The sequence below is a fragment of the Typha angustifolia genome, chromosome 3, assembly GCF_048772165.1.
Source record: "Typha angustifolia cultivar Huaian chromosome 3, ASM4877216v1, whole genome shotgun sequence".
Taxonomy (NCBI): domain Eukaryota; kingdom Viridiplantae; phylum Streptophyta; class Magnoliopsida; order Poales; family Typhaceae; genus Typha; species Typha angustifolia.
In genome coordinates, this window is record NC_133241.1 from 4,024,575 (window position 1) to 4,168,753 (window position 144,179).

The following is a 144,179-nucleotide window of genomic DNA, read 5'->3' on the forward strand; positions in this document are numbered from 1 at the left end:
TAAATATATTTCTTTTGTGAAATATCTCTCGCATCCAAACCCAATCTTGTCACTAACCTCTCATCTAGAAAGTTGTGTGTACTCCCCGAATCAATGAGGATGTACACACAATGCTTTCTAACAAGTCCGTCTACCCGTAACGTCCTCAACGCAAAAGTACCCAAATATGCATGCATCGATATTTCAGCTTGGATATCTTCTCTATGCCCTCCTCAATGGCCTCCTCATGGACCTCCTCTGAACACTCTCCATCACCAACAATCTCATCATCCTCTTCGAGATCGTCGATGAGCATCACACTCTCGATCGGTTTGGAACACCGATGACCAGGGATGAAACGTTCATCGCATCAAAAGTAAAGGCCCTTTGCTCTTCGCTCCTCCACCTGGGCAGGTGTGAGAGTTCGAACAGGGGGTTTGTGCCTCCTCTAACATCGGGAGAAAGTCTCAAAGGTGGTCGTGATCTAGTACTCGCAGCTGCTATCTTTGAACCCATAGAATTTTTCAGTTGGCGTTCTAAGTGCAAACTGCCCTCAGTTGCCCTAACTTGTTTTTACTGCCATCTTGAGAGTCTTATATTTTTGCTCCATCCTCACGGCCTTCTCAAAGGCCTCTTTAAGAGAGGTAGGACATAGAGCACGAACATCCGCCTATATCTCATCCTGCAGCCCTAAAATGAATGTGCTCATCAATGACAGTTTGGGCCAAGGTAGCTCACAACGATTACTAACTCTTTCAAATTTAGTTTGGTACTCCAATACGGTCATCCTCTGAACCATCTTGCTTAATGTGGCAACAAAATTTTTATATGCCGCTATCCTAAATCTATGTGTAATCCTCCTACAAAAGTCAGTCCAATCAGTAAATCCTCCACCATGAATAACCGATCTATACCGATGCAATGTCGTTCCTTGGAGGTGAAAGCTTGCCATCTGGACCTTTGCGTCCTCCGTTGTCCTTTGACAATCAAAGTATTGTTCAATTTGAAACACCCAATCTGTTGGATCACTGCCTTGAAATTTTAGAAAGTTCAAGCGTGCGATTCTCCCCCGAATAGCATTGTCGGGTTCGTAAAAGATCTTTAGTTTAGGTCTAAACCTTTATACATGTTGATCTCCTCTAAATCCTCGAGCACGTCCATCACCATCTCCGAAGAGATCAATCTCATCCTTAAAGTGCCAATCCTCCTCTACGACAAAGCGCACTGGTGCCACTTGCCTCTCGGGTTCCACCACTGTCGGTCTTGGGTTTGGTAACGGAGGTGGAGGATGATGTGTATGCATAGGTAAAAGAGGAAGGATCATTGACACTAACATGTTGCGCCTAGACCTATGGGGTATCGGTTCGGTGTGTTCCCATAATTGGTCCTTCTTGAGGCACCAATCGTCGTCAAGGAGATGACGAAGCCGATCGATTCATAACATATTCCTTTAAAGCATTATGATCGTTCTGCATTGCGTCAACTCTTTACAGCAATGTTTGGAACATGACCCTAAGTTCATCCGCCAAGCCCATATTCACACCCATGGATGTTGGTTGGCTCGGTCCTGCCGTGGTCGCTCCAAAGGAATCAGCCTCACGGTTAAGATTATCATGGGTTGAGTCTTCCCTTATCGGTGTGCTCTCGATTGGTCTCTTTGTTGATGTCATCTTCTTTTTTTCAACCATTAATGGAGGTCAGAGATTCGGTTGGCTCTAATACTAATGATAGGGCTACAGAACGATTCCTTCAAAATTTAAATTTATTGTAGGAAGTAGTCCGCGCAACTAAGGAAAAATATTTACCAAATATTCTCCCGTATTCATAAAATTATGAAACTAAGTGAAATTGATCTTAACTTCTTGATTTACGTTTTTTGTATTTACACTCTTTGCAGATTCGAACTGTAATTGGGATGAAATTACGATTTAGTGCGGATGATGATGGTGGTGATGAGTAGAGTGGACGTTAGGGTTATGGATGATAATGGAGATGAGGGTGGATGGTTGATGTTGTTTAAGGGATAAAGACGAAGGGAAAGAAGTGGTCGAGATCTTAAGGAAGAGGGAGGACTCGATAGACAAGGAGATTAGAAGTTAGGTGAGACCTTGCCAACGGTAGAGGTGGTAAGGTTGGTGAAGAGGAAGGAGAGAGATTAGGGTAAAGAGAATAGAGAGAAGATAGGAGGCAAAAAATCAATAATCCAATAATATAATGAATTTGGCCGTGTATGTACTTTAATTTGAATCATCTTCGGTGTGTATGCTTCAATACTCTTCAGCACCTGCTCACACACATCATCGTGTACGAATAAACTCATACATTGCTTATGATCCCTCTCAAATATGTCTTTGCAGCATGCGTGTTGTCCAATAAGATACTTTATCCTGAATGTATCAACACCTGCTATCTTTATAGCCTTTATCTTTCATAGACATTTTTTTAAACTACATCGGGCAATAATCTTCTGAGGGTTAGTTTTAATAGGCTTTAATTAAAATCTATGCTTGATAGCAAATAATTTCAGTGATTTTGCAAACACTAACGAGTTTCAAAACATCGTCTTGTAAATAGATCATCTGATGTGATATATTGTGCTGTCTTTAGGATATTGTACATAAGATTCTATATAATTAACTGAAAAAAACCCTTAGACACACGTATGTATCTAAACACTAGGCAATGATATCGCTCGTTCGCTTAAGTAAAAGTCCGAAGAAATATTAAGAACGAAAGTAGAGATGAATGCCAAGATTTTAACGTGGAAAAACCCAAAACGGGAAAAAAACCACGGATCCAAACTCAGATCAAAACCAATCACTATGATAGTAGCAGTTACAAGACTGACTCACAAAATAACCCGTCGATCCAAACGACTTTGTTCCTCTCAGTCTTGATCGCTAGAACCCACGATTCACTGCTTCTTGTGATTGAAGTCCAATCTCAGTAGCCCTCGAGATTGATCTTTCGTCTAGATAGCCCTTAAGACGAAAGATTAAATTCTTGTAGATGAGAAGAACCTTGTTCGTTGAAGAACCGATGTAGCCTCAAGAAGTCTCCTTCAATAATGCTTCTTCAACTACCCTAGAGATAGGGCATCACAATCCTTATATATGATCTTCAAGATAGAGCCAAATCCAAGTCTTATCCGTACTCATGAAAATCCAATAAATTGCAAACTTCATAGGTGTGTTCAAACGCGGCCCGGGTGCGTTCAAACGGTCTGACTTAATCTCAGGTGAGTTCGAACGGGCCTAAGTGCGTTCGAACGCGACAGCTTGAATTCTTCAGGTTGCGTTCGAATGCGTTTGTGAACGCTGCTCTCGGTTTGTGTGAACGCAGTACCCGCGTTCGAACGCTTTTGTGAACACTGCTCTCGGTCTGTGTGAACGTAGTACCCGCGTTCGAACGCGTTTGTGAACGCGGTGTGAACTCAACAGCTTTTCTCCACTAATCTTGTAATTCTTCAAACCAAAGATATTCTAGACTTGTGTAAAGCTCATATACATGAAAAAAATACACTTAGAATATTTTGTACACAATTGCCAACAAATAAAAACCTAACATTAACAATATTTAAAATATGTTGATTATCACCATAAGATTGGACGCACAAGTTTGTCGGCACATCATTTTTATCTGTTAGAGATGGATTAATAGAATCAAAGATAGAAAATTCTTCTTGAAGATTGCAATCTGTTTACTCATTTAAAGACCGAATCAATACAATCAATGATAGAAAATTTTTCATCAAGATTCTTATTATCGTCATGGGAATTAATAACATTTGCTATGACAATGTTACCAAGATCACGTACATGAGAATTAACCTCACTGTCGGGTACATACTATCCATTAAGTTGAAGGGCTGATTAGTAGGATGATTGAGAAGAGACGATCCTCTTGCCCATAAAGTATCCAAGTTAATATTGCTAGGATTTGGAACATTTGAAACATTTGAAACAATAGGTGGGTGCTCATTCATAGAATTTATCATCTAGATTGTCCTAAAATAACATTAATAACATGACGATATCAAATATTAAGAAAATTTGTAGCTAAATTACGATACTCGTAACTGAATTTGTAGTTCAATTATAAAATTCGTAACTAAATTCGTTGTACAATTATGACATTCATAGCTAAATTCGTAGTACTATATTCATAGTTCAATTATGAAATTCATAGATAATTGATAGTTTAATTACAAAATTTGTAGCTAAATTCGTTGTTTAATTGTAAAATTCATAGCTAAATTCATATTTTAATTACGAAATTTATAGCTAAATTACGAATGTTATCATTAAAGTAAGTAAAAAGTAATTTTCCTGTTCAATGTAATCATGAACATAAAATGTTAACTTACCCAAATAAATTATTCTCTTTCTTCGTTTCAAAAATTTATATAGCTCGACAGAATAACGGTGATAGATCATACATCCCTACAACATTAATATCTTCGAAGATATCGATAAATATATCGTGGTTATTCGAAGGAAGTAAGTTTTCGGTACAAATAACCCAAAAAATAAAGAAACCCTAATGATAAATTTGATTGGTGAACCAGAATGTAAATAATTTTGTAAGGAGGCCTATCTTGGTCAAAGACTATCAACTCCGTATAACGCTGTACCAAAGAGAGCCAAAGCATGGAAGCGAGCAGCAGCAGAGGCGGCGGCCAGCGGCTCGCCGGGGCCAGCGGCGCTCCGGTCCATTCGCTTGGCACCGATCTCCTCTGCGCCATTTTTGCCCTGCTTGACCATTTCGATCTCGTCCGCTGCTCCGCCGTCTGCAAATCATGGTACTTCACCCTCCATCCTTCTTCTTTTCCTTTCTCTTAGCTTTAAGATTCCTGATTGTTTGGAACATTTTTGATGAGAAATAGGAGCTCTTTTAAGTTAGGTAGTTCAGTTTGGACCGAATTTTGGAGGTGAATGCTTGAATTTCTTTTCCTTTTCTTTTTGATCTTTTAAGTTCGCAGAAAGCTTTGAAAACGGCAGCTTCTGTGAGTGAATTGTGCTTATAGGATCAATATTTCACTTTTCTCAAGTTGATCATAGGATTGTAACAGGAGGTGAAGACAATTGGAGAAGATGAGATGATTGACTACTTCTCTATTCATCTCCAAGGTGTAACGATGAAAAATCTTCGAAATACAAGGATGGTGGAAGAGAAATAAGCTAAACAAATAAATGAATTTCTCTAGAAATATCACCTTTATTGTTCGGGAAGTAGAATGATCCGCATAAACTTGGCTTTATCCTCTTCTTTGCTGAAGCACAACCCCGAATTCAACCTTTGGCTTCAAATATATAAGAATTTGTTGATATGGTTTAAACATGTTGTTCAAAATAAAAGTTGTATTTATCTGGTTTCATACAATTTGTCTTGGTCTTCACTGCATGCAATATCCGCATGGATAATCTTGCCATTCTTTAGGAATAAATATTAATGAAAGCTAATTGGCATGCTTAACACATTTGCTGAGTTGTAGGACCTGTTATTAGTGGAAGTCAATAGACATATTGAAGTTATGGTCTACACGTAGTTTTTGCAGCTAATTTATTCTCTTTTTGAGAAAGAAAATGGTCGATTAAATATTTATTCTGGGTTATCAAAAGTGAAAACAATTGTTACCATTTCCACATCCACTTAGCATGTATGATGGCCATGCATATCACGTACACAACCCTTAAATTCCATCAATAAACATAATTCTCTTATTCATTGATCAAACAATTTTTGTCTATATATGTGCGTCTTATACCACATTTAAGCAACTAAAGAAAACATACAAAAAGCTGCTGCATTTTATCGCACAAAATTAATTGTTGTCACAAGTCATTAATGTGAGTCATGAAGTTAGAAATCTACCACATGAATGACTTAAAGGCTTTTAAGCTTTCTCGCTATGCTGTTAGAGAGAGCTTTCTCACTCAATTCCCTTGTTTAATAAGTGAATGAAAACAAGACGAAGACTTAAGAAAGGTAAAGCTCTGTGAATGTCAAATTTCCTCTACTTCCCCTCGAAGCATGAAGGGAATCAATGAGAGTTGTCATTTCTTTTTACTTGGATGACGACACCTCTCTTAGCTAGTTGTTTCTTAAGACCTTGTCAAGGACAATTTAAATAGATCCAATGATCTATAAGCTTCGGAAATGCAATTTCCAATAGTTCTTTGGTGAACTTGAAGGAAGAAGTAACTTCTAAGAACTATTGAGAGAGTTTAACCAACGGCCATCAACACATTGAGAGAGTGTAAGAACATCTAAGACCAGTTTTACACAAACTGATGCTCTTTCCTATTAGAATAGTACTCTTGGTATTCCATGTTGGAAATTCTTTAAGGTAATTCCCTTCAACTTTTGATGAAAAGTTTGGCTTACCATGTCCAAGAGAATTTAAGGTTCTTAATTAAATATGTAGATGTTTGTGAACTTAATATTGATAATCAGAGGACTATCAATTACAGGTACAATGTTGCCTTTATATATAACATAGCAAGGTGGAGAAAATATGTCAAAGGACAAATAATAGTATAGAGAGTGTTGTATACGTGGTAGGAATGATAAAAATCAGCTAAGCTCTAGAAAACCTCAAATCTACAGGCATGATATGAAAATTCAGAATAGTTGCTATAATACATGACGAGGGCCCAGAGGCTATATGCATTAGCTTTAGCATCCTACAATTTCATCTGCAAAGATCAGATAAAACTTAGTCATCCAATTTCATTAAGAATCACATGCTAGTCATATGATCCTTTTATCTATTTTAAAAATATTGAAAAACTTAATAAAATAAGCATACATTAGATTTAGATTATTCTTTAGTATCAATTCCTCTTAGATAGAAAAGCCTGACTTTGATGAAGAAACCTTACTAGTCTCATTGCACATCTCAAGATCAATTTCTTCAACTCTTTTTCAACAATCTATATACTAGTAAGAGCAGGTTTACCCAATCATTTAACCATGTACCACCTACACTTGTTGCCTCTTCTCAACATGACCTTTGACATCAAGTACATCTTCAACAACGTCTTGCTGTACATTTGGTTGTTGTTCAATTGGTGTATCGTTCTTCAATAAGTCAAATTAACATGCATTAATGTATCGTTCTTCAAAGCGACATATCCTAATGACTGGTTGGCTTAAGGAATGGATAGCAAACCTTATCTCAGTTCTTCATGCAACAAAAAGAACTTATCGCTATGCCCTTGTCAATCTGTGAGATTTTAAAAAATGTCTAGTACATCAACATGTTGACACTGCTACTTGGTATTCCACTAATATTTCTGATCCTATATCGTTTTGCTTAAAAGGGTAATATGAGCCTTTGTATGTACAATTGTACATCTTATTAATCTGCATCATTTCACAGAGAAAGAAACCTCTTTAGATGCATTTGCAGATTTGTTAATAAATCAAATATATATAATTTCTTTTTAATTTTAATCATTAGGAACAGGATCATCTACACATCTTGTTTGATGAGGGATCTATATTACAAAAGGAATCCACATGTTAGTAGCTCTAATGTGTCGGTTCCATCAGAAACATTAATGAAGAAGTATCTAGAGGACCTAGCCATGGATGAACACAGATCAGCCTTTCTTAGTGGCTCCACTGAAGTTCATCAGTGGGATGGTCATCGTGTAAGGTATGCTCCTCTTTATTATCATCTCTCAAGTAAATGCAATTTTATATCCTCATTAGTAACTTTATAAGTAATTTAGGTCAGTCTGGAAGTTGCATAAAAGAATTTTGTATTTGTTTGTTTTATGTCTTGTTCCAACTTATTATGCTAGTCTTAATGTATGTATACACATTTCTATGAGCTTGTGCAAGTGCTGTCTGCTAGCACTTCCATAAAGTCTATAAGCTTCATAAATTTAGTAGCAATACAAAAGCAGATGTATAAGTTAGATGTAGGTATCAGATTTGACCCTTATCAGGGCAGAAGGGAAATTCTTCATGTCATCTGTTTTATATTGTTAGATGGATGTCCTATTATATGTCATAGTGGTTCTTCAAGAATTTTGTAGAATTGCTATTAAATTAGTATATTGTGCATGAGTGCAGGTGCGTTCTTGTATATCTAGAAATATGTGATTTGTTTCCAAGTACTATATTGTCATTTTTTCCTTGTAATGAAACTAAACTGAAGTTGAGGGTCTTAAATAACAAAATAACCTAATTTCTTATGTTTGATCCCCATACTCTTTTACAATCTCCACTGCGCCAGTTATTATAAATATTTTCATATTTTTCATTTTTGACTTTTGAGAATGAGTGAGGCTAGGCTAGTTACATCTCATTAAGACCATGAAATACAAAGAAACCACAAAGGGAAAAAAACCAAGGAGAGAAAACAAAATAAAAAGAAAACTATAGGTTTACAAAGGCAAAACTATTATCAAAAGCTAATGGCTAATGGGAGAGGAAGATGGGAAGAAACATCCCCTTTGTCTTGAAATATCCGTGAGATCGATCATAAACCAGTTGTGGCACACCCTGTTTTAAGGTTTCGAGATGTTTTTTGCAAAATGGACATAGTTGGCAATCCTTATCTAAGAGTGACAATCGGGTTATGTTGGATATGGAGTAGACAAACTTGAGCAAGTCCAATTGATAACTAGATTGAGATTTCCAAAATATTGACATGTTCCGTATAGCATTTGGGGTTCTTCATAGTAGTAGTGGGCAAATGCCAGTGAGGAGCTAGGATAAGAGCGAGCAGTTCTCGGTTTCAAGCACCATAGTATAATGGATAAACATTAATAAGTGTGAGTTTCTTGCTGATATTCCATCCATGCTGATTTTCTTGTTTGGGAGAATAGGTCTTCAATTAATAGAGACACGTAGATCTATCCTAATTCATGCTTGTTTTGTGTGTGTGCCATTAGTGCATTGGTGCCCGTGGTATGCGACCGTAAGGAAATCCGTGTCTTAATTTAATGTAGTAAGGAAATCCCTGCTGTAAGTTTCTTAATCTATGTAGTAATCTCTTCAAGGCAAAGATGTATAAGAACGAAAGTCTCATATCGAACACAATTTATTCCTTTTCAAAAGAATAATATAGACCATTTCTACTATGCTTTACTTGAACACAGAATCAGAGTGGCATAATATTGCCCATTTAATAATTTCATCCTCTTTTATAGGGCTAATATATGTCGCATGAAGAGAGGCTCAATTTTAACTGGAGTTGGAGACAAGGTATACATGACATTTTAACTACAATTATCTATTGTATTTTGTTGTTCTAGATGAAAGGGTTTGTTAAGCTGAATCTTATTATTCCATACTCACAAGACGTTGTCATCTCATCTATTTGATCATACAATTTTGTTATGTTAATATAGGTATACAATAGTTTGTACTTTTTTGAAATTCCCACTATAAACAACATTTATGTTATTCTTTGTCCTTTTTAATTGTTCCCCCTGCAATAAATGAGCTATAAAACATGTATTGTAGATTGATAAAGTAATAGTCTATGAAGCATGGACACTGACATGGGATACAACACTATTCAGACAAGGTGATACGTCAAATATTGAAAGAAATAGGATATAATACATTTAGGGTCTGACACTAAATAAATATATTTATTAATACATCTAAAATGTATATAGTTTACTATAACTTACAAGCAAGGTTTGAAAAATTGAGATCAGGATCGGGATTGGCCTTTTGAAAAATACGTATTGGCCGGATTGGCTGTATTGGTTGTCTGGATCGGATCGGACTTTTTAATTACGTAAAATTCTAAATATTATTTAAAAGTGCAGGAAAACTTCTAAAAATTTAGAAAAAGTTTACCAAAAATAAGAAAATAAAGAAAGAAAAATATGGTGCAATAAAAATTGAAAAGAAGAAATTAGAAAAAGAGTAGGTGGAAGAATATCAAACAAATGAAAGAAAAAACATGGTGCAATGAAGAAGAAGAAGAAGAAGAAGAAGAAGAAGAAGAAGAAGAAGAAGAAGAAGAAAAGAGAAGAGAAAGGGAGAGACTAGAAGAAATGAAAAAAATTGAGAGAGAAATAAAGAAAAAAATTAAAAAATGTTTGCCGGAGTTCGTCGGAGCTAGATCTCTCCGTAAGAGAAATAATAGTTTTATGGTAAGGAGAGAAAAAAAAGAAAAAGGGAAAGAAAGAAAAAGAGTAAGAGAGAGAGTGAGAAGAAAGAGTAAAAGAGAGAGTTTGGATCGGGCTTGGATTGGCTGATCTGGCAAACCATGCTTAAAAGAGGATAGATGATGTAGGACAAAGTAGGTTTCCTAGGAGCTAATGATGGACCTTCTGATAGGGATGAATAAAAAAAGTGAAAAAGGTAGAAGATTAATAGAGAGAAAACAAGGGATAGTAATATTTTAAAGCAAAAGAGAATAGATCATTGTTTTGAAAAATGGCCATATAAACTGCTTATGCAGCAGCATAGGTGGTGATAGTGTGTCAATTGCCCCGCAAATACATCATGCGATCCTCATATACGGTTTGACCGCATATGAGGCCGATTGCACCTATATATTGACTGCATATGCACATGCTCCCACATATTGATTATCAGTAGTTGCATATAGACTACCAATAACTGTATATTGATTGTTAATGGTTGCATATTGACCACACATTGATTCCTATGTTGCAATGGATATTTATAATGCTTTATAATAGTCTTTTATTGATTAATTTTGTTGCTGCAATTTATCATACTTGAAAATATTTACTAAGTAATTATATGATTAAAAAGTAGCATCCTTAGTTGATAGAATCAAGGTTCCCAGTATCGGGATCGGGATCGGTATCGGCCGTCCAGAAAAACGATACGTATCGGCCGTATCGGCCGTTCGTATCGGATCGGACTATTTTTTAATTATATAAAATTCTAAATATTATTTAAAAATGCAGAAAAATTTAGAAAAATGACAAAAAATAAGAAAACAAAAATTACTCACATATGAAGTCTAAAAACTTAAAAAAATGTATTAACTTACTCAAAATTTAAAACTTTGTTGAATACCGAGCTGGTTCTCGTAAATTTCTATAGTCTTCATCATCATAATCACCATAAGTTTGTAAATATTGATGTCTGGGACCTGATGCTCCAAAAAGTAATTCCATCATACTAGTCATATTGTATGGATCTTGTTGTGTGACTTGCGTTTGAGGAGGATAATAACCAGCATTTGGATCTTGTTGTGTGACTTGCGTTTGAGGAGGATAATAACCAGGATTTGAATCTTGTGTCTAAGAATACTGAGTATACTGAGGATAATAACTAGCATATGGATCTTGTGATGGCTCCAAATAATAAATACTCGATGTACCATAATCATAGGAACCAAAATGCATCTCATGACGACGTCGCTGATATGTATATATATCCTCAGTTTCTCTGTCTTCACTCCTTATGCCTCCTTGACTTTCCTCAACAAATTTAGATGGAACGATCTCACCACCATATGTATCATCAGGACTATGACTCGTACCAGCCTCTGCCCTCGTCGTGGTCTCTCCCAATATTTTATCTAACCATGGGTTATCTCTGTCATCTAATAACTTGTCCTCCATTTCTTTGATCCATAGAGTCAAGGGGTCTTCTTCATCAAAAACATGATTTAAATCAATCAGTTGTTCATTTTCTGTCTTTCTTCTTAAATTTCTCTCCCTCAATCTCATATTATAATGACAAAAAACTAACTTCTCCAATCTTTCCATTGTCAATCGGTTGCGTGTTTTTGTGTGGATTAAGGAAAAAGTAGTCCAATTTCTTTCACACTGTGATGAAGACACAGTTTGACTTAAAATCTTTTTTGCTATTGGCGTCAAATTTGGTGCCTCCTCCCATCCATAAATAGACCACCATTCAGCTGGAGTGTTATGAGATATAGCTGCAGCAACTTTAGCAGTATTGAATTGCCCAGCTCTCAATCTATATCTCTCCATCTGAAATCAGAAATATATTATTAGCTTATTGATTATATTGATTATTGAAAGTTAAAACTTGAAACAAATAATAATAAAATTATTTAATTGAATCATAACTTACTTCTTTATCGCACAGGATTTGTTTATGAATATCGGGCTCAAGCTTGCTGATTACCTTTCTAACCCCCAACAAGACTTCACTATCATTATTGACATTTTTAGAGAATTGAAATCTTGGATTAAGAAAATACCCTGTAAAAATTTAAAAATTGTAAGCATTCAAATTTTTAAATATTCATAAATAAAAGTAAATTAAAACTTAAAACTTAAAAGCATGCTTACCAGCAGCGTGTATATCTCTATGTAGTTGTTTATTCCATCTAGAATCAATCATCTTCCACCACTTCTTATAACTTTGGCCCACATTTTTTTTTATTGATTCTTTAGCTATGTCCATTGCCTCATATAAGAAACCCATCTCAGACTTGTCATCACTGTCTACAAGTCTTAATACTTTGACAAGAGGCTCAAATACTGCGGTGGTAATTGTAATATTATCCCAAAATGTATTTGCAAGAGCCATATTTTTCAAAGTTTCACCTAAAGATTTATCTTTAGGTTTCATATTCTTAATTTTCATAGACCACTCCTGTGATGTAAACATCCGTATAATATCATCCTTGTAGCGCATGATGCTCTCCAAGGCTAAAAAGTGAGTGGCAAATCTAGTGACGCCGGGTCTGATGATCTCCCTACCACCAGTCATCTGCCTGAGTAAATTAAGAACCCAACCATGATTATATATAAAATTTGTTAATCTCTGACCTTCACGTATGATCATATCAATTTCAGGTTCTTTTGCAATATCCTCTAACATCAGATCAATACAATGTGCAGCACATGGCGTCCAATATAAATGAGGTCTTTTAATCATTAGTAAATTTTCAGCAGCTTTATAATTTGCCCATTATCAGTAACCACTTGGACTACTCTTTTTACATCGATTTCTTATACCACCTCATCTATCAATTGACAAATATAATTTGCATTTTTGAAATGAGTAGTAGCATCCACAGACTTCAAAAATATTATCCCCATGCCAGAGTACACTAAGAAATTAATTATATTTCTTCTGTTTTGTGTACTCCACTCATCACACATCAGTGTACAACCAAATTCATCCCAATACCGTTTAAATGTCTCAATATAAGTATGAAGTTCATTTACCTCTGAGTCAAGATATTTAGTAGCAATATCATTTGAACCAGGAGGGGGAACACCAGGCCCTACTGATTGTATAGCATCCACCATAGTGTGATAGTAAGGGCTATCAGCTACATTGAAAGGAATATGATTGTAGAAGAAAAATTTAGAGATAGCTCTACCAATGTGTTTCTTTGTATTTTTAATTCCTTTGAAAGCTGTCTTGATTGAAGTCTGTGTACGACCCCTTTTTTTCTGAAGATATGTATCCATTGGTCCAATATTTTCAGACTCTGCTGTAACACCAGGAGTCCTATGGGTAGAACTGCTGCCCCCATATTCTCTCTCTCCTCGTATATTAACTGATCTAGATCTCTGAAAGTTACTACCAGTGCTTCTTCTCATCTCTTCCTCTTCTCTATGCATATTTCTGCTCTCTTTCATTGCCCTCCTCATTTGTCTCTCCTCCTCATCCTCCTCACTTTGCTCACTGCTATCATTATCAATCTGTACAGGATTATGCATCAATTCTTCACGAATCATTGACTCTCTTTGTTGTGCAGATTGTTTATCCTTCTTTTTGCCAATTAAATGAGCCAACATCTGTTTTCCAACTTCCAAAGACACTTGAGTGCAAGCTGCTATATTTCCTTGTCTTCCAGCTAAATGTTCTTTCAAACGACTGACACCACCACTCATTTCCTTTCCACACCAGTTGCATTTAACGCGCCTTTTATCTTGCCCAATAATGCTACAATGTTGCCACCCAATATCGGTATCATATAACTTCTCTTTTGAAGCCATTGATATTTTAGCTCTACAAGACTGCAACTAAAAAACATAAACAAAAATCAAAATAAAATATAAAATAATTTGAAAATAAGGCATAATTGCATAAAGCCATAAGCAGCACCTGCAGCTTGCTGCTGCTGCAAACTACAGCCGCAGAGAACCTACTGCTGCAGCAGAGCAGCTGCTGCAGCAGCAGGTGCAGCAGCAAGGTGCTGCTGCAGCAGTGAGCAGCAGCAGGGGAGAAAAAATTAAAAAACTGAAAAAAAAAACTTACCGAAGGTCGCCGGAGATCGAGGTCGTCGGAGAACGTCGCCGGAGGTCGAGGTCACCGGAGAGACGGAGATCTACTCAGTCGCCGGGAAGAAAGAGAGTAAGAAATCGGTGAGAAAGAGAGAAAGAAAGAAATAAAGAAAAGAGAGAAAGAGACTAAGAGAGGAAAAGAGAGAAAGAGAGAGAGAAAAAGGAGAGGCAGGTGGGGATGTTATTGATGTCCCCCGGGTCGGATCCAACCCGTTCCCACCCGTTTCGGCCGAAACGGCCGAAACCCCAACCAAAACCAATCAACCGATTGGTTTCGGTTGGGATCGGGATCGGCCGAAACTGAGAACTATGGATAGAATATTATGAAGATGATTTTTTGTCGTGATCGGGCTGGTGGTGGCGGCAATGGTAGCTCGATGAGGGTTGTGACTAGGTTAGTAGAGGCTTAGGAGCGTGGTTTAAGGTTCCCAGTTTTGGCTGATCCCGAGTGGGATCGGTTGAAACGGATCGGGATTGGCCTGGCTGGTTTCAGCTAGGGTTTTGGTCGATCCCGACCGAAACGGGTGGGAACGGGTCGAATCTGACCCGGGGGACATCAATAACCCACGCACCTGCCTCTCTCTCTCTCTTCTTTCTTTCTCTTTATCTTTTTTTTTCTGTCTCTCTTTCTCACCGGCGACTGAGTAAATCTTCGGTGACCTCGACCTCCGGCGATGTTCTTCGATGAAGATTCGACGACCTCGACCTTCGGATGAGTTTTTTGTTTCAGTTTCTAATTTCTTTCTTTCTCATTTTTTTAATTACGCACCTACTGCTATTGCTACTTCACCACACCTGCTGCTGCACATCTGCTGTTGCTGTACACCTGCTGCTGAGTAGTGTTATTGTTGCTCAGCAGCAACACCAGCACTACTGCTGCTTAGGTGCTGCTGTGAACTTGAGAGGCTGAGAGAGGCTGAAAGGGGTAGAAACTGAAAGGAAGTAAAGAAAAAAATAGGAAAAAATTGAGGGTTATATACTTTTATTTTCGTAAATTTTAAATTATTTTATATTTTATTTTTAATTTTTGTTTATGATTTTAGCTATAGAGAAAATATCAATGGCTTTAAAAGAGAAGTCATATAATACCGACATTAGATGGCAACATTGTAACACCATTGGGTAAGGTAAAAGACGTGTTAAATGCAACTGGTGTGGAAAAGAAATGAGTGGTGGTGTTAGCCGTTTGAAAGAACATTTAGCTAAAAGACAAGAAAATATAACAGTTTGCACTCAAGCGCCCTTAGAAGTTAGAAAGCAGATGTTGGCTTATCTGATTGGTAAAAAGAAGGATAAACAATCTACACAACAGAGAGAGTCAATAGTTCGTAAAGAATTGATGCATAATCCTGTACACATTGATGATGATAGCAGTGAGCAGAGTGGGGAGGATGAGGTGGAGAGACAGATGAGGAGGGCAATAAAAGAGAGCAGAAATATACATAGAAGAGAAGAAGAGATAATAAGAAGCACCGGTGGCAAGTTTCCCATTATCGGGATCGGAATCGGCCTTTCGGAAAAATGATACTTATCGACCGTTCGTATCGGATCGGATTATCTTTTAATTACATAAAATTCTAAATATTTTTTAAAAAATGTAGAAAAATGCGAAAAATGTAGAAAAAAAAGAAAACAAAAATTGCTCACATTTGAAGTCTAAAAACTTAAAAAATATATTAACTTACTCAAAATTTAAAACTTTGATGAATACCGAGCTGGTTCTTGTAAATTTTTATAGTCTTCATTCCTCATAATCACCATAAGTTTGTAAATAATGATGCCTGAGACCTGATGCTCTAAAAAGTGATTCCATCATACTAGTCATTGTATGGATCTTGTTATGTGACTTGCATCTGAGAAGGATAATAACCGGCATTTGGATCTTGTGCCTGAGAATACTAATGATACTGAGGATAATAACTAGCATATGGATCTTGTGATGGCTCCAAACAATAAATATTCGATATACCATAATCATAGGAAGCAACATTCTTATGACGACATTGCTGATATGTATATACATCCTCAGTTTCTCTGTCTTCAATCCTTATGCCTCTTTGACTTTTTTCAATAAATGTAGATGGGACGATCTCACCACCAGGTGTATCATCAGGATTGTGACTAGTACTGGTAGGTATACTATCTCTCACTACTGAACGACTCGCACCAGTCTCTGCCCTCGTCGTGGGTTCTCCCAATAAGAAACCCATCTCAAACTTGACATCACTGTTTACAAGTTATAATACTTTGACAAGAGGCTCAAATACTATGGTGGTAATTATAATATAATTTCAAAATATATTTCCAAGAGCTATAGTTTTTAAATTTCACCTAAAGATTTATTTTTAGGTTTCATATTCTTAATTTTTATAGACTACTCTTGTGATGTAAACATTCATATAATATTATCCTTATAGTGTATGATGCTCTCCAAGGCTAAAAAATGAGTGACAAATCTAGTGACGCCGGATCTAATGATCTCCCTATCATTAGTCATCTACCGAAGTAATTAAGAATTCAACTATGGTTATATATAAAATTTGTCAACCTCTGACTTTCATGTATGACTGTTAATTTCAGGCTCTTTTGTAATATCTTTTAATATTAGATCAATACAATGTGAAACATATGACATCCAATATAAATGAGGTCTTTTAATAATAAGAAAATTTCCAGCAGCTTTATAATTGGCCTAATTATCAATAACCATTTGGACTATTCTTTTTTCACTTTCTTATACCACCTTATCCATCAAATGACAAATATAATTTGCATTTTTGAAATGAGCACTAGCATCCACAAACTTCAGAAATATTGTCCCCATGCCCGAGTACTCTAAGAAATTAATTATATTTCTTCTGTTTTGTGTACTTCACCCATCATATATCAGTGTATAACTGAATTCATTCCAATACTGTTTAAATGTCTCAATTCAGTTGATTTCATTACACTATTCATCTAAATTTTTCTGCATTTTTAAATAATATTTAGAATTTATGTAATTAAAAAAAATAGTCCAATCCAATACGAATGGCCGATACGGCTGATACGCATCGTTTTTCATGACAGTCGATACCGATCTCCATCTCGATACTGGGACCTTGGCGTGGTTGCTGCTGTGAAGGTGGAGGCTTCGAGGGTGGGTTTGACTAACTGGTTTGTCACGATCCAAAATAGGAATCATGACCGGTCATGCATCTCAATATGCTTGAGATGCACGAAGCCTTATTAATACTCTCTTCAGTATCATGTTTGGAACACTGAACTTGATTCTTTAACTAGAATGTTCTACAAGATGTAAGAAATTGTTTTGCAGAAATGTTCTTATAGATCCTAGTCCTTGGTGCTATCTTCCAGAAGATCCATGAAGTATATTACAGTTTTTATAAATTTAAAAAGAAAGAGACATGCAAAGCACGGAATGAGGAACCTTACTGCTGCACAAGAAGTTCTCTCCTAATAATTCCTGCTTGACATTGAACTTGTTTAAGTTCCCTATATTCAATTAGAGGTGGCTGCCTTCCATCCGGTATCTTTATTTCTTTCTTGCATGCTGTGTGAGCTTTATCTACTGTGCTTATCTCACACGCATGCGTGCCCAAATAATGTATTTCATAAAATTGAGGTATACGTTGCTCAAATCATGTTGCATTATAATATGCGACACATATTGCACACTTGTGAATTTACTCTGTATTTACACAATGATCTTCTGATATACTTGTAGTTTGATTTCTAAACATCTATAGTATTTTTGAGTTCAATTCATTTTCATGGTTTTGGTTCATATTGTTTCATCATTTTGTTGGAATTATATGGACTCATATAATTTGGACATGGTAGTCATATGCTTTGGTTTAATATTGTCCGATCACTTTTTGTTGTTTAGTGAAGACATCTTCAAGTTGTTTTCTCCATGGCAGCTCATGTTTTCTCGTATTTTTCTGTTGGAATTGCGCTAGGTTCTCCGGCTGTGGTCTGCAGAAAGTTGCAAATATGTGGATGAGTATTGTGCTCCAGATATGAGCCCGTTAGTTGATTTTAATTTTGATGAGAATAAGGTAACTTTGTTATCTGATGCAAGATTTTGTCTATTATATTTTACTTATACCTGTTTCTTATGATTGTACATTCTTACATCATTACTTAGCATTTATTCTTGGTATGGCCTGTCAGAACCAAAAAAAAAAAAAATAGGGGTTGAGAGAGGAGGGTGCACGTGCTCTGCACGTGCAGCCCCTCCCTTCTCCCTCTCCAGCACGCGTCGAGGCGCTGATAAGGGGTAATTTCATCTAATCCGAATCGGATTAGATTTAATCCTCTTCTAATCTATAAATTAACCCTAATCCTCTCTCCTCAACCCCCCCAGCTCTTTCGGTGACGATGTGACTGTGACCCGAAGCCGCCAGCCGGCCTGATTTGCCGACGAGGTCGAATTCCACGAATTAGGTATTTCTAATCTGTCTTTTTAAATTTAAATTAAACTAGAGGGATGAGAGAGGGCTCACCAGAGAGGAGTGTGGTGGTCCCAATTTCCTCCAACGATTCAATCCCACAGTGACGACTCCGACTCCGACGATGAGAAAAGAAAGAAAACGATGGAGGAAAAGAAGGCTGGGGGGGTTGAGGAGAGAGAGAGGATTAGGGTTAAATTTATAGATTAGAAGAGGATCAAATCTAATCCTATTTGGATTAGATGAAATCCCTTCTTTTCCACGTCTTGTCGCGTGCCGGAGAGGAAAAGGGGAGGGGCTGCACGTGCAGAGCACATGCACGCTCCTCTCTCAACCCCCAAAATTTTTTTTTTTCTGGTTCTGACAGATATCCTTTTCTCTTTCTTCCTGTACCTTTTTTTCTTCTTGCTCTGTATTTGGTTACCTATTCTTATTGTTTTCATGTTCTTCTGCTTGATCTGAGCAACATAGATCAGATCTGGCTAGTTCTAAATTTGCTTAGTGTTCTATTTGACCCCTTCCTGTTGGATGAATCTTTCTATTACTGCTTTTCTGTATTTACTGCAAGAAAACCCTGCTCGTCCCTCTTTGTAAACATGAGATAGTTGTCGTTAAAGCCAATTGTGAAACCTAAATCATAAATATCCTCACAAAAATATAGAAATCTGAAAATTATCTATATTTTGCTGTCTTTTCACTTCTCTTTCTTCTCCCAACATTAAGGTGATCGAGTCAAGTTATCTCCATGGATCTGATTGATTCCCTGTGAGAACAAGTCTTTCATGCTGCAACTTTTGATAATGTTCGATGAAATCAATTGGAAAGGTTGCAAACTTGATACACATATATGTACAAACCCTAAGTTGTCCTACATCTTGGTGTTAAGAGTTATTTTGTCTTGCATCAAATTGTCATTAAAGATAAATTGTCGTAGACTATAATAACATTTACACCTAATTAGGATAACTCCAATGTGTCTATATTTTAAGATGTTATTTCCATATGCTATTTGATTACTTGAAATGCACATATGTGATAACAGGATAACAAATAAATAAAAATTATATTTGTGTAGTGTATACACACTTGTGAAATTTTCCATGTGCTGCCTTACATATTATTCTATCTTAAACGAACAATTGTAATTTCAAGTTTATTACAAGTGTACTCTTCACATACCCAAGATGTATGAAGCAATGAATTACTTTTTGGGTGTCATTTTGCTTGTTTGGCAAGTGTTGTGCCAATGACCTGCTGACAAGATTTTGGCTGAGGTGTGATATACTTTCATGGCTCAAATCCTAGAGCCCCATGCATTGTTTTCTCCAGGATCTAGGGTTCCCTACAGGATGCATGTAAGGATTCTAGTCCTTGTAGGTAATCAACGGTGCCCGGGGTCCTGCATAGGGCTGTAGAGTCTAATATAGCCTACAGCAGGCCCTAGAAACCTAGTGAAATTTGTTTGGGATCTAGAGCCCTTGCATGCAAGCTGGCGCTGTCCATTATGGACATGTATCCTTTGTATGAATTAGTTCTAATGGTTCAAGATTAAGCGTCAAAATATCATTTTATAACCATTATGATATGTAATTCTTTCTTCATTTTTTAGATTGTTGGTTTGACTAGTTCCCAACTTTGCATATGGAGACGTGATGGGAAAAAGGGTATATTTCAATCACGTCAAGGTATCTTCACTCGTTGTTTATGCATGAGGTGAGCATCGTGATTGCTCTTTTTGGAATTGCTGCTTTTCTTCAGTTTACTGTAACAAAGTATTTTTCTTTCTTTGCAAGTAATTGTGTAATGTGGTAAGGAAAATACTGTTCAAGGGTTTTAGGATGGAAATAGCATATTATAGAACATGCCAGTTTTAGACACTTCAGCAATTTGAAATTTTGGAGAGAAGTAGGGCTTCAATTTAAAAGAACACTTCTGAGCAATTGTAATTATGTTGGGATTTGTTGGATATTTCAATATGGTTTTATCGTCTCAAGGTTCTAAATTGAGGTAATTGACCCCTCTGGTGAATTCGGATCTTGACACTGGTTACGCCGAGCATTTACTTTATTGCATATATATTATTCCCATTAGATTATTATGATCCTGTTTGTATTCTTTTTTCTGTATATCATCATTTGCATGACTTTGCAATAAAATGATTCAGAAGGATATTCCTTATATGGGCCTTATCGCCATTTTGTTTGTTCAATGCTATTTAATTTTCTACTCATCCATTAAACTCTTCTTCTCTTATTTGATTAAATATTCTAAGTCTTGGATTGACTGTGTACAAAGTAAATATGCTACAATGCCATTGTTGATTGGCATTTGCAGCTAAATGTTAATTATGCATTATTTTACTTCCAGTGAAGTAAATATATAAAGTATAAATACTATAACTATTTCTGACAGAAAATCTTCTTTATTTAGGTTCAATTAGGTTGCAGCGTCAGATGTACTAGGTCTTACAATGTTGTTAACTCTTTAGGATGCTTAGATACATGGATTTGGATATGATATACGGATACAACAGGATATGGATATGTCAATACAACAAATCTTGAAATACGAGGATACATCAGGTATCTATTATATTTATAATATATAATATAGATACAAGTCTCTACAAATAAAATATATACCTATGGATGATTATGTTTTATTATATTTTTGTAGCATGTAGATGGTAACCATTTAACCACATCTCTAACTTATTCATCAAAAAGTTAAGTGGCTTGAAATCCTAATTTCACTCTCCTTCAAATTCATGGTTCATCCCAATAGAATAACTTTAATTTGACTTCCATTTGAACTAAAAGTATCGAAAGCTCCTAGAACTTTTTTACAGTGTCGGTAATTGATTGGCATTGTTTATCTGTCTAACTGTGCTGTCCTTGCTGATTGGAATGACAATCTATGGTTCTAATATGTTCTGCATGTTTATGTATGTTTGCTATATAAGTTTTGTCCTAATAATATTATTTTCTCATCCATGTGTTCCATTTACTAATATTTTAATCACTCTTATTGTTACCTTTTCTTTTCTGTTTTTTGTTCAGTTACGTTGATCCGGAGGTTGTGATCGGTTGTGAGGACGGAAGAACCCATGTATTTGATATGTATAGCCGGAGTTGCTCAAGAATTATTAGGTATGTACTATAAAAATAGGTATTTGGCAGGCCATTATGATGGTCTCAAATTGGATTTCACTAGTTATTGATCACTAAGTTATCTTTAGCATGTTCTTTCCTTCTAGTTTACTGTGGGAAAACACTCATATCATAATATGTTAAATAATACTACATGTTTGTAGAAAAGATATAGACAAGAGATGATGTTATGAACTAGATTCGGACCGATTTGGACGTAAGAAAATTGTGAAAATTTATATGGACGTAGCCTCGAAAGTTAAGGTTCTAATGGATCTAGTTTCACGAGAATCCGATATCTGGATGAAAAGATAATAATAAAATGGGGCAGAATAGTAATTAACCGACGTTGCGGTGGTTGTCAGAAGGTGGCAGACGGCCAAGTGTGGTGGTGGACGACCGTAAGGTAGGGTGGCTGCTGGTGGAAGAAGATGGCTAGGGTTTAGAAAATCGGAATGCTTCTACGACTATGATCTACTCCTAGAAAGATAAAGGCGATCTAATGATTATGGTAAAAAATAAGGACAAAAATATTAACTTGGCTAAACTTAGATTCCTTCGATGATTATTATTAACACATGTCCACTCCTATTTATAGGAGTAAAAATTTCTAGCGGATCGGTTCCACATGCGGATTATTCGATTTATTTAAAATTCAAATTAATAAGATAAAGCTAACTAACTAATTTGACTCAACTTGACTTAACCCATATGGTTAGATTGTAATAATCTACCACACTTTTGACACCTTACTCTTAAAGTGACTAGTACGCAAGCTAGATTTTCTGATTTACGTCATGCTCATTGGCCTACGAGTTTGCATGTAGATACAACTTAGTCCGATAGCGCGGGCCCATCGGTTCGTTCCACCAATTATCCTCAAGCTCTAAGTCATGCTCATGGCCTCCCAACTAGTTAGCGCAAGTTGATCGAATCGGATCGCAAAAATTTAGCACGCCTCGAGATACGTGTAGTTTATCTCTCCCACTCAATACCTAAAAACCTAACCCTAGGGCTGAAATTAGATTTCGGCCTAAGGGCGTCGTTGTGGGCTGCATGGGCATGGGCAATAGCTGGGCAAGGTTGTGGGCCACCGACAGTTAACCTCTAGGTGGTCCTTGCGGCGGCGGAGCGGCTGTAAGAACCAGAAAAAAAAGAAAAAAAAATTTTAGGGGTTGAGAGAGCAAGGTACACCTGCTTAACCCTAAATTTATTCCCTCTGCTTAACCACCTCAGCCCCTTCTCTCTCTTCTGCCTCCCTTCTTTCGCTTTCTTCCTCCTTTATCGATGGAGTCACGTCGTGGAATCGGCCTGCCGGAGCCATCGGAGACCACCACGTGACTCCTTGGTAAGCCTTCTCCCACCCCCTCAAAGTTAATTAAAGATTAATAGGGTATAACGAAAATACCTAAATTTGTGGGATGTCGGTTTCGCCGGCAACTCACACCGGCCGGCGGCTTCAGGTTGTTGCTGTTCGTGCTCAAGGGCTCCAAGCCGTTGGCCTTGCGCCACGGTTGCCTTCTGCAACCGAGTCTGGTCTTCTCCCTTTTAATTTTTGGATTCGGGTCGAGTTGGATCCGAATCCAAGGAACCCGACCCGGTTCCATTGGTTAATTGGATTGGGCCTTGGGCCCAATCCATTTAGGTGTTAGTTGGGTGGGCTGCGGGCCAACTGCAGCCCAACCCAACTGATTTGGGCTTATTTTGGCTCAAAATTAATAATTTTTGAGTTAAATTGTAGAAAAAAATTTTAATATTTTTTTAATTAAAAATGTTATTGTTATTTATTATTAAAGGTGGTGATTTTTAGCACGTGAGCTAGAGATTTAAGATTTCGGTTGTCTTAAACTCAGGTGAGTGGGTTCACTCACATTTATTTTATTATATTTTGTACCTTTGTCAAACCATGTAAATTTTCTGTGTGCAAATTATTTATTCATCCTTACGTGGAAAAATTTAATAGTTACAATTTATTTGTGCAAATCTATTTATTTTATCAGTATGTGTGAAAATTTAATTGTTATATTTTCTGTGTGCATTTAATCATTATACTCAGTGCATCACCATACTTCGTGCAAATATTGGAATTTGTGAAAAGAAAGATGAGACTAGTATTGGTACGACTTAGAGAACAGTCTCGGTATAAATCGCTTGCGAGTTTCCGTGGTGACTCAAGTCTATCTGGAAGTCCAGGGAAAAGTCCTAAATTAGATCACTGCGGTGACTTTCTTAGATGACTCTAGCGGGATTAGAGAACAGTCCTAGGATGAATGAGAAAATTTCCTAGATGACTCTAACTTCTCTCAATGGTTAGAAGAAAATACAGAGTGTGTTGATCACAGGGTGATACCATCTGATGACCCTAATCGGATCAGCTATGAAGAAAAGTCTCGAGCGTCATCTCGAGGTAACTTCTAGTTGATGTGGATTCATAAGGTTTAGACTCATTGAGATATATGACAGTATAAATATCAAAAAGATGTTAATTTGTTGAAAATGTGCAAGGTTACAAGTTGTGACATCTCTCTATTGTTATCATTATTATTATTTAGAGAGCATACCTATTGCATATTGTGATGGATATTGTTGCTTTTAGTTTAATTTAGTCAGCATTAATATGATTTAAAATTTATTTGGTTTTCGAGTGGATTCCACTCACTGAGTTATAGTTGTTGGCTCATCGATTCTATTTTTTTATATTTTATCTATCTCAGGTAATAGTCAGCGGGGCGACTGAGCGAGATGTACCAGGACTCCACCTCCACTTAGGATTAACCTATTTACCTTTTCGCTCTTTTAGATTTTATGTTTTAGATTAGAAGTTTTATTTATTTAGTTTAGAGGCTCGGGTGGCTATAGCAGTGGCCGCGACACCTCACTGGCGGGCCCCCTGGACCTCGGTCACTACGATTGGTGGCCGTAGTCCCATTGCCGTGGAGCCCCGGTGGCGGCGAGGCCTGCGGAAGCCACCTTGACGTGGCTTTGCTTGAGCAATATCGCCACGAGCGTGGTCGTCAGGTTCAACCATGCATGGTCGCCGGCAGTTACGGTGGCTACCACAGTTTTGCAGTTGGCCAGTGGGAGTCGATCATGGCCGCCGGTGGTTGTTGGAAAGTCGGACCTGCGGCCACCTGCTACGGTTTTGCTGCAGCGAGTAGGCTCGTCAACAACGCTCTTCTAGCCTTTTGTTGTGGCTACTATCGGCCTAGCTTAGGTGCCGAGGTCTTGTGGAAGGTACTAGATGTGGCCGCGGGGGCCGAAAGTGGCTGGATAGTAGCCAGTGGAAATCTAGGTTTTTCGGCCCTAGCTTCCATCGTGGCTGAGGAAGATAGCGTCGGGGTCGTCGCTGGGGGCTTCTCTGACATTGCATTGGTGTTTGAGAGGGCTTGCAGTGCCAGAGGGGTCTCTACCGTAGCCAGAGGACGGGTCGAGGCCGCGGTTTTGGCCGGCTCGTCCCCTCCCTCATGGCTTGGGTTTTCTTTCCATGGGTGGCTAGATTTCGTCGTGGCCGACGGTGTTGGCAATGCGGGTTGGCCATGGTGGGCTAGGAGAACTGCTGTCAAGGCTTGGATCGAGTTCATAATGGTGGTTTAGATCTCCTTTGCTATCCTTTCAGATCTCTCATTCGATTCGGTCGAAAATTCTCTAAAAAATGATTTTGCTCATGCCGGTAGCTCATCGTTGACTGTTGCTAGTGGTGAAGGGGGTGCTAAAGAAACTCCCATAGAAAAGGAGATGAGTTCCTAGTCCTTTATGGTTGCTCCTTTCTCGTTCGTCTTAGATCGCATGATAATCATCGTCCGAGGAACGTCGGCTTTGATACCAATGTTACGAACCATATTTGGACCGATCTGGACATAAAGAAATTGTGAAAATTTATATAGAGGTAGCTTAGAAGTTAAGGTTATAATAGATCTAGTTTTACGAGAATCCGACATCTAGATGAAAAGATAATAATAAAATAGTGGAGCAAGGTTAAATAGAGCAGAATGATAATTAACGAACGTTGCGGTAGTCGACAGAGGGTGGCGGACGGCCAAGGGTAATGGTGGACGGTCGTAAGGTAGGGTGGTTGGTGGAGGAAGATGGTTAGGGTTTGGAAGATCGGAATGCTTCTACGGCTATGATCTACTCTTAGAAAGATAAAGGCGATTTAAGGGCAATGGTAAAAGATAAGGACAAAAATATTAGTTTGGCTAAACTCAGATTCTTTCAATGATCATTATCAACACATGCCCACTTTTATTTATAGGAGTAAAAATATCTAGTGGATCAGATCCACATGTGGATTATTCGATTCATTTAAAATTTAAAATAATAAGATAAAGCTAACTAACTAACTCGACTTGACTCGGCTTGCTTTCTTCTCTCCACCAATAAATGCCAGAACCTCTATCGCCGCCACCGCCACCTCCACTTTTCCCTCTCTTTGCTGATTGAAGCCTTCCTGTCGATGGTGGTCGGGGACCATTGCTTTGTTTGTTAGGGTTTGTTGTTCTTGTGTTTGTAAAGCATTGCTTGTTGTGGGTTCTCTCTTTGTGAGAGGTTGTTCTTGCACTATTTGATGTTCTGGCTTAGCCAGCTTCATCTCTAGATTGTTTTTTATTGTAGTTCTTGTTGCTAGTGTCGTAGGTTTGCATTTCAAGTCATCACCTCTGCATGCGTTACTTTTTCAAGCTTCTTGATGCTTCTCTTTGTGGTGCTGCTGATAAAGTGCGAGGCTTGTTTCCAGGACTATTGTCCTATCCCTTCTGTTTCTTTGCAAGATAGCTTGTATCATGCTTAACTTGATACTGTACTTCTTCGTGGTTTAGTCTGTTTGTCAGCCAAGTGAAGGACTTGTAAAAAGGTTGTCACCCTATTTTCCTTTTTTTTTTAGTATCAAGTTGTATTTGCTAAATAGAATGAATCATCAGTCTATATGGACTTTCTTTCAAAAAAAAAAATTATTTCGCTCATTTAGTGTATATAGTTCTATGTAATAAGTAAACTAATACCTTAATATGTAAATTAAGGATGCAATGCATTGTAATTGAACATATTTATGTTACTCTACTCATTCTATATCATCCTAATTCATGATATATAGTTTTTAATACATCTTATTGCTTATGTATTATGCAATTATTCCATTTATGTATCAGCCCTTACTCATGATCACAATAATCCTTAAATTTAACTCGTAATTCGTTAATTAATATTATGTATTATGCAGTTATTTGTATTGATTTAAAATTTTTGTTTCCTATGCCTATGCACATCCTCTTGCTTACCATTGTTCCTCTCGGATTCATATCATCTTCCTCCTCATATTCATCAACTGTGTGGTACTCTATTCGCCTATCTATGTTAGCTTGCTTCTACTTTGCAGCTTTTTTGGCTGCCTAAACATTATCTAGATTAGCTTTCATTGCCCTTTGAATCACTTGTGTCACCTTCTTACACTTAGACACTTTTGGAAAGCCACCGGTTATATGCTTTTTCAAACGACTTATCCCTCCACCCCTTTGAATCATCTTACAATAGTCACACTACCAATTAAATCTATTCTCTCCAACCATCTTTCCCTGTCTCCACCCAATATCAGGTTCTTGAGTAGATTTTGGGTCAACCATCTAGAGACAAATAAAATAAAAATAAATTTAAAAAAAATTTAAATAAAAAAATTGAGTAGACAATATTTTTTTGCTAATTTCTCTATTTCTAATTATGCACAAATTTTAGGTAAATTTATAAATTTGAATTCAAATCAATTCATATGAAGTAAATTTAGCATGTTCTTAAATCAATTGTCATCCAATTTCAATAAACTTGACATAATAATTTCGCATTTTTAAATTTGGGGAAAATTTTTTGGGAGACTTTTTAGGGAAATCTATTTATACAGGAATTTAGGTAAAATTATAAATTTTAAGTTCAAATCAACTCATATGAAGTAACTCTTAACATGTTTTTATATCAATTGTCATTCAATTTCAATTAATTTGACATATTAATTTCGGATTTTTAAAATTTGGGGAAAATTTTTAGGGAAATCTAATTATGCAGAAATTTTAGGTAAGATTATAAATTTTAAGTTCAAATCAACTCATACGAAGTAAATTTGACATGTTCTTATACCAATTATCATACGAATTTGACATATTAATTTCGGATTATTAAAATTTGGGGAAAATTTTTAGAGAAATCTAATTATACAGAAATTTAAAATTTTTTTATAAATTTTAGGTAAAATTACAAATTTTGAGTTCAAATCAACTAATATGAAGTAAATCTAACATGTTATTATATCAATTGTCATCCAATTTCATTTGACATATTAATTTCAAATTTTTAAAATTTAGAGAAAATTTTGTGGAAATTTTAGGTAAAATTATAAATTTTGAGTTCAAATCAACTCATATAAAGTAAATCTAATATGTTTTTATACCAATTGTCATCTAATTTTAATTAATTTGACATATTAATTTTGGATTTTCAAAATTTGGGGAAATTTTTTGGAGAAATCTAATTATGCAGAAATGTTAGGTAAAATTATAAAATTTGACAAATCAACTCATATGAAGTAAATCTAACATGTTCATATTCCAATTTTGACCAAATTTTAATTAATTTGACATAATAATTTTGAAATTTTTGAAATTTGGGGAACTATTTGAGGGAAATCTTATTTTACTTTTGATTTTGATATTTGAAAGAGTATTTTTATAGATCCAGCTCCAAAATGTTAGATTTATATGAAAAAACTCTTAGAAATAATAGATCTAACAAAATTGAGCTAGATTTAGTATTTGTACACCCAAATTAGTTTTTAAAATGTAAATTAAAAAGTAAAAATTCAAGAAATTAAAAGAAAAAATTATCTCATAACCACACAAGCTATGAAAAAATTCTTGGAGAAAATTACCACAGGAGCTCAACATCACGCTCATCATTGTCAAATTAGATCACCAGAGTGGAAGTTATTAAGAAAAAAAAAATGAAATATAAAGAATAAAGAGTGCTACAGTTGGAATTGAGAGAGAGAAGAGTTAATTGCATTAAACAGTTTATGAAGTTTTAGAAATATTTAAAAGAGTTCATGAATGAAAATAAAAAAAAAGACAAAAAAGAAATAAGATTAAATGACAAAATATGATGATTCATGATTTGATTGGAAATTAGAGAATGACAAATGAAAATTACTTATGAGTTGTCATTCCAATTTTCAAAAATGATGAATGAATTGTCATTCCATGTTTGTTAAATAATGATAATGAAAATTAGAGAATAATAAATGATAAAATGAGTTGTTATTTCATGTTTGTTAAATGATGACGATGAAAATTAGAAAATAACAAATGATAAATGATAAAAGTTAATTAATGATGATTAATGGAAATAAGAAAAAATTAAAAAAATTAGGTTCCACATGTCATATCATGTTTGTTAAGAAAATGAGTAAAGTTGATTTAATAATGATTAATGGAAATAGGAAAAATTAACAAAAAAGTTCTCCAAATCGACATATGACTAACACGCGGCCGTGCCAAGTGCTGTGTCTCTACCAGCATAGCAAATGTCGGTTGGCACCGGGCATGCCGGCACGCCCATCCATAATAGAAAGTATTGCTTATATTATATATATATTATTATAATTATTTTGAGTTTTATCGAGCCTAGTTGATTGCTAGGCGTAGATACATTCTCAATAAAGTCATTTATCCCATTTATCTAACAACACACATGCAATAGAGTATTCATATAAGATCGCTAAGGTAAAGGACGACACCTCTTTATTCTTATCCATTCCCTTCTAAATATCTAGGAAAGATATTTGTTAGGGTAACTTAGTAGTTAAGTTTTCTTTTTTATATAAGGGTTTGAATCTACTACTTGTATTTTATTTAAAATTTAAGTTAATAAAAAGAAGTGAGACTTTATCAAGAAAGTTTTTCTTTAAGAGCTAGTGAAAGTTCTCTATTTCTTACTTTTATACTAACTTTAGTTCGAAACTTATTTCATTTTACGAAGAAGTTGGAGTACCACGCAGACTTGCCAAAACGCTTAAAAGCATTAAGTCCGTGACGAACCACTCGCATTGAACCCTATGAATAGAATCTACTGACAAGTCGAGCTTATGTATACATTAGAGCAAGACGAGATAATCCCAGTTGAGCGCTTGCTCTCTTCCGCCATAGGGGCCCTGTTGATCCACATGAACAAGGCGAGATCTCTATTGATTGGCCAACTCATATGCCAAACTCCTTTCTTTGATTGATATAGTCTGACCTTCTCGACTATTGGTTCGCTTGCACAGATCTACAACTTAATTGGTTCGCTTTGCGATTCATTTGTATATCTTCATGGTATTTTTACTCAACTCATTGAGACTGATCTCGGATAGAATAAGAAGATCAAGATAAGTGCAATGTACAACACTATCAGTATAGGTGACACCTTATTTTTCTTTCCAGGCTGCAGTCCGGACCAGTGACATGCTTGACAATTACAGATGACCAGTTGATAGTCGGTGGTTCTTCATTTGGAACAATAGCTGTTGCAGATCTCACCTCTGGTGAACGATTGGCTTTTCTGAAATCATCGTTTGCACCAACAGGTAATCTTGTAAGCCATATTACATTATTGATTTAGTTGATGAATTAATTTGCTTCTTAAGTTCAGATATTTATGCTAAATTACTTACTAAATTGGATTACTATGTGGGAAAAGACATGTTATATGGAAATGGCTCTTTTGATGCCAAATGTTCCCAATTAAAGGAATGCCATGAAAAATTCAGTTATTGCTCATTCTTGCCAATGAACTATTTTGATGTACGGCTATACTTATGGTACTAGTTAAACGACCGAGTGTACACTCATGTTTGGTTGATTATTAGTTAAGCAGTCCAGCGTAACATTTAAGTAGCAACAAGCCATCAACTGACATCTCAATTGATGTGTAAAATTAGAGCCTTAGCCAGTGGATTCACATGGGAGAGCATAATTGACAAAGATCCTTTGGTGCATTTATTATACAAGGAGGAAAACAAATAGGAGAATGAGCTTAAAGATGATTAAATCAAAATACATGTGTCAATTAATAATACCAATATCCATATTTTGATGATCATTGACCAACTTTAGTAAATATCAAAGCTCAATAATTAATAATAATGGCCAGCATACGTATAATATTAATTATAAGCATAAGTAACAAAAATACCGTCACGACCCGAAATCGGAATCATGACTGGCTATGTACTTCAATATGCTTGAGATATACGAAACTTTACTAATACTTTCTAAGTACACAATGACAAGAATTAATAAAAAAAAGAATTTGATTTATATAATTTAAACCAATCGTAATGAAAATAACCAATGTCATCACTAATGTGTCCCTAAACAATTTGAATTAACAAATAGTCTAAAACATAAAGACCCAAGGAACAGAAAGATAAAAGAGTAGGTCCCAAGTGGAAGTAGGGTCTCGGTGTACCTTGCTCAATCGCCACGCTGACTATTACCTAAAATAGTAGAATAGAAAAAATTCATGAGCTAACAACTATGGCTCAGTAAATAGAATCCATTCAAAAGCGTGAGAATAAAATAGTGAAGTCAAAAAAGTGGTCTAACTTGAGTTGGGGACATCAATAATTGATGTCCCCGGGTCGGATTCGGATCAGATTCATAATGGATCTGACCCGGTTTAATTAAAACCGGCTGATCCTAGGGAATATTCCCTTTTTATACCATCTATTCGAATAGTATTAGTGTTAATCTAATGTTCTGCAAATATTTGGTAAAATGTAAGGAGCGATTTGCAAATATTAAAAATGTAGGGTGTGAACCAGAGATATGTGAAAAGGCAGGGTATTAAATGCAAATTTAAGTTAGGCTGGAAAGTTGCTTAGGTGCTTTGTGAAGTATAGATTTAATTTTTAGGCCAAGTTGTTGGCTTGTTCGGCATCTCGGTCTCCATTAGTCCTATAGTACATTTTTAATCTTTTGTGTAATTGGAAAAGCTTTTTTTTTTCTTTTTTTTTCTTGTGAAACAAGTGGAACTTAATATTATACCAATTGAACCGGTGCTGCTGAGCCTTTTGACCATTGAAGCACTATTTGTTGGTATATAATAAGCAAAGTTAATTTCAATTGGAGAGAACCAACTCCTATCTTATACTTTTCTTTGACATGTGGTTAGCTCTTAATTTGTTTTAGTTCTACAACCAATTTCTAAAGGGTTGAGTTCTTCAAGTTTTAGCAATCTTGATAGGTTAAAGATTACCTTAACGACCATAGTCTGGTTCAGTTGTAAATGCTAAGGATAAGAAACTCTTTTTCCTCATAAATGCAAGGTACTTTTTGCAAATAGTGAAAAGTGAGTGTTGGAACCACAAAATCACTTAATATGTATAATGTTATATGCAAATCCTCCAAAATTTTAAATTATATTTAAGTATATGAGCCTTTTTAAACCTTAGGCCAGAATTTCTTCTCTGTAATTTTTATGTTAATTCCTCCTTGTATTGTTTATTGTTAGAGGAAAAACTATTCATGTACTATAGTAAATATGCCACTGCTATATGGCCAAGTTTCTGAGTTTATGCCATTTCAATTATATGCTATGATCAGTTGAATTTTTTTATTGGTTAAGGAGTTGGATGCGGCAAATTCAGAATATTCAAAAAAGAGATTTTTCTCCTGAGTTCTACTGTCCAGCAACTTCCTTTTAGTCTCTTTCTGCCTTTTGTTTCGAATCATTATTTAGTTGATAATTTCTCTCAAGACTCTGTACTTTTTGTTGAGATAGATTTTTTAATGAATGACCTTATCTGATATATAAGACATTTGTTTGTAACAGGGATGAAAACCTTGTCTTTTAACATGAATTCCCTCTTACTGTTTGCGGGATCAACTTCTGGCTATGCTCATTGTTGGGACTTTCGGTTAGTATCAATCACATAGCTATATATTGATGCCAAAAGTTGCATGAGGATAGATTTCCTCCTCTTGATTTTGTTTTTGACAAGTAACCATGTAGATGATCATTGTTATTCCCCATCCCTTGTTTCATGGGGGAACCTTCATTTAGAGTTGCAACTGTGAAATAAGGAGCACCAATCAAAGGCTGCTTTATTTTGGCAGTTTAGTATAGGGAGACGCAATCTGCTGCAGTCATCCTTAGTTCCTTATATGTGCCTATAGTAGAGGAAGGCATCCTAAGTGTATTAGTCGGCCGCACTAGTACTTTCAGTAGTTAAGGAACCAGATTGCACAGTAAATCTCATTAATTTTACCTTGCCAAGCTGGTTGATGAATCTGGAGATTAGGTTATTGCAAAAATCTTCTGTGAAAAACAATTTGGACAATTGCTGATTTGAGTCTGTAGTGTTTTAGTCCCCTTTTGTTTTTGTTTGTTTGTTTTCTATTTCTTTATAAGGGAATTTGGATAGTTAATCTTGTTCTATTTATTTTCTTTAATTGCCACATCATAGTGAATGGCCTAGTGGATGGTAATTGGGTTGTTTGTTTGGAAATAGTAAATGGAGCACTATGTTTGTTGTTGATGAGAGCAGTTTAAAATTGCAAAGTTTTAAGTTTGTATCAATGTAAAGATATCTTCTTTTTGGGGGTATTTGACCATATCAGGCCTCCTCAAACTCACTAATTCAGGACAAATATGCAAGTGACTAAATTAAGAGAAATCAGCAAATAGACAATTTAAATAAAAGCAAGCTAGTCAAGTAGAAGCCCTCTAATAAACATATGAAGCTATGCTATAGTATTTGGTACAAGCAAGTTGACTTGCTTCCAAGAGAATGATTTAGATTGTTCGAATCATAGAAGATTCCTCTTACTAGTTCCGCTTGTTGAAATTGAAATCAAAATTACTATAAAGAAGATGGTAAATTAAGGCTAATAGATGCCCAATTTTATAGGTTTTTGTGCAGAAAATTGATAAGTTTTATAAAATTCCAATAAAGACTACTAGCAACAATTGATCTACGAATAAAAATTTAGATGTGAGGTCCATAAGGATGTTACCGGTTGTTATACCTGTCAATTGAGTCCGAAACAATGAAAAGATAAAATCCGATCCATGATTGGAAGCCTGTGCCGAGACCGGATCTAAAAAAAGATCTGAAATAAAATCTGATCCATGATTGGAAGCCCATGCTGAAACTGAATCTAAAGATGTTACAAATCTGATTTAGACCGATCTATTCGTAGAAGAATTCTAAGAATTTTATGGATGATAGCCTCACGAGTTAGAGATATTTTGTCTCTCATTTCACGTGATTCAGGACGAGCTGAAAAGTTAAAAATAAAACAATAAGGAAAGGTCAAAATTTGGACATTGGTAATTTCTGATGTTGCAGCCTCCATAGGAGGGTGGCGGATAGCCAAGGATGGTGATAAATGGCTGTAAAGTAAGGTAGCTCATAGAAGAAGATGGTGGCTAGGGTTTGGAACTTAGAAGCGATACACGATTAAGATCTACTACGATAATAAAGATGATCTAAATAGCTAAACTCAATATTCATTCTACCATGATAACTAACCCATGACTTCTCATATTTATTAGAGTAGAATTATAGCTGGTCAGATCTAATTTGTCCTATTGGGCTTACATCTACTTTATTTGAAATTTAAAGGAATAAGCAAATCTAACTAACTCGACTCGACTTCACTTGATTAACTTGACTACCATAGTCGGATCATAACAATCCACCTATTAGCCTCTCGGGCTTTATGCAGGTCCAGTGTTTTGAAAATCGGTTTTGGCGGCCACCCCACTATGTGAGTTGGCATCAACATGGGGTGACCAATGAAGGCGTCAAGCGGCGGCAGCAAGCGAAAGTGTCAAGCGACGGCTGCGGCAATCAAAGGCTCAAATGCCCCGAGCGGCGGCTAGGGGTGTCAAAATAAACAAGCGGCTCGGGCTCGGTTCAGTTGAAGCTCAGGCTCGACTCGACTCAGCTGAAGATAAGCTAAGCCTGAGCCTTATTTAAGGCTTGAAATTTCTTTCAGGACGAAGTCGGTTCGCTCAGGCTCGGCTCGATAGGCTCGATATATATACCGAGCACTATTTACACAAACACTGTCATCAATTCCTAATTCTTTTCACGCGCTCATCTCTGAGTCTCTCTCAAATTATTGCCTTGTTGTCCTCCTCCACCGTCAGTAAGCTCGACAAGGTTCCTCGTCCTGTACCGTCGGTAAGCTCGGCAAGTCTCATCGTCCTCCTTCGCCATCAGCAAGCATCATCGTCCTCCTCCGCCGTCAGCAAGCCTCCTCCGCCATGCCGATGGCGCTACAAACTTTCACTCTTCGAAGTTCACTTAAGAACTCGGCATTGGCCATGTGGCACCTTCGACAACTAGGGCTTGTGTCACGATCCGAAATAGGAATCATGACCGACCATGCATCTCAATATGCTTGAGATACACGAAGCCTTATTAATACTTTCTACGTGTACGATGACAAAATAAATAAATAAAATGAAAATCTGCTTTATTAAATTTATAACTAATTGCATTAAACATAAAACAATGTTAATGTTTTTTTTGTCTCTAAACTAAATAAATAAAACTTCTAATCTAAATCATAAAATCTAAAAGAGCGGAAAAGTAAATAGGTGAATCATAAGTGGAGGTGGAGTCTGGGTACATCTCGCTCAGTCACCCCGCTGACTATTACTTGAGATAGATAAATAAATATAAAAAATTAGAATCCATGAGCCAACAACTATAGCTCAGTGAGTGAAATCTACTCGAAAACCAAATAAATTTTAAATCATATTAATGCTGAATAAAATTAAACTAAAAGCAACAATATCCATAACAATATTCAATAAGCATGCTCTCTAAATAACAACAATAATAACAATAGAGAGAGTCATAACTTATAACCTTGCACGTTTTCAACATATTAACATCTGTTCAATATTTATACTGTCATATGTCTCAATGGGTCTAAACCCTGTGGATCCACATCAACTAGAAGTCACCTCGAGATGACGCTTGGGACTTTTCTTCATAGCTGATCCGGTTAGGGTCATCAGATGGTATCACTATGTGATCAACACACTCTATCTCTTCCACTAACTGTTGAGAGAAGTTAGAAACACCTAGAAAATTTCTCATTCATCCTAGAACTGTTCCCTAACTCTGCTAGAGTCACCTAAAAAAGCCACCGCAGTGATTTGATTTAAAACTTCCTCTAGACTTCCAGATAGACTTGAGTCACCACGGAAAATCGCAAGTGATTTATACCGAGACTGTTCTCTAAGTCGTACCAATACTAGTCTCATTTTTCTTTTTACAAATTTCAATATTTGCACGAAGTATGGTGATGCACTGAGTATAATAATTAAATGCACACAGAAAATATAACAATTAAATTTTCGCACGTACATATGAAATAAATAGATTTGCACACAGAATTTGTAACAATTAAATTTTTGCATGTAAGAGTGAAATAAATAATTTGCACACAGAAAATTTACATGGTCTGACAAAGGTATGAAATATAATAAAATAAATATGTGAGTGAACCCACTTACCTGAGTTTAGGCAAGACAACCGAAATCTCAAATTTCTAGCTCACCTACTAAAAATCACTACCTTTAATAATAAATAATAATCAAATTTTTAATTTGAATGATATCAATATTTCTAAAATTTAAAAACTAAAAAGAACTAAAATGGATTTAATTTACCCATTGGATTCGGTTGGGCTACTTCTGGCTCGGCCCATTCCAAAATGAAGCTAATCAAGCTGGGCCAAGGCCCAGCCAAGAAAATGGATTGGGTTGTGGGCCATCCAATTTAAATTGGTTCGGGTCGAGTTCCTTGATTCAGATCCAACCCAACCCGAATCCAACAGATTCGCCGGTGAAGCCGAAATCCCAAATTAGGTATTTTCGATTTACCCTATTAAACTTTAATTAAAATTTATGGGTGGGAGAGGGCTTACCAATTAGTCGTATGATGGTTTTTGATTGCTTCGGCGGTGCTCTGGCGATCCGATTCCACAGCGACAACTTCGACGGTGAGAGCAAATAAGAAAACGAAGAAGGGGAAGAAGAAGAGAGAGAAGGGGGGTTGAGATGGTTTAGCAGAGAGAAAAGGAATTTGGGTTTTAATTTATAGATTAAAAGAAGATCAAATCTAATCCGATTCGGATTAGATGAGATCTCTGCGCCTCGTCACGTGCCGGAGAGGGAGAGGGGGGGGTTGCACGTGCACCCTCATCTCTCAACCCCCAATTATTTTTTTTTTTCTGGTTCTGACAGCTTGGCCTTACATGGCAAACCCTGACATCACTCCACCACCATGGTAGTGCTAGTGGAGATGGTGGCCAAATCGCCACATTGGTGTCAACATCGAGTGCCATAGAGAAGACTCCATCTAGTAGCCGCTGCCTATTGTCAATCCGGGCCAAGATGAAGTCCTCGACGGCTTCCTTATCCTTATCACTGTCGATTTGAGGCATTCTCGAAAAGAAGAGACCAGATCGGTCGAAGGCGTAAGGGGAAAGGAGTTGGAAACCTGAGTTTGACGGTGTCACGACCCGAGATCGGAATCATGACCGGCCATGCACCTCAATATGCTTGAGATACACAAAACCTTACTAATACTTCCTAAGTGTACAATAGCAAGGATAAATAAACGAAAAAGATCTATTTTATTAAATTTAAACTAACTGCAATGAACATAAAACAATGTTATTGTTTAAGTCTCTAAACGAAATAAAATTAACTTTTAATCTAAAGCATAAAATCTAAATGAGCGGAAAGTAAAATAGGTAGTACCTAAGTGGAGGTGGTGTCCCGACCCAAAATAGGAATCATGACCGGCCATGCATCTCAATATGCTTGAGATGCACGAAGCCTTAATAATACTCTACGTATATGATGACAAGATAAATAAATAAAATGAGAATGTGCTTTGTTAAAATTTTATTTCTAAATGCAATTAAAATAAAAACAAGGTTAAAGTTTTTGAGTCTCTAAACTAAAATAAAATAAAATAAAATCTTCTAATCTAAAGCACAAAATCTAAAAGAGCGGAAAGGTAAATAGGTGAATCCTAAGTGGAGGTGGAATCCGGGTACATCACGCTCAGTCGCCCCGCTGACTATTACCTGAAATAAATAAACAAATACAAAACCAATAGAACTCGTGAGCCAACAACTATAACTCAGTGAGTGGAATCCACTCGAACCAAATAAATTTTAAAACATATTAATGCTGAATAAATTAAACTAAAAGCAATAATATCCATCATAATATGCAATAGGCATGCTCTCTACATAATAACAATGATAACAATAGAGAAATATCACAACTTGTAACCTTGCACGTTTTCAACATATTAACATCTTTTTGATATTTATACTGTCATATGTCTCAATGGGTCTAAACCCTGTGGATCCACATCAACTAGAAGTCACCTCGAGATGACGCTCGGGACTTTTCTTCATAGCTGATCCGGTTAGGGTCATCAGAGGGTATCACCCTGTGATCAACACACTCTGTCTTTTTCTTTAACCGTTGAGAGAAGTTAGAGTTACCTAGGAAATTTTCTTATTTTTCCTAGGACTGTTCTCTAACCCTGCCAGAGTCACCTAAGAAAGTCACTGCAGTGATCTAATTTAGGACTTTCCCCTGGACTTCCAGATAGACTTGAGTCACCACGGAAAATCGCAGACGATTTATACCGAGATTGTTCTCTAAGTCATATCAATACTAGTCTCATTTTTCTTTTCAAAATTCTCAATATTAGCACGAAGTATGGTGATGCACTAAATATAATAATTAAATGCACATAGAAAATAAAACAATTTAATTTTTACACATGAGGGTGAAATAAATAATTTGCACACAGAAAATTTATATGGTCTGACAAAAATACGAAATACAATAAAATAAACACGTGAGTGAACCCACTCATCTGAGTCTAGGCAAGACAACCAAAATCTCAAATCTCTAGCCCACGTACTAAAAATCATCACCTTAAATAATAAATAACAATAACATTTTTAATCAAAACAATTATTAAAAATGTTTATACAATTTAACCTAAGAATAATTAATTTGGGCTAAAATAAGCCCAAATCAATTGGGCTGGGATGTAGTTGGCCCGCAGCCCACCCAATTAATTCTTAAATGGATTGGGCCAAGGCTCAATCCAATTAGATAATGGAACCGGGTCGGGTTCCTTGGATTCGGATCCAACCCGACCCGAATCCATCACTAAAAGGGAGAAGATCAGACTCGGGCAACCCGAGTCTGTCTTCCCCAAACCGAAGAGAGAGAAAGAAAAGGAGAGGAAAAGAGAGAGAAAGAAGAAGAGAAAGAGGAAGACGCCGGCGACCGCCACGGCGAAGGTTCGCCGGCCGCATCCCTGGCTTCACAACACCCATACGGTGCCGCCGTCCTCGCGAGGTGGAGGAGAACCCGCGAACGGTGGTCGATCCCATGACCGACGACGACCGGAGCCACGAGGGCTCCAACGGTGACTGCCCACGGCACGAGGCCAACGGCAAGGCGCTTCCAGAGGTAGCGGCTGCGACTCGAAGCCGCCGGTCGGCCAGATTTGCCGACGAGGCCGAAAACCCCCAAATTAGGTATTTCCACTAAACCCTATTATTCTTAAATTAACTTTGAGGGGTTAGAGAGGGCTTACGGGGGAGTCGCGTGGTGATCTCCGCTGGCTCCGGCGACGCTCCGGCAGGCCGATTCCACGGCGTGACTCTGTCGGTGAAGAAGGAAGAAAAGAGAGAGGAGAGGGCTGAGATTATTAAGCATTAAGCAGAGAGAGAGAGATTAGGGTTTAATTTATAGATTAGATGAGGATCAAATCTAATCCGATTCGGATTTAGATGAAATCCCCCCTCTAACAGCACCTCGTCGCGTGCTGGAGAGGGAGAAAGGAGGGTGCACGTGCATACCTCCTCTCTCATCCCAAATCTTTTTTTTTCTTTTTTTTTCTTTTGATTCTGACAGGTGGTGTCCGGGTGCGTCTCGCTCAGTCGCCACACTGACTATTACCTGAGATAATAAATTAAAAATAGAAAAAAAAAAGAAATCTATGAGCCAATAACTATAGCTCAGTGAGAGGAATCCATTCGAAAACCAAACAAATTCTAAAATTTTATAATGTTAAATAAAACCTAAGATTAATAATATACATAACAATTTGCAATAGACATGCTCTTGAATAATGACAATGATAATAATAGAGAGTTAGAGAGTCATAACTTGTAGCCTTGCACAGTTTCAACATATTAACATCTTTCCAATACTTATATTGTCATTTGTCTCAATGGGTCTATACACTGTGGATCCACATCAACTAAAAGTCACCTCAAGATAACGCTCGGGACTTTTCCTCATAGCCAATGAAGCACGGACACGGGACACGAACACGACACGATATGGACACGGCGACATGGCAAATTTTGAAAATATAGGACATGGACACAGCATAGGACACGACGAAATAAAAAATATATATTATTGATATATCTAAAGTAAAAGTTTGCAATCTAATATTGTTAAATACATACATCAAGCTATAAGAACTAAGAAGTATCATTCAAAAATCTAAGAAGTATACATCAAGCTTTAAGAACTAATTTAAAAATAAGAACAAAATTGAAAGATAATTAAAAGCGTACAAAATTATAAAAAGATATCAGATTATTATTACAAGCCTCAAAAGTATAAAACATGTCTAACTGTCCAAGTAACTGAGTTCTACAGAAATTTAAAAACTAACAATCATTACAAATAGCAACATAAGGTAGATCATTCATCTTCAACTACCTCATTGCCTTCATCAACAAATATTATAGTCTCAAGAAATTACAAAACAAGACCTCAAATTCATAAATCCTTCATAGGTCCTCATCAAGCCAAATCTACTAATCAATCTTTTAACCAATCTACCCCTAGCTCTTCACAATCCATGGTAGAATACAAGGGTAAGAGCGTCGAGAAAGACTTTTCTAAGGTTAATCCTTGGGTCAAATGCTATAAGTGTCAAGGCTATGGACATGTTACTGCAAATTATGCGAGCCCATATAAAATAAGTTTAATTGAGGAACCCTTCGAAGAAGACTCTGAACAAGACTTTGATGGATATGTTCACCATGTAGACGGTGAAGAAGGAGATTTTGAAGATGAAGAGGAAGAAAATACCCTAGGATGCTTGAGGCACATAGACTCCACAAGGTTACATGTTATTAGATGTGTCTTCTCTCAACCTAAAGTCAATGATGATTGGAGGCGTAGCTCCATTTTCCTCACGTTCACGAAAATTGAAGGCAAAAATTGTAAAGTAATTATGGATAGTGGGAGCTGTATAAATGCCGTGTCCTCCACCATTATTTCAAAACTAAACCTGAGAACAGTTTCTCATCCTAATCCTTACAAGGTTTCGTGGATCAATTCAACCACTTTCTACCCACAAACTGACGAGGAAACTAAAGTAGTCAATAGGAGTTTAGGTAACCTATTAAGAACTCTTGTCAGCAAAAATCTAAGAGATTGGGATCAAAAATTAGCAACTGCTGAATTTGCATATAATAATTCTGTTAATAGATCAATAGATCTGAGTCCAACTAAGGTAGTATATGGTTACAAACCTAGACAACCTATAGATCTCATTCCTGTGTCCCATTATTATAGGTTGTCTGAGTCTGCATCTGCATTCGCATCACATATTCATGATTTCCATAAAGAAATCAATAACAGAATTACTCAAAATAATACTAATTATAAAATTCGAGCTAATCTAAGAAGGAGATTTAAAGAATTTAATATTGGAGACTTTGTGATGGTCCAAATACATCCGAAACGGTTCCCACCTGGAACTGTCAAAAAGTTGCATGCACGAAGTGCTGGACCTTTTAAAATTCTTAAGAAAATTAATGATAATGCTTATGTTCTAGATCTCCCTAGTGATTTCGGTATCAGTTCTACTTTTAATATTGAGGATCTAATAATTTATAAAGGTCCAGATTTTATCCCAGATAACCCACTAGATACTGTGCTTACCAATGAGCCTGTTTATGAGAGATCCTCTTTACCTCCACTTTCTAATATTTTACCTAACACAGCAGACGAAATTGATAAAATTTTAGATGATGAGATTATTTCAACTAGAGAAGATGGATCCCAACGGTATCTAGCACGTTGGAAAGAACTACCTACATCTAATGACACATGGCTTGATCTTCACGATTTGGAGGTGCATCACCCTGATAATTTAGAGCAGTATGAGAGCAGTAGAGCAGCACACTCGACAAAGTTGACTTCTCTCCCACTCGGGGAGAATAATGCGGACATCACTGATAGGACGCGATGGCATGTGTACCAGTGCAGGAGGCACCGATAGTTGATGATCCCTTCTATAGGGATCTGGTTCTGATTTTGATTTATTTAGGGTGTCTTTTGTTTATTGCCTATGTAGGGTGTTTTTTGCTTAATTCCATCATAGGTCTATATATAAACCCGTTATATTTTCTTTGGAGGTTAATGAAAGTTTATGTGATTTTGTTCTCTGGAAAATTTTGGTGTAAAACCATTTCTTAGGGTGAAGACGTGAAACCCCATTCCTTCCCTTTTTATTTTCCTCTTTCATCTTTCTCCATCATGTTTTGCATCACTTTTAGGTTACTAAGTCATCAAAATCTTAGTAGGAAGAGTTAGATTATGAAGTTATGATTCTATGAACAAATAATATTGGGATCTGATTTTTCCTTGGAAGTGAATTAAAATATAGGTAATTTAATGAGAAAGAAAATATGGGATTACAAGAATTAATTACAAATTATGTTGCTCTGGTATCTGAGATTTCTGACACATCAAAGTATGCTGATGTCAAAGTGACTACAGGATAGTGGATAATCTGATGTAGTCTATTTAGTTGTGAAACTATGTTGAACACATTGTTATCTTTACATATTTTGTTAAAATGCCACTGTGTCCATTGAGTTTTAATTCCTATAGTTAAGTAATGGAAATTCACCTGATCTGCTCAGAAAATTAAATTACTTGATAATCTGGACTTTTAGGCTGAGAAGCATAGGTTTTCAAGTAAACTCAGCATGGCTAGGTGATGTTTCATAGCTTTCTATGCAGATTTACACATCGTTCCACTTTTTTCTCTACTTGACAAACTATTTATAACACATACCTTTAGGACTCTCAAACCTCTATGGGAGACACGTATTAGCCCAAATGTCATCTATTCCGTGCACCATTTGTCAAATGACTTGTCCACGTTAGCAGTTGGTGGTCTTGATGGTGTTCTTCGCATTTTAAGTCAGAACACTGGCGAAGTTCTTGCAAGCTTTGTGGTAGATCCTGGAAAGTCGGCAACAATTTCGTCTGAAGCGAGGAAGCGTACTGTTGAGAAGACAAGAGTTAGATCCCTTGGTGGAGACATCCGCGTGGATAGCATTCCTAGATACTTGCGGCCTCCCATTACATGCCTGTCTGTCGGAATGAAAAAGATCGTGACCACACACAATGAAAATTTTATTAGGTTGTGGAGATTCCGAGAGAAACTATGAAAAAACTGGTAATCTCTATTTTGTTTGTAATATAATGTAATTGTTACTGTTGGTTTTAAGAGAAATCTTGAAATCCTATCGGTATATCATGAATATATCAATGTTTTGTAGGACTGGAGAAGTAGCAAAAGGAATTGAAGATTTTGTTGGATAAATAAACTCCAATTGAGCCAGGGAGATGCTAACATGTATGGTAGGATAACTGAGGTAATCCTTCCAAGAAACGGACTATAAACAAGCCCATCGTGCACACACGAAATTATGACCTACTTTCTTACTTGTACTACTTTCTTACTCGTAATGTCTCTATACGATGAATTCGTAAAATTCTATCTAATGCTTCAATTTCAGAGATGCTTTCCCAATTTGATCGCCCGTCCTGCAAATCATCCACCACTGCAGTAAAGTTACTAAGAGTAATTAATTCATTGTTCTATTAATTATTGTTGTTTTAAAGCAAATATAATAGACAACATTTGATTAACTTATTTTATTGGATATTAAAGTTTTTGAACATGATTACCAGTCTCCAATTAAAACTAATTACCTATTATGAGTAATTAGATAATTAAGTAAAACAGTTCTTTACCTTGTAAAATTAGATGGGATAAGAATAAATAAAAGAGATATTTTCAATAATTCATCAACTCTATTTTAGAATAGTAAAATTTAGAAAAATATGAGTGAAAACTTATCTCGGTCGCTTAATCCAAAATTATCTAATTTTTACATCCTAATCATCAACCACAAAGATTTCGATGCACTCCACTGTTGCTTTCCACATTCATTTTCTTCTCTTTTCTCTTTCATCTCTCTTTTGTACTTTTTGTTTTTGTTTTTCTCTTTAATCTCTCTTTCAAGAATGATTTTCTCTTCTTTTGTCCTCAGTACTACTATAAAACGGGGCCTAGGCTTGGAAGGTTAGCTATTTGCCCTGCGCCAACCGTGTATAACTTTGAGTGCATGTTTGAACTCGGATATCCTATGGAAGTATTGTTCAATACGTAAATTTGAGACGGGCATAAAACTATCATTCTTTTGCTTCGGGAGTGTTGGAACTAACAATCAACTCATCAACAAAGTCCTCAAATAGTTTTTTTCAAGAGTGCATCACCTTGAACTCTATGTACCCCTAATTTTTTTTTTAAAAAAGTGCATCAGCTAGAACTCTTGTACCCTTTTCTTGAAGCCTATGATCAACTCATGTACAATCAATAGGTATTGAAGTAAATTATTCGTCTTCATAAACAATATCTTTTACTACTCCATAATCATTGATAAATTCATCTATATGCGTCTTCATAAACAATATCTTTTACTACTCCATAATCCTTGATAAATTCATCTATAAGGACATAAATATTTGCAAGAGATTATAATACATTCAAATGACTGACTGAATATGCTATGACAATGTCTTTTTTTTCTATTAACTTTATTTGAAAATATTAAGCCTGAAATGATATAGTATACATCATTAATTGCTTAAAAAGAATGTCTTCCATAGATCTTTTGAGTGCATTAGTTAACAAACTTTACACATCATATTTTCCTCTAGTAATTACTTACAATAATTTGATGTGCACATTTTCCATAGTCGATTTGCATTTATCTTGCACACATACCATTGAGTGCAAGTTATGTTAGCTTTTGTTTAGCATTGCAGGAAATAAACACAACATAATATGCATTGTATTAGTAAATTGTGCATTTGTCTACCTTTATTATCTACACATGTTCATAAATCTACATCAAAAAAGAAAAAAAAATTGATTACATCACATATAACTAATATATTCTTTTTGAGGATACGCAAACCAGAGGAGAATGAACAGCACAAGGAAAGACTAGATAAACAATGTCATTGATCGAGGTGGAGAAATAAGGAGAAATGGAGAAATCGAAGTTAAAAACAATCTTTTAGAGTTGTCAAATAATACCACTGTAGATGAAGAAAGCCATTTCGATTGGTAGTGATGAAACAATATAATGAAGAATAGCGGATTTCATAGGAATCACGCCAAGGAGAAAGAGGAACAGATATAATTTAGAGGATAATTATAGTAGTGCAATACTTGTTCGTAGCAAAGTGAGATATAAGTCTTTTTTCAGTTGTCAGGACTAAATGAATGAGAGATTCTCATTTGCTATTTCAAAACTCAAGCCCGAAGCTAGGAGCTTTTTTCTGCAAATGACTCCTATTAATGCATAGGCATGTGCAAAAATTAAGCGCCAAATAGAACATAAAGAGCCACCGAGAGGAGTCAAATAAACATAAAGCAACTACATCTACCGACAGAGAGCAACATTACAGATAACTTGGAAGGCTATCAAGAATAAAAGGACCTAACTTTCCGATTCTAAACAGAGTTAGAAGCTTCTTTGAAACCATTGTTCGGGCTTCTTCTGATGCCTTGTGCGGGATCCTAAATGCTTTACGAAGAGCTAAGAGCTGTGCATCAATCAGACTTTCAAGAGTATTCTCTTCCTCTATATTGCCCTCAAATTCTTTAAATGTCACATATAGTGTCTTCCGGACCTCCTTCACTAAATCCTGAAACAAAAAACACAATAGGTAGGCAAAGCAGATATCACGGCAAGAAATGTTTCAAAACAAGAAATTGTTTCTAAGAATAAAGAATTATTGATACTGATAAAGGATATGTCTAAGCAAAGCAACACTATAAATTCATATATAACTAACATACTTATCTATTAGCCAGCAACAACCAAAATTAAGTAGTAACTAATGAGGCAAATATTAACTAAAACGACATCAATAAAGTGCCACATTCAGTACGACATTTGGTTGATGGAAAGGAACCCTAGTATGGGCCCTCCTTTCCAGTATATGATGCCCTCCCTGCTAATTATAGTTTTCATCAGCTTATCAGCAATTGAAAGATACAGTAAGAACATTAGAACTTGAGAATCAACTCTAACATGTCTAATATTAGGATTCCATGTTGAACACCATTCATTCTCTATAACAAGAATGATATTGTATTTTGAAAAATAAATATATAAACAATTAACTATATAGAGTTACTATGATATAATTAGACTAATAAGTCTGACTACTTTCTGATGAAGCTATTCATTGGCATGTGAAGATGTCAACATGTGATTTTGCATAAGTAGAAATTTCATTTTTACTACCTCAATATATAAGACATCAGATTTGTTCAATTGTATCCTATTCCTTGGCATATTTTCGGTCCTTTCATGGGATTCATGTTCAGATCTTTCTACTCGTACATTGACCAATCGCTCCCAATGTAGTGGTGTTTTGCGACTATTGAGAACAGCTAATAAATACTGGGCAAGCCGCTCTTCACCAACCACCGAATCTTTGACAGCCCCTGCATGCATAAAATATAAAGGTAACAGTTCAGACAAGCCATCAATAAGCTTCATTGCAATCATTGTAGATAATAGAACAGAATAGGTGGCTAGAGAGAAATTAGTAATTTAATTTATCTCATGGTTCCAGGTTTCAGTTCTGGTCCCATAAGATTTTAGAGTTCCGATCAGGTTACGCTGTCTAGGCTCTAGTCTTTAGTTTCAGTTTCAATCTTTTTTAAAATATAAAAAGAAAATCTGAAATAGAAAAGAGGAAAAGTAGGAAAATATCAGAAAAATTAAAAGGAGAATGAAAATATTGCAGATCATAAAAATACTGCTAGCTATCTTAAGCCTTAAACAATGCAGAGATGATGAATGGATTATAGGAAAGAGAGAAATATCATCACATTTGGATTCCTGAAAGAGATGAGATAGCTCATCATACATTTAGCTTCTCAAGGTTGAAAGATCAAGGAGAGTTAATTTAAGGGGTGGACTGGAGTTGACTGAAACATGGCCGGAAACAATGTGTGTGCGTATATGTAACACACGTTTTATTTTTATATTTAGATATGCATAAATATCAGAAGAAAAGATCTAGGGGCTGAAACAAGGTTCCAGTGGCCTGGGGCTTTGTTTTGCAAGAAACCCATTGTGTTGGCCCAAAACACTGAATCTTTGGCAATTCAACCACTTCTATTATGCATGCTGGCTGCAGCACAATAAATGAACTACCTGGTCTCCATTGGGTATGTGCAAATCATCTTTAATCCAATTTTTCATCAATTTACCTTCCACGGATGGGATCCTAACTTTATCTAATACTACCAATCTACCTTAACATCCTCATCTCGGTGATAGTCACCCTTCAGTATATTGTTTCCTAGTTACCCAACTTTATGATCCATAAATAATTGCAGGTCTTATATCCATTCTATAAAACTTCCCTTTCAACATTAGGGTGTATAAATATTATGCAACAAACTAGTCTACTATACACAACAATCTCATCAATCTTTGCTTACTGTTGAACTACAGACTCAAGGCAGCAGAAAATACTCATTGTTAAGTACTTCTTGTCCACCAAGTGTAATTCCTTCTCCATCTTGCTTTAATTTTCTAAAATAACATTACATATACTTCACCATAGACTTCCTTGCTTTAATTTTCTAAAATAACATTACATATACTTCACCATAGACTTCCTTATTCTAAACCTTTAGATCAAAACCAAACCTAAACCAAAATTTTAAACCTCAAGCGGAGGTAATAAGGAGATCATTGGAATAGCTCATGGTGCTAGTAGTTATGCTTTTCACTTGAGACATAAATAATCAGAAAATGCAATTAGATGAGGAGACCAAGGAGACTGATAATATAATAGTGTTTAGTATTTACTCCGCAGTGATGATAATGGTGATTCGCTATTAGTATGTGTGGAAAAAATAAATAATTTTACATTGTAGTTCTATCCTTACCATATACTTTGTGTTTTATTTATATTTAGGGTTTCACATTAATTACTACTAAAAAACATAGATGTATTTAAATATCCAAATGGCACTACTTGAAATTTAGCATTTTCAATATGTGCCAATGGGAATATATCAGATCTTGATATATATCCTGTTGTAGCATAAAAAAAAAGGAAAAAAAGAAAAAAAGAGAGGGTAATACTAGATATTTCTGACCCATTTCAAGCGAATTACATAAGGGTAAATGGTCATTCCGCCATCTCAGTTAAGCTTTATTTGCCATTTGGATGGAGCCAAAGGAATGGCATTTTTAAAAGAGATAATTGATTTCAATGGTGGTTACAACATTTTTGAATAATATAGAAGCAATTGTGATATTTGAAAAGTAATGGCAATTATATAAAAGTCCCTACTTTTAACTACTTGATAAGAAATTTGAATCAATTATAGTCAGCCAGCTATACTTAAAGATCCATGACCTTGACCATAATTGGTTATCAAACTTGTATACTTATATCATCATATACATAACACATCCAAATGATCAGGCATTGGACAAGAGAAAAAATCTAAGCATTATTTTCTTAATTATTCAACTTCCATTGATTTCTAATTGAACCAAATTATTCCACAGTTTCAGTATCTTATAATGTAAAATTGCTTCTTAAGATGGTCCATGCTACAGAGAAATAGTTTTGTCTACAGCTCTTATCCTTTTTTTTAAAAAACAGCTCTCATCCTAATAAAAGATTTTTAGAACATCAGGCCAATAAAATGATAAAGTATTACAACTAACCTGTCTTATCTGTAGAACTTCACATAAACATGAGAAGAGTCTAGAAAAATAAAAGGTCGAGATAGTGACAATTAACTAGAAACACCCTACTAACATGCCAAAAATGCAAATCCTATTATAGGGTTAAAATCTAGCTCATACACTCATATCTCATCACAGACAGAAGGGGAAGGTATGGTTCTCCTAATTAATTAGAAGTATTCAATCCCTATGGCCTAAAAATTGGTTCTTCTAGCTAAGGAACCTGAAAAGGGTAAGCACCCTTTGCTCCAACCCTTCAAGTCATAAATACAGAGAAGTGTTTTGTAATCCAACATGTCTAAAATGTGGTTCTTCTAGCTAGGGAACTCGAAAATTTGAAATGGGTAGCACCCTTGGCTCCATCCCTTCAAGTCATAAATACAGAGAAGTATTTTGTAATCCAACATACTTTCACAATTATGGCATGCCAATTCTCATACTTATTTCCTATTTGGCATCCAAGCAAATTAGATGGCGTTCAAAGTACATAAGAGAAGAAGAGGCTGAAACTAAGCCAAGACTGACGAAAAATTATTGTAAGCAGTTTGATAACCTTGTGCTGAGCCAGACTTGAACCCAGCTTGATTAATAGGTCTTATTGATTAATTTGGTCAACCTCAACCCAAGCTTAGAGAAAATAAAAAAACATGTTGATATTAAATCTTTAATCCATTTCTATTACCCTAATCTTTTAAGTGTACGAACTTTCCCACTACAATGTGAAATTCCACAGATGATCAGCTACATGATTACGGAGTCTCTTCAATACAACTGATGCTTCAGCTTCTTCTTCTTTTTTCTTTTTTTTTTTGCATGTGCATCGATTTCTTATTGTTTTGGTCCAGGAGAACGTACTTTAGATGCTTAAACTTTACAATATGGTTACTAGATCTAAAGTCCCAAACTAGGTAAATTTTTTTTTCCTTCCAATTTCACTTTAGGGCTGCAAACCAAGCTAGTCAGACCATGTAAGAACCAAAACCTACTTGATGGAACATTGTCAAAACCAAGGTTCTAAGTATCGGAATCGGGATCGGGATTAGCCATTTGAAAAAACGATACGTATCGGCCGTATCGGCGGTATTGGTAGTATCGGCTCCGGCCTGTATTTTAAAATAATTTTTAAAATACAAAAAAATTCTTAATTTTTTAGAAAAATAATAATAAGATATAAATATAAATTATTCATATATAAAGTCTAAAAACTAAAAAATATGTACTATTTTCTCAATTTCTATCTCTCCCCTTTTCTACCACTCACACTCTCTCTCTCCCACACAAATTAAAAAAAAAATTCTTACCTTCTCTCCACTAATTCTCTTTTTTATCAAACTCTCTCACTAACTCTCTCTTATTAAACTCTCTCCCACTAACTCTCTCTTATCAAACTCTCTCTCTAATTAACTATCTCTCCTACTAACTCTCTCTCTTAAAAACTCTCCCTCTCCCTCACCGACTACCACCTCTTTCCCTCTTTAACATAGTTTTTTAATTTTTGTTCTCTCCATGTTTCTCTCTCTCCTCTTCCCCTCTCTATCTTCTTCCTTCTCCCTCTTACTGCTGCAACCCACAAACTCTATCTCTTTCTCCCTCTCTCTTTTCCTCTCTTTTTCCCTCTCTTGCTCCATCTCTCTCCCTCTCTTGCTCCATCTCTCTCTTTCTCTCTCTTTCCCTCTCTTTCTCTCTTTCCCCTTTATTTCTCTCTTACCCATGCTCATCTCGGGCGGGATCGGCCGATACCCAACGCCAAGATCGAGATCGGCTACGGTCGATCCCGCCGAAACTAGGAACCAAGGTTCAAAAAATCGGAATCAAAATCGGGATTGGCCTTCCAAAAAAACGAGATGTATCGGCCGGATCAATCACCCTAATTGGATCGGATTTTTTTTAATCACATTTAATTCTAAATATTATGTAAAAATGCAAAAAAAAATTAAAAAATTCAGAAAACATGACAAAAAAATATAAAAAATAATAATTATTCATATATGAGCCTTAAAATTAAACAAAAGTACTAACTTACTCAAAAGTCAAAATCCGATGAATACCAAGTTGACTCTCGTAAATCCCTATAATCGTCATCATAATGACCATAAGTTTGAAAATAATAATGTCTATGGTCCAGTGTTCTAAAGAGTGATTGCATGATATCATTCATATCAAATAGATCTTGTTGAATTTGAGAAGGATAATAATCAATATGTGGATCTTGGGTCTAAAGATACTAAGGAGGATATTGAGGAGAATAATAACCAGCATATGGATCATATAATTGTTTCAAACAATAAATAGTTGATGAACCATAGTTCACTGGAGTTCGCTAGAGTGAGATTTGTGTCGCCGAAGTTTATTGGAGCTAAATCTTTCCATTAGAAAGTGAGAGCGAAAATAAAAATAGAAAGGAGTGAAAAAGAGAGAGAGTGAGAAGAAAAGAGTAATGAGAGAGGGAAAGAGCTTGGGGACATCAATAATTGATGTCTCTAGGTCGGATCCATAATGGATCTGGCCAGTTTGATCAAAACCGACCAATCCCGATCCGGATCGGCCGATCCGAATTGGGTTGGTTGATCCTAGCCAATTCCAGCCATTTAACTGACCTCTATCGATAAGGTTGAAGCTTAACATAGACCCAATCCCAAACCACAAAAGACCTCTCTTGGTGCTTTTGATCATACACTTGCTTAATTCTATTTTAGGCAGTGAGTAGGTGCAACTTGAGTCTTCTTAGTACTTCGGTTCGGTCGACTCCAGTCGATGGAAGATATGTCTGCAATGTAGGCAGCAATCGACAATAGATGGCCTTAACAATGTTATGCCAATGGCCGAGTGGTTTGCCGAGCATCACAAATATTGCTCCGAGCAATAGTTTAGCACCGTGGATGCCGTCCATTTGCGGGTGATAGGCTGAACTCATGCGAAAGTGCATCTCTTATAGAGTAAAGAATTCCTACCAAAATTGACTAACAAAGATTGGATCACGGTCAACAACAATCGATTTTGGCATACCATGCAATTTGGCCACGTTGCGCATATGTCTCTGCAACTTTCTTTGTCGTGTAGGAATATGCTAATACCAAGAAGTGTGCATATTTGTTGAGGTGGTCTACCACTACCATGGTCACCATATGACCTTTGACCATAGGTAGACCATCAATAAAGTCTGGCGACGTCTTCCTAAATTCGCCCAGGGATTGTGATGTACGATAAACTCCTTGATCATAGTGATACAATTCGAACTTCGCTGATGTCGTCTTGAGCATGGGTACACTTTAGGGGTGTCTTTATTTCTTGTTTTAGTGTTTAATTCTTAAAAAAATAAGTTTTCTGTATGTCGCGTTCGAACGCGGGTGGAGTGCGTTCGAACGCGCTTGTGAACACCTGCATCAAATTCGCACATCCAGAGAGTGCGAAATGTGCGTTCGAATACCGCGTTCCAACGCGCTTGTGAACGCCTGCATTGCGTTCTCAAATCCAGAGAAGTGCGAAATATGTGCGTTCGAACGCAATCAGCGAAAATATACTATTTAAGGTTAATAATTGCTATTTTTGAATTGTTTAGTTAGCCTCTAAAGGTGTGGATAGGCAACTATAGAATTATTATTGAGGAATTGAGTTTTTGCCTTGTCTCCTTCGTTTTCTTCTCTCCCATTCTCTCGATCCCCGACGACGCCGCTTCTAACCTCCCTCAACCGACCAATCACCCTAGTCCTTTAGGGGCGACCCACTCCTCCCCCTTCTTCGAATCTATCCAACATTTGCCATAACCCTTCCACCACCACTTATTCACCAGTGTCACCCCATTAACGCCGATCCACCACCGACCACCATCATCTAAGATCTCATGCCTCCATCCACGAATCCTAAGACAGTCTTTCCGATGTTCGTCTACTAATCAGACGATATCTCGGGATCCCAATATCCGATTCGCTTAAAACTTGATTTGTTAGAAAGCTCTTTTCCGGACAACATATCAAAATCTCGCATCGATCCGACGGCGGCATCTTTCGGGATCTATTTACAAAATTCCGTGTCAAATCCTGTCCAGATCTGAAAATCGGAATAGATTGAGCCTTGGCCTAAAAGGGGAGATCGTATCACATAGATTTAAAAAGAAAAAAAATAGTAAAAGTAATCAAACTAGGAGAATCCACCAACTCGGGTGTCGGAATCTACCAACAAACACTCAATATGTGAAAACTCTTAAAATATTCATTAACCCAAAACAGATAAATATAAGCCTTTATATAGGTAATGCAAAGAAAAGCAAAATATAAAAATAGCATAATAAACAAAAATGATTAAATAGCCCTGCAAGGCTAGTCAAAACATTATTTGAGCCAAAGTGCCACAGGTGCAACTCTTTTGTAACTACGAGAGTAAACGTGATAAATATTGGTGCACACACCAACTCTCCCAAGGTAAAAGAAACTTGACCCAATCGAGTAGGAGTGTGGATGGCTCTGATAGTACTCCAAGATGTCAAGGTCAAACTATTGTAACTCCTCACGAGCAATCCACATGCAATTAGACTTTGGTCGACCTTGCTAACGAACTAGAAAACGTTCCTTCTACAGTAGATGTTATTTAATCATCTAAAATAGCTTCTATTATTTTTTGTAGTGTGGATAGAAAAGGAGAAGTGTTGGGTGGCATATCAAGAATGTCTAGTAGTAGTTGGTTTAGTGGGGATGTTTATAAGTAGTTCGTAAGCTACTAAATCTTCAATATTAAAAGTAAAACTAATGCATAATCAAAGGGAATGTCAATGACATAAGCATTAGTCCCTACACATTTCAAAACTTGGAAAGTCGGCACTATGAGCATGCAACTTCCGAACAGCTCTTGAAAGGAACCGTTCTGGTCTGACACAAATCATAACATGATTTTCGATGTTAAACTCCTTGGCACGCTTGTGCAAGTCGACATGTATTTTATATAAAAGATTACTAGCCTCAATTCGCTTAGTAATTTCTTAATGCAATTAATGAACATGGTATGCAAAAGCTTCGACAAACTCAGAGACTCTAGCATGAGATGACATAGGGCAAAAAATTTAAAATTTGCGTGCTTCAAAACCATGAACTTCAAATAGACTCATGCCTATAGACCTATTGATGAAGTTATTATATGCAAATTGAGCTATGAGAAAAATGACATCCCAGTTTCTATTATGATGGCCCACGAGACATCGTAGAAGATTTCCAAGACTACAGTTGACGACCTCAGTTTGACCATCGGTTTGGAGATGATAGGTTGTGGAGAACTTTAATTTTGTGCTAACCATGTGCCATAAGGTTTTCTAAAAATAGCTCATAAAACGGACATTGTGGTCTGATACAATAGTTTTTAGAAGACCATATAACTTTACCATATTGGAAAAATACAATTTTTGTCACATGAGAAACATCAGAGGTCTTGAGACAAGGAATGAAATGAACATCTTAGAAAAGTGATCCAAGACCACAAAGATCGAATTATGTTTTCTAAAAGTGGGTAATACTAAAATCCATACTCACGTTCTACCACGGGTGATCAGGTTTAGACAATAGAGTGTAAAATCCAATGTTCTACTTTCACTATTTTTTCCAATTGACAGTTCCTACATTGGCTAACTAATTTAATTGTCACACTTGAGACTTGGCCAATAAAATTGACGCTCAACTTCTTCAATGGTCTTATCACATTCCACCTCAAAGGCTTTGAAAAAGTCAGGAAGACGCATTACGAGTGCTATAGTCATCCTTCTCTTGATTTTTTCAAAAGTCTTACTTGCTACTTACCCCTATGAAAATCCCCTTTCTTTAGGCAAGCAATGAGAGGACATGATAGTGATAAACCCTCAAATACAGCATTGATAAAACGTCGCAGGGCCATAAAAACTATGCACATCATGGATGTTTCGTGGTTCCAGCCATCAATGATTGCTTAATCTTTTCATGGTCGGTGCATACTCCTTCAGATGTAACCACAAACCCTGGGAAGATACTTGATCCACAAGAAAAAAAAAACTTATTATTGGCATAGAGTTGAGAGGCACGAAAGGCAAGGCAGCCTTAACACATATAATCCAAGTGAAATTCCTTTGACCACTATAAATCAATATGTCATCAAAGTAGACCACAAGAAATTTGCAAATAAATAGTCAAAGCACTTGCATCATAACACGCATGAAAGTGCTTAGTGCTTAGTGTATCATAAGACCAACCATCCATATAACTTGTCTTTCATCTTAAAAACGATCTTCCACTCATCTCCAAGTCGAATTCGGATTTGATGATAACCACTTTCGAGATCAATCTTGGAGAAGATTGTAGCTCCCGCCATCATGTCTAACATGTCATTGAGTTGCGGGATGAGAAAACAATATTTGACCATTATTTTATTGACCCATAATACCATACAAAGGTTTGGATGAGGTGTGGATTTTAACACCAAGTGAGATACAATGCTAGAAGAGACAGCATTAATAAAGCTTCCACTATCGATTATCACCTTACAATCTTTAGTTCCACATTTGATGTATGTGTGAAATATTGCATTTCTTTGTCACTCATCGGTAGGGGTGAAAATGGGTCGGATTAACTCCGACCCGACCCGCTATCCGACCCAACTCGGATCGGATTCGGATAAAAAATTTCTATCCGACTCGGATCGAATTCGGATAAAAAATTTCTATCCGACTCGGATCGAATTCGGATAAAAAATTTCTATCCGACTCAGATACGAATAGAATTTTTGAATAAAATTCGGATACAAATTCGGATACGGGTCGGATATATTTTTCGGATTCGGATACGGATATTGGATATCCGTTTATCCGCATATTTTTTTAAATGAATTACAGTTTTTAGTTTGCTTATTTAAATAGTAAATATTAATATTGTTACTAATAATACTTTATATATTATTTATGGAGATTAATTTCTCTAATTTTATATATTTGACATACAAAAAAAATTATTTGTTGTAAAACTCTTAATAATTTTGTGTTAATTATATCTAAATAAAATATTATAATTATTTTCAATTCAATTAATATCCGTTTAAGATCCGATATTTTATCCGAAAATTATCCGTATCCGTTTAGTTAGGATATGGTTTTAAATTTTACTATCCGTTAAATATTCGTATCCGAATCCGTATCCGGACTAAAAATATGGATCCGGATATGGGTTGAGCATTATCCGATCCGTATCTGATCCGTTTTCACCCCTACTCATTGGTCTTCTAGGGTTGCGTCAAAACACAAGCAACGACACCAACAATATGATCTTCATAGCTACGGATGTCATCACTATCTTGCACGTCATTAGGGTCAGGCTCATAAACTCGCTCACCAAGCTCGTCTTCTCCTATAGTGTCATCATGTTCCTCAAGATAAAAAGCCTTTTGAGGGCAGTTCGAGGCTACATAACTGACATGTCTATATTTATAATATCGATGTGAGTCATTGACAGGTTAAAGGACGAAGAAGGAGAAGGTGGTTGGCCTCGAGGACAATAGGAGCAACTAGATGAAAGAGATCTAGAAGATAGATGAGAGAATTGGGAGAGAATAGGGCTCTAGAGGTTGGAGGAAGATAGAAACTTGAAAGATAGGTTTTTGACCCAAATAATCAATGCATAAACATAAGGAGCTACCTAGACATGTATTTATAGGCTAGCCCACATTCTAAAGTAATTCAAAGAGTCCTAACGCAAGAAAAGCACATAAAGGTACAAATCTAGGTCATATTCAGCCTTGGGCGTTTGAACGGGCCCCAAAGGCGCCAAACACCTCGCGTGGCCTTCTAGCCTCCAGATTTTGCATTCAAACGCCTGGTAGAGTGTTCGAACGCCATTTCCAGAGACCTCTTTTTCGTGGTGTTTTAGGTCTGTATTAGATCTTGATCAAGTTAGACTAAGACAGGCAGTAAGTAAGAGAACAGGACAAAGGAAGATCAAGGTTGAAACTGAGAGCCTATCAGATGCTGAAAATATTAAAAATCACCACTTACCAGCAGCATTCGGCCAGATTCATGTCTGCTACTGCTGTGTAAAACAGTTTTCTCTCCTTATTTGTTTTGATTCATCATGAGAAAAGCAGGAAGAGGCAAAGGACAGAGGGTTGCCAACTTTCCATGTGTAGAGGGGTGTCCTACAGAAATAGAAAGCAGTGTAACAGGAAGGTGAAGATGAGATAAAGGATGAGGATGGATTGGAGGTGGGTGATATAATTTCAGTTGCACAACTGCAGATAACATTCAAGCACGTTCAGCATCAAATGTACCAAGAAATCTACCTCGGACCAGATAATTTGGACAAGAAAATGTTAAGTAAACAAGACAAGTTGATAAACTAGAAAAGTTGAGGATAGGCAAGAATTCCCGAGGATGTAGATCCCACCCTTACGATATCATTATTATGCTTAGGGCATCTATCAAAAATGATGCAGCATTCTCTCCCATTTCTTCTTTTCAATATTATAAGACAACTAAAAGCCAAGAGTACATATAGATTTTAGAGCCAATGCATGTGCATCTGAAGAAATAACTAATGCACTCTCATCTTCACCAGAAGAAAAGCAGAAGAATATAAGTATGTATAAGTATGTACGAAAAAAATTTAAGCCAGTGACACATGAGAATCACCTAATCACAGGCACAAAGAAGCAAGCTAACTAAGGTATACCTGTCAAAGCAAGCTTTAGACCTGTCTCCATATCTGGAATGCTAGGAACCAATACACCTGGTGTATCCAGGACATATATGCTAGGATGATTTGCGATCTATTCAGAGAAAATATCAAGCTTAATTTATTATTCGTAATATATAGGAAAATGTACAGTAAGATATAGTTAACCAAAAAAAAAAGAATGAGAAAAGAAAAGGAGAACAGTGATCTTCACACTTCAGAGAAAACTTAAATTTAGTATAAAAGCATGATTGAGAACACAGTGTTTTATTGTAAAGCTCTATAGTGTAAATAGCTTTCTACATGACGTATATGAGTGAAAAAAATATTGAGATTCATATGAAATGTAAAAATTAAATCAGTCCAAAACAAGAAAAAGTGGCACAGAATGCATAATATATAATAGATAAGCATCATGTCAGAGTGCTTCTCAAGTTTCCCACCATCTTTCAAGTCCAGATAATGAGAGAATGAAACCAGTTCACAAAGCAGATATCAATCATTATTCTCAACAAAATATTGTGGAAAAAACTTCCAGAATACAAGTATATCCAATATATCAAACCTGTAAAGCATCAATGCCTCAATAAAAATAGACAATGTTGAGCATTGTCTGCAGTAAGTATTCTAATCATCGAACAATGAAATATCAGAAGTTAACATATATGTGCATGGTTGTCGCAATTGCATTCGGATCGCACGTCATACAGAAAAGATGACCAGCTGATCACTATCATCTTCAAAGGTAATGACAAAAGATGAATGGTCAAATGGAGCTTAAAAAATTGGGCCTCTGAAAAAGGAAATTACGGCTACATGGAGAGATGGTTAAAGACTAAATAGAATGGCCATAAGTTCCAAAGAAGTATTAAAAATAGAAAATTCTGTGTTCTAGTTGCACCTCTGAGTATCCCCAATTACAACTAAAAAGCCATCTCCCCGACAAACATTACATGCAGGGGGGACTACAACAATAAAATATTGGGGTTTTTTGCATGTATAATCCCCAAAAGCTCCTTTTTGCATGGATGCCCTTCTAGTTAATTTCTGATCACTATATGTTAAAATCTAAAGCATTTAATAGATGAAATAATAAAGGTGCCCTTATTTGAGAACTTTTTTTTAAAATTAAATAAAGGTATTTTTGTCCTTACTATGAAATATATTAAAATTTAAATCTTGGTTAATTTTCATGCATATCTATGCAAAAACAAAGTTTTATTCTTCCGAATTAATGGAAAGTTGCATAGATACCTATGGAGAAATGAAGTGTTGTGAGGGGTATATATATAAATATCAACTTTAGAGAGGTATATACATAAATAAGGAATTTTAGAGGGGTATAAATGAAAAAAAGAACTCTAAAATATGTTCTCCATACACAGATGTTAAAAAGGAAATCAAAGTTGTCATCCAATATTGTAAACATCATAAGCAGCAAAAAAGGGAAAACATTTTAGAAGGGCTGAAACATGAAAGCATGAAAATCTAGTAAATAAACTTTGTATCACCAACCTTATATCCTGCAATATCCTGAGTGACACCAGGCAATGGTCCCACAGTAGCTCGCTTGACCTTCTCCTGCACTGAAAGAAAAAGAGAGAAAATGTAACTGAGTATACACAAACCAGAAGCACCTGTTATTCTTTCTAAATAGAAATCCAAGCATATAATAATTGTGCAGCACATCTTACCAGGAAAACGAGAAGTTGCAATCCGATGAATGGAATTTATAAGAGCTGATTTTCCAACGTTAGGAACACCAACGACCATGACAAGAAGTGTAGGTTCTCTTGATATTACTTCCTTTAATCTCAATTCCACGAGCGCAAGGAGCTTTCATTTATAAACCAAAGAAAACTTTAACAGATGCCTTTCCATTACAAATGGAAGATACTCTAAAAAATTATTTTGAAGAAAATAAGTCTAATATCTCATTATTTAAACATTTTGTACATATGGATATTGAGTATGATCATTCATTCACATCGAATTTAGAGACACCTTTCATGGACCTAACAGCTTGCTTAATAAGTAGGATTAAAAAATTGTAAGGGCATCACTGGTTAAACCAAGCTGAAAGAGATTTGCTCCTTAGAAATTATCTGTTCGATAAATCAATATACATTACCATCCTTGTTGGAGTATATCATTATGGTATGACAAGGCTGAGAAATTTCTCTCTTTTAACATCTGTCATTTGTCAATGCTCTTTATACCATTTTATCCAAAAGGTTCTAAATTTGTTGATAGTACTAGGAATAATTTTTCATCATAAGAAAAAAGAATAAAATCAAGGTGTTAAAAAGCTGGAAGTGACTGATGTAGCTTTTTTAAGTAATCAAAACCTTCTTATAGAAGAGATAGGAGAATGGTAGCTAGATTAAACCTTTTTGATTGAAGTAAGACATTCTTGAAATATAATGTAAAAGATGATATTGCGTATGCACTTACAGTCTTAAATGTCAAGTCCATGAATCTACAATAGTCAGGAGTGAATAATAAGGAGAAAACCAGTGGAGTCTATAATTGCAACTGCATGTCAAGTGTCAACCACTAAAAAGTAACATAATGATATATCAGAAAACTATGTAAAAGATAACTATAAAAGTCTCCCCCTGCCACCCTGCCTTGGTGATGTGGATATATTTGCATCCCTGTATGTGCACATTTCCACTCCCCTCATCTTCCTACTGCCAAGTTCACTCGAGCCAACTGTTTCTCTGACCTATACTGTCCTTCCTTTTCTGCAAGTCACTTTTCCTCACCAGAAAGTAGAAGCAAAAGAATAATGCTCCTTCACTTCTCTGCTTTCTTTAAAGGCTATGGGGACATACCCTTGGTCATATACAATCCATGAAGTCTGTCATAGAAGCAAACAACTGTATGGAAGAAATGCAAGGATTGCACCACGGTCAGGCGTGCTATCTCAATGGTGCAGTCATCATACCCTCTGTAAAGTTTTACGTATATACTTTAGCAAAGAGATGCAGACCAAGCCACCTTTACTTAGTTGTTCCATTGGATGTCCCTAATTATTGAAAGAGGCAACACTTACAAGAGAAGTATACCATTGTTTACTTTCGACATGGTACTGTTAGTTTTTATTTGAACATGATAAACCCCCCACCATAAATATTGCATAATTAACACATTATTTGTTTCTAGGTCTCGAGCTCTCTCAAAGTTGCTCTAGAAGAAACAAAATTGTTAGGCAATGTACTGCATGAAGAAGTAGACAAGAGAGAGAAAGTCCACAACACCATCTCATCCCAAAGACAAGAGGGACATTATTGCAGAAGCAACCACAAACACTGCGGACCATCTGGATGTTGTTGAGATGGTTTGAAGTTTCACCTGAAACATAACACTAATGAAACTAAAGGTAAAACTCATTGACTAAGGCCAAAAATACCAAGATTTCTGGTTTTGACAATTATTTTGGATCATAATAGGCTAAAGCCATTCTATTTCGGCTTAAAATATTCATTTCTTTACCTAGGGGTCAAAACCGAAACCAACCAAAACCCAAACTTTGAACCATTAATTGAGATAGCTAGTTGGTATAGCACCTAATCAGTTCAAGCTTAAATATGCATATGATACCAGAAAACTGACCTGACTAATAGAACTTCTGCTGTGTGCATTGATTGAAAGACAATCTTGTTTGCACGAATCAAAATAATGAATCCAATGCTGCAAAATAAGAAAATAACATGCTTCTGTAAAGAATAAAAATTTAAGAGAGTATATGTTAGAGAAACACATTATAATGAGAAGAAAAGACTAAAGAACTCAAGCCAAAAGAAAAAAACTGAACAGGAAAGTTAACATGAAAATTAAGATTGATTACTTAATAATTTAATATAAGGAGGGTAAAAGCTAAATCCTACCATCCGAAACCACTTACATGCATAATATTGGGATTTGCAAGATCCTTCTTGTTTAGGGCAATTATACGTCTCTTAGAAGCCAAAGCACCTTGAAGGTCCTGATTTGCAGAGGACAAAGGAATCTGCAGGTAAGCTACATTTAGTATACACAGTATTCCACCAAAGGATCAACCAGGAGAAAAGGAAAGTATTATAACAAAATACTCAGGCATAAATAAATGCTACTCGGAGAATTCATCAGATCAAGCATTGCATTTCCCCCCAAATATCCCAGTAGATGGCAGCTGAAAAATGCAGGTTTACAGAATCCAAGAATCGAAATAAGCCTTTCCCTCGCAGCTTGCTAAATGAACAAATATAGGATGGCTGTCTGAATATATAAATATTCTAAGATCTAACAAAATGGTCCTAGACTTCAACAAATTTATCTCTTGATTCTCTTCTTGAAAGTTCTCAATAGGAAGATGAAAATATTTAGAAGGATAAAGAGATAATAAAGAGATAATAAAGAGGATAAAACATCATGGACGAGACAGCATCTTGCCAACAAGGCTCATGCTTTACAACACAGCCTCTCATGCATTGCATAACTCCCAATTTGGAGGAATTAGCTGTTGCTGAAAAAGAGTTCCAGAGACGTAGACAGAGAGGCTAGAGAATAGAGAGAGTGAAAGAGTATAAAGCGAATAATGGCCAGTGCCATTTACATCAAAGGAGGATATCACGCTTCTCATAGTGCAACCTAGGCAACACTTGATTATTAGGCAAACTGCTCTAGTTAAAACAATTAAATACTAGGCAGTTTTGGGCCAGAAACCCTACAATGCCAAAGGATTTTGATGTGGATATCACCAACATATCATATTGGTGTGTCTATCAGCACAGGAAGAACTGACAACTGGTGATCTCCCCAGCAGAGATTTGGTTGAGTTATTTTTCTTTTATTATGTATTTGTTCATTTCTAGTGTTAGGATTGTATTCAGTTATTTCTGGTATTTAGAGTTGTATTTGCTTATTTCTGGTATTTAGAGTTATATTTGCTTTTTACAGTTACTTAAGGTGCTGTTTGCATATCATAATTGTAAGATCTATATAAACACCCACTTTTTTTTCAGTTAGGATTAATGAAGAATTTTGAGATTTGCCTCCGTCGAGTTTCACATGTGAAACCCTAATTTGATTGTGGAGGTGTGAAAACCCTACCTCTCTTTATTCCTTTCCATCCACCATCTCCTTAGAACCCTAACGATCCCTATTATTTCACTCCATTTTTTTTATTAGAGCAATGGTATTTTAGGATTCAAATCTTCCCAAAACCTCTCCCGGGTGCCCATCTCCGTGTTGCCATTTTTCTTTTTTCTCATCTTCTTCACTTCCCATCGATCATCGTCGCACTGTTACTCCATCTTCATGTCACGAGCAACATCATCTTCACCCTGTCAAGAACACCACTCAAGTTCTATTTCTAATTTTTTATCAATTCCTGCTGTCCCTATATTTGTTAGAGAGAGATGTTAGAAGTTTTCATGAGCTTGCTGCCTTCTTCCCTTCGACCATCAATTAATCAGAGGTTTTAGCACCATCATGACCTCAATAACCGATCGCCATAGGAAGAGTGAGTTTGAATAGTCAAAAGTCGCTACCAAAGCTTTCATCGAAATCAAATAAAAAATAGTGGAAGCTCCTGTCATTCACCTACCCAACTTTTCTAAGATTTTTGAGGTTGCATGTGATATTTCAAGTATTCGTATAGGTAGAGTCCTAAGCGACGAAGGTCATTAGGTTGCCTACTCTAGTGAGAAACTGAATGAAACTAGGCAGTGATACAATACTATTCCTATGCGGTGGTTTAGTCTCTTCGCCATTAAAGGCATTACTTGCTCCCAAAAGAGTTTTTTTTTTTTTTTTTTTTTTTTTACCATGAGGATGGGTTAAGTTTCTCCAAGATTATACGCACACTCTTCGACCTAAATCTGGAGCTAAAAACTAAGCTGCCAATGCACTTAGTCATTGCATGACCCTTCTCTCAAAGATGATTGTGAAGATAACACTAGGGGTGTAATCAAGCCGAGCTTGATCGAGCCTGGCTCTGAGCAAGCTTGATTGAAATTAATTTTGAGACTATATTTGTGATCAAGCTTGAATTGAAATCATTTCAATTCGAGCCAATTTCAAGCTAATTTCAAGCTTAAGTTGAGCTTGAGCCTAAACGAGCCAATCAATAAACAAGTTCAAACATTAATCAATTCAAGCCAAATTTTGAGCCTGATCAAGCATGAATTAAATTAAGCTTGATTTAGGCTTAAATCAAGCTTAAAATAAGGCCTAATTCAAAAATATAAACTAACATAATCAAAATTTAGAACTAAACTCTATAAAATCAGAATACATACTAGTAATCCGCTTACGTAAATCTTAGAATATAATAAAAGTATAGTATAGTATAGAAAATATTACTCATATTATATATATATATATATATATATATATATATAATTATTATTTTGAGCTTTATCGAGCCTTATCGAGCTTATTTGATCGAGCCGGCTCATGATCAAGCTTGGCTTGAATATTTTCAAGCCTATTTTGAAGATCAAACTCGGTTCAACTCATTTTCCACCCAAGCTTAATCAAGCACTATCGAGCCGAGCTCGAGTCGGATCTATTATTTTAACAGCCCTAGGTAACAAGTTTTTATTATGCATTTATTCATTTATGATGTTAAGGTTGTATTTACTTATTTTGGTGTTTAGGGTTTTTTTTTTTTTTTTTTTTTTTGCAATTGTTTAGGATGCTATTTCCTTATTGTCATTGTAAAATTTATATATAGACCCACTTTTTTCTCGGTTAGTGTTAATGAAGAATTTTGAGATATGCTTCTATCATGAGTTTTGGGTGTGAAACCCTAATTTGGGTGTATACATGTGAAACCCTACCTCTCTTTATTCCTTTTCAACCACCATCTTCCCTGAAATCATAACAATCCCCACTGTTTCACGTCCTATTTTAGTCAATATTAAGGGCATGCTAGGTTTTTGCAATACCACTTGACAATATTCCATAGAATTCCTTGGAGTAAACTATACATATCAAGAAGCAAAGAATGTGCTACCCGGAACTTAAATCTTACAATAAAATTCAGGTCATAAATCTGAAAAAAGTAAAAGATGTATTATAGCCTTTTGTTCTATCTAATCACTTCTTTTAGGTTAGCCACTTTATATCTTGTTTAATAAATGTTAGCAATAATATATTTCTTATATATACCCTCCTATTCAATCAAATATTTAGTTCTGTTAGTAAAAAAATATTAATATTTGATTAATGTGCTCCCTACTTCACCTCTTTCCCATCTCATCTTTTTAGTACTTATTTTGTTCACTTCTCTCAATTGAGTCAATTCATTTATTAATTTTAGCTTCCATTTATACAATTTTCTCATTTTTATGTCATCCTTAGCGTGAAAAGTATATCAATCCAACAACTAAGATTTGTATCGAAAAAAGATAAGTTAAGCAATTCCTCAAGAATCAACCAAATTCTTATAGCTTGAAGATAATTTCCATCCAACTGAAATAATTTTAATGACAATTAGAAGAGCAAATATCAAATATAGCTGATCCTGGGTCTCACTGACAGAAGAAAGAAGCAAAGTTGGACGGAAAAGATGGGATGTGTCATGCGATCCCCAAGAAACTGCTCCACCACATTCATAAGAGATCATGGGTGCCTATGTCCCAAATAGAGGCAGACCCATTTCTGACCAATTTATCTGCCTATCATAGCGACTGAACGGCTGCCCCCCCGTCTTATGAAGTTTTTGTCCTTCGTGAGTGTTGGTATCAATCCAACTAGTGACAAGTACCTGGCCATATCAATAGATAGGCGCCTCAAATTTTTCCTTAGACCAATGACTATCTTATTCCTCATTTGATGATAACAGACAAAGATTCATCACAATACTCATGCCAATGCCCACTCGGACATTGGGTCAGACTTCATTAAACAAAGATATCATGGTAACAGTTTTGAAAGAATAAGATTTTCCTTTTTCTAAAGGAAATGGGCTTCCTACTAGATGAAGATGAACCTCTAAATTTGTAATATCTTTCTCCTTCATTCGACTATTCCATGTCTAAGAAAATGATTGAAAGTATAGCTCATGAATTGCATATTACCTTAAACTGTGACTGCTGCAGATTGAACCTCTTTGCATGATTTTGCCTTAAACCAAGAGACATCTAAGAATTTCTAGAGGTTGAAGTTGATTGTTACATAGAATTCAAAGGTGAAATTCCTTGCATTCTCATTCAGGATGAGAGATCATGTTCAAACTATTCAACCAAGTTGAAGGAAGTAGATTATGCAATAATGATCCTCAACCAAAAAATTGATCATGAAAGCACCACATCTTAGATGTCAAAATCAATAGCTCAAAGATGAGCCCATACAAGAGATGTGCATCGATGTCCTCTAGGCCATTGTACTCACTAGATAGAAGAATCAAATGATGTTAAATTTCAAAAACAGAGAAGTTACTTTTTGTCCTAAGCAACTAGACTTCATTTTGCCTTGATAACAAATTTACCTAAATGATTAAGTAAATCCCATCTTTTCCTTCATCAACATCATTTATATAGAGAGAGCAACTTCCGAACGGTTGCTCCATATTTTGGCCAAGAAAATGAAAGAGATTACACAAATCAAAAGTTGCTATCCAACTCCTTCCACATCATTTAGATACACAAAAACTTTTAAAGGTTTCTCACACAATGCATCAGAATAAATGATCTATATTATCTATCTACCAACTAGCTTAATATATATCCTTGCAAGAATCTTGCCAAGTTTTTCTTTCCCTAAGTTCCAAATTTTTTGGACTGCTGCCACTAGATAGATGCTCAATTAAAAAAATCTGTCAAAATCATGATGAAGCCTTCCCAAATTTCCAATTGTGCTCTAGCAGACCTTGTATATCCACTATCAAGCTAAGATGATTATGACGACAAGAACATCAGGATATAAAGTATTCTAAATGGACATACGGTTTACATTGGATCTAACAAGTAGGAATACTCAGAACTGTTTCCATCATTGAGTTTCCATTCATCTTGACACGTCACCAGGGTCTAGGAAAGGTCCAATATTTCCAGGTGAAATATGACCAACTAGTTTATGAAAACTTCTATCATAGAGCATTCTTTATAGAGTCCTATTAAAAGTAAAATCTTCAGCCTTTTTGATGGTTTAGTGAATGGAAGTTTGATCATTCCTCTCTTTCCCTTTCTTCTCAATTTTTTCAAGTTGCCATTCAATTTCCACCAAAAGACTTACCCTCCTCTCTTTCATCAATCAGCTATTCATATGATCTAATTATTTAACTCAAAATATCAACTCAACGTAGCATCACAGTTCTCCAAAGTTACATCAGACCATGTCCCAAAGAGATGGAACTAGGATTATCAGACTTTAACATCAAATAGCGACTGTAGTTTCTAATGTCTGGTCAGCCAATTTCCACATAGAACCAACTCAACTTATTAGGTTAAGAAGAATATTTTGGAGAAAAAAGGAAGATAGTTAACATGCAGAATCTTATTAAATTATTTGGTTCACTTACAGAGCTTAAGCCCATTTTTGGAGAGGTTGTTTCCGTAGATCAAACCTACAACCACTTTGGAGAAAAGAGGCAAGTCTTACTGTCATACTAACTGATGCCCAACTTGGAGTTGTTTTCATTGACAACCTGCTCAAATGGTTCAAGATAATGTGCTTTATGGACTCTCTCTCTCTCCCTTCAAGGCTTAGCTCCAAGCCATCACTAAGGCCAACCATGCCATGTTTTGGCTGAGCACGTGCACCAGGTAGCTGGCCGTCTCAACCGTATAAGGAACTCTACAGCGATTAGAATAATGGAAGATACAGCTTAACGTGAAAAAGAACGTCTTCACTTCTAAGAGTCTTATGATCGAGCAACTGATAGGCTATTCTACAGTTATCAAACAAGAGTCAAATTGAACTACTACAAAAAAATTAGACTATTTTGAAAGGAGAAAAAGGAGGAGAGAAATGGCAGAGAGGCTCACTCGAGCATCACGGACTTCGATGACTAGGTCGGCTAGCTTGAGGCGGTCGCGGATAGCGCGAGTGGCGGCTGCCATGTGACCTGGGAACCAGTTCACGACCCCACCCCCGGCGTTGAAGCCCATCTCGGCGATCCACTTCCCTGCCCTTGCCGAACCACCCATCGCGGCCGGCCAAACCTTTTTTCTTCCCTCCCGGGAAGGGTCAGTCGCGAGTCTGTTGCGATCTGAAATCGAAGGAACAGTGGAGAAGAATCGAATTGGTGAATCGCACTCGATTTCACGACGATTAGCCTGATAGAAATGGATTGAGAGGTGGCATGCCCCTTCTCCAAGCTAAGAGAGGTAGCTCTTCAGTAATTTATGAGAAATTTCAATACAGGTTGAATTGGGGATTCCGATATTTTTACCGAGATCTCCTTCTCTCTCCTACGATGATCGGAAAACGGATCCTAACAGCCAGCACTTGCTCGGCACGAGTTGACTTAAGGACAATTGGGAACAACCATAATACACTACCGAAATATAAAAATTAATTCCTCGTATCGCTGATACGGGGTTTATTTGCAAAACTATCATCTTAATCAATTTGCCCTAGTTGTAATACAATTTGTAGTCGAACTGGAGCAACTTAGAGAGCCATTTTGATATGAACCAGCTCTACAGTATGTAATTCCTTTGCTTATGGGTTGTAGCAATTTTTAGCTTGTTTGCTAAAGAATAAGATTCTGCAATGGTCAAGAGCTCATGACTCGGGTTTGGGCATTTGAACACATCATAGGGCTATTCAAATGCCCGACAATAAGGCCATGCTTGGTGTGTTTATTTTCTAGTTTTTTGCTTATGTAATTAGTTGGACTCGAACATATTTGAACCAACTAACCAAGTCAAGTCAAGTCAAGTTAGAGAGCCACTTGAAAATAGATGTGGTGTGCACTTGAATAGTCACTTTTAAATCAATCGACTCTTCTCCTTTGTCTCTTCTCTCCTTCTTGCTCTCTTCTCATTCAAACTAGCCGACCACCATTGTTGGCCAACTCCTACCCTTCTGTCCGGTCGTCCCTCCCATCTCAGAGAAATGACTCACTATTTCATTCTCTTCTCTACCTTGCATAGTACCCTTACCTTCCACACACCAGCATTGCTCCAACTCCATCAAACCTAGTGGAGCTCCACCACATCCACCACTCGGCCACCACCTTCATGATCTATTCCGATAGATTATTTCCTACATCCCTAATCTACTAAACTCCCAAGTAGCATCCGATTCTAATGGTCGGATCTCTACTTAGCTCTTAACCCCGATATTGATGGATATTGTCGGAACCCCACCTATTCATTGAAATCCATTTCTAGGACCATATTTGGACTCTCCATAATTTTGGGAGTTGGATTCCCTATTTAGAAACGAACTACTATAACCTTAGGACAAAAGCATATCACATTTTCTGCTGTAATGATGTGCACAACTTTTGCTCTAAGAAATATTTGATGCTATGGTTGTCTATATGTATCATAAAGTGAGTGCCCTCTAAATAAGTCTTCCACCTTGTAATAACTAAGAGCTCTCTTTTGTAAACTGAATAGAATATGAATTTTGGTACCAATACATTATTAAAATAGGCTATCGAATGTCTCAACTATTGTAAAATAGTCCCCACACCAACCCCACTTGCATCGATTTCAAGCTCAAATTATTTTGAAAAATCCTGCAAAGCTAGGACAGGTGTGTTAACCATAGCCATTTGGAGAATTTGGAATGCCTTCTCAACACCTTCAGTCTAGTGAAAAGAGTCATTCAATAGATCAGTTAGAGGCTTAGTAATTAGCCATATATTGTGGTTCATGAGTAGGAAGTAGTTTTGTTTACTTATGGATTGTAGTAGTTTATAAATTGTCGAGTAGTTAGCTTATTGTTGGAATAAGCTCTAGAAGTCAAGTCTCGAGTTTATGCATTCAAACACCGGGCTGGGCCATTCGAATGTCTAGCCCAAGAGTAGAAGAACAATTTAAGCCTTCGAAAGACCCAGCCCAATGTTTGAACACCATAGCCTGAGAGTAGAAGAGCAATTTAGGCGTTCGAACAGCTTAGGTCAATGTTTGAACGCCATAGCCTAAGACTAGTATAGCAGCTGAAGCGTTCGAACTCTCAATAGCTAGGTTATTTTGTATTAGAATTTATTTATTATTTTTGGACGTATAACTAGCCTCTAAATAAGTGGAATTGTAGCCACTTTAGCATTATTGAACATTCGGGCATTTATTTGAATCTAGGCATGAGTCAACCTTCTCCATCCTCCTCTCTTCCCCTCAGTATCTATGTTGAGCTTCCTCCCATAGCCAAGGCTATACCTTCGTCGCTTCTCCCTCCTTAATCTAACGACCCTCCTATCGGTAGGTAGCCTATTATTCCTCCTCTTTTATGACCTTGACCGATCCTTAAGACATTCATTCACATCCTTGAGCTGATCTAGGTTAATCTCCATTAACTTAACCTTTTGCATAACTATCCTACAACTTCCCCAAAACATCATCATCCCTATCACCTTATATAAATCACCATGCATCCACTACCTCAACCTCCACAATGACCTTCTTTTCTATTTGAACCGCTTTAACCCTCGATCTACCCATAGAAAGTATATCAATCCCCTACGAAAAGTCTCAACCAAGCCTATCTATCCTTCCCTCTCCCGAGTACAGTATTAAGTTGGGATAGGGTTGTAATAAGTTGGTATCAGAGCCAACCTTCCTTGGCGTGCTTTCGTGATAACATGATACACCTTGTTAGAGTCTTTTCTTATTGCATTAATTATTTATGTTTAGAAAATAACTCTTTCTGTAGGTCGCATTCGAACACGGAAGGAGGTGCATTCGAACGCCTACATCAGTTCTCAAAAACAAAGAACGCAAAAAGTGCGTTCGAAAGTTATCGGGCGCGTTTGAACGCCCGTGTGCGAACGCCTACATTAGTTTGCATCCACCAAAAATATCTTTTGTGCGTTCGGACGCGGTCGACTTCGTTCGAATGCGATTGGCGAGAGTCCACTAGAATTAGAGTTAATAATTGTTATTTTGACTTGTTGGCTGGCCTTTATAAAAGTGTGGATGGCAGCCAAAATTATTATGATGAATGAATATTAATTTTTACCCTCCTTTATCCTCTCTCTAATCTTTCTACCCTAATCTTCCTCCTCCTTCTTCACCAATTAGCCACCTCTTCTATTAGCAAAGTCTCATCTAGCTTCTAATCTCTCTCGTCTATGAGTTCTCCCTCCTCCTTAGGATCTCGACCACTTCTTCTCCTTCATCTTTATCCTTTAAACTACATCAATCATCCACCCTTATCTCTATTATCATCTATAACATTATCATCCACTCCACCCGTCACCACCACCATCACTCCCACTATAATGTGTTCTTATCCCAGTTGCAATTCGAATATGCGAAGAGCGTAAATACAAAAAACATAGATTATGAAGTTATGGATCGATCAACCTTAGTTTCGTAATTTTCTAACTACGGGAGAATACTTGATGAATATTTTTCCTCAGTTGCGTGGACTACTTCATGCAATCAATCTAGATCTTGAAGAGATCGTTTTGTAACCTATCAATGGTATCAGAGCCCGACGAACCTCGGACCTCTATTAATAATGGAGACAAGGAAGATGGCATCAATAAGGAGATCAATAGAGAGCACACCGATAAGGAAAGACTCAATGCACGAAAACCCTAACCGAGAGATCGATTCCTTTGGGGCGGCCACGGTAGGACCGAGTCAACCAATATCCATGGGTGTGAATATGGACTTGGCGGAAGAACTTAGGGGTATGTTCCAAATATTACTGCATCGGGATGCGATACAGAATAATTATAATGCCTTGAAGGAATATGTCATAAATCGATCGGCTTCGTTATCTCCTCGACGAAGATCGATGCCTCAAGAAGGACCAGTGGTGGGACCACATCAACTTGTAACGCCCTCTCCTGAATTGTAACACCCTCTCCCGGTACGAGCACGTGCACGCCCACGCGCCCACACAACATGCGCGGTGCACGGGACAGGACGGACGAGGCCTGTCACGCATAGATACACTCCTGTGCCTATATAATTATGACATTATCAAATAAGACCTACTAACATATCCATGCTCACATAATCCATCACCAAATAAATCATATTATCAACCAAATAAACCTGTTAACACATGAATATCCGATTCTATAATAATTATACTAGACAACTACATAATCTAGTAAGGCTCACACAGGCCACGACAAACCATCAAGATACAACTAAAATCACTAATACATGAGTACACTATAATATGATCTGTATTATACAAATCATCGTCTATACAATGGAGTACAAATATCAAATAATGGTACAACCCAATCTTTATACAAATTATCATCTATATTGTCTCTCACCAATAACTCACCTCATCATTCTAAAAATATCTTCTTAGGATACATCAAGTCACTATCACGCACCACATAGCTGAGGGGTTATAAAGAAATAATGAGAGTTATGAGCAAAAGGCTCAGTGAGTAGGCTTTACCTTGAATTAGTGATGCCAAATAGAGAGTAAATCATGTACTGAATAATATGAATCAAAACGAGCGTCATGTTATGAATGAGTATATAAATATGTCCTCAATAATACATAAATGAAAAAAAGATAACATGTCATAACTGATAAAAGTATATAATCCTTGATAAGAATAAACAAATTACCATGTCATACTATCATCATAATTCTTTATCAAATATGATTCATGATGCATGCCGACTATGATCATACTATGATATCAAATGCAACTATATATGATGTATATCGACCACTTGATAATTAGATAATTAGATAATAATAAATCATATGCATTTCTCAACATCTCAGTCATCATTGTCATCTCTATATGTCATCACCACATTAGACCACTATGCATAGTAAACACCCGATACCCGATCTCAACATATTGCTCGTAGGCTCAAAGCATACCCTATTATACGCTAAGGGTATCTCAGTCATAATCATACTCTGCCATAGGCTAAGGGTATATTAAAAGCCATCCAAATCAGGTACACTACCAATTAATAGAAATCACATGAGAATAACTCGCCACACATATGTCTTAGCGAACGATAAGTGTCCGATTATCTTTGTGCACAGACTCAACTGACCTCGAATATGGGCTATGAGATATTGCATATCAACGACCATAATCATCAATCTAGGCACCCTTAACCCTAGCGCCTACTCGGGTACCCACATGCTTTTTCTATTAACTTCTTAATCAATGAGATTTATGCATTTCCTTTCATATGATAGATCACGTGCATATATCCAATACTATAACAAGTCATGCATATTAGGAATTTAGGTGATAAGAAAGTCAAGAGAAAAATAATGCAATACAGTCTCCAACCATATATTATACATATCCCTACTAGTCTATCACATGCATACTCATGCTAGGGATTATCTCGGTATAAAATCATAACAGTATAATCATCTCTAATTATCTCTATATGTCATTAGCATACTCATATCCTAGATCAGTATATTCAAATGCGTGATAAAATATGCTCAATTAAAATCATCTCTAAATAAGGTTATATAATCATGTTGGAGGCCAAAATATGTATATACATAATTATATAATAAATTCTAATTTGAGAAATGCATCTAGGGGATAAGACTACTTATAATCTGATCAAAAGATACAAACCATGTATCCCTCACATCCGTCAACCAAGTGTCAACTCATCTCTAGCTAGGTCCATGGGGTCTCAAATAAGGGGTTTCAGATCTTGGCGGCAACGGCGACTGTTAAATTCATAATTGCAATATTTGTTATGCCCAAATTATTAAATATTAATATTTTATTTTAACTAATAATTTATTTTAGTTATATATAGACCTTTGATCAATTGAATCTCATTTAATCACTAAAAATGATCAAATTTGGGCTTAAACCAGAATTAGGCTTAGTTACTACTAACCAACTGAATCTACCTCTCATCTTTCAAGTCATGCTTAAGTCAAACTATGATCTACTAATCACTTTCTTCCGTATCTAAATCAAAATTCCTTCTTTTTTAATCAAGTAATAGATTTTCGGCAATCAAATCTCTATCAAGTTGCAGAATTTTAGCAAGAAATCTTCACCTAATGTAGCAGATTTCATTTTTAATTCAGGCAAAATTTCAGCAATAATTGCAACAGTAAACAAATTTCAAATTCCTATTTGAGCAGCAATTCCAACCAAGCAAATTTCCTACCTAATGCGGTAGATCATATTTCATGCAAATTTTCACCAGATTTTATGCACATATTTAACAGATTTCAAACACAATCACAGCAGATTTCCAATCGATTTGGAGCAGATTTTCATGCTCCAAGAAGTCTATAAATATAGGGGCTAAGAGCTAGAGAAAGATATCTTTTCTTGTGTATTTTTTATGAAGTTTTTCTTTTGAGGAGTTGTAGTTTAAAATTCAGCATTCAAACTTATAATTGTTTCAATTCAATTGGCAACAATAGAGCACATTCGAAGAAATTTCAATCTTTGTAAGTCAGCAAATTTTATATTCTAATTTTCTTTTAGCATAATCTCTTGTTTTTGGATTTAGATTTTATTTTTGAAGAAGTATTCTGCAACTCTCTAGTGCTAAATCTCATGTTTATTTTTATTCAAGTTGTGTTATTAACTACTAAAATGAATTTCTAATTTTCTTAAGGTTGAGGATGAAGCTTGTTGAGAACATATTTCTTTTATTCTAAATCTCTTATGTATTCTTAATTGCTAAATAGGTTCTTGTTTCTTCTACTTTAAATTTGTTGTTTAGAATTTAGATATTAGTTGTTTTTCTTAAAAAATATACATCTAATGATTTAAAATTCTTACTCCATATTTTCTAAAAATGAAGAAGAATGTAATTTTTATGAAAATTAAATTGTTCATTCAAAGATAATCTTTCGATCCACTAGTGATTGATTTCTTGGTGAATCATAGAAAAAGAAGAGATTTATATTATCTAATAGAAATGTGTTATCTACAAATAGATTCCAAGACATTATTTCTCATACTTAATTAAAAGAAATTTGCAAGAAGGTTTTCTTTCTCCATAAATCTCCTAAACCCATTTTCCAACTAGGTTAAAATTATTTTTAAGATTTTTAAACACTTAAGTTTTCAAACAAGTCTTCGTGGGATCGATACCTTACTTGCCGATCTACTCCATAGATTCGTGCACTTGCGAGTGTTACTTAATTTGTCACAACAAGTTTTTGGCGCTGTTGCCGGAGACTTGTGTTGAAAACTGTTTTGAAAATTTAAAATTAATTTTTCTACTAGTTGTTTAAAAAAACTTTAAAAAAATTCCAAATTTTGTTCTTGTTTTGAATTATTCTACAGAAACCAAAGAACGATAGAGGATTGTGCTTAAAGAAAAGAAAATTACACATTATCTAGGTTATTACAGAATCGATACCCCATAGGTCCAGGTACAACATGTTAATGTCAATAATCCTCTCTTACCTATTCCTACACATCATCCCTATCTCTAATACCCAACCTGAGGCTGGAGGTGTTGGAGCCTGAGAGGCATGTGGCACTAGTGCGCTTCGTCGATGAAGAAGATTGGTACTTAGATGATGATATTGATCCTTTCGAAGATGGTGATGGGCATGCTCGAGGATTCAAAGAAGGAGAGCAACAAGCACAGTGGTTCAGACCTGAACCAAAATCTTTCACGAGCCCGACAATGCTATCTAAGGGAGAACCACATGCTTGAACTATTCAAAATTTTAAGGCGATGATTCGACGGATTAGGTGTTTCAAGTGGAGCAATACTTTGATTGTCAAGGAACAGCAAAAGACGCAAAGATACCAACAGCAAGCTTTCACTTCCAAGGAACGACATTGCATTGGTATAGATTGGCCATTCGTGGTGGAGAATTTATCGGTTGGGCAGACTTTTGTAGGAGGATTACATACAGATTTGGGACAGCAGTGTATGAAGTTTTTGCTGCCATATTAAGCAATATGGTTCAGAGGATAACCATATTAGAGTACCAAGCAGAATTTGAAAGGGAGTAGTCATTGCGAGCCACCTTGGCCTGAATCGACATTGATGAGCATATTTATTTCAAGGCTGTGGGAGAAGATTCAGGAGGATGTTCATGCTTTTTGTCCTACCACTCTTGAGGAGGCTTTTGGGAAGGTCGTGAGGATGGAGCAAAAACACAAGGCTCTCAAGATGGCAGCAAAAGCAAGTTGGGGCAACCAAGATCGTCGGTTTGCACCGAGGATGCCGGTAGGAAATTCTACAGGTTCAAAGGCAGCGGCTGCTAGTACTGGAGCACGACCACCCTTGAGACCCTCTTCCGATGTTAGAGGAGGCAAAAGACCCCCCATTTGAACTCCAACACTTGCCTAGGTGGAGGAGCGAAGAGCGGGCCTTTGCTTTCAATGCGATGAATGTTTCACCCGCGGTTATCGGTGTTCTAAATCGACCGGGAGTGTGATGCTCATCGACGGTTTCGAGGGAGACGATGAGGTTGTTGGTGATGGAGAGTATCCAGAGGAGGTCCATGAGGAGGACATGGAGGAAGGTGCAGAGAAAGATATCCAAGCTGAGATATCTATGCATGCATATTCTGGTACTTCCGTGCCGAGCACATTACGGGTGGACAAATGATACATTTAGTTAGGATCTTTTTTTACTATATTAGTTATTTATTTTCATTAAAATAAAATTCTTGTAGATCGTGCCTGCATCGCATTCGCACATATAAACATACAAAGAACGTCTTTTGTACGTTCGAACGTGATCGATGGGATTATACTAGGATTAGGGTTAGTTATTGTATTAGGGCTTGTTGGCTAGCCTTTATAAAGGTACGGATGATAACCAAATTCATTATGCTATTGAATTATTGATTTCTTGCCTCCTATCTTCTCTTTCCCTCCTTCCTCTTCACAAATCTACCACCTCTACTATTGGCAAGGTCTCTCCTAACTTCTAATCTCCCTCGTTTGTCGAGTCCTCCCTCTTCTTTGGGATATTGACCACTTCTTTCCCTTTGTCTTTATCTCTTAACCACATCTACCATTGACCTTCATCTCTATACCCATCCATAACCCTAACATCCACTTCACCCATCACCACCATCATCACTTGCATTCTTTCATATTTTCATCACAGTTGTAGCTAATCTGTGAAGGGCATAATAAGTACAAAAATTGTAGATTAGGGAGTTACGAATCTAATCCACTTAGTTTCGTAATTTTTTGACTACCGGAGAATATTTGCTGAATATTTTTCCACGATTATACGGACTGATTCCTATAATAAATTCATATTTTGATGGAATCGTTCTGTAGCCTATCTTTTGGTACTGTAATCCATCAATTTTGTATCAGAGCCAAGCGAACCTTAGATCTCCATTAATGGTGGAAACAAGAAAAATGACATCAATAGGGAGACCAATGGAAAACACACCGACAAGAGAAGATTCAACCCACGATAATCCTAACCGTGAGGCTGATTCCTTTGGAGCGACCACGGCATGACCGAGTCAACCAACGTCCATAGGTGTAAATATGGGCTTGGCGGATGAACTTAGGGGCATAATGATTTAAAAGAATATGTCATGAACCGATCGACTTCGTTATCTCCTCGACGACAATCGGTGCATCAAGAAGGACCAACGATGGGACCTCATTTAACCGATAGCCTACAGGTCCAGGTGCGACATGTGAGTGTCAATGATCCTCTTTTACCTATGCCTACACATCATCCCCCATCTTCGATATAAAACCCAAGACCAGCGGTGGTGGAACTCGAGAGGCGTGTGGCACCGGTGTGCTTCATCGATGAGAAGGATTGGCACTTTGAAAATGAGGTTGATCCCTTTAAAGATGGTGATGGACGTGCTCGAGGATATGGAGAAGGAGATCAACATGCACAAAGGTTCAGACCCGAACCAAGGATCTTTCGAGAACCCGACAATACTATTCGGGGGAGAACTATACACTTAGACTTTTCAAAATTCCAAGACGGTGATCCAACAGATTGGGTGTTTCAAGTTGAACAATACTTTGATTATCAAGGAACAACGGAGGACGCAAAGGTCCAGATGAAAAGTTTTCACCTCCAAGAAATGACATTGTATTGGTATCAATCGATTATTCGTGGTGAAGGATTTATCGGTTGGGTTAACTTTTGTAAGAGGATTTCACGCAGATTTGGGACAGCGACATATGAAGATTTTGCTGCCACATTAAGCAAGATGGTTCAGAGAACGACCGCATTAGAGTACCAAGTTGAATTTGAAAGAGTTAATAGTCGTTGTGAGCCACCTTGGCCTAAACCGACATTAATGAGCACATTTATTTCAAGGCTGCGAGAGGAGATACAGGCGAATGTTTGTGCTCTTTATCTTAACAATCTTGAGGAGGCCTTTGAGAATGCCATGAGGATGGAGCAAAAACATAAGGCTCTCAAGATGACAATAAAAATAAGTTGGGGCAACCGAGATGAGCAGTTTGCACCTAGACCACTGGTTGGAAATTCTGTGGGTTCAAAAACAACGGCTGCAAGCACTAGACCACAACTACCTTTGAGACTATTTTTTGATGTTAGAGGAGGCACAAGACCCTCCGTTCGAACTCTCACACCTGCCCAAGTGGAGGAGCGAAGAGCAAAGGGTCTTTGCTTTCGATGTGATGAACGTTTCACCCCCGGTCATCGGTGTTCTGAAAAAAATAAATCCCTAGACACACGTATGTATCTAACCTCTAGGCAATGATATTTCTCGTTCGCTTAAGTAAAAGTCGGAAGAAATATTAAAAACGAAAGTAGAGATGAACGCCAAGATTTTAACGTGGAAAAACCCAAAATAGGAAAAAAAACCACAGATCCAAACTCGGATCAAAACCAATCACTATAATAGTAGCAGTTACAAGACTGACTCACAAAACACCCCGTCGATCCAAACGACTTTGTTTCTCTCAGTCTTGATCGCTAGAACCCACGATTCACTGCTTCTTGTGATTGAAGTCCAATCTCAGTAGCCCTCGAGATTGATCTTTCGTCTAGATCACCCTTAAGACGAAAGATTAAATTCTTGTAGATGAGTGGAACATTGTTAGTTGAAGAATCGATGTAGCCTCAAGAAGTCTCCTTCAATAATATTTCTTCAACTCCCCTTGAGATAGGGTTTCACAATCCTTATATATGATCTTCAAGATAGAGACAAATCTGAGTCTTATCCGTACTCATGAACTTCAAGATATAGCCAACTCCGAGTCTTATCCGTACTCATGATATTCAAGATAGAGCCAAATCCGAGTCTTATCCGTACTCATGATCTTCAAGATAGAGCCAAATCTGAATCTTATCCGTACTCATGAAACTCCAATATTTTTAAACTTTGTTGGTACGTTCGAACGGGCTCGAGTGCGTTCGAACGCGATAGCTTGAATTCTTCAGGTTGCGTTCGAACGCGTTTGTGAACGCGGCTCTCTGTCTGTGTGAACGCAGTGCCCGCGTTCGAACGCGTTTGTGAACGCGGCTCTCTGTCTGTGTGAACGCAGATTTCGTGTTCGAACTCGTTTGTGAACGCACCGCATTCGAACTCGTTTGTGAACGCACCGCGTTCGAACGCGTTTGTGAACGCGGTGTGAACTCAACAGCTTTTCTCCAATAACCTTGCAATTCTTCAGACTAGAGATATTCTAGACTTGTGTAAAGCTCATATACATGTAAAAAATACACTTAGAATATTTTGTACACAATTGCCAACAAATAAAAACCTAACATGTTCCAAATCGATCGAGAGTGTGATGCTCATCGACGGTCTCGAGGAGGATGATGAGGTTGTTGATGATGGTGAGTGTCTAGAGGAGGTTCATAAGGAGGCCATTGAGGAGGGTGCGGAGGAAGATATCCAAGATAAAATATCGATGCATGCATATTCGGGTACTTCCATGCCAAGAACGTTATGGTCGACGAACTCGTTAGAAAGCACTGTGTGTACATCCTTATCGATTCTGGGAGTATACACAACTTTCTAGTCGAGAGATTAGTGAGGAGATTGGGTTTGGATGCTGTACCGATTATGGGGTTTGACGTTGCTATTGGAGACGGTACAAAGCTTAAGGCGGGGAGCTTGTGTCATCGGGTCGGTATACGAGTGCAAGAACACAACATCATTATGGACTTGTATCCATTGGCGCTGCGAGGAGCGGACATTGTCCTAGGCACTCAGTGGTTACAAAGCTTGGGACCTATCACTTTTGATTTTCGGAGCATGTAGATGAAATTTAAGCAAGGAAACAAGGATGTGCGGCTTGATGGCGTTCAATCTCCATCGATTCCTACGATGCAGCCAATGGTCGGGCTACCATGTGCGAGTGATTTAGCCTATCTTCTTCAGTTAGGACCAGCAAGAAATGAGTCTCAAATGAGTCTAGACACTACCATTGAGTTGTCTAATTTATTAGACAAATTTGTTGGACTGTTTGAGAATTTTACTTGATCACTAATCAGTTGATGAATTTGACTATTTCCATAGAAAGATGCTGCCCCGTCGTAGAGGTTCACAGTCTAGAGTGACCTCCACAACTGAGGCCCTGTCGTAGAGGTTCATTTCAGGGCTGCGGGATGAGATACTAGTGGATGGAGCTATTAGTGCGAAAGAAGGATGTGACATAGCATTTTTGTATCGACTTACGAGAGAGAGATGTTGGCCATTCTACATACGGTGACAAAGTAGAGGCCTTATTTGATCGGTAGGCATTCATTATTTGAATCGATCAAAGGAGCCTTCCATACTTTATGGGGCAGCATATTAACACTCCAGCACAGCAGCGATGGGTCATAAAATTGCTGGAGTATGATTATGAAATTAAATACAAGAAAGGAACTAAAAATAGAGCGGCAGATGCACTATCATGCCAACCCGATACCACCGAGCTTGCAGCCTATTCTTCTTCTACTTTTCCTTTTCTTGATGAGCTGATGTATGCATGTACATCTGACCCTAATATTATGTGATTATTCTAGGAGATATTGGATAATCCGAAGTGCCATCTAGAGTTTGAGAATCGAGGCGGGTTGCTGTTGGACCGTGGATGCATTCCGATGTCCACAAATGATAGATTGTGATAAAAATTGTTGGAGCACTTCCACCAAACTCCCGAGGCTGATCACGAGGGTGTCTTGAGGACTTATAGGAGGATATCTCAGAGTTGCACGTGGCTAGGATTGAGACAGGATATGAAGAGTTTTATCCGTGTTTGCGAAGTTTATCAAAGGGCTAAGGCAACCACATTAAAACCGACCGGATTACTACAGCCTCTACTAATACCGAACTGTGTTTGAAAAAATATTTCTATGGATTTCATAGAGGGTTTTTCGCTGGTACGTGGTTATTCAATTATTTTTATAGTCGTTGATAGGTTGAGCAAGTATGCGCACTTTTCGGCATTGTCACATCCATTTTTAGCCAAGTCAATGGCTGAAATTTTTGTGAGAGATGTTGCTCGGTTACATGGCATGCCACGCACGATTGTCTCAGATTGTGATCGTGTATTTATGAGCGACTTCTAGACGGAGTTTTTCAAATTGTAGAGGATTCGATTGAACTTCTGTTCAGCCTACCATCCACAAACGAACGACCAAACCGAGGTGGTCAATCGAGGCATTGAGCAGTACTTAAGGTGATTCATTGGAGAGATGTCGAGACGATGATTGAAGTTCTTACTATGGGCGGAGTGGTCTTACAACACTGCCTACCGCAGTAGCATTGACATGACTCCATTTGAAGTGGTGTTTAAACGCACAGCTCCAACATTACGCGCTTATGACCCAGTGGCATCTGTAGATCGGACAAAGGTGGGCTTAACTTTGATGGATAAAGACGCCACATTAAGGAGGTTGCATGCTCATTTTAAACTTGCTCAAAACCGCATGAAGTAAGTTTGATCACAGCCATAAAGAGCAGGAGTTCGACATCAGAAGTTGGGTGTTTGTGAGGGTGCAACCGTATCGTCAGGTGACCTTGCGTCTGATGCGAAACCAGAAGATAGCACATCGCTACTTCGGTTCGTTTCGGGTGTTAGAGCATATTGGTCCAGTTGCATATCGTTTGGAGCTACCGAAGAGGTCAAGAGTGCATCCTGTCTTCCATGTTTCATTGCTGAGGGAGTGAATTGGAGATCATGAGGTCGTTGGATCAGTTCTACCGGAGCCATTGGAGGTGACAGAGATTATAGAGCCAATTTGTGTACTTGTTGGATGCCGATGACGTCATCGTACCAGATTAGAGATGGAGATTCTAATCGAATGGCTTAGCAAGCCATCCAATGAGGCGACATAGGAGTTAGAGATGGATATTTTGGAGCATTTCCCTGACTTTTCACCTTGAGGACAAGGTGGGGGAAGCGTGGTGGGCTGATACACTTAGTAGAGTCTTTTCTTATTGTATTAGTTATTTGTTTTTTATTAAAATAAATTTTCTGTAGGTCGTGTTTGAACACAGTTGGGGGCACGTTTGAATGCATTTGTGAACGCAAAAATAGAGAACGCAAAATGCGCATTCGAACACAGTCGGGTGCGTTCGAACGCCTGTATCGCGTTTGCATCGACAGAGATCGCCTTTTGTGCGTTTGAACGTGATCGGGTGTGTTCGAACGCGATCGGTAGGAATTTTCTAGAATTAGGGTTAATCATTGTTATTTTGGTTTGTTGGCTAGCCTCTATAAAGGTGTGGATGGCAGCCAAAATCATTATGTTATTGGATTATCAATTTTTTGTCTCCTATCTTCTCTTTATCTTCTCTGCCATAATCTCCCCCCTCCTTCTTCACAAACCTACCACCTCTACCATTAGCAAGGTCTCTTCTAACTCCTAATCTCCCTCGTCTGTCGAGTCCTCCCTCTTGCTTGGGATCTCGACTATTCTTCCCCTTCGTCTTCATCACTTAAACAACATCTATCATCCACCCTCATCTTTATTACCATCCATAACCCTAACATCTACTCCACCCATCACCACCACCATCATTCGCACTAAATCATAATTTCGTCCCAATTGCAGTTTGAATCTGCAAAGAGTGTAATACAAAAAAACGTGTAAATCAGCGAGTTACTGATCGATTTCACTTAGTTTCGTAATTTTATGAATATGGGAGAATATTTGGTAAATATTTTTCCTCAGTTGCGCGGACTGCTTTCTACAATAAATTTAGATCTTGAAGGAATTGTTCCGTAGTTTATCATACCACTATCTCAAAATATTGCTATTGATATTCACCAAGTATCAAAAATTAAGAACCTCAACATCACAACCTAGACTTCTATTTCAACCAATAAATATTCAACTCGTAAAGATCGACTACTAGAGTAATCCTAAAATAAACTAATAAGTAGTATCCTTGATGATTTGCTAGATCATCCTTAAACTTGGCTTTGATACCACCTGAATTGTAACGCCCTCGTCCGACACAGGCATGTGCCCACATTGCACACATAGTGCACTCAACAAGACGGGTGAGACCCGTAACGAATAGATACACTCGTACTCATATAATCAATCTTAAGATAAATCATACTATCATCTAAATAAATATGTTAACATAGCAATATCCAAATACACAATAATCATGCCGGACCACTACATAATCTGGTAGGAACTAATAAGCCAAGGCAAATTATCAAGATACAAATAAAATAACTAATACAAAATCATCCAATCTGTACAACATTTGCTATTATACAACTCATAGTCTGATATAGTGGGATACAAATATATAAAACATCGATATAACTCAATTTCTACACAAGCTATCTTCTATATCATCTCATATATATATAGCTCACCTCATCTTCACTCTAAAATATCTTCTCAAGATATCTTAAGTCACTATCACGTACCACATATCTAAGGGGCGCTAGAAAAGAAAAATAATGAATAGACTTACCCCAAATTAGTATGCCAAACGGAGAGTAAATCATATACTGATTAATATGAATTAGAAAGCAACATGATATCATATATGAGCATGTATATATATTTCTCAATAATATATATAAATATAATCAATATTAGTTCATGAACGAGGATATTATATCCTCAATCAAATATATTTTGTATAACAAAATCATAATATAATATCACCAAATATAACAACATATGATGTATAATAATTATGATCAAATGATAATAGTCCCACCAATAATGATATATGATGCATGTTAACTACTAAATAATCATATATGTCAAATCAAATATAATTCACATATCTCTTACTATCATAATTATTAGTCTCAACTCAGAATATCATCAACCATGCTAGACCACGGTACCTGGCCCCAAATTTAATACATGTTGTGTCATCATACCACAAACTCAAAGCATACCCGACCTATTAAGGGTATCTATAAAGATAATCATATCCCATCCTACGTTAAGGGTATCTTAGTAATAGTTATATTGTAATAATCCCTAAAAAAATTAAAATTAAAATTAAAATTTGGGCACAATGTGGCTGGCCTTATGCCCATGCAGTGCCACCCAAGCAACTTGGCGCTGCATGGGGGCGCCATGCGTCACAAGCCCAGCTAGCCGCGACAGGCCCCACCCCACCGCCTCTCTCTCTCTCTCTCTCTTCTAGTGGTCTCAGGTCCACCGAACCCAAGCTACCAAGAGGCCACGGCTTTCCCTCCTTCCCTTCCTCTTTCTCTTCTCTTTTCTTTTTCCTTCCTTCTTTCTTTCTTTCTTTTTCTTTTTCCTTTCTTCTTCTTCCTCCTTCTCGGTTCCTCCTCCTCCTCTTACTGCAATAGTAGCAAAGAGGATTTTTGTTTTTCTGTTAATTATATAATTTATTTTCTAATGTTAGGTAAATTAGTTTATTTAGATTATTAATTGTTTTGGTAATTTACACTCACTAGTATAATTATTAGCTAAGTATTTTAGTACAATAATTTATTAATTATAATTATAAATATTTGCATATAAATTTTATTTATGGTTTAGTTATTATTTAGTAGATTAATACATGTAGCCTTATTAATGATTATCTTATATTTATAATTATATTTTTTATAAATCATTTATATGGTTGTCATTAATTATATAGAAAAAGAGATAAATTACTATATTACTTACTCTATAATTGGCAAACTAGGATTCTTATTAATAAATATAAATTATGGTATTAGCAAATTAATATAATCACAATTAAATTTATCTTATGAATATAATTAATTTTTAAACTAATAAATTATCATATTTTTACTCGAATGGATTATGATCGGATAAACAACTAACTTTATACTGTACTTAAATATTTTTAGACTCTGAACCCCTTTATTTGAGACCCCGAGAACCTTACTAGCGACAAGTGACAGTTGATTAATGGACGAGAGGGATACGAGTGTTAGGTCTTCTGATCAGATGGTAAGTAGTCTTATCCCCCAAGCGTCTTTCTCAAATTAGGATATATTATATAATTATGTATACGCATGTTTTAGCCTCCAGCATAATTATATGACCTTATTTAGAGATAATTTCAATCGAGCATATTTTATCATGCATTTGATTAGACTGATCTAGGTAATAAGTATATTGATGATATATATAGATAATTGGAGATGACTATATTGTTATGAGTTTATGTCGAGATGATCTCTAGCATGAGTATACATATGATAGACTAGTTTGGGGATGCATATGTTATATACATGATTGGAGATTACATTGTATCTTTTTTTATTGCATTAGGTATTTATTTTCATTAAAATAAAATTCCTGTAGGTCGCATTCGAACGCAAGTGGAGTCGCGTTCGAATACCGGTGGAGCCGCATTCGAACGCCCTTGTGAACACCTTATGAATGCTTTTGTGAACACCTGCATTCAAATGCGGTCGGGCGAGTTCGAACGCCTATGTCGCGTTCGCAAATATAGAGAAGGAGCTTTTTTTAGTACGTTCGAACGCGATCGGGCACGTTCGAACGCGATCAACGGGAATCCTCTAGAATTAGGATTTTATATTGTTTTAGGACTTGTTGGCTACCCTTTGTAAATATGTGGATGGCAGCCAACTTTATTATGCTATTGGATTCTTGATTTCTTGCCTCCTATCTTCTCTCTAGACTCCTCCCTCCTCCCTCCTCACCATCCTTCCACTTTTACCGTTGGCAAAATTTCTTCTCCATACCCATCCATAACCTTAACATCCACTCCACCCGTTACCACCACTATCATCCACGTTATTTCATATTTTCGTCCTTTATACAGTTCGAATCTGTAAAGAGAATAAATACGAAAGTTGTAGATTAGGAAGTTGTATATCCAACCCAATTAGTTGCATAATTTTCTAACTATTGGTGAATATCTGACGAATATTTTCCCATAGTTGCGCTGACTAATTCTTGTAATAAATTCAGATTTTAAAGGAATCTTAGCGTAGCCTATCTTTGGTTCCATATCCTATCAATTTAGCCTAATAATTTGGTATCAGAGCCTAACTATCTATTGTAGTACTGGATATATGCATATGATCTATCATATATTAGAAAATTATGAAAATACATGTATATATCAGGCTGGAATAGTATCTGGTTCGGACTGGTACTAGATATACTCTTAGCATATGACAGAGTATGGTGATGATTGATGGTTATACTCTTAGCGTATGATAAGGTACAACTATCATTAATATATCCTTAGCGTATGATAGGATATGATTATTTATTGAGATACCCTTAGCGTATGGCAGGTATGATTATCTTCAGAGATACCCTTAGCGTATAGCAGGGTATAATTATCTTCAGAGATACCCTTAGCATATAGTAGGGTATGATTATCTTCAGAGATACCCTTAGCATATGGTAGTGTATGCTCTGAGCTTGTAGCATAATTTGTACCAAGTTGGGGACCGGGTACTATGGTTTAGCATGGTGGATGAATTATCTTTAGAGATACCCTTAGCGTATGGTAGTGTATGCTCTAAGCTTGTGGGATAATTTGTACCAAGTTGGGGGCCGGGTACCATGGTCTAGCATGGTGAATGATATTCAAAGTTGAGACAAATGACTATGATAGTAAGATATTTGTGAATTGTATCTGACTCTAACATATATGATATCGAGTGGTTGGCATGCATGTGACTATTATCACTAGATCATGATTGTCATACTTCATATGTTATTATATTGAGTGATGTTATATTATAATTTCATCATGAGATATATTTCAGTTAAGGATATAATATGCCCATTCATGAGATAATATTGATTTCATTTATATATATGTTATCGAGAATATACATATATATATATATATATATATATATATATATACATACATACATACATACATACATATATACTCATACATGATATTATACTTCTTTCTGATTCATATATTTAGCATTATTAATTCGAGGTAAAGTCTATTCACTCAGCATTTAGCTCATAACTCTCTTTATTTTTTTCTAACCCCCCTCAGATATGTGGTACATGACAGTGACTTGAGATATCCTGAGAAGATATCTAGAGCGATGATGAGGTGAGCTATAGATGCAAGACGATATAGATTATAGTTTATATAGAAATTGAGTTGTACCATTATTTGACATTTGTACTCCATTATATTAGATGATGATTTTATATAATACAGGTCAAATTATAGTGTGCTCATGTATTAGTTATTTTAGTTGTATCTTGATGGTTTGTCATGGCCTGTATAGGCCCTGCTAAATTATGTAGCTGTCTAGTATTGTTATTGTGGATATAGATATGTGTATATTAATAGGTTTAACTTGATGATGTCATGATTTATTTTATGATGGATTAGCATAGGAGTGTATTTATGCGTGACGGGCCCTGCTCGTCCAATCGTGTACACCGCGCATGTCATATGGGCACACGGACGTGCATGTGCCCATGTCAAGCAGGAGTATTATATATATTTTGCCATACACTAAGGATATCTTAATAATAATTATCCTCTATCATACGTTAAGACCATTTACCATTCTAACAATCACATCATATATATATATATATATATATAATTTTATGATTTTCTTCTAAAATGATACATCACATGTATTTATCTAGTTCGGTAAGAAGTCATGGATATCAAGAATTTAGGTAGTAAAGAAGTCAAATGAAATATGATGCAATATAGTCTCTAACCATATATCCATCACATGCCTACTTATGCTATAAATCAATTCGACTAATAAAATATGCACAAGATTCATCTTTAATTATTTTTAGATCATCTGCATACTCATACCCATAACCTAACAAATTGATACGATTCGGACTTCACCAACATCATCTCGAGTTTGGATTTACCTTAGGATAAGATTGAGTTTTAGGATAAGATTGAGTTTTAGGATAAGATTGAGTTTTAGAATAAGATTGTGTTTTAGGATAAGATTGAGTTGTTGGTTAGCCTATAAAAGTATGTGTAGGGCAACCAAAATTATTATTGATTATTGAGAATTGAGTTTGCCTTGCCTCCTTCATCTTCTTCGCTCTCGTTCCCTCAATCTCCCCGGCAACGCCGCTTCTAATCTCCCTCGACAGGCCAATCACCCTAGTCCCTTAGGAGTGGCCCTCTTCTCCCCCTTCTTCCAATTTATCCATCGCTATCTCTAACCTTTCCATCATCCATAACCCTTCCACCATCACTTTTACACCGGTGCCACCCCATCAACACCGGCCCTCCACAATCCACCATTACCTAGGATTTCGTGCCTTCATCCACGGAATCCAAAACAGAGTATCCTGATGTTCGTCCACTAAACGAACGATATTTCGAGATCCCCATCTCCGATTCGCCTGAAACTAGATCCGTTGGAAAGCTCTTTTCCGGGCCTACAACATATCAAAATTTCACAGCGATCCAACGGCGGGATATTTCGGGATCTGATCTCAAAGTTCCGTGCAAGATCGTATTAATCTTGAATCAGAGTCATAGCACCAAAAGAGGGTTCGTATCAATCTGGTATCAGAGCCTATAGCCGAGGAAGGATCGTATCAAGCTGGTATCAGAGCCACCGTTCCTCGAACAAGCGCTTCCAATGACGATCACTCGATCTAATAGGAATACGGAAGAACCTAGCGTTCTATCCATGTTGGGGTCTATTTCCAAACAGATTGCCATCAACAAGCAAATAATGATGGAGATGATGCAGGAAATACGGGCATGGACGAAACCTTTTTCAACAAGCAAGGCAATCACAAGACAGCATTGGGAACCCTCCACAACATACCCAACATCCTCCACGGCCTCCCCGTTCATCACAAAAATAGGGGAAAGTTCGGCTATCCAGCAAGAGCGAGATTCTACACCTCGACCTATGGTCAGCCGCAACGAACTGCCACCAACTACAATGAGATCTGCAACCATTGTAGCAGCCCTCGGAACCTCCACATCTTCCCATGCACCGGAGACCTTGTCGACAAATCGCGAAGTGCTGGCTACGCCACACCTGGTCGCTGGATATCCCTCATCAGAAATCCTCATCGGTGGTGAAGGAGATGATCCGAAACCGCGAATTTCGACACTTGGGCTGCCTTTCACCAGCTCCCTTTGCAACCACCGTGAGTCGGCAACTAAGAAGAAATCGCATATGGCCTCCAGCGATCTTCTACCATTCTCCTCGGTCAATCGACAGTCGACCACGACAGCTTCGTCACCGGTGATGACGTTGCAGCTCCCTGCCAAGCTACAACTCAAAGGAAAAGGCCACGATCTTCCACCCATGGCAGCTGAAGGTGCAGATGTGGCTGGACATCGAGGAGAAGAAGTTGAGGAGCAACAACACGTGGAGGACACGAAGGCCGAAATCTCCCTCGATGCCTATTCGGGGACAGCCGCGCCAAAGACCTTGCGGGTGAACGGTGTAATCAAGAAAACCACAGTGAGAATCTTGATTGACACCGGGTCCACCCACAACTTCATTGACATGAGGCTCCTTAGGAAGATTGGGCTCGAGTCGGAACCCACGGAAGGGTTCGATGTGACGATTGGAGATGGCACCACCTTGCGAGCAGATTCTATTTGTGGAGGTGCAGAATTGAAGGTGCAAGGCCAAACTTTCACATTGGATCTTTATCCATTGGCCTTGCAAGGTGCCGATATTGTTTTAGGGACCCAATGGCTTCGGAGCTTGGGGCCCGTGACCTTTGATTTTACAAGCCTCACATTGACTTTTTGGAGAGATGATCAGAGAGTGTTGTTGGATGGAAGTAAACCGCTGCTTGAACTTCCAAAAGAAAGGGAGCTCGCTTCTTTCTCGGCACCCACTTTTCCTTTCTTTTCAGATCTACGAAGAGCCAGTGCAGAGGATAGTGATCTGGTCCGACTCATGGAGGAGTTGAGAGAGAACCCCTCAAGCAACCCCGAGCACGAGGAGCGCAATGGGTTAGTACTAGAGCACGGGCGAATCAAGGTACCCCGAAACGAAGAGCTACGGAGGCTATTGATGGCACACTTCCATGATACTCCTATAGCAGGTCATGAAGGGGTATTACGTACTTACAAGCGGCTGGCCCAAAACTGTACTTGGACTGGGATGAAGACGGACGTGAAGAAGTATGTGCGTGAATGTCAAATCTGCCAACGAGCCAAATCGGAGGCACTCAAGCCTAGCGGGCTACTGCAACCACTACCGATACCAGAGCGTATTTGGGAGGATATCTCCATGGACTTCATCGAGGGGCTGCCGGAAGTTCGAGGACAATCGGTGGTGTTTGTTGTGGTGGATAGACTGAGCAAGTACGCACATTTCATAACATTGTCTCACCCGTTTTCAGCAAAAAGGGTTGCTGAAATTTTTGTTCGGGAAGTGGCACGCTTGCATGGGATGCCTAGGACTATCGTGTCAGACCGGGATCGCATCTTCATAAGTGAGTTTTGGTCCGAGTTCTTCAGATTGCAAGGGACTCAAATCAATCTTAGTTCAGCTTATCACCCCGAGACGGATGGCCAAACCGAGGTGGTGAATCGTGGACTAGAGCAATACTTGCGATGCTTTGTGGCGGATCGACCAAAGAATTGGGTCAAATTTCTTCCCTGGGCTGAGTGGTCATACAATACCGCTCATCACTCAAGCATTGGCATGACCCCATTTGAGGCGGTTTATGGGCGCACTCCCCCTGTCTTGCGTGCCTACGATAGACTCGCGGCGACGGATAGGACTGAGCTTGACTTGGAGCTTGCTGATCGAGATGAAACATTGAGACGGCTCAAGACTCACCTAGCCACAGCACAAAACCGCATGAAGCAAACGCATGACAAAGGCAGACGTGAGCGAGAATTTGAGGTGGATCAATTGGTGTTCGTTCGAGCTCAACCGTATCGACAATCCACATTGAGGCCAATTTTGAACCAAAAGTTGGGATACAAGTACTATGGTCCGTACCGAGTGCTACAACGAATCGGTCCAGTAGCTTACCGATTGGACCTACCTGAAGGAACCAGGATACATCCCGTCTTCCATGTCTCGGCATTGAAGGCCCAGATCGGGCCTAACCATGTAGTGGGTTCGACCTTACCCGAACCAATGGAGGAAGATGGCTCCACTGAGCCGGTTCGAGTCCTAAGTCGTAGGAGAAGACGCCAAGGATCCAGATTAGAGACTGAAGTGCTGATTGAGTGGCTGGGCAAACCTACTGACGAGTCTACATGGGAGCTAGAGGCAGACATCATGGATCGCTTCCCAAATTTCAAACCTTGAGGACAAGGTTGCGGAAGCGTGGTGGATTGATACGATTCGGACTTCACCAACATCATCTCGAGTTTGGATTTACCTTAGGATAAGATTGAGTTTTAGGATAAGATTGAGTTTTAGGATAAGATTGAGTTTTAGGATAAGATTGAGTTTTAGGATAAGATTGTGTTTTAGGATAAGATTGAGTTGTTGGTTAGCCTATAAAAGTATGTGTAGGGCAACCAAAATTATTATTGATTATTGAGAATTGAGTTTGCCTTGCCTCCTTCATCTTCTTCGCTCTCGTTCCCTCAATCTCCCCGGCAACGCCGCTTCTAATCTCCCTCGACAGGCCAATCACCCTAGTCCCTTAGGAGTGGCCCTCTTCTCCCCCTTCTTCCAATTTATCCATCGCTATCTCTAACCTTTCCATCATCCATAACCCTTCCACCATCACTTTTACACCGGTGCCACCCCATCAACACCGGCCCTCCACAATCCACCATTACCTAGGATTTCGTGCCTTCATCCACGGAATCCAAAACAGAGTATCCTGACGTTCGTCCACTAAACGAACGATATTTCGAGATCCCCATCTCCGATTCGCCTGAAACTAGATCCGTTGGAAAGCTCTTTTCCGGGCCTACAACATATCAAAATTTCACAGCGATCCAACGGCGGGATATTTCGGGATCTGATCTCAAAGTTCCGTGCAAGATCGTATTAATCTTGAATCAGAGCCATAGCACCAAAAGAGGGTTCGTATCAATCTGGTATCAGAGCCTATAGCCGAGGAAGGATCGTATCACAAATGAATGATAAAAATATGCTTATATAAATAAATAAAATATCTTAATAGGGGAAAGCTCTCTAGAAGATAAGAATACTTACAGTTTGATTCGAATATACAAAACACGTATCCCTCACGTTCGTCAACTAAGTGTCAACTCATTGCTAGCAAGGTCCACGAAGGTCTCAAATAAGGAGTTCGGGATCTAAAAATGTTTAAGTAATATAAAGTTAATATTTTATTCGATTATAATCTGTTTAAGTAAAATATGATAGTTATTAGATTTAAAATCAATTAGATTCATATGATAAATTTAATTGTGATAATATTGATATACTATTACCATAATTCAAAATATTTATTTAAGAATCCTAGTTTGCTAATTATAGACTAAAGTATATAATAATTTATCTCCTTTTGTATACAACAGCCATATATATGATTAATAAAAATATAATTATAAACATAGTCATATTAATAGTTATTTTGTGATTTTTACTCTTGTTTAATCAATGATTAATTATATGTAAAATAGCATATCCAGCTATATAAAAATAAAATGTAAGCTTAGTATTTTATTTTATACAAAATAGTATATAATAATAAGATGCTAAAAAAATTATATAAAATATAACATAAATATAAGATTATTATCAATAAAATTATATGTACAAATCTAATAACAATGCCTAAAATACATTTATATGCAATATTTATAATTATAATAACAAATTATTATACTAAAAGTACCTAGTTAATAATTACACTAGTGAGCGTAAATTATCAAAATAATTAACTATCTAAAGAAACTAATTTACCTTAACTTTAGAAAATAAATTACATAATTAATAGAAATAAGAATTGGGAGAAACCCTTTGCTACAGTGTTGGGCTCGACCTAATGCTGTCTGCTGCAATGCAGTAAGGGAAGAAGAACCGAGGAAGAAGAAGAGGAGGAGGGAAAGAAGATGAAGAAGAGAAGAAGGAGAAGGTAAGAGAGAGGGAAACCGAGCTGGCTAGGAGGAGCTCAACAACTGATGGCCAGCTAGTGGCCAGTCTCTCGCCGACGACTTGGTTCCGGCAAACCCAAGCTCGAGAAGCAAACTGAGAGAAGGAAGGAGCTTCACCGACGAGGACTGGTTGGCAGAGACGACAAGGCTCCAAGGTGGGCGGTGTCAACGAATACGCTAGAGAGAGAGTTTGAGGAGAGGGAAGGAGTGGAACAAGAGAGATTTCGTCCAATGATTTTCGCTGAACCGTCAAAGCCTAGTGATAGAGCTTTAGATATATATATAGAGGCGGCCGGAGGGAGGGTGACGGCGGCTGGTGAACCGAGAGGGTAGAGCATAAAAAAAGAAGAATGCGGCATCAGTAGGGCCCACCACGGCCAGTTGGCACGACTCAGTGGGGCGCCATAGCGCGAGCCGCTTTCATGCATGGCGCGAGGTTGTCCCATGCAACCACAGAATAATTTTTATTTTTAAATTAAAATTAAATTATTATTATTATTATTATTATTATTATTATTATTATTTTGGTTTGGGTTATTATAGTTATAATGCTGCACCATGAGGTATGTAATAATCATGAATTACGAAAAATAAAGAAGCACTATGGGGTTATAAGCATGCACTACTGAAAAATAATCTCTTGTTCTATATAAAATAATCATGTACTACCAAGATTATCCTGCACAGTGAGGAAATACCTTCCACTCTATGTAAAATAACTATGCACTATAAGGTAATGTATTATTTAAGTGCACACTACGAGGTAATAAAGAGTTTAAGCGCACATTATAAAAAAATAATCTCACTCTATATAAAATAACCGTGCACTATGAGAAAATAACTATATTAAAAAAATACAAGGTTATAAGCCCATAGTGCAAATATAGAGTGTGGGCTTAGTTATATTTTTTGTATAATTTACTAGTAAAGAAAAGATGAAATCTCAAAATTAAGTAAGAGACCAATATTTAACAAAAAGATCCAAAGAGAAAATCTCAACTGTAGCTGAAAAAACTAATATTTAACAAAAAAAAAAGAGAAGAGAGAGTCAAATGACGTGTCATTAACTATTATCTAATCAAAAGGCAAAATAGTAATTATGAGTTATTATTTAATTATTTTTTAAAAATTATATAGAATAATATGACAGAATATCAAATTAGTATACTAAAATAAAGTAAACCGGGCCTAAGTAGACGGATTGAGGGGGGAGGGGATGGGACGCGAAGGTTTTCGATTATATAATTGGCTACCTCTAGACATGCCGCTCTAGACATGCCGTTCAGAGTGGGAGATCGTCACCAGCCCAATAGAAATCCCATTTTATTCTCATAATATTAACAAATGCTGCACACGTAAATTCATTTGGATGCACAACAGAATAGCTTATTTAAGCCAAGATCAAATGATAAGGTGATGCAATCAACTTAAACTAGTCATTTCATATACATTAAGATAAAACTATCATAAAAATAGCAGATCGAGTTTTTTGTTTTCTCATTTATTATATCACTTCTTCAGTTCTTTCTCGATTAAAGTTTCGCAACCAGAGGATTCTGTATCAGCTTGGTCGTCGCACTCTCCTTGATCTCCACGTCAGTAGCGTTTGGAGGCACATCCACTGCTGGAGAGCAGTTGAAGAAACCGTGGGGCTGCACAATCAATTACCAAACCCATCAATTATCTCTGAGCAAAAGAAATTATCAGGACCGTCGAAATGATATCAACTGAAACTAGATCCATAGGCCAAGAAGAAAAAGCTTGTTAGACCAACCAAATGTCGCTACATAATCATTCAGTCAAACTTCCAAAAATTGTTAAGGGAACTGTAATATAACCTGACCAACACAGCAATGGATAAACAGATCTCCAGTATATGTTTAACTACTGATAATTTCATTCTTTAAAAAGTCAATTTGTACGATAGCTTAAGCTAATAGACAGACAACGTAGGTACAAATTGACCCCAACAAATTACTATATTTGTCACACTATTGAGAGCAGCAGTTTAGGTACCAGATACAGTCAACAGAAGCAATTAATCACCTATCACAAGGTTCAGGGGCTAGACAGGCTTGAGAGGTTCATCTTGCTCATAATATCATTATTTGTTTAAAATGAACTAAGGTTGGTGAAGAACAGATAACAAGGGTAAGATATAATAAGATGTTAGTAAAGAATTAACAAGCAGGAGGGTGGACGATTGTTAGTGTAAAGGTCACATGCTTTTCATGTGTTAAAAGAAACTACTACTAAATGAGTTAATCTTTTACTTGAATTCCAAAATTAGAAAAAAAAATGAAGATACTTCTCTACAAGTTCTCTCGTGCAAGTTTATTCTGTTTAAGTATATGATGAATTCAAATAGTCTCTTACAAGTCAAATATAACTTAGCCAGATGCAACTAAGATATGAGTGATAACTGTGTCTAACGCCAACAAAAACTTAGATATATGAACATGATTGACACAATTGTTCTCAACTCTCAAAATGGGCTTTCATTTCATAATATGTGTTCTTAATTCAGAAATTGAGCTTACATTTTTACATAATGTGAATTGTAGAAAATATAATAAACAAAAATTAAAAGAATATCACAGCAGAGTACTGACAAAATATTTTGAAAATTTATTCTAGAGCTACATTAAAAGTCAAGTATCTAATATTAGACTTGATTTGAAACCAGTCATAATTTCCGTAGCAATCTTGAAGTCTAGAATTATGTAGATATAGTAAAATAGATGTATATAACAGATTAATTATTCGAAGTATAATTGTGAAGTCCTTGCACTTAAAACAAGAGACTAGTGTTGGTTGGAGTCTAACAAACAGGAAAAGGCAGAGTAAAATTTCTAAGATTTCTAACCTTGCAATCAGAGTATATAAATAGCAAGAAAGAGAGAGTATTTCCACATCATTAGTTAAAATTAAGGAATGACCTAGAACAAAAGAGAATCTAAAGCCACAAATTCTCCAATTCTCTGAAATCACTAGGTGAAGAACCTCATCAATCTGTTCTCTCTCAACACTCCAAGAGTCAAGATTGCGCAAGAGCTCTCCCCTGTTCCCTCCCTCTCTATGCTCGACCACATTATGCATGGGAAATTTGTGAGGAATGACCTAGAACATAGAAGTATATAAATGACAATTCCTCAACTAAGAGTAATTAGGCAGAGAGAACCTTCTCCCTCTATTTTACCTTGACATTTGAAGAAGGAAAAAATTGAACAAGCTGTGCCAGGAGAAAGACCTTTCCTCTATACCAGTAGACCACACTAAAGGAAAGCTTGAACCAAATCCAAATAAGATAACTGTTCATATCCTAAAATTCCATGCACAGAAATTAGTGGTTCCAATATCAGATCAGATTATCTGATTAATTTAGAGAAAAGAACTCAAATCCTGACCCAGAATCTCAGGTCAGATCAGATCAAGACTAATGGTATTTAATCACTTATCTGATAATAACTTGGGCATATGCAGAACTGACTTGAATAATATCAATTGCAAAGCCATAGGTTGGACCCTTGGTTCTATAGATTGGGACTCAGCATATTTGGTGGCCAAACAGAGTCATTTAAATTTAAGACTTGCTAACATAGGAGCACTGAAGTACTGAACCAGGGCACCTATCGCAATACCACTTATCCAAGTTGTCTCAGTTGACATGTGCCAGCACAACAAATAAATGAGTACATTGCAGGAGAACACTCCATCCAAGGAAAGCTCTCAGTCCACTATAAAAACATACTTAACATGGAGATAACTCAACATTTTCTAATGCTGTAAGGCTAAACTTGGTATTAAATGGAAGAGTCAACCAGCAGATGATATTTCAGGGCTACTAAATCAAGAAAATACTAACTGAAGATTCTTCTTCACTGTGTACTATACAACACTAGGCCATCTCCCTAGTCCTTTGTAACCTTACATTATTACATTAATAAATTAGTGGTCAAATGCACTTACTAGAAATCTATATGATTGGGATGTTAAACAGGGAATTAGATGAAAATCATAAACTTTACCAAATGTCGTATTCCTGCACCAACATAGCCAGCCTCCATGAATCCATGGGCTATGTATCAAGATATAGCATAACATACAAGAATTTGAAGAAGCAATCATCTGAGCAAATATTTTAATCAATCCATTGTGATAACTTATCAAAAGAAGCTAAAGAAACAAGCCATACCATGAGCATAAAACCTATGTGTTCCACTGGCATGACAGGCCAGTCTTCCAAGCGTGGAATATGGGTAATTCCAAACACATACCTGTATGTAAAACAGAAAAATGAGGCAAAACTCATAAAGATTAAGAAATCCAATCAGAAAAGCTGTAAAGGATTCATTTTTTTAAGAATTAAAGAAATAAGAATCCTGTTAGAAATAGAGGTCTCCACTAAAGAAACTTCCAATGACCTAACATATTATATAAAAGTAGAAGGTGTAGTAGGGAAAAGTGCATCAAAACATAGGTGAAAAATATATCGTAAAAGGGAATTTAAAAATCTATCCATCAATTTAACCAACTTCAGAACTATTATAAACTAACCATAGAACAATGTCAGTTTCCTCAAGGGATCTATTTTTCTTAACCCATGTAGATAACCCCTCATTTATACGTGGATTTTGATTGGGAAACTCTCCTCCTGGGAACATCTCATCTCTTTTATACGCTGTAACCCAAAGATTATGCTTCAGAAAGGCAGCTCGTCTCAAAATTTTCGCCTTTGGACCTGCTAAAGGTAGACAGTTTGAACCAGGGACAAGCTTGTAGCCAGTAGGTTGACCAGTCCGATTTACTGTTCTTGTGTTCCTTACCTAAAAAGTGCATCAGTTATCAGAAGATATGAACTTGATAATAATTTCCATATAAATATCAAACTTCAGATTTATATATAAATATTGGAGTCAAGACGTACAGTTTGGATATCTCAACATGAGCAAATTAATCTCAAAATGGACAGGAAAAACTATATATTTAGTTATTTACAATGCATTTAAATCAAAGTTAACTTATTGATGGTTCAGTTTTCTCTGCTATTTGGCTGATCAAGATTCTCAGTGAAAGCTAAGATCAACAAGAAGGCAGATCATTGCAATGTTAAACCATAAGTAGTTATGGCAGTATATAAAAGACAAACTTTTTACAATGGTATGGTTGTGGTAGCTGGTTTTGGCTGAGCACAGCCCAATTCACAGCAGTGGACTGGTTGGAGTTAGTAGGAGCCATAACACATGTTAAGTTGCAGCCGAAATTGTTGTGTTGAACCAGAGCTCAAGTACACCACAAACACAAAACACACAACACAACACAACATAAAATCCACCAAGGAACCTCCCTTGAAAAGTACCATTAGGATAAAATTGACGAAGATATGCAATGTCACTCTTTACATTACCATCACCCACCTCAATAAACACTGCGTCACTCTCTTGATCTCTTATATTTGTGTTTTGATGATCCTATATGATAGCTGGACTACAATTATTAGTTAAACATTCTTCCTTCCATTTTATCTCAATACATTACAGTTTCTGTATAGATGTAATTTTATAATTTGTCAACACTTCATTCACTAGTATATCAATTATTTTCTTCCTTTTATTCAATTTAAGTTGACCTTCAAATGGTCATCATTCTTTCTCTCCTTACATTTCACATCATGTAGGAGGCATGTAAATAAACATGCATAGAGATACACAAAATCCAGTGGCACCTCTTACATATATCTATTTGAATCCCTTAAGATGCCATTCGGTCACAATTGAGGAAGACATTAAAGAGGTGAAAAAGATGTGCCAATATAAACTAACAAACAAAAGGATATGCTGACTTACAATCCAGTGGCGTGCAGATAAAGGATCACAATCACGCATCGCGTCTAACTCACATTTCAGAAGCTTTTCCTCAGCATAAAAGGCATTATTGTGAATGTTATGTTGGCCTGGTTCTTCAACTTTGACATTCACCTCAACCACCTGCATGAACCACAATCACATCAAAATGTTAGGAATTTAGAGACACATTGGGCAGATACTGTAAAAGAACAAATCTAATACACAAACTACAAAAGTGTAGCCTACAACATGATTGTGCCAATCAACCATATAATTCTAAAATAAGATGAGGCCAACTTATGCCCTTATGTGCAGCTCTACAGTATATACTTACAGTCTTACACATCTTAACTCTACTTGAAGTATCATGTTGTGCATATGCCCTTTATGGACTCAGTAAGATATGAGAATGATATGCATTTTCAAACTTATTCTCGTTTTAATACTCTTTTTAGTTTTTTCTTTTACTAAGGCAAGAGTTCTTAAGTTAGAAAATTTATTTATCATCCCTTTGTTTATGAAGAATAAAATTTGGCAGTAGATAAGAAGTAAGAACATGTATTATTGTACAAAGCAATTAGCAGATTGTCTATCAAGATTAGATCGAACTGATAACGAACAAGCACAACAACTTATGAGGTTTGTGAAAAAGTAATCTCGTTAAGAGACTGAAAAGAAAAATTGAAGGCCTGCTGAAAAGCAAAACGAAATTCAGAATAGTGAGACATTGAAGTTATTTTAGGAGTGGAAAATTGAGTTTGAAAAAGTCTATCAAACTTATATTTTCAGGTATCACTTTGAAATATCTAGTGGGAGGGACAAAAAGGATAGGCAGTACATTTATAGAAACAGATTTTGTACCAAAAGCTAATAGAACAGGTGTGATGATTCAAGAATCACAGCGACAACACTTAGAACCATTTGAGAATATTACAAGCTTTCCTTGCTGCTAAACAAGGACCAAGTATATTTCTACTTGAAGCAAGGCACACATTTGTATCCACAAATATCTTATACTTCTCTAATCTAGCAATCAGACAGAAAAGTCATCTGTATTCTGCTAGTGGAAAGTGATGAAGATGCTGTTGGCGTAATTAATATATGATTTCAACGAGCCCAAAATACCTGATTGAAGGCTTCATTGGGCTTACAATCGATGGCCATGTCCATGCGAGCAACAAAAAAATGTTGATGAACTGGTGCATATAAACCTGGTGCAATAGTTGTACCATATTTTCTTGATTCACCAGGCATTAATGCTCCCAAGCTTAGAATCCCAGTCAGTTTTACTTCTGCTTCAATTTTTCCATCCTAAAATCAAAAGAGAAGGGATAAACTAAGTTATAGACAATACACTAATGATATTAGAGAAAGCAGACAAATTTGGATGTAGACACAAATCTCCATCCCAAAAGAAACGAAATCAATATGTTGTAAGAATTAATGGTTAGTAGGAAAGGAAAGTCTGAATGGACCTTCCTCTCTTCCCATTCCCAAAGGTGAGAAAGAAAACCGGATGAGCTGTCACCATAAATTTTATCAAGAGCATAGTGAAAGATATAAAGATAAAAGCAGCTACCGACAACAAATAGTTATCTGTGGCATACAAACTTGAAGAAGATGACTGTCAAATCCAGCCACCACATTATGTAAATGGCAATACAACTATATATTACCTGGTTGTATCATGGAATGAATATAACTTTAACCTTTATCATAAGACTAAATCCTCTTACTACCAGAAGTCTTCATTTATTTCTGAAGATCTCACCTGATCCTTATTGACATTAGCCGTACTATCAACAACTATCAACACCGTGAACTCATTTCCCATAGTATATATTTAGTACTCAAAACTCAAAAGCATTCAAGTCAAATCCATAACTACTGTTTAATTTTACAATATTGTATTTTTGAAAGAAGTATTAGACACATCCATGTTGCATATGACTAATAATAGTATCTAATGATGATACAATATAGATATGACTAGGATGTTCAAGCATCCTTTCTTCAGACTTGGTTACCTATATGTATATTTACTTATACATGTGAAATTTGGAAGCAATCAAAACAAAAGTACCAGTTTCCGATAATCACAAACAAAATTCAAAAGCTATCATGTAAGAAGAAATGAAGGGAGAAAAAAGTGATGCGTTTGAGCATGGTGGCCAAAATGCAGCAAACTAGCAACGCTTCCAGTATGTTCTGGTCATCATATACCCCTTAATTTAAGGCCTTCTTCTGGTGCATAAGCTGCCACAAAATGAATTTAAGGAAAAAGGTCAAACAGATCCTTATTCTAAATAGATAATAATGGAGGAAAATGGCCCACATAGACCACCCCAAATGGCTGGGTCTAAATGGTTGGTTGCACTTGTAGAATTCCTTAGAAGCAAAATAACATGAACATGAAGCCAGAAAAGATACTCCTTCAACCAAAGTAGTTTCAAAAGAACAAAAAAGTCTAGCCCATTTCAATACTTTGATTGAATATGGTAAAGTTAAGGAAATAAGCATCACCGCTAATTAAATTAGAGTTGACCTCATTTTTAATATAGAGGAAAAAAAAGCTCTGTCTACATGTCAAAGCCTATACATGAAAATAGGAAACTAAAGATAAGCATGTTCATCATCTACACAAAAAGAATTCTATGGATGTTCCAAAATGAAATCTTGAGCAACACAGCAGTTGCCACTTCAGAGCAAAAATTCAAGCAAGTGACAATATGAATCAATTCAAACTAGGAATGGCTTAAAACAGTTATTTCATATAAGGATAGCCATGCCGGTTAGCACGCTCGCACATCCCTGTGCCAAGCCATGCCAGTCATTGTGCCAATGTGGAGCTTTTTTTATAATTTTTTTTTTTAGTTCAATCAATCATCATTAAATCAATTTTAGTTATTTTTTAACAAATATTATATGACATGTGGAGCCCTTTTTTTAACTTTTTCTTATTTTCATCAATAATCATTAATTAACTATTAGTCAAGCTGAATCTTCACAATCGGTTACTATTTGAGTTAGATCATCTTCACGATCAATTTATCCCTTAGAAGGCTTACATAAATTGATGATAATGAGACTAGAGATGATGATAATAGTGATGTTGATGGTGATAGTAATAATGACGAGACTTAATCCAGTAGCAGTGATGAAAAAGATGAGACATGTGTCCCTGCTACACAACCTTCTCAGAGATATTATTTTTACAGAGGAAAACTCCACATGCAACCAAGATCAAGACCACGGGGCTAAACTTAGACAACTACGAGGCAAAATTTATCAGAGATAAAAACGGAAAGGGACCATCTCAATCTAAACATTACAGCTAGATGAGAAAAATACTTGAATCTGTAGATAGTAGGATACCAAAAGAGGTGTGACCATAAGATGATATGAGTTCATCATTATTGTCATCGTATCAATCACATATTAGAGCCACAACATCTTTATTATACTCCATATCCATAATCTGTATATGTTTATAGTGTGTCAATCGTTCACGTGCATGTTTACTATCCATATCATATCATATGAGAATTATAAAATTCGTATTTGTGTGAAGACTATGTGAGACGTTACAATAATACTATATATGGAAGAGTTTTGAAGATTATCGATAGTATTTAATGCAACATCTCATGTTATTTTTGTGTTGGCAAATGAAGTCTTTGATCATTCTCGCCCACACTATGTTCAACTAGATATGAGTTTTAATTATTGAACAGTTAGTAATTAATATTTTGTGTTGAATATTATTATATGTTCAATTATATTATAGAGTATTCAATAATTACTATTAGTTGTAATGAATGTACTCAATCATATTATATATTGAATAATATTTATATTTAACTGTTGCTTTATCTTTAATAAAATAGGTCATTGACAAAAATAATCTAAAAATAAAACACTATAATGTTGGTTTTAATACATATATTAAAACTAAAAATTACATATCGGTATGCCGAAGACCTAAAAACATATCTAAATATCCTAAAAAATTTATTAAAAATATTATAAATGCGTGCCAGTAGCACATGAGGGCGTGCCACTAACACACAGGGGTATGCCAGTAGCACGCAAAAGTATGCCGAGGGCGTGCCGATAGGCATGCCCTATATCGACCAGCATGTGCTGTGCTACGTCGATGGTGGCACAGCCATCGTTGATCTCATATATACTGCAGAATATAATAAGCTAGTATTAGAACAATAATAAATTCTTCTACCTGATAAAAGTGCCAGAAAAATCCATACTCATAGTTAGCCACTGTACATATAAATGACACAGTAAGCCTTCTTGATCTCCTAACTTCAGCTAACCCAGTTCTCCAGTCTTGATGCTTCCATAAGATCCCATGGTCCTCTTCATGCAAACAAACGCAATTCTCAATTGTCTCTACCCCACCAGTATAATTTGTGAAATGTGCATCAAAATACTTTATGTAGCCTAAGCAATCGCAACCCTGCATTATTGATGAACATTGTGAATTAACAACAAATCATCATAATAGAATGCAGCATAACTTCAGTAAGTTGAATCAAAGCACTAGGAATGGAAGTCAAACCCTCTTGAGAGAGTGCGCATTTTTCCCAAGCCCATCTTCTCCAGCATCAAACGCATTTTTACGATAATGAGGTTCATTTGGATCTCCATAAGGAACTACCATCTCAACAAAACTCAACCTGTGGGCTACAGGTCTTCGTCCACGACTACCATCAATGTATGCCACAGAGTAGATCACCAACCCCTCCCTCGGGGTGAAACCAATTCGAAAATTCCACTGCTCGTCAGAAGAAGAAAATTTCCACATTAACAAAGTAATAAAAGAAATAAGAGCTAGCTGAAAAACGAAATATAGAAATAATAAAATTACCTTCTGCCACTCAACGAAGTAACCATTTATACGAAAACTTGGACCTTCGGGCTGAAGAATATGTAGTGGTTTAACATCACTTCTATCGACGCCTCCTCGTGTTTCTCCTGGAGTGTAATTTCTCAAAGGATCTGCTGGAGGGAGAGGAACAAGCTTCCTATCTTCAAATTCAATTAACACATTATTTTGAATATCAACTAAAACATGGATCCCTTCAACAGGACGTGCATAGCCATTCTCCATAGGGCAATCGCTCTCAGTTCGACAAAAGATTAATGGTTTGGCAAGTCTACGACTTGGAGCATCAGCATCACTATAATAGCCTACACACCTGAAGACATCGAATTGGATATCCTAATTTACATATTGTAACAAATGGAATTGAAGACAATTTTTCAGTGCAAACTGGCAAGAAGCATATATATAAAGCTAGCTTACCAGGCATCTACCATCACAAGATCCATATCCTCTATACCTCTCTTTCGCATTGCCTCTATAAATCCAGGGTGACTTTTCACAACAGCTTCACATTCAGCATATTCTACCGCATCCTATAGTTGACAAATAATAAAATTAGCCCATAATTATCAACTAGACAAGATCACTTTTGAGACTCATCATACAAAGATAAATCAAATATACAAAGTTTCTTAATTGGTCAATACAAAGCTAGTTCAGAAACATACTATTCAAGATAATATAAATTAAGTAGAAGAAAACTTTCCAACGTAGAACCTGAGAAAAAGAGTGTAGTAACATACATATTTAGATTGGATCAGGATTTAGGAGAGCTCAAATTTCAAAAGTGGCTGGCCAACTTCCTGGACCCCATTTAGGGCTGCCCCAAATAACAAACCTATTTGGAAATTGGACTGCTCAAACAACAAAAGTTCCAAATTTCTACTTCAATCCAAAGTGAGTCCAATAACTTATGATACGAACTCTTGACTTGCTTCCTAAAAAGAGATGCAAAAGATGTCATAAAAGATATAGGAATTATTTTGAATAAAGTACCATTACATCATATGGCCTTCCACATCCCTTCCTCCCCAGCTCATTCCTTCCCCTCTCTACTTGTTCCCTATGGTTGTGACTTATTCTCCCTTCATCTCTCTACTCATCTCCTCTTATCCACCTTTAATATAGATGTTGCCATCAATATTTCAAACTTGTTCTACATGTAACTAACAACTAAGGAGAGAAGTTGACAAGCAATCACCTTCAACTAAGTGGGGCCTAAGTACCTAATAATTAAGTCGTCTTTTAAAGCATGTAACCATTTCTTTTGTTCAATCATTGAATGAATACTGGAAATCATTTATCTTAAAATCCTAGGTCTGTTAGTCCTTTTCCATTGTTCCTTTGTATATCGACTGATCCACAGACTTCACATTCAAACATTAATTTTCTGTGTAAAATTTGGTATTTTGAATTGAGAAGAGTTAATGATCCATCTTGTTCGTGATTCACTCTCATTTTTCTTCTTCTGTGCAAGATCCATCTTGTTTTATGATTCACTCTCATATTTCTGCTTCTGTGCATTAAAACATATCAAAGAAAGTTCATCCGAGGAAGCAAATCAGGAGATTGTAAGCAAAATGATAGCATCTCACTCAATAAAAAAGCAGGATACTACTAACAGCATGACAAGCTCTACTAACAGCATACCATAGGTGGTTGGACATCCGGAATAACTTCAGATGAGACAACTTTTCCTCGATGATGCCCACCACGAGTTGCTGCATGCACTTCTGATAGTTCAACTATCCAGATGCTAGTCTCATTTGATTGTTTGTTATAGACAACAAGCCTTGCCCTCCTAGGAGGAAGTTTGCTTGGAATGACAGGACCTCCTTTAGTTCTAGGGAGTAGCGATGGTTGGAAAGGGGGGAAGAAGTAGGCATCAGCTAATGCAACAACAATCTTTTCTGGTTCCAACAGAACTGCCTCAACAAAGCGCATGCTATCTCGCACCTACATTTCAGTCATTTACTTGTTAGACTTCTATCATATGTATGAAGCACAAGAAAATACCATCGAGCATGACAAGCAAGTAAAAGTTGATAAATAATTCAATACAATTACTGACCTCAGGAGTTGCACCAGCAGCTCTGACAGTTGCTACTGCCACAGATATTTCAGCAGCAGATAATGGGTCTAAAGGGTGCCTTGTCTGAGCCCTTGTCATTATAGGTATACCTGGATATTCCCACAAGACGTTAAAAAAGATCCATGAATATTAAACATTCATATTAAACAATACTGAAAGGTCTACACTTAGCAAACTACCAAAAGGAACATTTCCTTCTAAAGAAAAAAGAACTGAAACAAAAATTATAACGAAAGAGAAACCAAGTTATAATCATGCGACTGTGCATAAACCCATAATCAACCACCAATCCATCATCATTATCAAAGCCTTTTATGTCTCCACAAGATATAATTGGTAGGGCCTACTTGCCCCTAAGGTGAAGCAGATACAGAAAAAAGTGTCCTGAACCTCTTTAGACAGGGGAATGCAGATGTAGCGAAAGAAGTCAACTTTAAAATTATAATATTTTCATAACTTATGCACATATAATTTGAAGAGACAAATGAATTAAAATGACATAACTGCATTTGCATAAAAGTAATTATTCATCAGCCAAGCAAGATACAACAAAGTTTGTGAAACCAGTTGGTTTGAGGCACTTGACTCTAAATCCTCTTACTTTCAAGACTTGCAAATCCTTATGAATCAATTGCAGCTTAAACTGTTGCTGACCAAAACAACGCATGCTTCCTGTTAATATTAAATACTTGAATATGTGAGTTGAAAATAAATGCCTGAATAGATATTAAACCATTGATGCGCTTGGGTTACGTGAATGGTTCTTTTGAATTTTGATGTTGATATTTCTATACCGACTTTATGAGTAACTAAATTGAGTTCCTAATACTGGTCTGATCAAAGGTCGCATAACCATTTAGACTGTATGAACTCATACCGTGATGCAAACTTCTTAGGTAGAGCCCTTAAATGTACACATACTCCTGAGTTTCTTTCACATGCAAGCATGATCTGCTGAGTTCAATCTCAAAAGTATTCTTTTGCATGGTCAAATTATCCACTATTCATTCAAAAGATTAATTTTGTACCACTAAAAGAACCCTTGTATGAGAAAAACATCACGATTATCCTTAAAGTCTCCTAGTGCATGAGGCTCCTCCCAGACAGGGGTCTAGGGAGAACAAAAAAATGTAAGCAGGTAAGTTGAACCCATAACCTATTGCATTAATGCAAGAGGCAAGCCTTACCGTCATCACATCAAGCAACGCCCAAGTATCCATACTATTACTTTATTAAACAATCGGAATTTGAAAAAGAACTAGGCACTGCTCAAGTACAAGTAGGAATGTTTAACAATTATATATTAAAAAAAACTACCGACATTTGTTCTGTTCTAGAAGTTCTTAACAATGAAAATTATGAGAATGGTCATCCTCTCATCTATCCATGAAACAAAATTGAGATAGCAAGCAAACAACGAAGAAAATCCCAAACCGTGGCCTTCTTACCCTTGGCAGAAGCCTTGCCGGTCGCTGAAGGCTCGACGATGTCCTCAACGGGGCGGATCAAAGAGCTCACAGCCGCCGCCGAAGATGCTTTCCCGTCCACGGTCCAATCTTGAACCGCCTTCCGGCCGATTCCTCCGACAACAGCAGCAGCACCGCCACCGCCGCCGCCGATGGCGGTAGCGGAGCAGCATGGCGTCGCTTTTTCCTCAGTTGTGGCCATTGCAATGGATTTGCGAGCTCACCGAATCCGCCGTAGTATCCCTCACTACGATCTGACATACAGCAATACTCCGCCGCCGCCTTCTCCTCTTTCTTCACCTCCTCTTCCTCTTCCTCTCTCCCTTCTCCTGACTCTTTCTTTCTTTCTTTCAAGAAGCGACTTTACTCCTCTTTATCCCCTCTATATTTCAAGAAGGAAACCCACTTTCTAAATCTTCCTCTCTTTCTTTCCAAAATGGATTGAAATTTACTCTGCCACGGAACAGCCGGCGTTTCACGTGCATTTATAGGATGAAGACCTTTGCTGTTCTGGAATAATGATGCGACAGCCAATCCGTAATCTAAAGTATATGGATTGTTTCATTTCACCCCTTACATTTTGTAATTTTACGATTAACATCTCGGCCTTGATATTTTGTAACCGCACTGTACTATTTTCATAAATATTTCTGTTAATTTAAAATGATTAATCTCGGACTAGCAATATCGTTTTTAAGGAAATAAGATTAATTTATAAACTATCTGAAATACTCTTGTTTTCATTTGCCCCTTTTTAACGGAGTTATAGTGCCTCAAATACACTCACCGATAGAGTTAAATAAAGAATAAAAGGTCTAGATAAAATAACTGATATAAAAGTTATAAAAATAAAAAATAAAACGTAAATAATTACAAAAAAAAGGTGTTATGCATAAATTTCACTAAAAATAATAAGAAATTATATATAATTACCCAAAAACTTTCACAAAATTATTGAGAAATTTCAAAAAATATTATTCTCGTCGTCTTTCTCTCAAAGTTTTTGTTTTTCTCAAACTTCTCACTACTGTGACTTATTAATTAACAAACATAGTCATGATCTATTTCACTTTCATCATTCGACTCTTCTAAATTGATACAAACCGAATCTATTTATCTTTTAATTGATTTATGCTTATCCCTTATGTAAGCCAACAAATTGATTATTCCTAAACAAATCATGATACGTATAATAAACATACCTTGTCTCCACATTGGATCAAGAATGAGATCAAAAACTGCTAATTCATATAAAGCCATCAAATCGGCGCAACCTACAACTAGAGTTGTATGCATTATATGAACAGAAATCAATTGATCAGTATCATTTAATATGATAATATGAACATGATACCAAGGCAAACCCATGGAAATATCTTAAGGCAAGTCTAGTTAAATTAAGTCTAGTTAAATCATATAAGGTATTAAGGCAAGTCTAGTTAAGTCATGTAAGATATTAAGACAAGTCTAGTTAAGTCATTAATAAGGTACTAAGATAAATCTAGTTAAGTTATGTAAGCTATTAAGGCAAGTCTTATTAAGTCATGTAAGCTTCTAAGGTAAGTCTAATTAAGTCATTTAAGTCTATAAGGCAAGTCCTAATTTGAGTTATATAAGTTTTTAGGGCTAGTTCGAGTAGGACTCATTGTGCTCAACCTCTATATATAGAGAGAGACTATGCTGCTTTATTTAAACATCCAATCATCCGAGTATTGAGAAATTATTTTGGCCTTATCTTAAGACTAAAAGTAAGATAATCTATAAGTAAATATAAATTAATCATAGTCTTTATTTTCTTAGGAGTAGATCTAACTTAGAATCCTAAGTCTAAAACCATAAACCACTATCACCTCCACAAGTCACCCTACCTTATAGTTATCCACCACAACCCTTGGCCATCTACCACCCTCCAATGACTACCACAACGTCGGATAATTACCAATCTGTCCAATTTTGTCATTCATCCACTATTTTATTAATATCTTTTCATCCTAACATTTGATTTACGTGAAATCAAAACTATTAGAACGAGCTGCCATCCTCCAGTGACCCCCACAACATTAGATAATTACCAATCTGTCAAATTCTAATCTTCCTCCATTATTTTATGTATATTTTTTGATCTCGACCTTTACGTGAGACCAAAACTATTAGAACCCTAGCTTCTAAGGTTACCACCATATAAATTTCGTAACTTTTTATATCTAAATCGATTTAGCTCTGGTTCATAATATAAATCTTCTCTAACAATAATTAAGACCATACCTTTGGATTTCTTAGCTTTAGAGAGAGTGGATTCAAAAGTGTATAGATTCTCTACCAATTGTTTAACTTTATTGTATCAATGTTCTTACTTTTTTCAATAGATGTGACTTTAGCCTAACATCTTTTAAGGAGAGACTTAAGAATCTCATGTATAATTCTATGTTTGGAATTCTCTCTCCTAGGCTGAAACTAGAATTGATAATGTCATTGAATTTTGCATAAAATTCATCAAAAAGTTTCATTATCTTCCATGTGAAAAGTTTTAAAATATTTTGTCAATCTCTAAAGCTTTGAGAGCTTAACAACAGTAGTTCCTTCATATGTATCTAAGATAACTCAAGCATCTCTAGCAATCTCACATGTGGGAATTCATAGAAATTCACTCAAAAAAACACAATTGAAAATAGCATTTGTTGTCTTGCTATTTTAACCAATTTTTTCATAATCTGACTTATCAGAAGACTCAACATATGTCTTAGCTAACCTATTGTTTACCAAATACATAGGTGCACTCCAACCGTTTATCATAATAATCCGAACACACTCATTTATTGGTTCTATGTAAGTTCTCATCCTAGCTTTTCAATAACTATAGTTTGCTTTATCAAGAAAAGGAGGTCTAATTGAAAATTGTCTATTTCTATGGAAATCCATATCTAGTAGATCTCTCTCTAAGTTAAAAGAGTCAGCTCTAATACTAATTGAAAATACTTAGACATGAATATGTATCTAAACCCTAGGTAATATTTCTAACCATTTACTTAAGTAAATATGTGAAATAAAAGTCAACAAGTAAGCAAAGATGAATATTAATATTTTTTGTGTGGAAAAATCCATATGGGAAAATACCATATATCTAAACTTAGATCAGACCAATCACTAATAAACTGTAGCAGTTAATAAGATTGACTTATAAAACAACCCATCGATCTCCACGACTTTATTTAACTCAGTCTTAATCATTAGAGCCTGCGATTCATTGCTTCCCATGATTGATCTCTAATCTCAATAACCCTTGAGATTGATCGTTCACTTTAGTGACCCTTAAGATAAAACCTTTGATGCTTAGAAGATGAGATAGACCTCGATTGATAAAAAAAAACATTGTTTTTCCAAAAACTCCACTTCAAAAGTAATAGTCAATATCTTTAGGGTTAAGACATTCCAACCCTTATATACCTTATAAAGATAAGGCAAAATCCAAATCAAATTAGATCTCACGTAATTTAGAATTTGCAAATTACATAGTTGTGTTCGAACATAGTCTGAGTGAGTTTGAATGGCTAAATATGCCTATTTATATGTGCGAACACTATGCAAACTTTCTAGGGTGCATTCAAATAGCTAAATATGCATCTATGTATGCACGAACAAGCTGTGAACTTTTCAGGGTGTGTTCGAATGTGTCGTGAACGTGATGCAAACGCGGTGACTTATCGACTCTAAATCTCAAAAATCTTCAATCCAAATCTTATAAAACTTGTAGATATGCTCATGTATAAATATAAAAATACTTAGAATATTTTGTACACATTTTGCCAATATTAAAAACCTATCATATCAGATATAGTTTGAAAAATAACAAAGAGAATTTTGATTTCATGGCATATGATAGGATGATCATAAATATTGAAAAATCTATGGCATGATAAATTGTAGTTTAATGTGGCAAACCAACCAGCTGACAAGAAGGAATAATAGTAAGTAATGCAAACACATAAAATTTTCATGGAAAACCCCAAACTAGGGTAAAAACTATGGATTCTTTTCATTAGGATTAAATTAATTACTAATAAAGAGCAAATATAAGAATCACTTATAAATTACTTGCTGATCTCACAACTATATCTGAAGATCTCTTGTTTATTAGATCCTACGATAAATTGCTTCATGTGGTTAATTATAACGATCTCTTTGACTCTTGAGATTGTACAAACTTGTCTTAGTAACCCTCGAGAAAATGAGTTGTAACAAAACCAATGATGATCAAGAAGAATTTTTAGTGCTCAAATCTTTTATCTTCTTAATCAATGAAGAACTCTCAACAAACTCTCTATTAGGGCTTCCATATTCGTTCTTCAATCTTCTTAACCTCTTTTAAGGGTAAAGGACTTATATATATTTGCAAAATAGATAAGAAAACTAATATAAGTTAGTCTCGAACTTATGTTATAGGGCCATTCAAATGCACGAAATTATATTTGAATGCCCATAATAAATTGGACTCAATAAGCCCAGCCGTTTCAACGCCTATAAGGGTCGTTCGAATGCCTAAAAGTCATTTCTACTATTGGGCAAATGCATTCGCCATTCAAATAACTAAGTAGACATTTAAACGTAAAGTAATTGTTCTTATGTCTTGGGGTATATTTTTATACTTTTTCACCGTATAAAACCGTTTGAACACTTCGATGACGATTCTAAAATCATTTCAAATACTTTAACTTCAAATTTAGTCTTTCACTTTAATACTTTTCATCAAATATTTTATAATTTGTCATAACTTATGTATATATACTCATGCATAAAATTTAGACATTAAATGAAGACAAGTTATGTTTTGAAATATAATTTGAGAATGACATAATACAAATAAAACTTAATATATATAATATAGTTTTGAGAATCTCTTTTATTAATTAAAAAAAAAGACTGAAGGGGTGGGCATGAAGGAATGGCAACTGGCAAAGGTTGGTTGTCCCTTTCGTGGCCACGAAGAGGTCCAGGTCAGATCGCATTACCTTGTCAAATGCTTCTTGGAAGAAGTAAACAAAGTGGTAATGGTGGGGGAGATGGTGATGTGTCCATTGTCCTATATTTAGGCATTGTAAATCACCGTTACACTCACTGACTACTTGATGCTCCTATAAGGAATCACTCACTCCTCTTATCGTTATCCGAAATTGCATATCACCACCTCCGGTAACCTTAATTCCTTAGATGTAACTGTTGTCTAAAATCCAAATTGCCTCTGTGCTGGGGGTGGGGGTGGTGGCCCCCCCCATGGCCTGTGGGTACGGCTCTTTCTGATGACTAGATCATAAGAGTTACGTATATTTTAACTTCTGTATTTTTATTCAAAATTATTTTACTTCTTTATATATTTTTTTATTAAATTACTTTTGTACTTATGACTAAATTTAATCATCATTTGTTGTTAGATAGTTAGGCAAAATTATAGCAGAGTGCAATATAAAAATTATGGGCAAAAAAAGGGTCGTATTATAAAGATGGAGTGCAATTTATAAAATAACTAAAATAAAAATTGTTATTTGAAAAATCGCTTAACTATAAATTAAGAGTGATAATCTTTGTACAGGAACAATAAATTGACATGAATTCGAGGGCTTAAAATAGATTTGGGTTTAAACGTTGTCGAGTTTGGGTCACACTTCCTTAACCCAATTATTAAACAAAATCTGTTTTTAACATATATTAGCATGAAACATATGTGCCTGCTTGTTATTTCGGTTAGTGCATATATATTAATATTAAAACATATCATGTTCTTGTTTGCTTTTTCTATTAATGCAATTTTATGTCATGGCAAGTACGTGGACACAATCTAGTTTTAATATAAGATCAAAACATATATTATAGAAGAATGCTAATGCAAAGAAGATCCAAGAAGAATGAATGAGAAATCTAAGTCAAAATAGTAATTTTGGGGTTCTGTTGGAAGGTTGCACATTCAGAACAGTGTGGTGTGCACCGTAGAACAAAATTAACGTACAAACCCTTATGTTATTCGGAATTAGGTATGCCCCAACAATCTTATCAGAAATAGAAAATTTTAAAATATTTTATTTTTTATGAAATTATTATTATTATTTGATTTGATATAAAATAAGTTGATGGAATAAATATAAAAGTAAATTAGTATTGAGTTAGTATATGTGGTATAAGATATAGTTATAATAAATATTTTTAAAATAAAATTATTATAATATTGAGCTGTTATTTAAAAATAACAAGTTTTACTTTATATTAACAGAAAAGTTAGAACATTAGCTTAGAACGGCACCGCCAAAGACCAGAATACTGCGGGCCTAGAAGTAAGATCTGATCCGGCACCTTATTCTTGATTCCTGGCGGTGGTACTCTCACCGGGTTTGTTGGAGAATAAAGTTGATTCTTTTCTCTTTCCAGGACCAGTAGTTGCTTGATAAGCCTTTCGTCATCCGCACCCGCACTCACTAGCTCTTGTGCTTTTCACTGTATATATGTTTATATTTTATAATCTCACCCTTTATCAAAATAAAACAGTACTAGATTGTTGTCTTAACGCAAAGGCACGCAAAAGTACAGCTGGAGAAAACTTGGCAACACCGACCATTATTTTTATGAGGGAAATTTTCATATCAAACCTTGCCTTTTAATGAAATTATGATTTACATCCAAGCTATACCTAACGTGTGGAGAAAAAAAGAGTCCCTAGAGGAGAAACGACTCTTTGATTTGCCTAAGGTGGAAGAAGTATGTTATATTCTAAAAAGAGAAAGAGAAAATAGGAAGAAATAGAGAAGAAGATGAAGAAAAAATTAAGCGTATTTTAGTTATTTTAAGAAATATATATGATATTGATGGAATATTCCTATCTACCCCAATAACGTTGGTTTAATTCTATGGAATTTTATAAAGCATATCCTATAATTTACTTATTTTGTGATTCAAATCTCGTTTTTGAGAATTTTATAATTTAATCTGGCCCTTTATTTTTTCAATAATTTTTATTTAACACTCTAGATTAATGTGAATGATACTAGAAATATTCCTTTATAGCATACTAAATATTTCATAAAACACTCAAACTATCCCTATCTTCTTCTTCCTCCCATTTTCTCCGATCTTGCCCATGGGTTTGGTAAAAGAAGAGTTAAAAGAAGAAGAATAAAAAGAAGAAGAAGGGTTAAAGGAGGAAGAGGCAGAGGAAGAGGAGGGTAAGTGGTCGCAACAACGACCACGAGGACGAGGCGGTTAGGGAGAAGATGAAGGCCGATAATAGAAGGGTAGAGAGGTGATGGTATTTTAGTCAGTCAAAATAATGCCAAGTTGTAAAACCTTCAATAATGTTTCCTAACTTAAAAGGAAAAAGTTCGATACAAAGTGTGAATTATAAAATAAATTAAATGTAAGGTGTGGTCTACAAATAATTAAAATATAGGGTGTGATTACATTAAAAGACAGGGTTTTTATATGCCAATGACCCTTATTAGTTTGAGATTTTTTATCGTAATCGATATAATATTAGATAGTTTCAAAACTATATTTGGTCATTTATGTAAGAGTAGAATAATTATTTGAAATATAGTTGTACTTTGATCAAAGGTAGGGAAGGTGAAAATATTAGGGTTTAGAAGCAGTATTTCAAATAAGCCCTCTTGTATTCCAATGCATACAACCATAAAAGATATTCTTTAAATTTTTTGAGAAAAAAAAATTCTAAATATTTTTAAAGATGCACTTGTAAAAATTCAGGAACAATTTTAAAATATAAGTATGTCAACCAAGTGAAATAAGATATATGTAGATCAACTAAGGTATCAAGAGCAATCCTAATGCATCACTTATGAATTAATGCTTAATTTTGATTGATCATGATTAAATACATATGCAAGTTGAGCATAGACATCGGAAAACCTCTTCTTAAATAAACTCAACCATCAAACAATAATTTCTCAAAATAGTCAAACCAACTTAGCGACAATCGTTGCACTTTTCAACTTGTACCTAAACTTGACAAAAAAAATTCCTATTTTATTTTGAACACGTATATCATATAGGTGTAATGATGACTTTTACACATAAACATATCATATGCATAAACGTGTCATATCAACTATCATATAAAATACATATTAATCAATGCATAAATATAAACTATTCATGTAAAGTACTAAGTTAAACTAGACCCTAAATAATATGGCTTTCACTAAGCTAATTGTACCCCTTTTCATTGTTTTTTTTTAAATATATAACTTTTGACTAAGTATGTAGTCAAACTCTGTAAATCATAATTAATAGTGAGCTACTTAAGAGATATTTCGTGAAACTATGCTCACTCAAGAATATACACAAGTTATGAAGGCATTATGTTACAATATCAATTATCATATAAGTCTTAAGAGTAAAAATATTAGTAATGACCTATAGAAAGTTTGAACGTGACCTATAGAAAGTTTATTTTTATGAAAATAAATAACTAATGCAATAAGAAAAGACTCTAGCAATATGTATCAGCCCACCATGCTTTCCCCACCTTATCTTCAAGGTGTAAAGTCGAGAAAATACTCCAAGATGTTCGTCTCCAACTCCCATGTTGCCTCGTCGGATGGTTTGCCAAGCCACTCGACTAGGACCTCCATCTCTAATCTGGTACCATGATGTCGTCGGCGCCTATGACCCTGTGGCATCTATGGACCGGACGGAGATGGACTTGACATTGATGGATAAAGACTCCACATTGAGGAGGTTGCGTGCCTATCTTAAACTTACTCAAAACTACATGAAGTAAGTTTACGATCGCAGCCATCAGGAGCAGGAGTTCGACATCGACAGTTGGGTGTTCATGAGAGTGCAATTGTTACGAACCGGCTTGATCCGATTCGTAGCAGTTTTGCACGGGATATAGGATCCACTGGTGGAGACACAGATTCCTAGGTATAGGATGGAGGTGATGATGGAGAGGAAAGCCGAGTAGTTAATGGAGGTAGCTCGATAATAGAAGATGGTGGTGGTGGTTTGTGGATGCGGTTGCGATAGATAGTTGAAGGCTATGATTGGCCTACAACTGTGGTAAAAATCATATGGGTGATAGAGATGGTTAAGATAGAAAGACGAAGGAAGAGAAGTAGGCCTGCTCTACGGGACTAGGGGGATCGGCGACAGAGGTCAGAGGGAGATTAGAAGCTAGACGAGACTTTGCTAATGGAAAAGGTGGCACTGGTTGGTGAAGAGGGAGTAAGGAGATGTAGAGGCCAATGGCCTAGTTGAGAGAGATGCTAGGGCAAAAGTCAATTAATCTTTTATTTCAAGAATGCCTAAGATATAAGTCGTAAGGCCCTATTTATAGATATTAAATCAAAACGTCTAAAACAAATTTAACTAAACCAGTCTTCCTTATCTTCTCAGATTAAAATTTCATTTTGCTACATATATATTCTAAATCTAGAGAAGTTGTGAATACTAAAGTTGTACATCTGGAGGTACGATCTTATCCAACTAGTTTGATATTATTCGGATATCAGTAGAATATTCTACGAATATTTTTCTAAAACTACGCAGAACTGGATTTAATTAATTAAATAAAATCCTAACATACTAAGACTTTGACTAAACCACATAAAAATAATAAATAAGATAACTAGACTTATCTATCAAGCCTAATTTCTTTCAAGGTGATCTGATCTAGTTCGAATCACATCAGATGGACTTGGGCAAGCTATTAAAGACAACCGTCTGGCTAGGCTAGGCCAGTGCGAAACCAAGTATTTACCTAATAAACAATAGTGGAGGTTACTATGATAAATCAACAGTTAACCAAGAGGGGCTTGCACAAAGTTTTAGGCAAGAGCAAAGAAAATCATTTTAGAAGACTTCTAATCCTAAACCAACCATCCAAGCTAATGGGAGAGGGGGAGGACATGCAACAACCTAGAAATTAGTGGGAGGAAGGGACAGCTATCCAAATCCAATACTTTAGAACAACAAAAACCATGCAAACCCTACAAACCCTAAGCCAAAGGGAGCAACGAAGACCTCACAGTTGAATTTATCACAAAAGCTAGCTATCTTGCAAACTTGCCAATTAGGTGAAAGAAGGGACAAGGAAAAGGAAGCCCAAGAAAATGAAGACAATGAAATAAGAGGGAAATCTATGACTGGACCAACGCTAAACATTGGCATCGAGGAGGAAGTAGACCCAAGGTTGGGTGCAGGTTCGCTAGGGTCTGGTCAACTCAGAGAGTCTTGCACCCCTTAAGTGAAGTTTTATAAAGCCATAGCTCTAGATGGCAAGGCCAAAGGGCATTACCCAACTGAAATACTATAGGTTGGGTTAGCACATGCAAGTTCAGGTTTGACAATACTTGTAAAGGAAAAAGCGACGAAGGTGCTTGACTAGATGGTTAGGAAGCTAAAGGGATCTGTAACTCCTTGATCTACATATTTTGTATTTATGCCCTTCATAGATTCGAACTACAACTGGGACGAAATCACGATATTGTGGGGATGAAGGTGGTGGTGACGAGTGGAGTGGATGTTAGGGTTATGGATGATAATGGAGATGAAGGTGGATGGTTGATGTAGTTTAAGGGATAAAGATGAAGAGAAAGAAGTAGTCAAGATCCCAAGGAAGGGGGAGGACTTGACGGATGATAAGCTCTGATACTAATTGATGGGCTCTGGAACTAAAGATAGGCTATGCTAAGATTTCTTTAAGATTTGAATGTATTTTAGGAATCGGTCCGTGCAACTATGGGAAAATATTCGTCAGATATTCTCTAGTAGTCATAAAATTACGAAATTAATTGGGTTAGATCCGTAGCTTCCTGATCTACAATATTGAGTGATGTTATTGTATGATTTCATCATGAGATATATTTTGGTTGAGGATATAATATGTCCATTTATGAGATAATATCGATTTCATTTATATGTATATTATCGAGGATATATATATACATGTTCATACATGACATCATACTTTTTTCTAATTTATATTATCTAATACATGACTTACTCTCTATTTGACAACACTGACTCGAAGTAAGTTTATTTACTAAGCATTTAGCCTATGACTCTCTTTATTTCTTTTCTAATACCCTTTGATATGTGGTACGTGATAGTGACTTGAGATATCCTGAGAAGATATTTAGAACAATGATGAAGTGAGATATAGATACGAGACGGTATAAATGATAGTTTATATAGAAATTAAGTTGTACCAATATTTGATATTTATACTCCATTGTATTAGACAATGATTTATATAATACATGTCAAATTATAATGCACTAATGTATTAGTTATTTTAGTTGTATTATGATGGTTTGTTATGGCTTACGTGGACCTTTTTAAATTATGTAGCGGTCCAGTATGGTTGTTGTGGATATAAATATGGATAATAGGTTCAACTTGATGATGTCATGTTCAATTTTATGATGGATTTTGTGAGCACATGAGTGTATCTGTGCTTGACGGGCCCTGATTATCCTGTCGCGTGCGCCGTGCATGCCATGTGGGCGTGCACGTGCCTATGCTGGGCGGGGGCATTACACTATGCCTCCAAGAAGGGAAGGACACAGTGAGCTGTGCTCACCTATCTTATTGGTTGCTATGTTTAAAACAATTTTTTGGAATTATTGTGGAGCAATGAAGAAAGAGGTGCATGATCGCTTGCGCAATTTAAACTGGGAACACAACTTGGATTTCCTAATCTTGCTGGAGTCTCATGCGAATTGGGAGACTACGAAGGGGGTGGCCAAAGCATTAGGGAGATACTAGAGCTGATTTACAATGCTGGCTCAAGGTTGTTCTGGTGGCATTATGGCTTCGTGCAAGAAAGAATTGGGATGGATGGATGTTATTGTGGCATCAAGCCACGCTATCTATATGGTTGTCTCAAACCTTGTAGGCCAAACATAGGGGTGGACGACTGTTTATGCGAGCACCCATCTCAGTGAGCAAAAGGACCTTTAGGAAGAGCTTACTAATGTTTTGCGCATCAACGCACCATGGTGTGTGGTGGGTGACTTCAATGCATAACTATCCACCCAGGAAAAGAGATGTGCTCAATTGGTGCAATTAGGGCCTAGTGAAAGGCCTTCAAGATGTTTGTGGAGGAGGTAGAGCTTTGCAATGGGATTGAAGGGGCCCCATTCACCTGGTGCAACAACCAATAGAGGTCTAAACACATTTGTATCCAACTAGATTGGGCTCTCGCAAACACCTAATGGTTGGGGCTCCATTCAACTAGCAAAATAACTCTCTTGGAATAGACTGCATCGAATCATGCCTCGCTTCTCCTCTCCATGCCTATGGAGAGTAGGAAATGGAGCAAATCGGCTTAGTTCAAACTACACTGGCTTGAACATGAGGGGAGTGAAAGTTTGGCGACTAAGGTTTGGACTCGGGAGACAAATTGTAACCTGATGCATGCTTTTTCTCACAAAACATGTAGACTACACCAAGAGTTTTGCAAATGGGGAAGAGAAACTATATGGAACTTGGACAAACACTTACAAGAGACTTCTAACATCGGCAAGTAGTTGGAGGACTGGGATGCTATGGGGCAGCTTGATGAGGAGTGCTTCTGTAATGCCCCCGGCCGGCATAGGCACGTGCATGCCCACGTGCCCACACGGCACGTGCGGCTCACGCGATAGGACGAGCGGGGCCCGTCACGCACAGATACACTCCTGTACACATACAATCATGATATCATCAAATACTACCTGCTAATATATCCATGCTCATATAATCCAACACCAAATAAATTATATTATCAACCAAATAGACCTGTTAACATATGAATATTCAAGTCCACAATAATATACACTAAACTACTATATAATCTAGAAAGACCCACACAGGCCACGACAAACCATCAAGATACAACTAAAATAACTAATACAAGAGTGCACTATGATTCGACTTGTATTATATAAATCATCGTCTAATACAAAAGAGTACAAATATCAAATACTGGTACAACTCAATATCTAGTTAAACCATCTTCTATACCATCTCACATCTATAGCTCACCTCATCTTTACTCTAAAATATCTCCTCAGGGTATCTCAAGTCGCTATCACGTATCATAATATCTATGGGGGTTAGAAAAAAAATAAAGAGAGAGTCATGAGCAAAAGGCTTAGTGAATAGACCTTACCTCGAATTAATGATGTCAAACAGAGAGTAAATCATGTACTGGATAACATAAATCAGAAAGAATCACGATGCCATGTATGAGCATGTATATATGCATGCATCCTCAATGACATATATATAAATGAAATCAATTCTCATAAATGAAATTATAATATAACATTACCGAATATATAACATATCATGTATAATAATCATGATCCAATGATATTAGTCACATCAATGATGATGCATGATACATGCCAACCACTAGATAGTCGTATATGTCAGAGCTAGATATAATCCACATATCTCTCACTATCATAATCATCTATCTCAACTTTGAATATCATCCATCATGCGGGACTACGGTACCCGGCCCCAAACTCGATACTTATCATGCCATAAGCTCAGAGCATACCCTATCATACGCTAATCGTATCTCTGTAGATAAATTATACACTGCCATACGTAAGAGTCTCTAAGAAGAAAATAATCATACTCTGCCATACGCTAAGGGACTCTAAGAAGAAAATAATCATACCCTGCCATACACTAAAGGTATATCAATGATAGTTGTACCTTGTCATACGCTAAGAGTACAACCATCAGTCATCACCATACTCTATCATACGCTAAGAGTATGTCCAGTTTCAGTCCGAACCAAATACTGTTCCAGCCATCATATCACATAACATCACATATATATGTATTTTTACGATTTTCTATACATGATAGATTATATGCATATATCCAGTACTACAACAGATCATACAACTCAGAAATTTAGATAGTAAAGAAGCCGAGAGAAAAATGATGTAATGCAAACTCCAACTATATATCTAACACATGCAAACTCCTACTAGTCTATCATATGCACACTCATGCTAGAGATCATCTCGGTATAAAATCATAACAGTATAATCATCTCCAACAATCTCTATATATCACGAAAGTATTCATATCCCAGATCAGCCTAATCAAATGCATGATAAAATATGCTTGATTGAAATTATCTCTAGATAAAGTCATATAATCATGCTGGAGGCCAAAACATACATGTACATAATATATAATATATCATAATTTGAAAAAGGCGTCTAGGGGATAAGACTACTCATTGTCTGATCAAGAAAACCCAACACATGTATCTCTCACGTCCACTAATCAATCGCCACTCATCGCTAGTGAGATCCTCGGGGTTTCGAATAAGGGGGTTTAGAGTCTGAAAATGTTTAAGTAACATAAAGTTAGTTGTTTATCCGATTATAATCCATTCGAGTAAAATATAATATTTTATTAGGTTTAAAATTGATTAGATTCATAAGATAAATTTAATTGTAATAATATTAATATGCTATTTATATTGATTTAATAAAAATCATAGTTTGTTAATTATATAATAAGTAATAAGTATATAGTAATTTATATCCTTTCTGTAAATAACCAAAGACAACTATATATATATATGATTTAATAAAAATATAATTATAAAATGATATTATTAATAATTATTTTATAATACTTACTCTTATTTAACTAATCATAAATTATACGCAAAATAATCATTATCCTATTATACAAAAATAATATGCAAGTCTAGTATTCCATTTTATACAAACTATTAGACAATAATAATGTACTAAAAATAGTCATATAAAATAGAAATTAAATATGAATATAAGATTATTATCAATAAGACTACGTATATTTAACTAATAAATAATAACTACACTATAGATAAATTTATAGGCAATATTTATAATTGTAATTAATAAATTATTATAATAAAATACTTAGTAAAATTATATTAGTGAGTATAAATTATCAAAATAATTAATTATCTAAATAGACTAATTTATCGAGCCCAGCACTGTTGTAGCAAGAGGAGGAGGGACCAAGAATGGAGAAGAAGGAAGAAGAAGAGAAAGAAAGAAAGAAGAAAGAAGAAGAAGGAGAAGGGAGGAGGGTGCGGACCCAGGCCGGCGGGGAGGGCGCCGACCGTTGCTGGCCAGTTAGCGGCTGGCCTCTCGTCGGCGGCTCAGCTTCGGTGAACCCGAGCTAAGGAGGAAGAAAGAGAGAGAGAGAGAGAGAGAGAGAGAGAGAGAGAGAGAGAGAAGAGAAGAAGAGAAGAAGAGAGAGAAGGAGAGAGAGCTCACTGGCGTCGGTAGCACGGCGGTGGAAGCAACGACGATGGTCTGAAGTGGCCGGCGTTGGCATACCAAGATGAGGAAGCTTAAGAGAGAGGAACGAGAGAGAGAGAGAGCATTTGAGGGGGGGGGGAGAGAGAGAGAGAAGGAGAGGTGGTGGCGGAGACTGGAAGCGACGGTGGGGACCTCTCCCCGGCCAGCTGGCTGTAGCCGGTTGGCTGCGGCAATGGTAGCTGGGGTGCGTGGCACCCCCCAATGCAAGCTGCTGCTTGCATGGGCACAAGGTCGGCCACATCATGCCCAAATTTTATTTTTTAAGGACAGTTTATTACAGCTTCGGCTAATTCAGTCAGTTTACGTGTGGATGGTTACAAATATGTAATATTTCTGGGACTGCATGTATTGAAGTTGTTAGAGAGTTATCTAGTAATGCTTCTATCATTAACAAGTATATGAGATCCACTATTCGACGAGTATTAGTGTACTTGGACACGTTTCATCTACCGTTGAGTGTTTTTTTGCTTACCCTCATTCAGATCCTCTTCGTCCCATTACAAATATTGTTAGTGTTCTTTTGATGTAGGGAGGAGTGGTAGAGAAATATGATGTTACATGCCAAGCTGACTCTAGTGGCTCGGATGTTACACCATATTTGTCTACACAACATCACTTCTAAGACTCGACATACAAGTATCAATAATGAGTGAGCTTATCTTTTGCATGCTATGCTTTTAGATATTTTTATTGATCTAGCCTCCATTATGTATCAAAGCATTAAGTATGCCGCATTGAAAGAGGCACCTTGTGAGGGCTTGCCATTTGACATTTTTATTATAAATATGTGCGTGCAGAATGGTGTCCATATTGACTTATCTCAGAGTTTTGTTAAGTCTTTAAAACCTTTGGATCATACTACCATGAAGCGGAGTCAGACACATGACTCTCCTTTCAAATCATCTCCCTTCAAACTAAGTTCTTTTTTGGCTATTGAAGCAAGTGTTTTAAGTCTTGAAATGTCTTCTGATTCAGAGGACGACACATTTGAGTTGGAGGGGGAATTTCAATTTATGTATGAGCATTTTGATCATTTCAACAATCAAATTAGTGATTTGAAACTAGAAGTATCTAGAATTTCTTATCTGGTAGTAAAGATACGAGCTGATCAAGGAATGATTTGAGCTAAGCAAGCTCGTCAAAGTTCAATGCTAAATAATATCCTCACAATCCTCAACTAGAACTTTCCTCCTCCACATGAGTGACCTTTGTCAATTTGAGCCAAAAAGGGGCCAAAAAGGGGGAGAGTTGGTCCAACTAGAGTTGTTGAGTTGAGTAGTTTATTGGTTTAGGAGTTTTAGGGGAATTCAATTTGCTTACTTTGCATCTTTTCTTCTACTTTATTAGTAGAACTTGTTCTAAACTGCTTGCCTACATGTGGTTTCTTGTTGATAGTTGAACTCTTTAAGATCATCGTGTTATAATTGCTTATCTTTTTGTGATCTTCGTATATTTTATTTCTACATAATTTTTTTTCACTTATTCTTAGATTAGTATATATTTTGTGCATAGTTAAATACTCAATTTATCAAACTTGTGTGAATGCTCGTTTAGGTGTTATTGCGATTGATGTAACTTTTAGATATTTTATCACAAATTACTAAAGGGAAAGATGGTTAGGTTTTTATTATTGGCAAATGTGTACAAACTATTCAAGTATCTCTATATTTGTAAAGTTTTGATAAGATTTAGACTTAAGATTTTTGAGATTTAGAGCAAATAAGTCATCGCATTCACACTACATTTGCAATGCATTCAAACATACCCTGAAAAGTTTATAGCGCGTTCACACATACAAAAATGTTTATGTAGTCATTTGAATGCAATTGAAAATTTTGCAGCGCATTTGCACATACAGAGAGTTATATTTGGTCATTCAAATGTGTTTGGGGCATCAATCACCGTGTTTGAATGCACTCGGGCTGCATTCGAATGCAACTATGTAACTTGTAAATTTTGGAGTTACGTGAGACCTAATTTAATTTAGATTTGGCTTTATCTTTATAAGGTATTAAGAGTTGGGATGCCTTAACCCTAGAGATTTCGACTTTTGCTTTTGAAGTGGAGCTTTTGAAGAAACAACGTTCGTTCACCGACCAAGTTCCGTCTTATATTCTACATATCAAGGGTTTTGTCTTAAGGGCCACTAAGGCGAAAGATCAATTTCGAGGGTTACTGAAATTGGAGATCAATCACTAGAACTAGTGAATCGTGGGCTCTAGTGATCAAGACTGAGTTAAATAAAATTGTGGAGATCGACAAATTATTTTATAAGGCGGTCTTATTAATTAATAGGGTCTACTAGTGATTGGTTTGATCCAAATTTAGATTCATGGTTTTTGTTTATTTGAGTTTTTTCACGTAAAAAATTTTTGGTGTTTATCTTTACTTTACTCGTTGGTTTTTATTCCGCATATTTCCTTAAGCAAATGATTGAAAAATTACCTAGAATTTAGATACATACTTATGTCTAATTTTTTTCATGATGTCTTTCTCTCAAACTAAAGAGATCCAATTGAAATGGTAGAGAAAGCATGACCATAAATTTTAGTTACAAGCCCATCAATAAAATGAAGAAGTGAGCAGAGAATAATTTATATATTTAAAAAATTACCTTTATTATTCTAATAAAATATATTCTTTAGTTGGGTTAAATTAATTCACTATTAAAAGAAATACGAAATATGATTAAATATATTTTTCTCTCTGTACTTATGTCGAAAATCACTTTACCCCATATACTTTAAAATGTCTCAAACCCAACTAATGAACTTACAACTAAAGTGAGACTATTAGTTTTTTTTTATCAAAGTTAATGGAGCGCGTTTAAATGACCAAAATACTTCATGGTATACTTTAGGCAAAACAAATAGTATTTTGATATGATTTTTCTTTAACCTATGTTCATCTTACTGGAACAATATTTATTTCCTTAAAAAAACTAGAAATGGAAGGAATTTAGGCTGTTATTCAATTTTAGACATTTTTTTTTGAGTGTGCTAGTTTTAATTTGGACAGAAAAACTTACAGTTTTGCTTTAATTATAAATATATAGACTAGTTCAAGATTTTTTAAAGTATATAAAGGTAAATTAATTTTTGAGCGTTAACTATAAGAGGTAAAATATATTTAATCGGAAAAATACTTTGGATTAAGTTAGCACTAACACTATCTAGTTGGATGATCTAACAATAAGAATATTTCGTCAAGATCACTATGTTGTCTACGAAAGTATACAAGTAAAGAAACAACTCATCGACAAGGTATCTTCTTGTCTGTTTCCTCTATGTGCCCATTTCATGTGAAATTATTCCCATGCGTAGGAGAGCTTGACGGATTCTCTTCTTTGGAGACTGGAGAATTAAAAAGGAGTTCGGCCTCTCCAGTGTTGATAATTTAAACGGCGCAGGATGTCTTCTACATATTAAACATAGGGTTAGAAAGGGTCTACAAATAGTGAAAGCAAACTAAAATATAAAAAACAAAAGAAAAAAAATAGAAAGTATAGGGTGTCAAACACAAATTTCCTACTATAATATGGACTCCACCGTGTCATGGGAGTATGGGACAGGGGATGGTGGCCTTACCTTTTGTGCCAGCTCCCACTTGTGTTTGAACTTTATGTGCCACTCATCCACTTGTGAAGTTACACACTACCCCACTTACGCCAACCAATCTTTCCCTTCTTCCCTTCTTCCCTTCTTCCCATCTTCCCATCTTCCCATCTTCCCATCTTTAAAACCTGTGGGTACGAATGAAACAAATGAACATCTTTTTCTAATAAAAAGAAAAATATATTAATTTAGCTTCCACGTGACCCGGTAGGCACCGCCCATATCAAAGCTCAAAAGTTATAATAAAGTATATTCAAAACTTGATAATCTACCAGTATTTGCAAGTAGATAAAGTTTAGTAAGAAAAAAGAAATGTCTTCAATGAGGTTATCTGTGGACTATCTGGCTTTGTGAAATCCATTTAACGTGTTAATCAAGGGTAAAGAACCCATCTCAATCCATAGGTGAGAAATATTGAATCTTTTTGATAGGCACCTATGCTTCCCTAATAGCCCAAGCTTTAGCCTTAAAAAACTGTTTTGAAATAGTGATAGCGATTCCCAAATAATAGGAAATTCATTAGGTAGTCATGGCTAGAGACTCACTCTTACTAACCACAGTTGGGCCTATAAAAGGCCTATTAGCATTGACCTTAATCCATCCAGGAGGGATAGGGTCTAGGGCAGTCAAGCTTAACAAGCGGCTCGAGCTTGGCTCGATTGGAGCTGAGTCGAGCCTGAGTTGCTAAAATCGGCTCGAAATTAATATCAAGCCGAGCCTGATCTAGAGCTAACTTGCTCAAGCTCAGCTTGATAGGTTCGTTAAGGGTGCCGCCTCCTCCTTCTTCTTCTTCAGCCATGGTGCCCCTCCTCTTCCTCCTCCTCCTCCTCCTCCTCCTCCTCCTCCTCCTCCTCCTTCTTCTTCTTCTTCTTCTTCTACAGTAGCGGTGACACGGCCATGGTGCCTCTTCCTCCTTCGACAGAGACAAGCGACCGTGGTGCCTTGCCTCCTCCTTTTCCTTCTTCACCTCGTCCTCCTCTTTTTTCTTCTGTAGGAACGGTGCCGCGGCTATCGCCTCCTCCTCTTTCGGCAGCGGCAAGCAGCCGCAGTGCCCCACCAACCCACCTCCTCCTCCTTCTTTTTTTCTTCTTCTTCTTCTTCTTCTTCTTCTTCTTCTTCTTCTTCTTCTTCTTCTTCGGCTCGGCTTAGGCTCAATTTGGCTTATTCTGACTCGATCCAGCTCGACTTGAATGAGGTTTGATGATAGGCTTATTTTAGGCTCGAGCTCGGCTCGAGCTTGGTTTGGCCCGGCTCGGGCTCGGCTCGAGTTGAGTTGGGCCGAGCCTGAGCCTAATTCTAAAGCTCAAAATTGATTTCGAGCAGAGCCCGAGCCACCCCTAAAAGGGTCCCATCTAATCAAAAAGTCACAGAAGTTCAATTTCTGACACCTTATATATAAATGTTTAAAATATTTATAATATAAGTTTAAGGCTTTCTCCCAAATCTTACTAGTGTCTTAATCCTATTAAAAAGAGTTTCATTCCTCCTTGTCCAGATCAGCCAATGGGTAACTGTAAAGAGAGCCGGTCTTTTTAGAGAGGTCTACATCAAATGACCAATTTTCCACTATAGTGAGTCTGAGGTGTTTAAATTAAACCAGTCCAGGACCAAGTCTCAAAAGAGGCAAAAAATCCATGGCGATAAAAGAGGTGGGATGTGGATGCCCATAATTAGGAAAAAGAGTTTCAAGGCCTAAGTGAAGATTTGATAGGGTATCACTAGTAGGCAACCTTTCCCAACACAGTTTTCACACGAAATATTTTATGTTAGGAGGTAGATGAAAACACACTGAGGCATATTAAGCTTTGCCTTGTTTCAAAGGAAACAAATACACTATTTTTATAGTAGTATTACCCCTATGGTGGGGGAACTAAATCCAACGATCATCCTTATATTGAATAGACAAATTAATAGCAAAAATTTTCTTACAAAGATCAACACCAAAGGTGTGAATAATAATCTCCTCCCTCCGGGATTTATCCTTAATGAAATCAGACACGCGAGATAGTGTCTGAAAAGAGGAAACATTAACATAAGTAGGCCGTTTGTTAATAGGGAGAGGGAGAGTCAATGATCAGTTCTTATTTGCATTTTTAAGGGGGTTTTTACGAATAGAATAGCACCATTGGAATCAAGGATTAGAAACCAACTCCAAGCACACCTATTGTGCTTACTATTTTTCCAAGAGAGGGAGCTGCTATTTATCGAGGACTAAGATGGTTTAAAGGTCCCTACTATAATTAAGCACAGATAAAATCTTCTTAGCAACAATGGAAAGCCTAAGCGTACGAAGGCCACATATGCCTAAACCACCTTCATGCTTGGGTCCAATGATTTTATCCCAACTAATCAAATTGAAACCCTTTGATATACTTGCCCTTATCCGACAAAAATTTTCTAGAAAGTTTAGCAATGCGATTAACAATAGCCGGGAGAATCCAAGTGGAAGAAAAAAGATGGATTGGCATTGAGAACTGATTTAATCAAGGTAAAACACTTTGCTTGAGAAAACATGGTGAGCTTCTAACCGGCTAGCTTTGCTTCAACTCTAGCTAGGAAATCCCCATGATCTTTAATTAAAAGATGTTCAAAAGAAATCTTAGCACCTATTTAATAGGGAAAAAATTCCTCATGCATTCTAAGGGAGTCAAGTATAGCAGATTTTTATTAATAGGAAAATTTATAGGAAAATAAACTTTAGATTTATCCCTATTAATATATAAATTGCTTATATCTTGATACTAATGAAAGATAGTTATAAGAGCGTCTTAAGATGCCATATATGCTTGAATAATAATGAGCATATCATTTGCATACATAAGGCGACTAATATGGCATCTATTGTTGATTTTAAAAGGAACAATATTACAATTAAAAATAGTCTCTCTCACAAGTGCAGAAAAAATGTTCAGTCACTATAATAATTAAATATAAAGATAGAAGGTCTCCTTGGCGAATGCCTTTTTTGGCGCAAAACCACTAAGAACCACAAGCACTCAAAAGCAAAGAAAAGCTGGGGGAATATAATGAAAGCTTTAATCCAATAAACAAATTTACTATGAAAGCTCATCTGAGTCGAAGTAGTAATAGCCTCCTAATTAATATGATTATAGGCCTTTCTAAGATCTGTTTTTATCATGATGAATTTATCTTTTAAAGAATAATTATTTAAAAAATTAGCAATTTCTTGAGCCACAACAATATTATTATAATTGTGTCTACCCGTAATAAATGTTGTCTACTTTAGGCTAATAATATCAGCCATAAAAGGCCTAATCTGATTAGCAAAGGTCGAACCTCTAAGGAATGAGAGAAATATAAGTCTATACCAATTGGGGGGAACGAAGTGAGCAAAGGAATGCACTAGGTCAAAGCCTATCTCGTCCCAATATTTCTTATGAAATTTAATCTAAAAACTATTCAGGCTACCAATTTTCCTAGCCAGCATTGATTAGAAAGCCCTTTTCACCTCATCCACAGTTTATTTTAATTAATTCATCATTGTAGACAACAACTATGTTACGATTCGAACCTAGTCTAAGTTCAAACCAAGTTAGCCTAAGGTAGTGGGTTGATTGAGTCAAGTTGGAGTTGAGTCATTTTATTAATTATATTTCATTCAGTTATTTGTTTATTTAATTAGATTGAGTCTATGTAACGTTTAATCTGAATCGATTTCTTTTTCCTTATTGGGTCCTAGCCAAGTCGGCTAATCAAGTCAACTCAGTCGAGTTAGCCTCTATAACTATATAAAGGGCAATAGTAGTTGAGTTATACATAAATTTGTTTGGATATAGCTTCTCCCTTCTTCTCCTTCTGCTCTCTTTTCTCTTGTCCCTGCCTCCCATACGACTTTCATTTCTACAACCATAGTTGACAACTAATCGTAGCTATAACACCCCTTGAAAAAAAAATTGAGCACATGTGTCACCTTCTTCTTGCCTCTTCCTTTTCTTTTCTTTCTTTCCTTCCTTCCTTGCAACCATTTCCACTTTTTCTTCTCGCCTTGTTGGAGCGTCGCCAAAGCAAGCCGTCACCACGAAACAACTTACCAGTAAGTCCTCTATAATCCTGTAAAATTAATTTTATTTTAATTCATTCTTTAAAATGTTCCCCTTCCCTTTTTCCTCCTTTTGGTCCCATTGGGTGATCGATCGGCTGGACGCCTTGTGCCTCGCCACTCTGGCCCGATAGCATCCCCTCATAATTCCCATGTTGGCAGTACCCTCCTTAGGTCGTTTCTCTCCTTGATTGAGGCTATAATTGGTAGCCTCTTCTCGTCAGCTTGCAAGCCTTCTTTCGGCTAGCCTCGTTGTCATCTCCCTTCCCCAACTAGTGGAAAAAATTCCCCTTCTTGCATGGATGCCCTCGGTGGCATCCATCGATGCCCTCATGGCAGGAGTCCTCGAGAGTCCTCTCACCTTTGCCGCTGGCCTTAGTGAGAGGCATTCTTATAGTTGGTTGCTTCTAGCGGTGGATCTCCCTCTCGATTGGCTTCTACTAGCCGAGGGGATGGTATTGGTGGGTTAGCTGGGTCATTGGTGGCTGGGATCACTAGTAGCTCCTCCTATCGTCGAGCTTATTTTGCGCCGTTGAGAGAAGCTCTCGGCTCCACTGATGGGTCGGTACCATGGGTGCCTTCCTCGATTAGGGGGGCATTGGCTATTGTGCCAGCCTCTGCTATTTGTGGTGGTGTCTGTTGGTAGCCACTACTTCTCCCTTAGCGGCCCTAGGGGTAGGGGTTGGTGCTAATGCTATGCTGGGTGCAGCCCAGCTTAGCTTGGGGCTTAGGATGGGTTAAGCCCAAACCAAGTGTGACTTCGGCTGGGTGGCCCAACCCAAAGATGGTGGACTAGGTTTAGGTTGAGCTCAACCCAGGTTTGGTTTGGGCTGGTATAGCCTAGCCCAAAGCTTGGTGGGTTAGGTTGTTGGTAGCCTAGCCCGATGTGTGGTGGGTTAGGTTGTTGGTAGCCTAGCCCGATGTGTGGTGGGTTGGGCTGCGGACTAGCTCATGATGAGTGGTGTGTTGGGTTGCTGCATAGCCCACTTAGTAGGTTTAGTTGGGTTTGAGTTTTGGGCCTAATCTTTGAGTTAGTGTTGTAGTCTTTAAGTTGGTTGCAGTTCGGTCCATTACTTTGGGTCTTACGCTGACCCAGGTGAATTAATTACTCTTTAATCCATTCTAATTATTTTAATCTTTTTATTTAGCTGATCACATCCATCTTGAGTCTTGAATAATTATTTTTAGAGGATAACTTGTTAGTTATATTAATTGTTGTGATTCAATTTTAATGATTCAAACTGCGGCCTGAGAGTGCCATTACTAATTGCTCATAACAAGAAATTAACTCTAATTAGAGTTTAGCATGGTCAATTATAATTTTGGTTAAATCAATTTTTAACAAATGTGTCCGTGATCTAAGTGTATCTATATCAATTGCTCCTATCAGAGAATTAATACTGATTAGTCATGATAATAGTATCAAGTGGGTTGTTTTATTTATTGTAGCAAATTAATTAGATGTTGCCTATATAATTTACTTTAAATTGATAATTAGTGGGATGATAATTCAAGGTAAATTGTTTTAAATTACCTCTAATGATGCATCAAGCCATGGTACACTTTAGTAGCTCTACCTATTTATTAAATACAAGGATTTCTTACATCTTAGATGAACCTACTCAAGCTTTTAGTAAACGTTAGTAGGATTATTTAATTAACTAGTCCAAGGAATATTGTGCTCATTATGTTATTTATTTTCATTATCGAGATGGACTCCATACCATGGAAGGATGATCCCGTGGCACAATTGCAGCCAGTTATTTGAAAAGCGTTGAGAGGCAAGTGAAACTTTTATAACCTAGGAGTAGTATAGAGAATGAGATATTTTACTTTACAATATCATCATATTCATATCATACATATACACATATCTATATACTGTTATCAATGCAAGTAGTCTAGGTTAATTTTACTTGTTGCTTGACTTTCTCTTATCATGACTACTATGCATATTCATGGGCATGATCATGTGTGATAACACATAATACATGATAATAATGTGAGTCCCATTATGCTTATTTATGATATATAATATCATGCCACTAGCACACATGCACGACCATAAAGGGAGTTACATTTATGTCTTGACAGTACTTGACACCTCCCTAGTCAAGGTTAGAGATGGGGGTATTTATTATATTTATATATTAAGGTCTACGTTTGATTTTTTAGTTTATTGATCACAAACAATCAAATGACCATTTTTCTTGGCAATGGGCGATTTACTGTTGATCAACGAGAGTCAAACCTTTTAAAATATTTAAGTTATAGAGAGAAGGGTAGGATGATGTAAACCTAGCGATACCCGATAATGTAGGGTGAGGGCGCCTGTGAGCGACGACTTATGAATTTCCGTATGGCAATGCAATGATGAGGAGCCAAGGGATTATATGGTAACATCAATGTGCAATACTAACTTCTATTATAGGCTACAATGGAGGTCCCAAGTATGTGGTGGTGAATAATTGCTATTATGACTCAACTTATCCATCGTGCTTTTGAACGCCCTAAAATAGGGCTCTGGATGTGCGAACGCAAAATCAAGCATTCGAATGGGCAAAAACTATTCTCTAAATGTGCGAACGTGAATTAGGCGTTTGAACACCATCCATTTGCGTTTGAATGCACTTGCCCGAAGCTATCTATTTTTCCTAAAATATAAACAAAAATTGATACAACTTAAAGCGGTTTAATCATGTCCACTATGTATCTAAATCAAGAATCGCAATAACCTACCACGCTTCTCTCACCTTATCCTCAAGATGCAAAGTGAGGAAAACTTTCCATCAATTTGTCCTCCAGCTCCCATGTCACCTCGTTAGTGGGTCAACCCATTCACTCCACAAAGACCTGTCTCTATTGCCCATCATGTCGTTATCTTCACTTGGCCAAAATCTAAACTGGCTTATTAATATCTTGTTCCGCAATCGGCTCAGGCAGGTCGATTCCCACTATGATATTAGGTCCAATCTTCGCTTTCAGAATTGACACATAGAACACCGGATGAACTCGTGTCCCTTGTAGTAAGTCCAATAAATATGCACCAGGTCCAACCCTTGCCTTGACCCTATAGGGTCCAAAATACTAAAAAGAAAGGTTTTGGTGCATTACTGGCCTTATAGTGATCTGTCAGATGCAATCGTCCTTGGCATCCCATGTAATTTGGCAATGTTCCAGAAAAAATTTTTAGCAACCCCCTTTGCTAAAAAAGAGTGTGCTAAGACGATCCACTACTACTAGCACCACATAATATCCTCTAACTTCTGGAAGTCCCTCAATGAAATCCATAGATAAGCCCTCCCCAAATCTACTCTGGGATAGGAAGAGGTTGGAGTAGTCTAGCGGGTTTTATGGCTTCGATTTTGGCGTGTTGGCAAATTTGATATTTATTGATGTAGCACCTCACTTCAGCCTTCATTCTTTACCAAGTGCAACTTTGGGGCAGCCGCTTGTATATTCTCAAGACTCCTTCATGCCCAGTTGTAGGAGTGTCATGGAAATACCCCAATAGTTATTATTGGAGCTCAGTATTGGCTAGTACAAGAATGCAGCCCCAAAAAATCAACAACCCATCTCTCTTTTTGGTCTCTGCATGCTGCCTTGGATCCACCTTCATTTCTTATACCTTTGCCACATATGTAGGGTCAGCAATACTTGCAAATCTCAACTCCTCTAAACAAGGAAAAATAGGTGCATAGTACGTTGCCAGCTCCGCTGGTTCCGAGTTTCACGATAGGGCATTGGCAAACCTATTATTTATCCCCTTCTTGTACACCATTTTATAGTCATATCCCATGAGTTTGGATACCCATCTTTGCTGCGCGGGTGTATGTACTTATTGTTTCAAGAAGTAGGGTAAGCTCTGCTAGTTCGTCTGGATCAAAAAGCATGGACTAATGAGGTAAGATCGCCACTTGGTGATCGCATGCAAAATTGGCATCAACTCATGCTCATACATTGGCAAATGCCTTGAGCTATCAGATAAGGCCTTGCTAAGATAAGCGATAGGCCTTGCCAACCCCTGAAGCATTACCCTCCACCACAAACTATCTGGTGAAGTCAGGCAACATGAGTACGGGAGCTATAGCCATGGCGATCTTGAGAGTTTCAAAGGCTATCGTGGCCTTCTCACTCCAGATGAAGCTGTCCTTCCTCAACAACACGATCAATGGGGTAGCAATCTTCCCATATCTCGCTACAAACCACCTATAGTATCCTGTCAAATGCAAAAATCCACGCAGTTCCTTGGGATTTTTTGGCGTCGGCCACTCCGTCATGCAAGCTACTTTCCCTAGGTCGGCTACAATGCCTTGGGCTGAGATGATATGCCTAAGGTACTCCACTTGTTGCTTCCCCTATAGATATTTGGACGGCTTGACCTTCAACTCATGTTGCCGCAACAAATTCTAAGACCTCCTTCAAGTGCTGTAGATGATCTAACCAAGTTTTGCTATAAACTAATATGTAGTCGAAAAAGATAAGCACATATCGAAGGAGTGGTCGGAACAAATCATTAATCAAGCCTTGGAACATTGATGGAGCATTCGTCAGGCTGAAGGGCATACCCTAGAACTTATAGTGGATGTCATGAGTTTGGAAGGCAGTCTTGTGCACATCTACTGGGTGCACTCAAATCTGATGGTAGCCCGTGCGTTAATCGAGTTTGCTGAAACATGTAACCACTGCTAGCTCATCAAGAAGCTCCTGAATAATCAGACTAGGATACCAGTCCTTGACGATAATAGATTTAGTGCCCTATAATTGACATAGAATCTTTAGCTACCATCCTTTTTCTGCACCAACCGAATAGGGGATGAATATGCACTGCAGCTAGGCTATATAATCCCTTGCATAAGCATCTCCTTCACCATCCATGTGATCTCCTCCTTTTGCACATGAGGGTACTTGTAAGGCCTCACATTCCTTGTTCCAGGCACGATCTCAAAGCGGTGAACAGCATATCATATCAACGGTATTCCCTTTGGCTCTTTGAGAAGAAAAACAAACTCCTCAAATCATCTGCATGATCGATATTTGCACCTCGAGTGGATCAGTAGGGGCAGCTGCATTATAAAAGCATCATCATTGTGGTTGGGCAACAACAAGAGAGGTTGCATAGTGGCTCCTTGCTATGGACGTGCTCTATCCAATCGGACCTGTCTACCATTATGCTTAAAGGTGAGGCACATCTCTCTAAAATCAAAGGTCACGGGCTTGAGACTCTGCAACCAATACGACGCCCACACCGTAGAGTGCAATGGGATACAAGTTCATGACAAAGGTATGGTTGTGAACTCGAACTTGAATTGCACTGTATATGTCGTTAGCTCTGAGCGTCGTACCGTCTCCAATGGTGATGTTGACCCCCACAATCAGCTCGGAAGTGAGTTCAATCTTTTGAATTAGTCGCTCGTCAAGGAAGTTGTGCGTGCTCCCTATGTCAATGAGGATATGTATGGTATACTTCTTTATTAAACATCCACACGAAGGGTCTTCGGAGGTGTTGCGGCTCCAGAGTAGGCATGGAGGGAAATACCCGCTCTAATCTCCTCTGCCTTAGTCTCCTTTACCTCGATCTATTGCTGCAAATCTATCATGTCTCCACAACACCATTGTCATCCATCTGATCATCCTCCTTGATCTCTCCATTGATAAGCATCATTGAATTTATTTGTCGCACACCGCGATGTCTTGGAGTGAACTTCTCGTCGCATCTAAAGGACAACCCCTTGGCCTTTCGCTCCTCCACCTAGGTAGGTGTGAGAGTTCGTACAGGGTCCCTAGGAGCTGTCTTCACATCTGAAGAAGTGTGAAAGATAGGCCCTTGTCCATTTGTACTCGTGAGGGTCCTTGGTGGGAAACTAAGCTGCTAGGGCTACCTTCTTTCATCTGCTGCTTGTTAACCCATGGGTTCTTCATATGCCCTTCGAGTGCTCGACGTTTGTCTTCCATAAGCAAGGCGTCCTCCACTACTTCTCTAGGTTTAGAGGTCACAAGGCACAAACATCGGCTTGAATATCTTCCCTTAACCTAGCAATAAAAATGGCTTTGAGTTGCCGGGCCATCCAAGGTGGTATACAACGACTAGACACCTATTCAAACTCTTCTTGGTATGCCCTCACCATCGTCTTCTAGACCGTTTTGATCAACATAGCATCAAAGTTATTATACCCCAACGATACAAACTATTTGTAGATCAAAATGGTAGAACTTCATCCAAGTTGCTATTCCTCTATGCATCGTCGCCAAGCAATACCATCGCAATGCTGCGTCCTCCAAATTTAAAGATGCAAGAAGCATCTTTTGATCTTCTTCGGTGCCATGGAAGTCAAAAAATTGCTCGATGTGGTAAAGCTAATCCAACGAGTCACCTTCTTTAAATTTGGGGAATTCCAACTGCACCGTTCGTCCGCGAATACCGGTATCATGGTTTGGATTGAAGTGAGCTTCAACCCTATCTTGGGGAGGATGCTCCTCGAGCCATTGCATCTCTCTATGGCGTCCTATTACTGTAGCCATGATGTTATCTTCTTCTTCCCTCTCAATTTAAGGATCATCCTCTTTTTCATCTACAAACCACGCTCGTCTGCGAGGCTCACCTTTTCTTGGTTCGGGCGTGGTCTCCCTTTGTGGTCCTTGGTCGACCAGTGGAACCATCATGGGTGATTTGGGTGTGGAAGACCTGGGTTGCCCTAGTTGTGCGCCATCTCGATGCTAGTGACCTCTAATTCCTCTCGATTGTCGAGTTCTCCCTTCTCGGGATCTCGACCAACTTCTCCACCCTCATCCTTATTCCCTCAACACCACGCACCCCATCCCATCACCATTATCATCTATCATCCCATCATAACCATCACCCGTCATCTCCACCTTCATCCTACTTTTGTGTATTTTCATTTCAGTTGCAGTCAAAATTTACAAAGGGCATAAATACCAAAAACATAGATCAGGAAGTTATGGATCGACCACCATACGTTTTATAACGGATCGACCACCGCTGGTTTCTTAATTATCTATCTACGGTAGAATATTTTAAGATTATTTTCCTCCGATTGCGCGGACTGCTTTCCTAAATCCGAGCTTGATTGAGTAGTGGATGCTCGGTTCATATCAAAGACAGATTTCAGATTTCATAATTTTGACAGTGTGAAGAAATCAAGACGAAGAAAGCAAAAATTAGATTTCAGCATGAAGTTTTAGGACCTCATCTAGATAGGAATGAGGGCGTTAGGACGGCTAGAATACAATCATTTAATAAAACTTAAGTGGCATCCCGATAGAACTTTTGGCTTTCGGACGGTGTGCATTGGACAACGAAAGGAATGTTTAGAATTGAAAACCTTTTTGGAGATTACTTTGGTGGTTTATCCTAGCACGAATTATATATATTTCTCACCTTAATTTAGGGGACTAAAACACAGAGATTGAGGCATGGATCCAAAAAGAGAACTATAGAAATTTCTACTCTCATAATAGAAGAGTTCTCTAGTTCCCTCATGGAGCCATATGCCTATTTTGTGTGAGGAAAGCTACATTACATGTATGATTGCTAATACCATAGCTAATGATGATCCATATGCATAGGTGGAGCTAAATTGTTTGTTGATATCTATCTCCATAAACACACTTGCATTTAATGTCTGATCCATCGAGTGTCGAGACGAGTTATAAGTAAATTTTCTTTCTATTGTTCAGTGAAATGAGATAGATTGACTTTAGATGGGTCTGTAGTTTTTTTTTTATGCGAGAGAAGTTTTCTCAATTAAAAAAGAAGTCTTAGCATGTTTGTCCTATTTCCTATAAGAACTCTTGCTCGAATTTTGGTTTTCTACTTTTACTCCATTTTTCACTCACAGATAAATAAAACTTAAATGGCAGTAGAACAGCATGTGTAGGACATCAAAGGAGAATTCTGAAACATAAATGAATGTGATGATTCCTTTAGTGGCTTGCCCTACCACGAATGAAAGATATTCCTAACCTGTTCTTAAGAAGCTGAAAGCTAGAGGTTGGATAACCAACTGAAAAGAAAACTCTAGGAGTTCTCTAGTTTCCTCATGGAGTTTATGTTTTACATTTGAGTGAGGAGCAGTTGTTTAAATATTTTTTAGCTATAACTAAGGATGATCTAGTAGCATCAGAAGGAGCTGAGACATTTGTCGACATCAACAAATCGACACTTGTGGTTTAGAGATTGATTTGTCACTCGGATGCTTATCAAAGGGAGGCGATCTCTTTTAAAGAGTGTTAATTAGACGATTTCTATGCAAAAGGTTATTTAAATATTATTATAGAGTGTCGAGAGAGATTATAAGTAAGTTTTATCTTTATTACTTAGTAAAATGGGATAGAGTGACTTAGGGCGGGTCCATGGGTGGTTTTTCCTCTTAATGCGAAGAGGGCTTTTGCGTTAAAAAAAAATATGTCATCTTGTGTTAGCCATGTTTACTTTCCCTATTCATATTTGACTCTTCATTCTCTACTCTTACTTATATTTTTTTACACTAACTTGAGTTTGGGTTTCATTATTAGAGTAGGATTTGGATTTCCTAATTGGTTTCAGTTTAAAGTTCGATTCTTATTTAATGTTTTAGACCTAGTAGGATTTAATTTTTCTAAATCAATTCAAATGCTCTTACTTTTGAGTTTGGCTTTCATTATTAGTGTAGGATTTGGATTTCCTAATTGGTTTTAGTTTAAAGTTTAATTCTTATTTAATTTTTTTAGACCTAGTAGGATTCAATTTTCTAAACCAATTCAGATGATTTATTAGCTTTTGACTTTAACTTGGGTTTTGCATTTCCATATGTATAAATCTAGTTGGACTAAGACTCGTATCTCTCCCCAACATGTTTTCAGACTAGGTGTAAGATAGATATGGAAAGTCGACGGAATAGACAAAAAAAAAACCAAGTCAAAAACATAAAGTCAAATTCAAATCCAATTTAAATTTAGGAAAACCGAATCCTACTAGGACTAAAAAAATTGATTTTTGAATCGTACATTGACAACTAAAATCTGGCAAGAGATAAAAAAGCCGGTAAGAGCAAGAAAAGTAAAAATATGGTAAACACACAACCATGATTCTTTTAATGTGAAAGACCTTTAAAATTCAGGGGAGATAGGATTTGTAATTTGATTAGGTTTAGAGATATAAAAAATGAAAGTCCAAGTCAAAGTCGAAAACCAAATCTAAATTGATTTAGGAAGAAAGAGTTCTACTAAGCTTATAAAGATCTAATAAGAATCAAATTTGTGAAGAAGATTGTCCCCCTTTGATAAGCACCCAAGCAACGGATCAATCCTTAGCTACAAATGTGTCAATGTTGGTAATGTCGATGAATAATTTTGCCTTTTTCTAATGCTACCAAATCATCCTTAGCTATAGCTTAATCAATTGGACATGTGTACAAATTTTCTCATTCAATGATAGAATATAAACTCCTAAGGGAACTAAGGAACTCCTCTAAGATGAGAGTAGAAATTCCTAGAATTCTCCTTCTAATTGGTGTCTCAACCTCTAGCTCTTTGTCTCTCAAATAGTGGTGAAAAATATCTATAATTCTTAGTATGAAGAATCTGCAAAACTATTTCTAAAACTAAAATTTCCTTTGCTATCTTGTGCAAGCCGTCTGGATGCCACGTTCGGATTTACATTTTTTTAAGAGATTGCATTTTGATGGTTTGGAAGCTCCAAGTACGTCTAGATGAGGATCTGATATAGTAGTTGAAAAACTGCTTTCTTCAATGTTTGATTTGATTCTTTTTTTTTTTTGCATAGTCTATTTTTTCAAAAGCTATATGACTAGATTATACATGTGAATCTAATTTATACAACTCAAATAAATATAATTTTATTTACGAATTCGTCGTTATAAAAATATCGCTCTTATGATCTACCTTTACAATTTGGTGACAAAACATTATTCCTAAATAACTCTCTAGAGTTTATAAAATTTCTTAAGGTTGAGACATATCAGCTTACTTTAGACTTTTGCAATAAATTCTTACCAAGATCACAAACACAAGAACAACCTCGTGAATCGCATGTTGAGTAATTTGTATTCAACCTGTTACATAATTTGTAAATAAAATTTCAAATCAATTTTCATATTTAAATTTCAGCAATTTAATAATTTTAACACATGAAATTTATGATGCTAAGTAATGCAATAAGATCCTAGCAAATCTAGCAAATCAGATTTTTCAAAAGTATGCAACAAAGATCTAATATCGCTGACAACATAAGATTCTCCCCCTCAAACAGATTCTCCCCTTTTTTCTCACAAATTAACAATTGTAACAAAGTAGCAATGAAGCACTACGAGGAAAGGAGAGAGTCCGCTCAAAAGCATGAAAATAAAGAATCTGCAAGACTGTTTGAATGACATTTAAAAATCCACAAGTCAAATCAAAATAAAAATTGGCTTTCTCTAATAGCTTTCAATCAAATCTAAACACAATAAATCTAAAAAAACCATAAAATTCTTAGTCTGGCAATTGCATCCGCACGAGCAAAGTCTCATCCGAATGAGGTTAGGGCATCCGTTTGGGCCAAGACCCCACGAGATGCCATGTATAGTGCTGCACTTTTTTAGAAATTGAGTTGTCTGAACCAAAATTTAGAATTTCAAAAAATTTCCAATCTTAAACATAATTATTTAAACAAATCCAAATTCAGAAAATCTCATCCAATCATGTGAAACATATATGTCAAGTAAAAATCGGGCATATTATATGAAACTTTTCCATTTTTTTTATCTATTTGATATGCTCTAAATTCAATTAAAAATACTATAAAAAAATATAAAGATATTAAAGTCAATCGAAACATATGGAAATCAAACACTATCTTTATCACGAACTGGCTTAATCCGATCCGTAATGGTTCTAGACAAGTTTGAGGATGTGACTTTCGAAGGGAATTGCGGTCGATCTAGCCGTTGGATCTTAGTAAAGTTTGGATATGTTGTCGTCTTGAAGAGAGTTTTTTAACGAATCTAAGATCTCAAAGTTTGGATAGCTAAATCTTCAGATATCGATAGAACAGTAGTCAAGGGTTGGAAGAACCTTAGCTTGTTAGCCCTTTAATGGTTAGATAGATGCTAGTAGAACTCTTTTGGAGTGAAGAGAGAGAAGTTACTATAGAAGAGGGGGATTAGGAGTTACAAGAGGCTAACCAAGGACTTGAGCAGTGGAAGAAAAGAGGTGGGAGAGGACGCTAATGGCTAGAGCAAGAAGGAGGGAGATAAGGGTAACAATGCCAATATAATTATCAAATAAACTCCAATTAGGGTTTCCTTTACAAATTTATAGAGGCTCACCCTTTTGACCCAAATAACCAAATTAAAACCATAAAAACCAAAAGTTCTCGCCATGGTGCGTTCGAACGTGCGCGATTGCGTTCGAACGTGCGCGATTGCGTTCGAACGTGCAAATACCATTTTCTGTCTTTGTGAACGTATGCAGGTATTCGAACGAGCGTGTTCAAACATGGCCATTCAAACGCGCAATTCCCGTTCTCTATTTTTATGAATGTGTGAAGGAGTTTGCATAGGCTATTCGAACGTAGGTCCCTAGCGTTCGAACGCTCCCCCGGCAAAAGGCTTTAGTTTTATAAGCAAAATCAAACTAGATAAATAGGCACATCCCAATAAACCTGATAAGGCTCTAATACCAATTGATAAGGCTTTGATACCAAATTGATAAGTTCTTGTATCAAAGATAGGCTATGCTATAATTCTTTCAAGATTTGAATGTATTACATGAATCAGTCTACGCAATCGTGAAAACATATTTGTTAGATATTCTATAGTAGTCAGAAAATTATAGAACTAATTGAGTTAGGTCCGTAACTTCCTGATCTACAACTTTTGTATTTATGCCCTTCGCAGATTCAAACTGTAGCAGGGATAAAACTATAGAATAACGTGGGTGATGGTGGTGGTGACGGGTATGGATGGATATGGAGATGAGGGTGGATTATGGATGTGATTAAGGAAAGTAGATGAAGGGAACGAAGTGGTCGAAATCCCAAAGAAGAAGGGTGACTCAATAGTCGAGGGAGATTAGAAGTTAGAACAAACTTTGCCAACTATAGAGGTGGAAGGATTGTGAAGAGGGAAGAGGGAGAAGTCTAGAGAGAAGATAGGAGGCAAGAAATCAATAATCCAATAGATAATGAAGTTGGCTGCCATCCACATATTTATAGAGGCTAGCTAACAAGTTCTAAAACAATATGAAACCCTAATTCTAGAGGATTCCCGTCGATCGCGTTCAAACGCACCTGATCGCCTTCGAAAGCACCCAAAAAGCTCCATCTCTGTTTGTGCAAACGCGGTGCAGGCATTCGAACGCGAGCATTTGAACTCGCCCGACCGTGTTCGAACGTATAATATGCGTTCTCTGTATTTGCGAACCTGATACAGGCATTCGCAAAGGCGTTCGAATGCGACCCCTCCTATATTCGAACGCGACCTAAAGGAATTTTATTTTAATGAAAATAAACACCTAATGCAATAAGAAAAGATCCTAATTAAGTGTATTAGCCCACCACGCTTCCCCCACCTCGTCCTCAAGGTGAAAAGTTAGGGAAACGCTCCAAGATATTAGTCTCCAACTCCCATGTCGTCTCATTAGATGACTTGCTAAGCCACTCAACTAGAATCTCCATCTCCAATCTAGTACCATGTCATCGTTAGCGTCTAGCAAGTACTCAAACTGGCTTTGCAATCTTTATTTCCTCCAATGGCTCCGGTAGAATCGATCCAACAATCTCATGATCTTCAATGTGCTCTCTCAACAATGAAATATGAAAAACAAGATGTACTCTCGACCCCTCTAGTAGCTCCAAATGATATGCAGCCGAACCAATATGCTCCAACACCCGAAATAGACCAAAGTAGCGATGTGCTAACTTTTGGTTACGCATTGGACATAAGGTCACTTGTCGACACGGTTGCACCCTCACAAACACCCAACTGCCGATGTCGAACTCCTGCTCCCTATGGCTACAATCATAAACTTGCTTCATGCGGTTTTGAGCAAGTTTAAAATGATCACGCAACCTCCTCAATGTGGTGTCTCTATCCATCAACACTAAGTCTACCTCCGTCTGATCTGCAGATACCACTGGATCATAAGTGTGTAACGTCGGAGCCGTTCATCCATACAGCACCTCAAATGGAGTCATGCCAATGCTGCTATGATAGGCGGTGTTATAAGACCATTCCGCCCATGATAAGAACTCCATCCATCGTCTCGGTATCTCTCCAACAAAGCACCTCAAATACTAATCAATGCTTTGATTGACCACCTTAGTTTGGCCATCCGTTTGTGGATGATAGGCCGAACTGAAGTTCAATTGAGTCCTCTATAATCTAAAAAACTCCGTCCAAAAGTTGCTCATAAATATACGATCACGATCTGAGACAATCGTGCGTGGCATGTCATGTAACCGAGCAACATCTCTAACAAAAATTTCAACCATCGACTTAGCTGAAAACAGATGTGACAATGCTGAAAAGTGCGCATACTTGCTCAATTTGTCAACCACCACAAAGATAACGGAATAACCACATACCAGTGGAAGACCCTCTATGAAATCTATAGAAATGTCCTCCCAAACACGGTCCAGT

The 144,179-nt window shown here is 36.8% G+C and overlaps 5 protein-coding genes across 9 annotated transcripts; 2 read left to right on the forward strand and 3 right to left on the reverse strand.

Annotated features, from left to right (window-relative positions):
- The first annotated feature begins 4,584 nt into the window (after nt 1-4,584).
- On the forward strand, nt 4,585-43,740 carry LOC140758333 (F-box/WD-40 repeat-containing protein At3g52030-like). Of its 2 annotated transcripts, none has more exons than XM_073094447.1 (10): nt 4,585-4,780; nt 7,445-7,642; nt 9,147-9,201; nt 18,173-18,271; nt 20,274-20,377; nt 21,724-21,813; nt 30,270-30,412; nt 32,662-32,746; nt 43,139-43,396; nt 43,500-43,740. In XM_073094447.1, the coding sequence occupies exons 1-9, from the start codon at nt 4,629-4,631 to the stop codon at nt 43,386-43,388; spliced, it is 1,176 nt and encodes a 391-aa protein (XP_072950548.1). In that variant the 5' UTR covers nt 4,585-4,628; the 3' UTR covers nt 43,389-43,396; nt 43,500-43,740. The 2 variants fall into 2 exon arrangements, with proteins under 2 accessions (XP_072950548.1, XP_072950547.1); XM_073094446.1 differs by having other exon boundaries at nt 4,588-4,780; nt 43,016-43,396.
- Nucleotides 11,235-12,701, reverse strand: LOC140758191 (uncharacterized). Its single transcript, XM_073094278.1, has 3 exons — nt 12,258-12,701; nt 12,037-12,167; nt 11,235-11,933 (listed from the first exon to the last, which is right to left on the reverse strand). The coding sequence occupies exons 1-3, from the start codon at nt 12,679-12,681 to the stop codon at nt 11,235-11,237; spliced, it is 1,254 nt and encodes a 417-aa protein (XP_072950379.1). The 5' UTR covers nt 12,682-12,701.
- A 1,418-nt stretch (nt 43,741-45,158) lies between the features above and the next one.
- LOC140758082 (short integuments 2, mitochondrial) lies at nt 45,159-68,155 on the reverse strand. The gene is made up of 8 exons (XM_073094107.1): nt 67,678-68,155; nt 61,608-61,712; nt 61,316-61,393; nt 59,392-59,533; nt 59,213-59,283; nt 57,695-57,791; nt 46,548-46,750; nt 45,159-45,942 (listed from the first exon to the last, which is right to left on the reverse strand). Exons 1-8 carry the CDS (start codon nt 67,837-67,839, stop codon nt 45,697-45,699), a joined length of 1,104 nt encoding a protein of 367 aa, XP_072950208.1. The 5' UTR covers nt 67,840-68,155; the 3' UTR covers nt 45,159-45,696.
- Nucleotides 68,156-88,209: 20,054 nt separating this feature from the next.
- LOC140758133 (uncharacterized) lies at nt 88,210-91,697 on the forward strand. Its single transcript, XM_073094184.1, has one exon. The coding sequence runs from the start codon at nt 88,791-88,793 to the stop codon at nt 91,449-91,451; it is 2,661 nt and encodes an 886-aa protein (XP_072950285.1). The 5' UTR covers nt 88,210-88,790; the 3' UTR covers nt 91,452-91,697.
- Nucleotides 91,698-94,521: 2,824 nt separating this feature from the next.
- On the reverse strand, nt 94,522-108,000 carry LOC140778459 (amine oxidase [copper-containing] zeta, peroxisomal-like). 4 transcript variants are annotated; one of them, XM_073123183.1, is made up of 14 exons: nt 107,513-108,000; nt 106,044-106,153; nt 105,623-105,928; nt 104,393-104,505; nt 103,955-104,285; nt 103,646-103,861; nt 103,307-103,543; nt 100,195-100,380; nt 99,070-99,210; nt 97,781-98,049; nt 97,419-97,500; nt 96,423-96,545; nt 96,163-96,343; nt 94,522-94,875 (listed from the first exon to the last, which is right to left on the reverse strand). In XM_073123183.1, the coding sequence occupies exons 1-14, from the start codon at nt 107,730-107,732 to the stop codon at nt 94,820-94,822; spliced, it is 2,571 nt and encodes an 856-aa protein (XP_072979284.1). In that variant the 5' UTR covers nt 107,733-108,000; the 3' UTR covers nt 94,522-94,819. The 4 variants fall into 4 exon arrangements, 3 of the variants coding, with proteins under 3 accessions (XP_072979284.1, XP_072979302.1, XP_072979293.1); XR_012107186.1 differs by lacking the exon at nt 94,522-94,875 and adding an exon at nt 97,252-97,351 and having other exon boundaries at nt 96,222-96,343; nt 107,513-107,999; XM_073123201.1 differs by lacking the exons at nt 96,163-96,343; nt 96,423-96,545 and having other exon boundaries at nt 107,513-107,998.
- Nucleotides 108,001-144,179: the final 36,179 nt, after the last annotated feature.

Bases quoted from the DNA above. Each gene is read 5' to 3' on its own strand.
- LOC140758133 (XM_073094184.1), top strand. From the start codon at position 88,791: ATGACGATCACTCGATCTAATAGGAATACGGAAGAACCTAGCGTTCTA.
- LOC140778459 (XM_073123183.1), bottom strand. From the start codon at position 107,732: ATGGCCACAACTGAGGAAAAAGCGACGCCATGCTGCTCCGCTACCGCC. The intron at 106,154-107,512 runs GTAAGAAGGCCA...GGGAATATCCAG, and splicing joins CGGCAAGGCTTCTGCCAAGG to GTATACCTATAATGACAAGG. The intron at 94,876-96,162 runs GTCATTCCTTAA...TTGATTGTGCAG, and splicing joins TAGATTCTCTTTTGTTCTAG to CCCCACGGTTTCTTCAACTG.
- LOC140758333 (XM_073094446.1), top strand. From the start codon at position 4,629: ATGGAAGCGAGCAGCAGCAGAGGCGGCGGCCAGCGGCTCGCCGGGGCC. The intron at 7,643-9,146 runs GTATGCTCCTCT...CCTCTTTTATAG, and splicing joins TGGGATGGTCATCGTGTAAG to GGCTAATATATGTCGCATGA. The intron at 30,413-32,661 runs GTAATCTTGTAA...TGTTTGTAACAG, and splicing joins ATCATCGTTTGCACCAACAG to GGATGAAAACCTTGTCTTTT.
- LOC140758082 (XM_073094107.1), bottom strand. From the start codon at position 67,839: ATGGGTGGTTCGGCAAGGGCAGGGAAGTGGATCGCCGAGATGGGCTTC. The intron at 59,284-59,391 runs GTAAGATGTGCT...TTTTTCTTTCAG, and splicing joins TGCAACTTCTCGTTTTCCTG to TGCAGGAGAAGGTCAAGCGA. The intron at 57,792-59,212 runs GTTGGTGATACA...TTCTCTGAATAG, and splicing joins AGGATATTGCAGGATATAAG to ATCGCAAATCATCCTAGCAT.
- LOC140758191 (XM_073094278.1), bottom strand. From the start codon at position 12,681: ATGACTGGTGGTAGGGAGATCATCAGACCCGGCGTCACTAGATTTGCC. The intron at 12,168-12,257 runs GTAAGCATGCTT...AAATTTTTACAG, and splicing joins TAGAGATATACACGCTGCTG to GGTATTTTCTTAATCCAAGA. The intron at 11,934-12,036 runs GTAAGTTATGAT...TTCTGATTTCAG, and splicing joins AAATCCTGTGCGATAAAGAA to ATGGAGAGATATAGATTGAG.